The 110,922-nt window shown below is 42.6% G+C and overlaps 2 protein-coding genes across 9 annotated transcripts; one reads left to right on the top strand and one right to left on the bottom strand.

Annotated features, from left to right (window-relative positions):
• The first annotated feature begins 9,751 nt into the window (after window positions 1-9,751).
• On the top strand, window positions 9,752-53,987 carry ADNP (activity dependent neuroprotector homeobox). Of its 8 annotated transcripts, none has more exons than XM_082225848.1 (6): window positions 9,752-9,932; window positions 12,142-12,252; window positions 41,864-41,979; window positions 44,612-44,704; window positions 45,576-45,857; window positions 49,775-53,987. In XM_082225848.1, exons 3-6 carry the CDS (start codon window positions 41,872-41,874, stop codon window positions 52,907-52,909), a joined length of 3,618 nt encoding a protein of 1,205 aa, XP_082081974.1. In that variant the 5' UTR covers window positions 9,752-9,932; window positions 12,142-12,252; window positions 41,864-41,871; the 3' UTR covers window positions 52,910-53,987. The 8 variants fall into 8 exon arrangements, with proteins under 8 accessions (XP_082081974.1, XP_082081975.1, XP_082081973.1 ...); XM_082225849.1 differs by having other exon boundaries at window positions 9,753-9,932; window positions 41,867-41,979; XM_082225847.1 differs by lacking the exon at window positions 12,142-12,252 and having other exon boundaries at window positions 9,753-9,932; window positions 41,867-41,979.
• A 2,370-nt stretch (window positions 53,988-56,357) lies between these two features.
• Window positions 56,358-109,796, bottom strand: BCAS4 (breast carcinoma amplified sequence 4). The gene is made up of 8 exons (XM_082226593.1): window positions 109,386-109,796; window positions 101,088-101,159; window positions 93,895-93,996; window positions 88,072-88,206; window positions 82,658-82,759; window positions 64,387-66,004; window positions 63,292-64,023; window positions 56,358-57,044 (listed from the first exon to the last, which is right to left on the bottom strand). The coding sequence occupies exons 1-6, from the start codon at window positions 109,575-109,577 to the stop codon at window positions 65,813-65,815; spliced, it is 795 nt and encodes a 264-aa protein (XP_082082719.1). The 5' UTR covers window positions 109,578-109,796; the 3' UTR covers window positions 56,358-57,044; window positions 63,292-64,023; window positions 64,387-65,812.
• Window positions 109,797-110,922: the final 1,126 nt, after the last annotated feature.

Raw genomic sequence — 110,922 nt, 5'->3', positions numbered from 1 at the left:
ATAATCTCAGGACTGTATGGAGCCACTGGGCTTGCAAACGAGGCAGCTAAATGATACAAATGGAAGCAGTTGCCTCTAGAAGGCAGTGGTTCACACACCTGGTACCACAATGTGAGCGTGGTCCATCTGCAGCCAAATACTCGCAAGGTAATACTCCTGCAGGGGCCAACCGTTCAAATGTCATCTCAGCCACATAACTCAAAAGGTGGCCTTAGACATGGACGGGGCCGGGGCCGGGTGCAGGAGCAGCTGCCCCCGCCTGAATCAAGTACAGTGGTACCTCAGGTTACATACGCTTCAGGTTACAGACTCCGCTAACCCAGAAATAGTGCTTCAGATCAAGAAATTTGCTTCAGGATAAGAACAGAAATCGTGCTCCGGCGGTGCGGCAGCAGCGGGAGGCCCCATTAGCTAAAGTGGTGCTTCAGGTTAAGAACAGTTTCAGGTTAAGAATGGACGTCCGGAACCAATTAAGTACATAACCCGAGGTACCACTATAAACAAATAACAATACTTAACTCAAAATAGAAATAACCAGAATATTTGAAATTGAAACATTCACTGAGGTCACTTGTGAGACATTTGAAGGCAGCCCTGTTTAGGAAAAAAATTAATGTTCGAACTTTTATTGTTTTAATGTTCTGTTGGGAGCCTCCCAGAGTGGCTGGGGAAACCCTGCCAGATGGGCGGGGTATAAATATTATTATTAATATTATTATTACTTGGATGATGTTGCGGTGCATTCTAGCAATGCAACTGACAACCCGACTGAGCGATAGGTGTGGCTTCGTGTCAGAGGTAGCTTGGTACTGGAACAGGTCAGGTGGTTGTCCTGCCCACACCCACCCACACCGCTAAATCCTGGCTACGCCCATGGCCTTAGACAAACCATTATATATACTTAGCATGCCTCCTAGGTAGGGACAATAATGGTCCTGGCATAACAGTTGGGGCTGTTGAAGTAATGATTGGTACAATTATCTGTGAAGCACCTTGAACCCTTGAAATGCTTGTCTAAACAAAGCTATTATTCATAACATATATTTGGAGTACTACTGATGGATTGTGACTGGCAGGACGTGTGTGGACTGGTGGGAAGGCCCACAGGCTGTTCAAATCCTTGGCCATGTATTCAACATGTACTCTGAGCACAGATATGCTTTGCACATACTGGATGTTGTCCCTATGGATGGAGGCCAGACCACCCAATCTCAGAGTGAGCAGGTTCTTACCTCACTGAAACACTCTCCCTAGGTACAGCACTATAAATCTCCCCCGTAGGAGTAATTCCAATTAATCTTCCACCATTTCCCTTTCTTTTCTCCGTAACGGTGCTTTATTCTTTATTTTTCGTCCCTGCCCACAGGGTTGTGATCTGTTTTTTTCAGCCTTCCCCATTCTGGCGCCATCCAGATTCTCTGGACCACAACTCCCACTAATCCCTGTCCATTTGGGCTGATCCGGCTAGTGCTCATGGGAGTTCTAGTCCAAAAATCTGGAGGATCACGGAATGGCAACCAAAATGACCAAGGTGGAGCAATTCATCTATGACAAAATGTTGCAGCATTTGGGACTTTTTCATTTGAAGGAAAGGCAAGGAAGAGGCAACAAGATAGAAGTTTACAAAACTATACATGGAATGGAGAAAGTGGAAGGAGAAAAAGCTTTTCTCTCTCTATCATAATTCTAGGACCCATGCACATCTGGTGAAGCTGAATTTTGGAAGATTCCGGGGAGATTTTTAAAATTATTCGTTCTATGGCAGAGTTAAACTATGGAACCCACTCCTGCAGGAGGCAGTGTTGGCCAACAACTTGGATGGCTTTAAAAGAGGATTGGACAGATTTATGGAGGATGAGGCTGTCTGTGGCTTCTAGTCATGACGGTTATGTTCTGTCCTCACTGTCAGAGGCATGACTGAATACCAGTTGCTGGAAGCTGCAGGTGGGCAGTGCGCTCTTGTGTTCATGTCCATCTTGCAGGCTTCCCATAGGCAACTGATTGACCATTGTGAGAGAAGGACGCTGGACTAGATGGGCTATTGGCCTGATCCAGTAGGCTTGTCTTATGTTCTTAGGATGAAAGAAAGGCTTTGGTGTTTTAGTTTTTGTACAATGCTTGGGAATTTTAAGAAAAGGGATAAATAAAAGTAAGGGTACAGTTAAGGTGGCTCCACGTTTAAGCAGGTGTTTGTCAACCTTATCTGCCAATGTCAGTGGGTCCTCCCAGCATCAGGCTCATGACTGCCATTTTAAATTTGCCACAACATCCTGGAGAGTGCAGTTTAGTCTCTCTCCAGGGCACAGTCAGAAATCAAGATGGTTGGTCCTGCTGTTCTATCTATCATCTATCTATCTATCTATCTATCTATCTATCTATCTATCTATCATCTATCTATATACACATATAGATTTTTTAACATATCACTTCCAACAGTCATACAACATATCTTCTCATCTTATACAATGGTTTAGACTTCTGTCAACACCTCTGATGATTTTCCGTTCTTTATCACTTATTCTGCATTTCTTAATTTCTATATTGCATTTAATTGTCCTTAACTAATAATTATTTTCATAGTCTTTCTTGTAATACAGTGGTACCGCAGGTTACATACGCTTCAGGTTACATACGCTTCAGCTTACAGACTCCGCTAACCCAGAAATAGTGCTTCAGGTTAAGAACTTTGCTTCAGGATGAGAACAGAAATCGGGCTCTGGCGGCGCAGCAGCAGCGGGAGGCCCCATTAGCTAAAGTGGTGCTTCAGGTTAAGAACAGTTTCAGGTTAAGTACGGACCTCCGGAACGAATTAAGTACTTAACCCGAGGTACCACTGTATTTCAGATAATCCACTTTACAAAACTTCTTGCAGTCCTACTAGCGTAACCTGTTCATCACAATTACTTTTCAAATAGTTCATATGTTTACTCCAGTCCTCTAAGAATCTCTGATCCCGCAGGTTTCGAATCCTTCCTGTTAGTTTATCTAATTCTGCATAGTCCTGATGGGTTCTACGGTTCAAAGTGCTGGGCGCTGATACCAGGCCTGCTTAGGAACATTATTGGGGAGGAAGGAAAAGCTGCCCTCCATCCCCTAGTGTTTCCTCTGCCCAAGCAACTTTCCCCGCTACCCCAACACTTGGTTCCACATTGCAACCCATTTATAGTAATATCAGCACGGTCCCCTCTGCTAGACTGAGATAGAAATGCTGGGATAATGAAATGATATACTAATAACTTTCCTTCATATAGGTAACCATATTATAGTTAATCACATATATTAAGGATAATAATTATGCTTACCAGTACAGTGATGCTAATGGCATGCTCTATAAAAACACGTGCTATACAGCCACAGCAGCAGCATCAGTGGTATGATGGAACTCTCTTACTATTTTATTTATTAATTAAATGGGTATACTGCCCTTCATCCAAAAATCTCAGGGTAGTTCATAACATAAAAATACAAAATAAAACCAGAAAGTGCACAATGGAAACAAGAACAAATCAAACCAATACTGTTCCCCCTTCACAAACACATTTAAAAGATATCAGGATTCACAAGACAGAGAAACCAGGAGGTCTTCAGTCTCCCAAGACATTCTATACAAGATCTCAAAGTAGTTGTCTTATTACAAAAGAATTTCAGAAATAGACTGGAAAGAGAAGTTGCTGAGTTGCAACTTATTACCAAACTTAAAACCATGGAGAGACCTGGTCTGAATAGACACATTGGATTCTTATCTCATTGTACATGATAAAGCTATTTTTAGCCTTCTCACACATTGTTTTCTCCTGTAAGACCAATTGCAGTCGTTAACAGTTGTCAACAGGTTTACCATACCTATCAGCCAATCACCCATTCCCACTACCCTTCTGAGTAATACCCCTCCCCACCCTCTCACTATATATAAGGATCTGGTGAATTCTGTTTCAGTGTATCTGAAGAAGTGTGCATGCACATGAAAGCTCATACCAATACAGTGGTACCTCGGGTTAAGAACTTAATTCATTCTGGAGGTCCATTCTTAATCTGAAACTATTCTTAACCTGAGGTACCACTTTAGTTAATGGGGCCTCCCGCTGCTGCTGCTGCGCAATTTCTGTTTTCATCCTGAAGCAAAGTTCTTAACCCGTGGTACTATTTCTGGGTTAGTAGAGCCTATAACCTGAAGCATCTGTAACCCGAAGTACCACTGTAACTAACTTAGTTGGTCTCTAAGGTGCTACTGGAAGGAATCTTTTTTTTTGTTTTGTTTTGTTTTGTTTCAACATTTAAAAGGACATAGACTACAGTGGTACCTCGGGTTACATACGATTCAGGTTACATAGACTCCGCTAACCCAGAAATAGTGCTTCAGGTTAAGAACTTTGCTTCAGGATGAGAAGAGAAATCGTGCTCTGACGGCACAGCGGCAGCAGGAGGCCCCATTAGCTAAAATGGTGCTTCAGGTTAAGAACAGTTTCAGGTTAAGAATGGACCTCTGGAATGATTTAAGTACTTAACCCGAGGTACCACTGTATTACATCAGGCAAAGGCCTAGTTGAAGAGGAAAGTTTTCACCTGGCACCTAGAGATGTGTAATAAAGGTGCCATATGAACCTCCCCCAGAAGAGCATTCCACAAATGAATGGTGAATCCGAGGAAGGCGGCTGGACCTGATGGTATCACTGGAAAGGTGTTGAAGGGCTGTGCGGATCAGCTGGCGAGGGTCTTCACTAAGATCTTCAATAAGTCCTTACACCAGTCTATTGTCCCACCCTGCCTGAAGTCGTCAACTATTGTCCCTCTGCCTAAAAAATCCACAATCAGTAGTTTGAATGACTACAGACCAGTTGCACTGACTCCAATCATCATGAAGTGTTTTGAGAAACTGGTGCGCCGTCATATTACTTCCTGTCTTCCATCAACTTTTGACAACTACCAGTTTGCATACAGGGCAAATAGATCCACAGAAGACGCTATCACCACCACTCTCCATGCTGCTCTGTCCCATCTGGAGCGGCCGGGGAATTATGTGAGGCTGCTGTTTGTGGATTTTAGCTCTGCTTTTAACACTATCCTCCCCCATAGACTGGTGTCCAAGCTAGAGACGATTGGACTCCCCAACTCCACCTGTCTCTGGGTTTTGGATTTTTTGTCAGAACGTTCTCAGAGGGTGAGAGTAGGGTCACATGTGTCCACAGCCCTTAGCCTTAACACCGGCTCACCACAGGGTTGCGTGTTGAGTCCCCTGCTCTATGCTCTCTATACGTATGACTGTACAGCCATCTACTCCAGCAACAAAATCATCAAGTTTGCTGATGATACTACGGTGGTGGGGCTTATTTCAGGAGGGGATGAGTCCGCCTATCGGGACGAGGTGGAGCAGCTCTGTGTTTGGTGTGGAGAGAACAATCTGGCTCTTAATACGGCTAAGACCAAGGAATTGGTGGTGGATTACAGGAAGAAAAAGGCGGACATTCAGCCCTTGTATATCAACGGGGAACGGGTGGAGAGGGTGGCGGAATTCAGGTTTTTGGGAGTGACTATGGATCAGGGCATGACTTGGAGCGCAAATACCACTGCTCTGGTGAAGAAGGCCCAGCAGAGAATTTATTTCCTCAGACTTTTAAAAAAGAACAATCTGAGTGAGAGACTGCTGGTGTCCTTCTACCGAGGCTCCATAGAGAGCATACTTACATACTGTATTTGTGCTTGGTTCTCCAGTTGTACAGCTAGGGAGAGGAAGGTGCTCCAGAAGGTCATAACCACAGCCCAAAGGATTATTGGTCACCCTCTCCCACCTTTGGAAGAACTGTACGGTTCCCGTTGCCTTAGGAAAGCAAACAACATCCTGCAGGATCCATCTCACCCGGGATACAGTCTGTTTGCACTACTGCCTTCTGGCAGGAGGTATAGAAACATCAAGTCAAGGACAAATAGACTAAAAAACAGTTTCTATCCAAGAGCTGTGGCCTTTTTGAATGCTGTAACTCGATAGTGAGACCTGGGAGTTTGTGGTGGGTGTGGGTGTGGGTGTGGTTGGAAGGTGGTTTGTTTGGTTGTTGCTGTTGTTTTGCTTTTGTTGTTTTTAAGGGATGGCATCCAATTTCGTTGCACTTGTGCAATGTTGCACTAGTGTAATGACAATAAAGAATCTATCTAAATGTAGAGCAATTGCACAAAAGGTCTGTTCTCGTGTTGCCACCCTCTGGTTCTCTCGTGGAGGAGACATACAAAGAAAGGCCTCATATGATGGATAGGTTCATATGGGGAGAGACGGTCCTTGAGGTATTGTGGTCCTGAGCGGTTTAAACCTTTATAGCTCAAAACCAGCACTTTGAATTGGGCCCGGAAACTAATTGGCAGCCAGTGAAGTTGCGCCAAGACTGCTTTAACAGTCTTGCCCTAGTGAGCAACCTCACCGTCAAATTCTGCACCAGCTGAAATTCCCGAACTGTCTCCAAAGGCAGCCCTACATGTAATACTTTGCAGTAATCTAACCTAGAGATTACCAGAACCTAGATCACAGAATTTAGGCTAACCCTGCCCAGATGTGGGCACAGCTAGACCACCAGCTGAAGGTGATGGAAGGCACTCTGTGCCACGGAGGCTACCTGAGCCTCAAGCGACAGCAAAGGATTCAGAAATACCCTCAAGCTACGTACCTGCTCCTTCAGAGGAAGTGCAAATCTATCAAGAGCAGGCAATCTCCCATCCATCCAGTCTAGGGAACCACCCACTAACAGTGCCTCAGCCTGTGCCAAAGCAGTCTATGTGCCAAACTGGGCCTAAAACCCAATTGTTCTGCTCATATTATTGCTACTGCTGTGTGTGATTAGTATTTTCACCTCTTGAGCCACGCTGTTGTGCATGCTTGACATAATTGCATGCCCAGTGCAATTACGTCACAGTTGCACTGTCCTATATAGTTAGTAATCAGACTGTTACTGCTATTATATGGTTACTGTTAGGCTAGTGGTATGCAATGTATGGTTGCAGCTGTTGCTATGCAGCTGCATTACCCCTGGCACATCTGCCAGCATAGTGAGGAGCTACTAAAGCAGTAGTCAATAATAATAATATTAATAATAATAATAATAATAATAATAATAATAATAATACATTTATTGTCAATGTACCTTTGTACAATGAAATTAACTTGCACTATCTGCGCTGTTGCAGCTTTTAAAAAATTGTGACAGTTGAAATGTCCTTAGAATGGCTTCTCCTGTGATGTTTGGTCTCTAATTTGGTGATATTGAGCGTTACTGTCAAGGAGTCACCAAAGATTAACCCAAAACATTTTGCTGCACTCAACGTAATTGTATTACCTGATGCTATGGGTGTGCCACAAGATGTCTCGCAATGTTCAAGAAAATGCTGAGGTGCACCTCTGAGATTATACACTGCTGCCACAGCTTAGGTTGCTTGTGTAGTCATAGAATTATAAAATTGGAAGGATATTGTGGAGGTTATTTAGCACAACCCCCTCCTTGATGCAGGATGTAACCATAACATCACTGATAGATGGTTGTCCTGCCTTTGCTTAAATACCTCCAGACAAACAAACCATCATCTCTGGAGAAAGTCTTTCCACTGTCAAATATTTCATACTGACTTGAAGTTTCATAGAATCATAGAATCATAAAGTTGGAAGAGACCACAAGGGCCATCGAGTCCAACCCCCTGCCAAGCAGGAAACACCATCAGAGCACTCCTGACATATGGTTGTCAAGCCTCTGCTTAAAGACCTCCAAAGTAGGAGACTCCACCACACTCCTTGGCAGCAAATTCCACTGTCGAACAGCTCTCACTGTCAGGAAGTTCTTCCTAATGTTTAGGTGGAATCTTCTTTCTTGTAGTTTGGATCCATTGCTCCGTGTCCGCTTCTCCGGAGCAGCAGAAAACAACCTTTCTCCCTCCTCCATGTGACATCCTTTTATATATTTGAACATGGCTATCATATCACCCCTTAACCTCTTAACCTCCTCTTCTCCAGGCTAAACATGCCCAGCTCCCTTAGCCGTTCCTCATAAGGCATCGTTTCCAGGCCTTTGACCATTTTGGTTGCCCTCCTCTGGACACGTTCCAGTTTGTCAGTGTCCTTCTTGAATTGTGGTGCCCAGAACTGGACACAGTACTCCAGGTGTGGTCTGCCCAGAGTTTCTCCTAAGGTTTAGCTGAAATACGGTTCTCTGCAATTTTCACCCATTGGTTCTAGTCCTGCCTTGTGGAGCAACCGAGAACAAGTCTTCCCCAACCTACACAGCCCTTTAGATACCTATCCTGTCTTTACTTAAAATTATCTTCTCTAGCTTAAACATACTCAGATTTTTTCAGTGGCTCCTCATAGGACCTGACCTATTAATTGTCTTCGTTGGCCTCATCTGGACATACTCCAGTTTGCGAACCTCCTTCTTACAACGCCGTACCTTTGACAGGGCCTGACCACAGCATAATGGAGTGTAATTATTACTTCTCATGCTATGCATCTGTTAATGCAGCCTTAAGAGTGTGTTAGCTTTTTTAGCAGATGTACCACATGGGTGGCTCTTGTTCACTTTGCTATCAGCTGCAACATCTTGATCCTCTTTTGCACATGCATCCTATACTGCATTCTGTATTTTTATTTATTTTAGGTAATGTAAATGCTTAGTAGCCCATGCTAATGAAATAAAGGCCTGTCCAATAAAAAACACCACTGGTATGCTATCTGTTAATGCCACCATGATGTGATGTGCAGCAGTTCACCCGTTCTCTCTTGATGGCGCGTCGATGGTGCCATGCCGCATGCTGGTGGGTGATCACCACTGTGCAGACACAAATCTGGCTGGGTGTTACTGGGATGTGTGAGGCACACTACTGGTAGCTCACAACACAAAGGGCTTCTGCTGCGTTATTCCAACAGCAGCCGCCAGACTGTGGTACAAGGATGCCTCTGCCACCCTCTGCTCCTCACACTCGCTCTTGCACTAGTGCAAAGGCGTGTGACCAGCAGCTTAGCGGCACGAGGTGTCAGGATGCTCGCTCAGGTGAAGCTGGGGTCACGTGGCGGGCTCACTCCCGAGTCACGTGGCCGCGGGCTCACTCCGGGCTCTTCCCCCTCCCGCGCGGCACCTCTTCCCCGGCGTGGTGACCCCCTTCCCCTCCTCCCCTCAGGGAAGGATGTAGTGCCGGCTGGGGGCGGCGGAGGGATAAGCGGGCGGCTCCGCGTTCCTCTCTCTCCGGCCCCAGCCGCAGGGCGCGGCGCCTCCTAGCGGAGCCGGGGCAGATCCCGCCGCCGGCTGCCTTTCTCGCGAGAATCCCCCCACTCTGACGGGGTTATGTAACCTGCTCCCCTCACCCACCCACCTACTTTTTTAAAGGGCCCGCTTCTCCTCACGCCGGGAGGGGGGGCGCAACTGAGGGGAAAAAAAACACAAGTCCCATTGCCGGGGTCCGGCCTCCTCCCGGCTCAATGCCCCTCACAGGAAGGGGGGGGCGTGTGCGCCTGTGCCCGCGAGTCCCCCTCCTCTCCGGCCGGACAATGAGTCCCATATGCTAATGAGCGCCCCGCGTCACTTCCGCTCTTTCTCGGCCGCCATCTTGGCCAGGGCAGGTTCTGGGCAGGAGGGACCCGGCTGTATTGTCTGCAGGGCGCCTAGGGAGCCCCCCCTCCCCTTCCCCGCGGCCCGGATCCCGACGCCCCTCGCCCCGGTGACGGAGCCGCTGCTGCCGCCGCCGCCGCCCCCTCATCCCCGCTGAGGGCCCAGCCCCCGCCCTGCCCCCCGCGCAGCCGGCCCCCCCGGCGCAGCCCGCCATACAGCCCCCTTTGTCTCCCCCGTACCGCCGGCTCCGCTGCCCGCCCGCCCGCCCTGCCGGGAGCCGCTAGCAGGAGCAGCAGCGCCGCCGCCGCCGGGGGAAAGAGCGCCCGCCGCTGCTGAGGAGGGAGCGCGAGACCCAGTCAGGTAGGTGTCTGAGCGCGCGCGGGAGCCCCGCGCAACCCTCCCTCCCTTCCCTCGCCCTCCCTTCGCCGCCGCCGCCGCCTGCTTTCTTTCTCCTCCTCCGGTGCAGCCGGGCCCGGCGGCCTCCGATGCTCGCATCTTTGCACATGCCGCTAAGAAGCACTCGCTCCCGGTCCCTCCCCTCCTTTCTTCCTCCTCCTCCTCCTCTTCATCTCCATCCGTCCGAGGCCGGGTTGTAAGGCGCGGGAGGACGCCTCCGTAGCCGGCTTCTCTCTCCCTTGCTCGCCTTAACTCCGGGCGCCTCTCCGTTTGCATCGCGCTCTCCCCCCTACCCCACCTCACCTCCCGTTCCTTGCAGGGAGGCGGCACATGGATGTTGCGCCCGCCCGCGATTGCATGGGCTGCATCGTGGACCGATTAAGGAAGGAAGGAACCAACGAGCCGGGCGGGCGGGCGGGCGTGGGGGGGGGGTGGGCAAGAGGATGGCGAATGCAGCCCGTCCGCTCCGGCATGCATGCTCGGAGAGTCGCCTTTTCCTCCAGCATGTGCGCTGGAAAGAGAGGAGGTGCGCGGGGGGAAGGAGAGGAAAGCCCCCTTACGACTGCAGAGTTGGCGCTGGAAATTTAGAGCAGGCTGCGGTGCAATGAATGGAGAACGGCCGCCTCCTCTGCGACCCCCCCTCCCTTTCCTACTTAGAGGTGTCGGGTGTACTGGAAAAGGCGGGATTCGTAGCTGTAGCAGAGTAGCAGCTCCAAGCGAGTAACAGGCACCCATCCACCCCCGTAACTCTTGTTTACTGCATCCATCCCGCGCAGTAGTTCTTCTAACCTATATTTCAGACAAAGAGGAGGGAAAAGGAGGTTGCCTTCTGCTTCTGTCGCAGACAAACACCACCACCAGGCACTTTTCCCCTCTAACGTGCCTTTCTACTCCGGTGTTGTGACTATTTATGTATTTGTCCGTCTCCCCCATCCCCAGTCCAGTTTTACTTAGGCGTGTGCGTAATCAGCGCGTGGCTTCGTGTTAAAACTACCGTTGCTTGGGGTTTGTGGCCATCGAAGGAAAAAAATACCAGCCCCCACCCAAACTGCACCGCAGCCAAGTCGGTGGAATGGAGAAATGAGCATGCAAGTCAGTAGGGGGCGCATTCTTTTCACTGGGTAAGGCTGCTGCAGAGAGGGGGGGGGGAGGGCCCCAGATGCACGGAATGGAGTTGCCACACAGCGCCTTCTATAGGCCTGGGAAAATGGGCCTATCACTGCAGGCTCAGTTGCTCTGACAGCAGCACAGGCAAAGATTTAAGAGAGCAGAGAGCATTGATTTAAAGAATCTGGCCACTTCCATCTGCTTTCCTGGAAAACGATGACCAAAAGTGTCATCCTGATGTGGTACCTAAAATCTCTGCCGTTCTTGATGCACCTTACCTCCCTGAAGCTTTTGCTAAAAGTCATGGAGGTTGATTGTGTCTGTGCCACTGAAGCAGCCTGATGGTAGTTAAGAAGTTGCTTCCCAAAATCAGGGTGGTGATTTAAAGGAAGGGACGTAACTACAATGCAGTGAGGATGCTTTAAGCCTTTTCTAGGTTTAACATTAAACTTTGTTCCAGGTTTGAACATAAAACTTCATGATGAGTAAAGGAACTACACTTCAACTCATTTGTGATTGGGGATGCCATGTATATTATTTACTTGCATGGCTGTTTCTTGTGTGGTGCAGTTCATGATAATAGAGATTGTTAGGAATTTCCAAATATGCATTGCCTTTCCTCAGGCACTGTTTTTTGTTGAAGAAGTATTGCAGATATCTGTGACAATTAGGAGATAAAAACTGGAGTTCTTGGGGAAAACAAACAACTCCTACACATTCATCCTGTGGCACCTGCCAATTTTATTCTCAGAATTTCATTGTTTAGTGGAGGCAATGTGTCAGATAAAGAAAAATGCCACATGTGCAGTATGGTGTGACCTACATTTACATTATTAACTCCCTCCCTGATGTCATGCTTTGTGTTATAAGAGTACTAAATTCAGGTTTTTGTCCCAGGATCTCAAACACCACTTCCTTCATCTGGACAAAAGTGGTTTTATGTGCTCTGGTGATAGATGCTAAAATGAACTGAGAACTAGGCAGAAGCTTTAAAAGCTTATTTAAAAGATAGCTGCTTAAAAAGCAAGACCAAAATAAGTCTACTAACATTTTGTGTTTGTTCTAGAGTGTTTTGATGGGAACTGGAAGCAGTTGGATAGCAACCGATCAACACATTTATTGCAATGTGCAATGAAGCCAGAGCATCCTAGAAAAATGAAAGAACCATAGCTTCCAAGTATGTCTGGTTGAGGTTGCTTCCTTGAACTATGGTTGTTTAAAGAGTTGACAGTGTTTTCAGTGTCAGGAGTATAAATACCTGTCAGGAAAGATGTGCATTTTATCATAGTTAATGTACTCTACAGTTAAAAGAAATACTGTATTGAACTTAATTCATACAATATCCACCACACTTGTATGATTCTGTAGGAATTCATCCTGCTTAATATTTTCTTACATGTGCTTTCCCCCCTTAATGTTGAGAAACATTTTCATTCCGTTTCTGCTTGATTTTTTTAAGATTTAGAAAGTTTCAGCTGTGATAAATATGCCAACTGTAAATTTGACATATTTGCTTGCTGGAATATTTTGGACAACAGTTCTACTCCAGTGGTTTAGTAACCGATAAGGAATCATTCTGATAGGTCATGAAACCCACTTTGAGTTGATATGATTCCCCCCCTCAAACACTTTCATACATGTTTAAAATTACAAATGTTGGAAATCCCAGGAGAGATAATACTACATAGCCTAGTTCTGTATTGCATGATGCTACTGCGATGTCTAATAAACGAAATGCTAAAACCATTTTACTTGAGTTTCAGCATGTGGTGTCTTGAAGCCTATTCTACATGCAGAAAACTACTCAGCTACAGCTTATTTTAAAGTCAAGTGTTGTCGGTTAGTAATGGCAGAAAGTAGAAAATGTGTCATGAAGCACACATTTTTTGCAGGTTTCTGTAATTTTAAACAAATTAGAGTGGTGTCATCAAGAAAAAAATAAATGCACAGGAATTCAGAAAGAGTTATTGACCGTTGCTGCAGAAAGCCCCATCTCCAGGTAAAACCCAAATATTTTGAACTTCCCAAAGTGTAGGAGATGAAAAAAACAAAGATGAATTTTCTTGTAGTGCTCTCATTTGATGCAGAAAGTTCTGTAATCGTTGGAAAAGGATTGGGCATAGTGTGTGTGTATGTGAAACACTTTCATAAACAAGGACTTCGTGGCTCCTTGCAACATCAGTCACCTGGAATGGGATGGGGAGCACACATTTCTGTTCTCAACTCTTAATTGTAATTTGAGATGGGCAGGCAGAGCCCTACTTTGCCTACAGTTAGTGCAAAGCAATACTTGAACATTTCAGATAGTTGTGAATGAAATACGCACATCTCAGTGCTCTGGGCAGTGACTTTGAGATATTTAAGATACAGTACTTTTAACTGGAATAGTTAAAAAGATTTGGATTGAAACTTGCAGTGTTTGTATGTCAGTTTGGTAAAAATCCTGGGTACAGCCTTGTTTTATGATGCAGGCTGCTGGTGGCAAAGTTTAGAGCAGTGTACATCTTTTTCTTGCACAAGGCTGTGGATGCAATTCCTTGTTTCTCCAGTTGAAGAATCTTCTGCATCGGAGCAGGGAAATACCTCTGCCTGAGACATTAAGAGTTATTACCCATTGTAGTGGAATGCATAGTCAAGCAGATCTGACTTGTAAAATGCAGCATTGTTTTATTCTTATTCTTATTCGATGGATTGTAAATGGACATTAAGACCAAAACAGAAAAAAATCAGTATCAGGTTTGAAGATCTGCTGTCAGGCTGCAGTTACACTTACCTGGGGGACTCAGTAAGACTTGCATCTAAGTAAACATGAATAGGATTGTGCTGCAATTCACTTGAAAGGCCAAAATTAGAAGTACATTAAACATTTTACTTGAACTGTATACATGACAGAGCACCTGATTTTTTGCCAGTACACTCCAGCAAGTGAAGACATCTATCCCATTCAAAAGTTTATCATGAGGGTTGAAGGACCCTCTGGTACAAAATAGGACATGATGTAGAGGGCTGCAATTAGTATGGGGTTTGGTGAAAATTGTGTGTTTTGCCTTAAAGTTATTCTGATAGTAGGCCACCACTGAATGCAACCTCATGCTTCCCTGAAGTAAGCCACTGTCAGTAAATAACTTTATATGGTCAGATCGGTGTAGTTATCAAATGATATTTGGTGTTTATATACTTTGCTTTTAGCTTCCATATCTGAATATAACCTATCCATATTTATTAAACAGGAAAAGCTGCAAAATGGAATTGTATTGTAATTTCAAAATAATTAAACAAGTATTAAGCAGTATGAAAGTGTGATCATGTACTGTACACAGTTACTTGTTAGTCTTCTTGAATTTCCTGGGATTTGCTCAGTCATGTGTCCAAGCCAGTGTGCTTGAAGCCCTGAAGATTTGCACTGTATTTTAAAAGGGAGAAAGGCAGAGAGTATTGAAACTAATCAGCTATGTGTGAGTGAATGTCTTGCGCTTTAGCTTGTTCTGTTTTCTTTGTCTTTTTCAATAACCTTTTTACTGTCCATGTGCCTGTCTTCATCTGTTCCTCTCCTGTTTGATTCTTGATCTATATTTTTCTTTGTTGTTGTCACCACGGGACATAAAAACACAAAACAACATTGGTTGGATCCAACTGTCCATTCCATTATCCTGTTTGCAATAATACTTGCTTATGGGCGCTTATAAGAAACAGCCACAACTTGGTCCAAGAGGGGAATATACTGTATTATTGCTTTCTTGTTCAGGGGTGCATGTGCAATGTTCCTGTCTGACCTAATCAAGCTTTGTTTTGCTGGAGAGTTTGAATGCTTGCTCTCTACGGTACTCCTCTCCTCACATACCCAGTTGCCGGAGTTCCTTGTTTGTTAAATAAGTTACCCCATGCAACTGGCTGAAGCTCTCCCTAAGAGAAAATTTGCAACTCATGATCAGTTCAGACATCATGGGAAAATTGGTTTAACAAACCAGGAAGTGTCTTCTATAGCCAAGGGGTGGGGAGAGAAAGGAAGTGCTTGAGGTCATCAGTTATTCCTGCTTTAGTAAACCATAGTTTGGACTGGGAATTTTGCATCAGACCTAGCCAAAGGACTTGATAGCATAAAGGCCAGGGATACACAGAGGAATGCGTACCATAACTCTTTCATTGTGATTTTCCCCTGGTTAGATTTCTGAAGTCAGACATCTTGTAGCTCCCAAGTTACATTGGTCATTACTATGCTGTGAAAAGTATGCCTACTTTCCTTAAGTTCACTGCAGTATTAGACACCCTTATTAGGTACCTCATAGTTTCTAGGTTTTGCATTTGTCCTTAGTACCCACAACTTAGCAGTAGGGAAATAACATACAGTAGTACCTCGGGTTAAGTACTTAATTCGTTCTGGAGGTCTGTTCTTAACCGAAACTGTTCTTAATCTGAAGCACCACTTTAGCTAATGGGGCCTCCTGCTGCTGCTGCTGCGCCGCTGGAGCACGATTTCTGTTTTCATCCTGAAGCAAAGTTCTTAACCCGAGGTACTATTTCTGGGTTAGCGGACTTTGTAACCTGAAGCGTATGTAACCCGAGGTACCACTGTGCAATTGATGGTCTAACATTTAGGGGTTTCCCTCCGGCATTTCTACTCTAATTTTTCATATGAAATAGTGGCTCCATAATGCTTTGTTTTATTTTTCTTCTACTTGTTCTTACACCCTCTCTTCTGCTGTCATAAATCATTACAGTACTATACTAGGTACCGTATGCCCTATTGATATACATAGAAACATTGATGTGTTCTGAATTGTTTCCGGTTCCTTTCTTGTTAGAAATACTGTGTTAGGATAAAGTGGCTTTAAGCGGTGATTACAGCCAAAATAAGTACTTTGTATAAGACAGGTGTCTCAGTAGTTATTAGCCATTTATAGCTAAATGATAGCAAATGTCAGGGGCAAATAGAGGATGGACATTGTTTTCATGCCCTGCTTGTGTGTTTACAGGGATGTATGTCTGACCACTATCAGGAATAGAATACTGGAGATAGATAGATCTTTAGTCTGTCAGTAAGATACTAAAACATTTCCTTCATGGAAATGAATGAAAACAACCTTTAATTTCCAACACTGGGCAAAAATTTGTTAGGAAAGTGTATTGAGTAGCATAGTAAAATGTTTACAACAATGGGTAGAATTCAGTGTTGCACTCTTCCAGTTGCTCTAGGTGCCCAAGCATTTCAGCTTGTCAATTGGAATACTCTCCCCTCTTTCCCTGCCTGCTATTCTGAGGGTCCTCCCTTGAGCCAATTTTGGTGGGCATATGAGCAGGAAGCCCTGTTGCGCAAGCTGATGTTCTTGCACATGACTTCTGCTGGGGGGGCTGCTTAGGTGATTCCCGGCCATTTAAAAAAATGTCAAGCTACTTTTTGCAGTTTGTCTTTATTACTATTTAGTAAAGCACCCAGAGAGCTAATTATGAAAGTCTGAGCGTTCAACGTAAAATTTTGTAGGGCACAAACCAGCCAAAGGTAAGCAGTTTGAATTTGTACATGTTTGGATTGGGAGTTCAGCATTTCATAGAATCATAGAATTGTAGAGTTAGAAGGCTCATCTAGTCCAACCCTCTGCAGTGCAGGGATCTTTTGCCGATTCCATCCTATATACAGTTACCTGGAAGCTAAGCCCCACTAAGTGTATAGAATTGCAGCCTTAAGCTCATGCCTAACTGTCCTGTCCAAAGTACTTATCTATGGCTAAATTGTTCTCTTGAGTATTTTACTTCTTTTACAGGGATTTCCACCCTGCTCTCTAACCCTAAATGGACTTTCAGAGCAGGCAACAATTAAAAACCAGTAATTTAAAGCAAGCATTTATTTAGCATGTCATGAGTGCCCAAAGCTATGTATGTTAAATAATTACAGTCACAGCAACCCTGAATTAACAGACTAGTACAGTGGTACTTCTGGTTGTACATGGGATCCGTTCCGGAGCTTCGGTCGGATCCCGAGGAATTCGCAACCAGAGGTGCCTGTTCTGCGCATGCACGTGGTGCGGTAAAGCACTTCTGCACATGTGCACGGCGCATAGAGCACTTCTGCGCATGCACGGAGGTTTGCCGCATGCGTAACCCAAAGGATACGCAACCAGCAGTGTGTGTATCCAGAGGTACCACTATATTAGACTGAAGTTGTAAGTAGCATGCCTTCAGCTGCAAAATCTCACAGAAGCCTAAGACCCTCCAGTTGTTAGTGGACTTCAGCTCCCATCAGTCCCAGCCAGCAGTCAGGGATGGTGGGAGTTGTAGTCCAAAATATCTGGACCAACACTTGTTACCCATCCCTGCTGTAGGCAGGTAGCAGAAAGTCTGTGTGGACATCACGTCCCCCTCCCCGTCCCTGTCCCCCGCCGCTTATGTCACAACTGTTTGAGATACCTATTTACCTTAGTATTTAATTTGCATCAATAGTTATCTTCATATCTGTTGTGTGTCCTTCATTACAACCCCTGTGACACAAACAGTCACAGGTAGAGTTGATAGAAAGTGCTCATGGTGATGTTTTCCCTTGGCTTGCACCCATGTATTTGTCTAAGCAAGTACATAACTGGTGAAGGTAAAGGACTGTTCAAAGGGATGAAAAATGTGTCTTGTGACCTGATAACAAAGCTGCCTACATTTTGAAGAGACTTTGCATGTTTTCCTCTTTACATGATGGGAAATACAAGGCTTTAATTTCCACAGCAATCAGTGTGATAGCTTCGTGAAAAGTAATACGTAATACAGATTGCTCTGCAGCTTAGTGCTTCATAAGGAAACAGTTAATTCCTTTTCTGTTAAGAAGTTAGGATGCATGCCCGCTAGATGGCGTGTCAGCTGCCAGTGGAAAATTCCAGAACTCGCCATGAGTGAGAAATGTATGTGAGTCAAAAGGATTCTGTTTGCTAGGCTGCAGAACAGATGGGAAGACTAGACCAAAAAAGGAAGGTGGTCTTTGTAGGTTATGTCGGCCTTGAAGCCCTCATCAAAGTCCATCCTTTTAACATGGCAATCAGGTGATGTATCAGCAATTGTCTAACCTGTGGCTCACAAGTAAAATAATCTTGGTGCTGAACATACTTTAGTGCCTAAGCCAATAGGGTTTTCTGCGTTCCAAGAATCCTGAGCCCAGCCCATGCTTGAGTGTAAGCTTTCATCCTTCCATCCTCCTCTGTATTTAACTGGAAGGTTTTGTGAGAGTTGGGTAGTCACAGAAATTCCAAGGGAAGTGTTTAAATAAACTTGCAGCTGGAATCTTCGGAGTTAGTGTAATTCCTCTTTAAAAGTGTATGCCAAATAACAGTTCACGTGTTTCTGTTTAAAAGGCTTCCTAGCAGAGCAGTAACCCTGGGACATGAAGTAACCAGAAGTGTCAAAGGCACAAAAAGATTAAACCCTCCAACATTAAGCGACAATTTGAAAATTGCAGTCTTTTGGCCTAAATGGCGCTTCCTTTAAAAGCCTCATCTTTCAATAATTTCTTTGAAAACTTTCTAACTAGTGGTTGAGTCCTCTATAAATAGAAGTGAAGCTTATTTTGCTTTGTCTTTCAAAATAAAAGCAAAGTTAAGTTTTATAGCTGAAACTAACTTCACTTTTACACAGTTATAAGTAATTCTAACTAATTTCACTGTGAATGGTTAATATTCATATTTTTCAGAAAATACATGTGCTGACAGAGGGAGAGGATTCCCCCCCCCATACACACAGTAGGACTGTAGCAAGTGCATCCTCTGTTTTGAAGTGATGTTTTTATGGTAATCAAATGCCTTTTCATGAAGCATGCAGTGTTGCTGAGTGAAATTGATGAGTTTGAAAAGTAATTTAAACTTGTGGCAGGATGGTGGTGGCTTTTATCCAGACAGCTTCAAAGTAAAGTACTGGCTATTAGAATGAATTTCTGATCCAGATGGTCCTTTAAAGGGTCACCAGTGTCTCCTAAAATGTTACTGTTCCATAGTACAATGAGTGTCACACTCCTACATCAATATATTTCTTGTATGTAGAACCAGTGTAAGCAACTCAGATAAATAACCTATCACCAAATTGCACCTTAAACCCATGTTACAGTTGCCACAAACAAATGTCTAGGCACCATTCTTTTTAAAAGTAATATTTTTATTACTACTATTCTACTATTTTCATTTCTATGCTGCTATATATACTAAAGAAAAGATCTCACACATTAAAGCATCAACTAAAACAATCCAGAATAAAAGAGATTGAAGCTTCAAGGAAAATATTTCAGATCCTTCTCTAAGTGGCATTTTGCTTTCTGCATATTTATTTACCTACTTAATTTATGTAGCTACCCCATAGCAAAAGTGCTTTAGGAAGCCAGTGTGATGTAGTGATTAGAGTGTTGGACTAGAACTTGGGAGATCAGTGTTCAAATTCCCACTGAGTCATGAAGCTCACTGGGTGACCTTGGGCTAGTCACAGCCTCTTAAGCTACCTCACAAGGTCGTTTTAGGGATTAATTGAGGAGCGGGGTGACTCGTGTACTACTGAGAGGGAAAAGGCGGTATATAAGTGCAATGAATAATCTCTTCTGCTTACCTGCAGATGGATATGTCAGTTGCCAACCTGGCATCCAGAGATCTCCACGTGGTTGCAATTAGGCTTCTGCCAGTTGCAAAATGCTCCTGGCACCTGGCTAATTTCCAACACTAGAACAGCATACTGTGATTTGGGTTGGAGTAGCTGAAGGTGAAGGTTATATGGGGTTATGCTTACCTATTCAGAGTGGCTTTAAAAATGCACATTAAAATTATTGTTTCATAGACTGAATTTCTTTTGGTCTGTGACCAATATCCAAAGAACCATGAATTGTTCCAGAAACCCAAAGTGGTTTTGGATGTTTATATCCAGCAGTAGCCCCTGTCCCCTGCAGTGTAACAAACCGCTTTTGCAACTGAGTGGATTTTCAGAAGTGGGTTATGATGAGACAAAGGAGTAATCCTTTCAAAGAAAAAAAATGAGTTGTTGGGGCACTAGTACAATTGTAGCTGGTACAATTTGGATGCCTGGGCTTAAGATTTTTTTTCTGGATCCTGGCTCATGTGTTTAAATTTCACCTATGGTTTTAAAGCTACCATGCCATAATCATATATGCTATAGTGCTTTGTAAACAAAACAGATTGGCTTGAGTGGAGGAGTCTTGTAAGCAGATGACCTAAATTTAATCTCATGAACAGTCTTGGTTTGTTCGGTGCTTACATCAACAGCAGTGTTAAAAACTCGGGTAAATAAGCAAGTCACCAAATGAATCCTTAAACTAGGATTACAGTCACCAAAATGGAATGCCTAGTTGCCACTTTGGGGCCGGACGGTTTGAAAGTCATATTTTTCAATACAACATTTTGGTTCCTGAAATTCGTTCTGATTATGCAGATAAAATACCACAGATAGAATTCTACAGGATGTGTGTGTGGTTAGTGTCTGAAAATAGGCAACATCCAAGGATCTCCAGGCATGCACATCCAGATGTTGCCTGGGTATCTTCACTTGGTCACACGTGGCCAATAGCCAGGTGCAAAATGTGCCTGGCAAATTTCGAATGCTGATCAACAGGCTTGATATACTCTAGAAACTTTGTTATTTCAGAAGGAAAGTTAATGATCCCAGTTCAGTGTGTCACATAAACCTCTATTACCTTGAATGCTTCATGGAGCCAGTCCAGGCAATATGTCTTTGCTTTTCGAGTGTGCCACCATTATCTGAAGCTATTCTTCTTCCTGAAACTTCTGTTGCCTGTTTATGCCTGGAAACCTTTCCCAGAATGCCTTGTTTCCCTTACTTAATTCAAATCCCTGCTTCAAACTCAAATTTTCATGATGGTATTGGAACACTATCAGTGATCCCATGCCCTACTGTAACTAAGCCTAAGTCCCCAGAACTGATATTAGAATAAGTAACTGATGCAAGTTGCAGTAGAAGCAGATGCATAGCAGCGATCATTTCTGCATTCTTTGGTAGGAAAAAAAGTCATGAGGAGTGCTTGTTGAATTAAGCATGTCGCAAGTCAGTAGAGTTGTTTAGCCATTAGCAAGTTCTGTAGACATTATCTACTCATAAGGTGTACAGATTTTGTGGTACAGATTTTGGATTGTGGTTTTCTTTAAGTTGATAATGTTCCTGCTACATAAATGCGCTACTGCATGTAGATATGCTAACAGTTCCAACTTCAGTCCTAAGCCCTTTTAATTGGAAATGTCCTCTTGTCCCCAAAAGAAATCACTTGGTTGTCACCTCAGCACAAGAACTTACTTTAGGATGACCGCACTCCAACAGTTGCAAGATTTCTGTCCTTTTAAAATCTCTATGGAAATCAGACATTCTTCAACTTCCATTGAAAGGACAAGAAAAACTGCACTAGTTTACCACAGCCTGCTTACTACTTACAGACAAAAGGCTGCTTATTTTAAAATATGACTGTACTTAGATGATTGTTTCTATGAAATGTGTCCTTGTTGTGCTCCAGATACATCTTTATTTTGATTTTAATGACCAAGTATGTCATTAAGCACAAAGTTAACTAACTTTTAGAAATAGTGCAGGTCTATCCCTTCATTGCCTGGGACTGTCAACCGCATCACATAGAGAGTTATGGAAGACTTACTGGGACTTACTGGGATCCGTCCTTTGCATGTTCAGCATGAAGACCTGAAGTGACAGTCTCTCAAGTAAAGGCTTTCTAATTCCAGGGAGGATTCTAAGCATGCTTGCCCAAATGCACTTAGAATCCCCTTCAGACTTCCGTGCTGAATATAGAAAGCTCTGAAGTGGAACCAGTGTGTGCAAGGATATTGGGGACAGGTTTTGCGTTCCTCTCCCCACTTTAAGCCCACAGCCATTATTCCCAAATGCCTGAATAGGATTATAGCCATCAACAAATTCTTCCTGTTGGTGCTTTCTCTGAAAGCATTGGGAATTAGTTAGCTATTAACTTAAGCATGCATAGGTTTAAGTGCTGTGAGCAGCAATGGAGAAAAGTAGAACTAAAGGCATGCTAATGTATAGAAAAAGTATATGAGTCAGTGTTTTGATGAAATCTCCCCCCCCAAAAAAAAAAAAAATTATAGGTTGAGATGCTACCCTTCTATAAGTACTACTTTGGATTTTGCTTAAAATGTAGGCTAGTAATGAACGGACTGTGGCATAAGACTGATAACATTCCAATTTATTGCATACTTAAGTGTTCAGCATGCTTATAGATGAACTCCTTGGCTTAATTTTCAACGAAGTATTTTGCTGCATTGGCAGATGTGGATTGGCTAGTGTGCTATGTTTTTGATCCAAGCAGTTACTTTTTTTAATAGTGCCACTTTCTACTGTAGTATGCTTTTAGAACTAATTGTCACAACCATAACTCTAAGGCTTACCTCACTTTAATTTTATTTAACACTTGGTTTTGTTTAGGAGGATATGAACTTTTGCCTATGCCTGTGCTGTGACCTCACATAATAGGCGTAATACTCGCTGAAGTGGGAGGTTCGGTAAGGACAATGATTTTTTGGAAGCTTTTGCACAAAATGTCCTCGATAAGTCTGAAACCAAAGCACCATTAATTTTGTACATAAAATGTCCGTATTATGTGCCCTGAATAATGAAAAGAGACTTTTAAATGTTCAAGAATTGGTACTGCACCCAAGTGGTGTGTAGATGAATGGTTACTTTGGGACAGGGGTAGGCAACCTAAGTGGCCCACGGGGATCGTTTAACCAGCCCACGAGCTGCCCCCGAACCGAGTCGCCCACTTGGCAAATCCCCACTCGCTGCGCTAAACCAGTGCGGCACTGGGACTCGCTTCCGTGGCGCTGGAAATCGTGTCTGCACAAACGCAGACGCTGGAAATTGTGGGCTCACATGCGCATGCAATCCGGCCCGCAAAGGGATCTCCGCTGGAGTGAACCGGCCCAGGTGAGGTAAACCTTGCTGACCCCTTCTTTGGGACATGGACTTTCATTGGCTATACGAAAAGCTGGCTGAGATAACTTGCTGGGAGCTAAGTAACGTGGTGCAAAGAAGAGAATTTCTGTTTCCCAAAGGTGCTTGCACAAAACCAGCTGTAAAGGAGGGGTGCCACTGGTGTTATATGAGCTCAGGCACTGTATAAAAGATTATAACTACAAGGTATGTCCCTCTAGTTACCACCTTTGGGTTTTTTTATTAAATAAAAAACCTTTATTTTTCCAAATACAGTGCAACCTAGAGAGTTGTAAGTAAGTGAAAAATGCAACCATCTGACCCCAGTGTACAAAACCTTGGAACCAAAAGAAAAAGACCCACCCCAATCCTGGCAATACAATTAGGCAACAAATAGATACGGATAATACTGCTTGAAGCTGCTGAAGGTTAATCAGGGAAGCAATGAGATTAACAACCAAATTGTGAAGGAAATAATATGCAATATTAATAGGCCATGTTGCATTATAACTCCTGTCATAGTGACATAGTCCCATTCAGTATTGTTTAACAATCCTTAAGGTTCCTTAGTTTTCAAGAAACCTTGGTTTGAAATCTAGGCTGGTTCCACATATGTTGTTACTACCCTGAAATTGACAATGTACAGTATGTAGAAAGTGATATGACTGGCTGAAGCAGATTTGAAAACCCATTTAGCAGCATAGTAAAATTTGAGTCACCTTTATAAATAAGCAGTGTTTGAAGCCCAGATGGTTGAGTGTCTCTGAATGAAGTTGCTCTTAAAGAAGTTGCCAAGTTAATGCATTTTAAACAGAGATGTAATTGCACCTGTTCGAAAGCTTAATTGAAATGTTTCCTAGTTTGAGTTCCATATTTATGAACGAATATAAATACCTTTGCTTTCTTTTAAACTAAAGAATTCATTTTTGCATCTTCATTCACACAGATATTATATTCCGTGTAATTAATCATTTCTCCAGAATACTATTGGCACCAATTCATTGGGGACGTTTTCAAGATGGAATTTGCAACAAACTTTACAACAAACAACGAAGTTAGAAGGAAGCAATGTAACAAAAGTATTCTTTTAGGCAATAGGCAAATAAATGACCTTTTTCTCAAATGACTCCTACTGCTGCATATTCTAGAGCAGGGCATAGAATATTTATCTGTAATGACTTCTGGCGAGATACTGTTTTGCTTTTGTAGACTTTGGAAACTACAGTGGTACCTCGGGTTAAGAACTTAATTCATTCTGGAGGTCCGTTCTTAACCTGAAACTTCTTAACCTGAGGTACCACTTTAGCTAATGGGGCCTCCCGCTGCCGCCGCACGATTTCTGTTCTCATCCTGAAGCAAAGTTCTTAACCCGAGGTACTATTTCTGGGTTAGCGGAGTCTGTAACCTGAAGCCTCTGTAACCAGAGGTACCGCTGTGTTTTGTAGTACCCAAGCCACACAGTAATTAAATAGGGATGAAGTGTGTGGTAACTCAAGAAGAGGCTTGCAGAAGGGGTCTCTTAACCTCCCTTTTTGTCAGCTGTTGCCCACTGATCTGCAGCAGCACTGGTATCTTATGGTTTTGGTCCTATTGAGTCCCAATATTTCTTCATAATTGGGGCTTGTAAACAAACATTTACCTGTGAGAGTTTATTTCCTGAAATGTAATCCCATGCTGTTACAGGAATGTGTACATGAACAGCTAATGTAGTTCCTTGCCATGAGTTTGTTGTCCTGGGCAACAGTAACATGTGAATGAACTATAACATTAGCTCTTATCTTTGCATTTGTTCTTGTACATGTTCCTGGAACTGTGGGAAAGCAACTGCAGTAAGTAAGTGTGAATTGAATCCTGGTGGACTGCTTAAAATAGTATGACTAAAGGAAATAAAATGCAAGTAGGACTTGAGGCTGCTTCCTCTTCCTGCACCCCCAAGATTATTGTTAGTGTCATGAGTCCCGTGGTGGCGCTGGGCTCAGGAGTGGAGGACGGCATTGGAATGGGTGCTGAAACCAGGGAACAGAGGTTGGAGAAGGCCAGTGCATCTGGTACTAGATCACTAAACATCTACTAAAGTGTCAAATTATGCAGTATGAAGAATAATTCTCTCTTGTCTATCCTGAAACTGATAGAAGATTCATGGTAGGCAACAGATCATTCTTGTTCCTACTGCATAATTTGACAATGGCCACATCCCAGGAAATGGTTTCAGCTGGCTGGCTAAGTCAGTTGAGGGTAGGTGATGGGTCTCAAACCCTCAGTGAGTCAGGGACGTGCCCTGCATGCAAAGACAGGTTCTGACGAATTGAGAAGACAAGACCAATAGTGGGCCAAATGGTGAAGAAGGTGGTTTCAGCATGTGTTATAGAAGGAAGTGAGGGGCAGATGGGGCTTGTCAGCCTGGTAAGGTAGCCCATCTAGGAGAAGAAAAACCTCCACTGCCCTGTTGGCTATACTCATTTGTGAGAAAGGCATCAGGAGTAAACCCCGAGAAACAATCCTGGCAGGCTGTGTGATTCTTCATTGGTTTGACTTCACCTCAGAAGCACACTCCTTGTGTCTTGAGACAGACAGATGCCAACAACAGGTACCAGTTTCCCCAGTTGAGATTATAGTAGTTCAGGTAAGACAAGCTGAATAAGTGAATAAGGATGGGAAACACACTGTCATATATAATAAGAAAGTTGGGTAGGGTACTGAAGGATAAACAAAGGTCAGGCTGAACATATGCCACCAAACTCTTGCTAATTAATAGTCAGAAAACTGAAGCAGCTGCTTTTGACATTTTGCTACCCATCCCTGTGAGCACTCAGATTAGAAAGGGTTGGGTGAAATTCTAGCCTTTGATTGGAAGCTGGAGTAGCCATTGAGTAAACTGTAGGTCACCTCCCTGGCAATTTCCTTATGTGGTAGTGTTTGCCTTTTTTGCAAGCCTTTGAGACCAGGCTGTTTGGCTTTCTCAGAGAGCATTTTGAGCTCCAGATTGGTTCAGAATAACTCACTTCAGACCAGGTCTGAATCACTGCGAATTGGCTCAATTAGGTTCAGAATTTGAGATTCATCCAAAGTGGTCTCGCAGTCCTAGTTACAATGTCCCATTTGAGAAAATGTGGCTATTCTTGAAGAGTGAACCTCATTTTCTGTCCTGGTGTTTGTCTTTTAGTTTGTAGCTGTAATCTTGATTGAAACACATATTTATTAAATTGGAATAAACTGGAAAAGTTTATATTATAAAATGCAAGCTATGTGTCTGGTTTACTGTTTAATAAGTTGATTTCCAGAGGGGTACCTCCGATAGATGAGGTTTGTCTGCTTCTTTTAAGATGTGGTGAAGTGCAGCACAGTGACAGGCTCTGCTTTACTAAAACAATTTTAGGTATCTGTAATGCTATGATATGGCTATATTTAGGATTTAGAGCATTCTGGCCTTATTTATGCAGTTATGCTGTTCAGATGTTTCTGGATCCGCCTTTTGATGATACCAACTATTATGTATAAACTGATTTTAAACCTAGTTAAGAACTGAACTGCTTTTTATGTTGCTTTTCCATGGGAGGTTATTACAACATTTGTTTCCAGATAAACACAGGAAGTAGTGGAAGGAAAGCACTTGCTGTGATAAACTGTTCTTAACCAGCCAGCAGAGTCTGCAATTCAGTGTTTCATGTTCTGACACCCACAGTCTAGTAGTTGTCTGTCGGCAGGAGCCGCAGACGGTTTCCCCCTAAGAAATTCAGTCCAATTAATAGTATTAGATTAAAGCTGCATACTTTCTAGTGCTTGTTTTGTTGTGTCAGTTCATTATTGCTTTTCTCTTTAACAACTGTTTGTGGTTTCCTGTATCATAATGAACGTGGGAGGACAACGCCACTACCTTATCTACATTAGCTTGGTCTAAATGTTGGGATGAAAAATTCCTGCCAATTTTATGGTGCAGAGAAAATCAAAGGGGAAGTGGGATCAAGAAAGTAGAGACAAAGTCCCCCTGTTTTGTAATACTGAAACGTGGGGTTGCTCATTGAAACGGATAGAAGGTTTAGGATACACAAGAGATAATTCTTCACACTGCATAATTTGACAGTTTAGTTGATTTGTAGCCATCTGATAGCAGATAGTTTCCCAGTTGTCTCAGTCATGACTATAATAGTTGAAAAGTCCCTAGTCAGGCTGTTCTGACCTTATAGTCTCTGCTGTAGTTTTGAAGGTGAAATTATCCTGAGGAAGTCTTGCACTGAAGAAGTGAAATTCTCTAACCTCAGGGTGCATTTGTTTTGAATGCAAATTGGTCCTTTTAAAACAGCTATGTGCACATTGCAGCTTGGGTATGTTGCTTGAGTCACCTATGTACTTCAGTCTCTGAGGTCCAGTAATGAAATGTATTTATTTAGGGTTTTTTATACTGCTTTTGAAGCTTGTTTACATAATAAATGGCAGCTTAAAACTATGTTCCAGTAAAGTTTTTCAGAGTCTCCTCAAGGGATGGGCTTTCACATGCAGATCTTTCAGACTCACCAGATTGTCTACACAGATTCTGGCTGTTTTGGATATCAATCCTCTCAAGAAATACCCAATCCTACCCCCAAGTCAAATTTGGAGACAGATCAGACAATTTGCAAGGGATTTCTCCTGCCACGCAGCTCTTTCTTCAGGTGAAAGAAACCTGTCACATTCTCCACACCCCAAAAAGATTGAAAAATGGGAAAAATGATTATGAAATAATTTCTTTTAAAATGGACAAAAAAATTAAGACTAAGTTTTCAAATACTTACTGCACCAAAATGTTTTCTAAAACTGTAGCAGGAAGTCTTGTGTAAGATGATGTACAGTATCAGATTATTGCAATTTCTATTTATACAGTGAGGACAAATTGGTCCTGAAAAGCAAAGATGCATTTCTGCCTCTTGGAAGGCACTGCTATTGTCAGAAGAGAAGGAAGAAAGATTTAGTTTCTTCTTTGCTTGCGAACTTTCTCTTGTTGACATAGTTGGTGGATTTGCTTCTGTCCTCTTCTCTGTGCATTGAAGGATTGAGAATGAGAGAAAGTACAGAACTACATAATTTTGTTTCCGTATACGTCACGCTGCTGCAAATATGTTGGACCCAGGATTCAAAGGCAGAAATGTAAGTGACGATAACATTGCTTCTGCATTTGACTGGACTACAAAAGCCACAGCACACTTAGGGCTTGATTTTGGGACGGTACTTTCAGATGTTGCAGAGTACAGAACATCTCCAGGTATTTGGCCAAGAAATGTAGTTTGGGATTCTGCCAAGCATATCACTCTTGCAGCATGGTGGCAAAGCCTTTTGTACAACACAGCCCCTGGTACCTCTTGCTTCTGCAGCAGGTGAAAGATGCGGGTGTGGAAATACACCAAATTAAGAAATAAACTGATGCAAACAGTAGAGGTTTGGTTCAATCTAGGGATTTTTAGAAGTCCATTGTAAATATGGTGATGAATATGAAGAAACAGAAACAGATAGTGATAGCTTTGAAAAGAGCCTGATTACATTTCATGTAATGTTCATTGAGTTTTCTTCCACATTCCTTCCTTTTCTCACCTCTTTTTATGTCTGCTTGACACTCTGGAGGAATGGAGAAGACACAATAGTTTTCAGAATAAGTAATAATTTGTTTTACTATATGCAAGTGATGGGATTGAGAATTAGGAGAAATCTATTTTGCTTATGGGATGTGGGTGGCGCTGTGGGTTAAACTACAGAGCCTAGGACTTGCCAATCAGAAGGTCGGCGGTTTGAATCCCTGCGATGGGGTGAGATCCCGTTGCTCAGTCCCTGCTCCTGCCAACCTAGCAGTTTGAAAGCACATCAAAGTGCAAGTAGATAAATAGGTACCACTCTGGCGGGAAGGTAAATGGCATTTCTGTGTGCTGCTCTGGCTTGCCAGAAGCGGCTTAGTCATGCTGACCACATGACCCGGAAGCTCCCTCGGCCAAGAAAGCGAGATAAGCGCCGCAACCCCAGAGTCGGCCACAACTGGACCTAATGCGGAGCATCAGGAGTGCTCTGATGGTGTTTCCTGCTTGGCAGGGGGTTGGACTCGATGGCCCTTGTGGTCTCTTCCAACTCTATGATTCTAATGGTCAGGGGTCCCTTTACCTTTACCTTTATTTTGCTTATGCAAAGGAGTTTTTTGTTATAAATATGTGCTCCTGAAATGAAGTTGAATGAATTTGGTTTCCCGTTCTTTTATATTCGGCTTGCTGTGGCAATTTCTGAAATACCTTAATCGAGCACTTAAAGATTGCTCCTTTAACAGTTTGTAATGTTTCAGGTATAATATGAAACACTTATAAAAAGAAAAAGTAATCCATATAGGGCCTTAACAACTTTGCTAAGCACTGCCATGCAACTTGTATATTTCGGCTGGTTCGTAAGTGATATAATGAAACTACACTTTGATTTAAGATTTACAAGCTCACCCAGTCCAACTGACCATTGAACAGTTTTGGCTGTGGCTGGCTTTAGTCCAGCTCCTACCTAAGTAGGCAATAGTTGTTAGTGTCTACATAAGGTCAGAAATCATTACTGTGTAAACAGTTTAGCTTATGATTATTTTATCAAAGCGTCACTATGAAAATATTAACAACTTTGTATTTGTTGAAATTGGTTCTTTTTTTGCAGGCAATACCATTTATCTAATTGCACTACTATTGTGAGTATTACTAATGTAAGCAGAATGCCTACTAACAGGCAAAAATAAATGACTTCTAATTACATATGTGCAGTGCAATCCTATGCATGTTGGCTCTTAGTGAGAGCTGGTTGTTGTGTGATAAGAGTGTCAGACTTAGGACCTGGGAGAGTTTCAAATCCCCACTTAGCCATGAAGCTCATTATGTGATCTTGGGCGAGTTACTGCTTCTCACCCCGGCCTACTTTACAGAGTTGTTGTGTGGATTAAATGAGGAGGGGGAGAACCATGCAATGCCATATTGAACTCCTTGGAGAAAAAAGTGGGATATAAAGACAAGAAACAAGCAAGACTTACTCCCAAGTGTATTTAGGATTTCATCCTCAAAGTTATGTACAGAATCAAATTACAAACAATATAAAACATTCAGAGACAAAAACAGTGGAAAAAAGCAAAAACAGCATTAATTCCCACATGTCCATAGTGTCATCTGGTTTGGTAAGAACGCATGAAAACTGGGAGTTTGTTGATTCTTTATTTATGTATTATCATTGTAAAACTTCTATACCAGTGTATGCACTTTAAGTAGTGATCAGGTCCACACACCCCATATGGAATTGATTGATTGATTGATTGATTGATTGAAACCTGAATTACAAAATTGAGAAACAGAATTGGTGACAGAGACCATGCATTTGGCACCAGTAAACCTCTTGTGAGAGGCTGTTCATAACTTTAGTGCCACCCCCAGAGAAGGCCCTAGTTGCCAGCCACCGCACTTCATTTGGGAGAGGCCCTCAGAGCAGCATGTCTGACTAAGATCTTAAGGATTGGGTACGTATATTTGGGAAAAGGATGATATTTCAAGCAGCCTGGCTGTTAGGCATTACAGCCTTTGGCTCCCCAGATGTTAGATTACCACTGGCATCATTCCGGCTCTTGAATACATTGGCTAGAGTTGATGGGAGCTGGAGTTCCATAACATCTAGAAGACCACAGATTCCTCACCCCTGCGTTAAGGGCTTTGAAGGTTAAAACCAGTTCTTTAAAACGGTGCCCACAAACTGACTACAAGACACTGCAGCTGGCAAAGCAAAGGGAAAATCTACTGTCTTGTGACTTTGAGCAAGTTCCTCAGTTTTGATTTCCCCTTTTGTAAATGAAAGAGCTCTATACAGGAATAAATATAAGTGGAGATCTGCAAACTCTTGTATATTTGTGTGTTTACAGGCTTGTTCCCGGCTATACGGACCTAGATTTGAAACAATAAAACTGCTAGCACATTTGCAAAGCTAAGCAGAGACTGGTATGGTTTCAAATTAGATGGAGGTCTGTTTGTTAGAGATTACTGCATTGCCCAGGGGCGGTTGGACTAGATGACCCTTGGAGGTACCTCCCAACTCTACAATTCTGTGATTCTAGGAAGGTACTAATTTCCACTTGTTGCTTCAACGTTTTCAAAATAAGTGTCTCCCTGACCTCTCTTAAAGACAGTATGTGGAATCCAGTTGGTGCCCTTATACGCATGGAAGGGCTTTTGGTTCAGTGGAGGCATCTATTAATGGAATATGTCAGGGCGCCTTCTGCCAAGTTTCCCTTGCCTGTGACTCCTCAGTGCCCACCGCCCTGCAAATCAGCACCACAGAGTTGGGGGGAGCCATCCAGAACATGTTGGGAGGTGGTATGGAGAGCAGCAGGGGAATGGGGGAAATCAGCAGAAATCTCCTGTGCTCTCCTGTTAGCTGGATCACCTCTGCTGGATCAAAAGCCTTTCTGTGAATGCAAGATTACAGATTGGATTCCTCCCAGTGGGAACTAATTGGACCTGGATGGTGCCAGAACAACATTTTAAATAGGAATTGAATTGAAACTTAGGTGGTTTTTGAGAAATCATTTAGTATATGGCCTTGTAGCTGTTATAACTACCTGTCTTAAAAACAGCTCCATTTTCCCTTGGCATTGTGTGATGATTGTGTTTTAAAGCTTTTCTGACCAGGAATGTTCCATGACAGACAAGTAGCTGAACCAAGCCATTACCCAAGATGCTTCATTTCAATCCGATGAAGCTAGAATTCTCAGAACTATTTCAGACAACGCAGCCTACCTACCCGAGGCTACTATTTTGTTGAATTGATCTGGTTTTTTTAAAGTGCAATTTTTTTAAAAAAAAAACTTTTACCTTCTGTTGTTTTTTTAAAAAATATTAATTATAATAAGGTCCCGGGATGGGTTACAACAATTAAAAATACAGTTTAAAGTGGTTTAAAAACATGCAATTAAACAATTGCAAAAAAGTAGGGTTAGTTCTGAAAATAAACATCTCAGGTGTCAAAAGCCAGAGTTAAAGAGGAGCATCTTCAGCATTGCCAGACACTCCTCTGGGGGAAGGAGTCCTCCAGTTTTGAGGCTGCCACAGAGAATGCTCTCTTTACCACCATCTTGAGGGTGCCAGAACCACCACTGCCATTTTTAGTACCTGAGATGGTCTGTAAAGAAGGAGGCTACTTTTAATGAACCATCTCATTTAGATCTATGGAGACATCCTTGCTACAACCCATTATCTGAAGTTGTCTTGAAAATATACATAAGATCATGTCTAACTGCAAAAATAATGTTGAAACGTATAAATTAATGGTGGTTGATGTGGTGAACATTGCCAGTTCAAGAAACATTCGAATCTGCCTTGTACTTTTAAGACCATTGATCCATCTAGCCCAGTATTTCTTTGCTCTGATTGACTGTAGTTCTCTTTGGTTTTCCCCAGTCACTGCTACCTGAAATTCTTTAAGAGGAGATGCTAGAGTTATCTGCCCAGCACTAGCCATAACCTAGAATAGTTGGCTTGAAGAAAGACTGGCACTTCTTTTCAGTACAGAGATAATGATCTGCTGATAGATCTAGCGCAGAATTTTCTGCTTTGACTGGTAGCATCTCTCCAAGATCCTAACCAAAGACCAAAGTCAGTAGAGCATGAGACTTAATCTCTGGGTTGTGGGTTAAGCCCCACATTGGGCAAAAGATTCCTGCATTGCAGGGGGTTGGACTAGATTACTGTTGCGGGCCCTTCCAACTGCAATTCTTTGATTATGCTCATGGTGGTATCAGGACTCAGCTATGCAACTCAGGGTTGTGGCCCCTTCCAGCTGCACAATCCTATGATTCTTAGCTTTGCTAACCTGAGATCCTGTGTGCCGAATGTGCTATTAGAGAGTTTTCACACAAATTTGACTAAAGTTAAATACTGTAAATTTGTGTAGCTCTTTCAGTAGTATTAGCTAGAAAATAGGAAATTGAATGGGTTTTTATGGAGCAATGGTGACTACAATTATATTATTTCTACCACTTGAGTTTATCACTCTGGGAATTTTGATGGCCTCCCATTCCCAAACCTTAATATTTCTCAGCATTAGCAGATACTGACCCTCAATATTTTTTTCTCATTGGGTATTTTTAAGAGACTATTCAGTCCTCAGATGAGGTAGGTAGGCTGCTTAGTCTTTTGCATACACCTCTTCAGATGAATCAGTTTCTCCTTGGGTAAGGTGTGTATTGTTTCAAACATTCTCTTTGAATTAATGAGAAAAGAAATTGCATTAGAAAATCATCACAGAGGAGAGAAGATTTCATTGAAATTCTTTGGGCAGTGGGTGTAGGGATTTTGTTAAACTTGCCTGTTATCTGAGTTGGCCAAAGGGTGTTAGTGCCATTCTACAAATCTTTCTAGTACACTAGTACCTCGGGTTAAGTACTTAATTCGTTCCGGACGTCCATTCTTAACCTGAAACTGTTCTTGACCTGAAGCACCACTTTAGCTAATGGGGCCTTCTGCTGCTGCGCCGCTGGAGCACGATTTCTGTTCTCACCCTGAAGCAAAGTTCTTAACCTGAAGCATATGTAACCTGAGGTACCACTGTAGTCTGCACTCTGCAGCCCTCCTTAATTAAAGGTTAGGGGAAGACTGTCTCCTGCCATGAATTTTTTTCAGATCAGGAAGCATGGACAGCCAGCAAGGCTGTGGAGTTTGGGAGAAATTTATACAGTGGGGAAGTGGGACCACTTGCCACTCTTGCCACCTTGTAACGATAAGGTAAGCTCAAAATCCTACATGGTCCTCTTTCACAAAGGAAGAACACTTTTGGGAAATTGGAGGTGAGATTTCAGCGCAGCACTTGTTTCTGGGCCTTCTTCACTAGCTGATGGTAACATCCTCATTTTGCCCGGGTGTCCTCTGAGAATGTCACACACAGCCATGTTTGTTGGCAGACCAATGTTTCATTCTGATTCACTATCGGCAGCATTAATGGTTCTTCTACCAGAAGTCATAAGGTACAGGAACTGTAGTAGAAGAGGAACTTGCAGGAATAGGAAGGCTCTGGGAATTCATTGCCTTCAACAGCTACAAAGAAGTATGTGACTAGTTGTTTATGGGTCTAAAGGTTGGTTCTTTTTCAAATGGGTCCTGGAGAAGATGCAGAAATCAGCAGTCTAGGGTGATAGATACTGATATTTGATCTCTTAGAGAGAATTATTGGAAAAATAGTAGTCTCTGATCCCTGACCAAAAGCCTAACATACTTTGCACATGAGCTGCTTTAGTCAAATGGACTTCCTCTTGTTTTAGTTCCATGTGAAGCTACTTATGATGCTTAAATGTTGCCTTGCTGGATTAGATTGAAGGTCCACTTAGGCTAGCTCACTGACTCCAACCTTTTAAGTATCTGAGTTCTAATATTTTGAGGTGCTAGAAGTCATTTCTATACTACAGGGTTCCCAAACTTAAATATCTAGCTGCTCCCATCATCCCTTGCTAGCAGGACCAGTGGTCCAGGATGGTGGGAATTATAGTCCAAAAACAGCTGGAGACCCAGGTTTGGGAGGGCCTGCTATACTCCACATAGTTCTGTCAGTCTTAATATGCAACCCATAATCATTCCCTCTTTTCCACTTCTAGCACTAGCCTTAAAATATTACTGACCCAAGAAATAGAGGATAGTTTCACTGTCCCATTTTCTGTCCCTCATTTTAAGGAGCAAAAGCATTCTCCACTGGAATTAGGAAATGCACAGGCATCAAAAGGAAAACCTTATAGTCTCTTTATTGTAAACTTCCCCTCTTCATGATTCTTTTAGTCTCCCCCCCCCCCCCACTTTGTCCCTTCTCCACTCTGGTACTTGAGATACAGCAACATGATACTACAAATGTGGGCATGATGGGCACATAACACCATTATGATGGTAGTTTTCTTTTAAATTATTTCCCTTACCCCCCCCCCAATTTTTACTAGCAAAGCTCATTAACGAGATACCTAATGAGCTTTGTATTATAACCTCCATATTTTTTCCGATGTGGCTGTAGCCTCTTTTAAATCCTCTTCAGAATATTTGTATTTAGGATATTTGTCTCTCTCAACATCACTTAGACCAGGGATTTCCAGCTCAGCAAGCTCCGGGGTGCAGGCCTTTGTGTGTTTTTGCTGGGGGTGGGGCTTGAAATATAACAACAACAACAACAGGCACAACAACAACAACAACATGCACTTCCTATTATGATGGGAGAGATGCATGCTTGGTTGTGTAAATGTGAACATAAAAAAGAGCCTGTGGGATCAGGTCAATGATCTATCTAGTCATGGTGGGAAATCCTCAAGCAGGATTTGAGCCCAAGAGCACTCTCCCCTCCTGTGGTGAAGTGTATGTGTGAGAGAGATACTTGTGTGTCTGTGGTGTGTATGTATACGGTTAGCGTGTGTGAGGAGGAGTGGGTTAGCCACCTTGTGCTTTTTTTCCCTCCTGGGGAATGCTCCCTGATATTAGACAGCAATGGACAGCATCAGGGTGTGGCTCTGGGTGTAATCAATATTGTGTGATTGCCACAGTCAGGATGAGCAGGACACTGATGACTTCTCACAGGAAGCATGAGGTGGGGCAGCAGCAGCAATGACTGCACTCTCTCTAGTTTTCTGTTACGTTACCCCCATCCCTAGCAGTCACAGCGCTGCCTTCCAATTCAAACTGTACCTGCTGATCCCAAAAGATTGGCGACCTGGTAAGCCTGTCCGATTGTTGCTCAGGTCTCCCTTCCCTGCTAATCCCTTTCTTCATCATGCTTACATTACCTGAAGTTCAGTTCCAGGCTTGGTAACAAACAATTATTGAGGGCATTTCTTCTTCACCAGCCAGTTTGTTTTACCTTGAAGGCTGCATCAAAGTGTATTAAATAAATATTTGAGAAGAATTGGGAGTCTAATAATTCTGCTGTTGGTTCAATTCTTCAAGAGCATTCGCAAAGCAAGATTAGAATTCTAAGCAGAGAATGCGTTGTATTATTTTCAGAGAAGAGTTGATTCCAGGCAGTCACAGTAGCATAAGATTCTCCAGTCATATGGAAAAAGATTTTGGGTTCTAGATTGGAATTGTAACATAACCTGTAGTGAAGAAATCTGCATAGGACGAACAGTTACTTTATTTTATTTTAGTTGCTTCAAGGCTAAGCTGGGTCCATTATGGTTTCAAGTTGGATTGGGGACCGCATGTTGAGATTCCTGCATTGCAGGGTGTTTACTAGATGACTGTAGGGGTCTCTTCTGTGATTCTATTATTGCTTTTGTAACTCATCTTTTCCAGTTGCACTTTGTGAATATAGGTCATTTTTAACCAATCAAATTCAGTGAAACCAGCCACCTTCTTCACAAGCGAACTTGTATCATTATTAGCAAAATGCTCCGTGAAGGTAAAGATGCTTCTCTCTCCAGTTGTGCAGGGATGAAAATCACAGTACAGTCGTACCTCGAGTTACAGACTCCGCTAACCCAGAAATAGTACCTTAGGTTAAGAACTTTGCTTCAGGATGAGAACAGAAATCATGCTCTGGCGGTGCGGTGGCAGCGGGAGGCCCCATTAGCTAAAGTGGTGCTTCAGGTTAAGAACAGTTTCAGGTTAAGAACAGACCTCCGGAACGAATTAAGTACTTAAGCTGAGGTACCACTGTACTCACAACCAGAATGAGACATAAACTAAAATCTTAAATCCTCTGAATGCTATGAAGTGACCTTATGCCCTCATAACTTTTTGTGAGCACAAAAATAAAGCAGCTCCTTTTTTCACTGACTCCAGCATCTTAAGGTGGTGGTTGGTTTTTTTTTAAAGCATTTGGCCTTTGTTAATCAGATCACTATGAATGTGGTTGCTCACTTCTTATCCAGATGGTCAGTCAAGAACATTAATACGGTCTCACACAAATGAAATGTTCATATGCAAGTGTATAATCTTTTAATTGCGGTAGAATTATAATAAAGTAGAGCTGATACTTATGCTGTGAATGGGAAACACTTTTGTATTCCATGGGAACCTGCTTCATTAGGCAATCGGTTGCACAATATTTTTTCCAGAATGGCCACTTGTAAACATGTGATGACAGCTTTTTTTGGGGGGTGGGGGTTTAGAACTTCAGTTTTGCAGGATAGAATCCCAAACAAAAATTTAAAAATCCGAAAACGAGGGTTGGGGGAGGAAAAGTTACTACAATTTTGCTGATAAGTACAAAATCTACCAGACAACTAAACATTTACTGGAGTGTTCAGAAGCTCAGATAGTCAGAATTCTTCCGTCAAGTGTGGATTTTGTGCTTCACAAAATCCTAAGCTACCTTATTTAGTGTGGTCTCGTTCTGTATGTCTGTTTCTGCCCTGGCCAAAGATGCTCTTGGAAGTGACCTGTTTTGTATGAAGATGCCCTAAATACTGGTCATTCATTAGTGTTGTTGCGTTAGGTGAAAACACTTGAGGGAGGTGGAGCGAGGAGTGTGACTCGCTGAGAGCTTCAAAGGGCAGATGAAGAGGACTGCAGTTGATCCCGGGGCTTGAGATCTCCCCACCCCTGCTCTACAAAGACCAGTAGCTACAAGTGGTTTAAAAACAAAGTTCACCAGAACTTGCTAGTGTTTAAACAATGCACTTTGCTGAGTTGTCTGTAAGTGACTGTGGAGGCCAATTCTGGACCCACACGTCCTTCCACAGTGGGAGCATTGGTTTCCGGGTGGGAGTTGATCACGGTGTGGATTTGCCAAGCGTGCCTTCCTCTTAGCACGTTTCTCCCTTGCGTCCTGAGTTCAAGTGTCTTCAAAGCTCATGACACCTTTGGTAAAGGCTGTTCTCCAATTGGAGTGCTCACAGGCCAGTGTTTCCCAGTTGTCAAGTGTTTATACTACATTTTTTTAGATTTGCCTTGAGAGAGTCTTTAAACCTCTTTTGTTGACCACCAGCATTACGCTTTCCATTTTTAAGTTCGGAATACAGTGGTGCCCCGCAAGACGAATGCCTCGCAAGACGAAAAACCTGCTAGACGAAAGGGTTTTCCGTTTTTCGATGTGCTTCGCAAGACGAATTTCCCTAAGGGCTTGCTTCGCAAGACAAAGACGTCTTGCGAGTCTTGCGATTTTTTTCGCTTCCCCCCCTTTTTCTAAGCCGCCAATAGCCTTTTAGCCGCTAAGCCTTTAATAGCCGCTAATCCGCTAATAGGGTTGCTTTGCAAGACGAAAAAACCGCTAGACGAAGAGACTCGCGGAACGGATTATTTTCGTCTTGTGAGGCACCACTGTAGAGTAGTTGCTTTGGAAGACGATCATCTGGAAAGCATCTTAACAGGAGTGGGCATATATCTGCCTAGCAGGTGGTTCTAGCTTGAGGCAAGCTGCTTTTCAAAATAAGCACTTCTTCATAATTTGAATGAACCAGATTCTGCAGGTGCATTGTGGGAGGTCTTAATGTTTGCAACCTAGTATAAAATATCTCCTACATGCCCCAGGCAAAACCTTCAATCCTGCCAGCTATAAGAATGAAATTACAAGGGCAGCACAGAGGTGGCTTGTTCGCAAACACACGCAAGCACATACATAATGGACAGCCCTTTGGCTTTTAAAAATCAAAATCGATCCTCATCAATTGTACTAAAATAGGGGTGGGCAATTTCCTTGTCCCCAAAGACTTCATGCCGTGGTGGGCTATGGGCCACATGGCTGTAGTAGGCATGGCCTGGGCGCCCCCCACCCACATACTCCTCAGCTTAGTCTCTCGTACTTATCCTTCCCCCACTGTCTTAGTGTGGAGGGAGAGAGAGGTTTAAGCCTTCTCTCCTGGAGCACTGAGATCCAATAGCATCTTCCTCCCTGCCGCAAGCTGCTGGGAATATTTCATCTGGGCAGTGAGAAAAGGAGGGCACATATGTTGGGAATTCAGGGAGCAAGCCATTGTGTGCATCTTGCACATCCTGGATTATTTGCACTCTTTGAATATAGTGGGTGGAATTCAATGTCACGCTCCTCTAACCATTCTCTCTGCACTGAGCTGGGAGATCTTGCCCCCCTGAGCAAATTTTGGAGGGTGTGTTGGGGGAAGAGGGGAGGGGGCAGCCCAGTTGTACAAGTGGAAGTCCTTGAGCAGTGCTTCCATTGATAGGGCTGGTTGGGTGAATTCCACCCAGAATGTTTGTTGGGAGACTAGTTCATGGGTGACACAGGCATATGAACAATAGTGATGAACCGTATAATATATTTCAAGTCAGGTACACTAAGAGGGTTGGCTGGTTTGTTGCATGGTAGAAACAAAATATATTTGTTTCTCCACTTAATATGAACCAAATGAAAGACTTGGGTTCTGCTCTTTCAACTTTTGAATGTTTGTTGGCCTTGTGTATTAATTCTGAAGCTTCTGTTAGTAATTGGGAGGGCAAACAGTCCCAATTTTGATAATAGAATATACATTTTTATTCTTCTGAGGATGCGAATTTTCTAGAATTGGATTTTGCTTCATTTGTAATTGTATGCACAACCCTAAGTGCAAACAGCAGATTGTAAATCGCCATCCTCCAGCTCCTGTCATAATTATGGTAAGTGGTGAACTCTTAATACAGAAAGTCTATAGTGTGTGCTTATTCATACCTGATATTGATCAAATACCTTCTCAATTTCCTTATAATCGCATTAAGACATAAGGTCCACTAAGGAGCAGTTTAATGTTATTACAGTGGTACCTCAGGTTACAAACTTAATTTGTTCCGGATGTCCGTTCTTAATCTGAAACCGTTCTTAACCTGAGGTGCACTTCCGCTAATGGGGCCTTTCACTGCCGCTGGCGCGCAATTTCCGTTCTCATCCTGGGGCAAAGTTTGTAACCCGAGGTACTACTTCCGGGTTAGCGGAGTTTGTAACCCGAGGTGATTGTAACCCGAGGTACCACTGTACATTCTTCAAATGCATCATTCTATGGGCTCATAGAAGGATATTTTAACAACTTTAGCAGTTGTCATATGCTAGGGACAGCTGATGCATTTATTTATTTTCTATCCTGCCCCTCCTTAGAAAGGAGCCCAGGGTAACAAATAAAACAGCAAAAAAAGCAACAACCACAAAACATTTTAATAAAAATCACATCTCCTCACCGCTAGATAACTTCAAGAGTTCCAGGCACAATATATTTCAGCAGCCAAATGCTAGGGTACAATTGCAAGAATGTTTAAAACTCTGCCCATAGTGGGAATTAAGATTAAGCCACTGCTTTAATTTGTAAGTATTGCCAGGATACTGATGCAAGCAGTTGAAATTCAGATTTAAGGTTCTGATGGAGTTTGAAAAAGCCAAGTTGTTGATTAGTTATGAGAATGCTCATATGGGAGTGGAGTGGGATGTGTAAATAGGGGTGAATACTGCTGCAGGTTTTTTTGGGGTGTGTGTTGCACTATTAAGAAATAAGTTTCAATAAACTTTGTAATTTGAAATCCCTGCAATTTGTCATACTGGTTTCTAAACAAGACTTTTCAGAAGAATGAGCTGAATTCACAATCATTTGGATTTTGAGGTTCAAATGCTTTGTTGTTTGGTTGTTGCTTTGATCTTCTAGGTAGTATTCTCTTGGGCTCATTGTTGAGCTGAGCATATTTATCAATCAAACTCCTAGCCTTTCTGCCATTCTTCGTTGCGTGCCCATAGCCCCGCTTCCTTCATGCACTAGACTGAAAAAACGAACACTGCAATTTCACTGAGCTAACGTAGCCTGTTGACGAAGAGGGTAATGGTGTGAGCAATGGCTGATTTATGTGTTCTTCATGAAAATAGAAAACTATATCATGACATAGAAAATATTTAACGTCTGGCACCAGCCATTCTATTTGCCACGGTGAGTGTGGGACTCCAGCGAGGCGCATGCGACAAGTGGCCGCAACTTCCTTGCAACTTCAGACCTGCAGAAGTAGGCTGAGATCATCCTGGCCATTGCTTAGCTGTCCTTTCCACCATCCCAGCTCCAAAGTTGGAAGGATGGCCAAGGCTTGTACATCAGCTGTCTGGAGTCATGCAAGCAACAAAACAAGCAATATCCTAAAATCAGCTAGCCTTGTATTTTACAGAGCAGACAAGGGAAGGGTTCAGGAGAAAGGGTGGGATATAAGTTGAACTATTATTAATTCTGAAGGTGCCTTTGATTCTTTCTCCGCATTGACCCTTTCTCTTGGGAAAGGTGAGTTGTGTGTTGGGAACCTTTTCCCCTTCCCTCCAGAAAGGCCACCCTCCTCAAGCCAGCAAACTCCCATTTCTAAGGGAGAAGAGCTGGTGATTACAATTTTTGGCTTTTATACTTTTCCAATAAGACATTGGGCTGGGGTCATCTACTAAGTCCGGCTCTGAGGGGAGGGTGCACTGCAATGCTTGCACTGACGTTCCCCTTAGCACAACATTGAATTCCATCCTTTGTAGTTGTCTTTAATTTCTGTGTATTATATGTGCATGTAAAAACATGTAAACAATTGACTTGGCCAGCAAAGCCAGCCAAAAACTGTAGACCTTTTGTTAGAGTAGCATCTTTTGTTGGGATGAATTTGACTTTTCCACATGAGAGTGGGTATGCAACTATTGGTCATAAAGTTGGATGTGTGTGTTTTAGCCCAAATCTGGATACTATATTCTCTGTTCCTGTAAGGTGTTGGTTTTTTAAAAAACTTTTTCTAAAGTTTACTTACCTGGCTCAACTTTGAAAACAAGATGGCTGAACAACTCAGTTTATTTTGAACTGCCTAGAATCTGAGGGATATGAAGTGCATAAATATAAACAGAAAATTGAGTGATAACAGACTTTTTGATCTGAATTCAAGCGCTTTGGGACAAAACGTTTTCAGTAAATTATTTTCTCCCCCTCCCTCTTCTCTCCCCCCTCCCAGTAGAAACTATGTTCCAACTTCCTGTCAACAACCTTGGCAGTTTAAGAAAAGCCCGGAAAACTGTGAAAAAAATACTAAGTGACATTGGTTTGGAATACTGTAAAGAGCATATAGAAGTAAGTACAATCTTCCGTTGAACTCTTGGGTTGCAGTTTAAATTGAAGGGCTGTATCTTCCATTGGGAATATTATAAACTGAAGTGAAGTTTCAGGAGAACAGTGATTGACTGGTATTACAAAAGTGGCATGAGTTTTTCGCTTCTTGGCTGTACTCACTTATCAAGCCAAAAACTGTGATTATCTGCTTGGCTGCCACCCCACCAAGGGAGCCATCTCCTGAGAGACAGAGAGACATGGAGCTTTCCCACCTAACCACTTCTTGGTATCTTTGTGGGAAAGGTTGGCGTTGGCTGGTTTCAGTCTGTGCCACCAAGATACACTGGTTGGCCTCTGGATGGAGAACTTCCGTCACATGCTGCACTTGTTATAGGGAGATGATGATGATGATGATGATAATGATAATAATAATTTTTTATTTGTACCTCGCCCATCTGGCTGGGTTTCCCCAGCCACTCTGGGCGGCTTCCAACAAAGACAAAAAAATACACTAAAATGTCACACATTAAAAACTTCTCTGAACAGGGCTGCCTTCAGATGTCTTCTAAATGTCAGGTAGATGTTTATCTCTTTGACATCTTATGGGAGGGCATTCCACAGGGCGGGTGCCACTACCGAGAATGCCCTCTGCCTGGTTCTCTGTAGCTTTGCTTCTTGCAATGAGGGAACCACCAGAAGGCCCTCGGCGCTGGACCTCAGTGTCCGGGCAGAACGATGGGGGTGGAGATGCTCCTTCAGAGATGCCTCGTAGGTAAGAGGTCCAAGGAGTGTTGCTGAAGAAACTCTCAAGGAGTAGTTTCAAGGCAAAAGGATGATCTCTCTGTGTTAAATATCATAGCATTAACTGTGGTAGTCTACTAATGTAGTACCCGTGCCTCAAACTGTTTCTCCCTCTGCAGTGGAGAACCTCTTCTGCCTACTGAAGGGTGGAAAACCAACTGTGAAACTGAGGTGGTACGGCTAGCAGGCAGGAAAGGAGAGGGAGAAAACAGGAGATGCTACAGAATACTGCTTATTGCAAGCCCAACACGTTTTGGAAAACCTTGCTGGAGGGCATGTTTTTATCAACAGTTCTGACACACCAGGGGTTACTGCAGTATCCTTTGTATGTTAGAATTGTTGCTAGAATTGTTGCTAAAATCTGCCCTTGAGAAATGATTTTTTTTCCAAAATGCATTGGGCTAAAAATGAACACTGTCTTGTAGCCCTTCGAGTCTTCCCCCCCATCTGCTGAATTGTGAATCTGACTTACGCATTTCAAAACCATGCAGCTGTAATACTAGATTCTCTTGCTTAGCTACTACCAAAGTTTTAGATTACTTCAATTAAATGGGTGCGTGTGGTTTTTGCATATAACCAACAAAATGGGTTGATGTTAATGCCCAATTTATCAGTAATAGAATAAACAACAATGCACACATGTCTGTTTAGTGTTCACAACTGCAGCACTTAGAAGCAGCTATGATTGATTTCATTGGGACCAATTTAAGCATGAAATACTGGACAAGTTATTCCACAATAAATTTGTCAGTCTTCAATGTGCCACATGACTCTTGCTTTTGGACAAACACTAAATGCATATTTTGAAAAATGTGGGCTGAAATTTCATGTTATCTGTGATTTTTCACACAATCGTTTCTATTTTTTGTAGTCTGGTATATAGATTCTGCTCCTGCACAGGACAGATCTAGGAGGATTCTAGCCCTCTGGCCAGGGAACTAGTCCTCATGCCTTCTCCTTTTGAGAAGGATTGGCAGTGAGAGCAGCTTCATGCTTTGTGATCTTCTGGAGAGCATTCTCAGTAATGTTCCCACTGAGCCTAGCTTTTTAGAGACTACTCTTTCTGTTTGTACGCCTTTTACTTAAAAGTACAAATAACCTGTCGACACACAAACTACCGTACTTTTCCATCTATTAGACGCCCCCCATATATAAAACTCGCCCCTATTTTGGGAGACTCAGTTTTGCCACTATCCATGTATTAGACCAGTGTTCCCCAATCTTGGGCCTCCAGCTGTTTTTGGACTACAACTCCCATCATCCCTCGCTAGCAAGACCAGTGGTCAAGGATGATGGGAATTGTAGTCTAAAAACAGCTGGAGGCCCAAGGTTGGGGAACACTGTATTAGATGACCCCAGTTTTTTGACATGATTTTTCTGTCAAAAAAACCTCGTCCAATACACGGAAAAATACAGTAATCTATGCTCCTGCAAATACTTACTTGCTTATACGGTCTGGCAAGCTCATTCCCTCAAATAATTTTTCATATGTGATTATCTGTATGACTTATAGATTGCACAAAAAAATTTAAACTGCCTTCGTAGGGGGAAACGAACAGGGGCCAGACAAATTTAAGCAATGTAAAGTCATCTTCATTTCAAAGGACTGTTAAGTACCTGCCTTCTATTGAAGTGGTTGTATCATGCCCTTAATTAGTACAAAAATAATAAGTGCATTAATTAGTAAAAATTATACTCCCTGGGAAGTTTTCTGTTAATGAGCCCTTTTATTTGTAATTTTTGGTACCTTAATAATTCTTCTTGAATTTTCAAGATCTAAAGAAATGAATAGGCAATCATTCTGCGGTTTGTTATTTCTATTTATGCTTTTGTAAATCTTCCACTGTTGCAGGATTTTAAGCAGTTTGAACCCAATGACTTCTATCTGAAAAACACTACATGGGAAGATGTTGGATTGTGGGATCCTTCACTTACAAAAAATCAGGTTCGTAATAATGTGGTAAAATGACCTTAAATCTGAAACCAATTCCAAACCAATTAAGTTTGGAATCGTGTTTTTATGACAAACGTTAAGTGCTTTACAACCTAAATTATATCTGTTTACGAAAGTAATAATTCCCACTGATTTCAGTGAGATTTATTGCAAGATGTGTGTGCACAGGATTACAGCCCAGATGTCAGCAGAGGTGGGACAGAAGAAAAAGAGTGTTATAGTATTATGGGGACTGGTCACTATGGTCTCTGTGGAAACAACAGTTGCTGAATGGTGTCTCAGGACTGATTAGTTCTTTTGAAATCTTTTGGACTTGAGTTTGGCAGTGAGTGTACTCCTGAATATGACTTAGTTGAATATTACCACTAGTAGTTCAACATATTGAAGAAATTTAAACTTAACTAGCAAATTTGGTGCCCCTTTTAAGATAAGCAGAATTGAGAAAGAACTGACAGCAGGTAGCTCAACTCTGATATCCTACCAAAACATTGTTAAAGAAACTTAACAATGGTCTGGTGGGTCTGAATTGACAAAGCATAGTGTATACAGTGAGGGGGGGGAAGTATTTGATCCCCTGCTAAATTTGCCCGTTTGCCCTCTGACAAAGAAATGACCAGTCCATAATTTTAATGGTAGGTTTATTGTAGCTGTGAGAGACAGAATAACAGCAGGGAAAACCCCAGAAACCCAGAAGACAAAAGTCAGAGATTGATGTGCATTTTAATGAGTGAAATAAGTATTTGATCCCCTATCAACCAGCCAGATGTCAGGCTACCTGGTATCTTCACTGTATGTAACGAGCTGAGAGTAGAAGCACCTGCTGTAAGGGAGAGGTCTTACCTGTAATCCCACCTCGTTACAGTACCTGTACAAAAGAGACCTGTCGACAGAAGCAATCAATCCAGCAGATTCCCAAGTAGCCACCAAGACCAAAGAGCTGTCCAAGGATGTCAGGGACAAGATTGTAGACCTGCACAAGGCTGGACTGGGCTACAAGACTATTGCCAAGCAGCTTGGTGAGAAGGTGACAACAGTTGGTGCAATCATTCGCAAATGGAAGAAACACAAAATAACCGTCAACCTCCCTCGGTCTGGGGCTCCATGCAAGATCTCATCTCGTGGAGTTGAATTGATCACGAGCAAGGTGATGAAGCAGCCCAGAACTACACGGGGGGTGGGGGGGTGGACTTGCCAATGATCTCAGGGCAGCTAAGTCTAAGTTTATCAGATTTTTTCCAATAAATCTGGGGATGCAAATAAATTAATAATATAATATATTTTTTTAAAAAAAGAAAAAAATTAAGAAAAAAAGTCAACACCACAGATCAAAGTTTGCTTTAAAACTGAGCTGGTGAGGAGGTCCTCTCTGTGAGTGGGCAGATGGCCCCCAGTGGGGGCCCCGAGATGCAGCCGAGCCTCCTGCTCTAGCTGCGGAGCTACCCCAGCGCTGCCTGCCGCCGCCAGATCGAGCCCAAAGCTTTGGCACGAACACCCCCACCGCTTCTTTCTCTTTCTCTCCCCAGCCCACCTCTCCCCTCCCATCCCTCCTCCTGTCCTCCCCAAAGCCGTGCAGCCGCAAGCAGCTCAAATGGAGTGGGAAATAGCCAGTGGTGGCAGATCGAGCCTTTAGATTATTTCCTTCACGTTTGGTACTTAATTGTCTCTAATCTGCTTTTATTTGCCAGAAGCCTCCCTCCCCTCCCACCAGCTTGGCTGGGTGGGTGGCGGCGGTGAGGAGGCAGAAGTAGCGCGGTGGTGGCGAAGAGAAGAACAGTGGTGCCTCGCAAGACGAAAAGAATCCTTTCTGTGATTCTCTTCGTCTAGCGGTTTTTTTGTCTTGCAAAGCAAGCCCATTGAAGGATTAGCGGATTAGCGCTTTTAGCGGCTTATCTGCTGATCGGATCAGCTGATAAGCGGTTTAGCGGCTTAGAAAAAGGGAGGGAGGAAAAAAACCCAGCAGGAACTCGCAAGACATTGTTGTCTTGCGAAGCAAGCCCATAGGAAATTCGTTTTGCGAAGCACCTCCAAAACGGAAAACTCTTTCGTCTAGCGAGTTTTCCGTCTTGCGAGGCATTTGTCTTGCGGGGCACCACTGAATATATATATGTGTGTGTCCGCCTTTATTTTTTGGCTCCCGCCGCTTCTCTACATGATAATATGTTTATATGATTAGCTGAGCCCAGGGGTGGGTAGAAGAGAGAGAAAGAGAGGGGGTGGAGTTTGGCGGAAGAGGTGGAGGCTGGAGGTGGCTCCAGTTCAGAGCTAGTGGAGAGTCCGTGTCAGGACTTCGCAATCCCCAGTCACACACAGAGAGAGAAGTGCATGGGCGAAACGGAGATGGCAATACAATTCACTGGGATTTTTCAGCGTCAAGGACAGGGGAGAAGCAAGGAGGTTGGGGGGAAGCGAAGCTTGAAGAAGGGTTGGAACTGGATCCTGCCAGAGGCCAGGATGCCATCCAGGGAGATATAAATGAGGCCAATGGAGAGAAAGGGGGCTTTTCTTTCCGATTTTTCCTCTCTCGCGCGCGTGTGCCTGTGCTTTGCAATCACAGCGCCTTCTCCCCACTTCGCCTCCCTGCCAAACAATTGAGTTGATTCCAGCTGCTCCTGTTGGCGTCGTTGTTTCCTGGGGACATTTAATGAAATCTGGGGATATTCCGTGGGTGGAATTGCTCTGGGGAAACATTTGTAAATCTGGGGACTGTACCCAGGAACTGGGGACGTCAGGTAACCCTACCATAGTCACCATGAAAACAGTTGGTAACACACTACGCCGTGAAGGACAGAGATCTTGCAGAGCCCACCGGGTCCCCTTGCTCAAGACAGCACATGTACAGGCCCGTTTGCAGTTTGCCAATGCACATCTGAACGACCCTGAGGAGAAGTGGGTGAAAGTGTTGTGGTCAGATGAGACCAAAATCGAGCTCTTTGGCATCAACTCAACTCGGCGTGTTTGGAGGAGGAGGAATGCTGCCTATGACCCCAAGAAAACCACCCCTACTGTCAAACATGAAGGGGGACATATGCCTTGGGGGTGTTTTTCTGCTAAGGGGACAGGACACCTTCACCACATCGAAGGGACGGTGGATGGGACCATGTATCATCAAATCTTGGGGGAGCACCTCCTTCACTCAGCCAGGGCATTGGAAATGGGTCGAGGATGGGTATTCCAGCATGACAATGACCCAAAACACACGGCCAAGGCAACAAAGGAGTGGCTCAGGAAGAAGCACATTAAGGTCCTGGAGTGGCCTAGCTAGTCTCCAGACCTTAATCCCATTGAAAATCTGTGGAGGGAGCTGAAGGTTCGAGTAGCTACACATCAGCCTTGAAATCTTACTGACTTGGAGAGGATCTGCAAAGAGGAGTGGGGCAAAATACCTCCTGAGATGTGTGGAAACCTGGTGGCCACCTATAAGAAACGTCTGACCTCTGTAATTGCCAACAAGGGTTTTGCCACGAAGTACTAAGTCATCTTTTGCAAAGGGATCAAATACTTATTTCACTCATTATAATGCACATCAATCTCTGACTTTTGTCTTCTGGGGGTTTTCCTGTTGTTATTCTGTCTCTCACAGCTACAATAAACCTACCATTAAAATTATGGACTGGTCATTTATTTCTTTGTCGGAGGGCAAATGGGCAAATTTAGCAGGGGATCAAATACTTCCCCCCCCCCTCACTGTAATAGGCCAACAAACTAGAGCTGGTAAACCATAACTTAGTTTGCAAAGCATAAACTATGGTTTAGCACGTTTAATGAATTGACAGACCGTAGTTATGGTCTTTTGTTTTCCTTGCAGAAGCTGCTGCACAATAGAGAGGAGTGAAGCTGTGATTTATGAAACTAAGAGGGCAGAAAATGAAAGCAGTCTAGCAGCCTTGAATTATAGTTTGGCTGTTGTGTGTTTGGAATCTCAAAACAGTGATTTAAGTTACACACTAAGTTTAGCACAAACCATGGTTTGATGTCTGAAGTGTCAGGATATATTTACCGGAGAAATCTGAGTTTATCTAGTTACAGAGTGTATCAGATTGAAAGTTTAGAAACTTTGATAAAGCCATAATTAGATGTTGCACCAATATAGAGATTCTAAAAAGAATTTGTGCATGCCCAAGTATTTTATCACTGCTTGAGAATCTGGTATACGCTGCTGAATCACTGAACTGGTTCAGATATAGTGGGAAACTGCGCTTTCGTGTTATGAGAACATGCGGTGGCACAGCTTAGGTTTCTGTGCTCTCCCATTACTTCTCTGGACATGAGAAGAGGAAATGGAAAGCTGCTTTTGTTGTTGAGCTCAATAGAAGCCATGTCCTGGTGTTTTTACTGCTGTGCATGCTAACACTTATGTGAGAGAGAATAAGAGCACCCTTACAAGCCCTACTTCCTCCGAAGCATAATTTTTTTTCAAGTCTTCCACAAGTTGGGAGGATCAGGTTCTGAAACCGGGAGCGTCCTTTACTTCTGGAGGCTCCTTACACAATTTAAAACCCTTAGTTTGAAAGTGATGTGGCTCTATGAAGCTTTCAGTCTCCTCAGGCACAAAGTTGCAGGAGAAGGGTGGAGGGAAGCATGCAGCCCAAAGGTCACTGCAGCTCATTCTCTTAATGGGAAGCCATGGGTTGTATCTTATGCTCTTATGCTGGTGCTACTCAGAGTAGACCCATTGAAGTTAATGGGCATGGCTAACTTAGGTTCATTATTTTCAGTGGGTCTACTCTGAGTAGCACCAGCATAAGAGCATAAGATACAACCCATGGCTTCCCATTACGTCTTAAGCAGGCAGCTGTTTGTAATGCTTGATTTGCAGGGGCTGAATGATCAAAAATAAGGAAGATGTATTTCTCTGTGGTCTAGGACTAGTCTTCTTTCTTAAAGACTTTCTATGAATTGCCTGATTTTTGCCAGCTTAAAAAAAGAACGTTAAATGGAGGATAGTTTCATAAGTTTGCCTTGAGGCTGTGATCCATTGAGTCAGAAGGATTAGGAAAGGGAATGCAAATCAAATGCAGTTTTTCTGATACTTGTTTCTTTTCTTTTTGTTTTGTTTTTAAGGACTATCGGACAAAACCCTTTTGCTGCAGTGCATGTCCATTTTCCTCAAAGTTCTTTTCTGCCTACAAAAGTCACTTCCGGAATGTTCATAGTGAAGACTTTGAAAACAGGATCCTTCTCAATTGTCCCTACTGTACTTTCAATGCAGACAAAAAGACTTTGGAAACGCATATTAAAATATTTCATGCTCCAAATGCCAATACACCAAGTGGAGGCATCAGCACTTTTAAAGATAAAAACAAGCATGATAGCCTTAAACCTAAGCAGGCTGACAGTGTAGAACAAGCTGTTTATTACTGTAAGAAGTGCACTTACCGAGATCCTCTCTACGAAATAGTTAGAAAGCACATTTACAGGGAACATTTTCAGCATGTTGCTGCACCTTATATAGCAAAGGGAAGTGAGAAGTCACTCAATGGGATTGTACCCTTAAGTTCCCGAGAAGAGGGCATGATTCACTGCAAACGCTGCCTTTTTATGCCGAAGTCGTATGAAGCTTTAGTACAGCATGTTATTGAAGACCACGAGCGTATAGGATACCAAGTGACAGCAATGATAGGGCATACAAATGTGGTAGTTCCAAGATCCAAACCTTTAATGCTAATTGCTCCAAAACCACAGGATAAAAAGCCTATGGGACTTCCTCAGAGGATGGGTGCCCTGTCCCCTGGAAATGTCCGCTCTCTTCCATCACAGCAAATGATGAACCGACTGAATATACCAAAGCCTACGTTGAATTCTGGAGGAGTAAATATGTCCAACGTTCATTTGCAACCGAACAACTATGGTGTGAAATCGGTACCGCCAAGTTACGTTGGTCACACGGGAGGAAGGCTAAGTTTAACAGGTAGTTCTCCAGTTTCCCTATCCCAGCAGTCTCAATCAATGAAGCAGTATTCCCCAAGTGGAAATGGGCGACCTTACCCTCTTGGAGGGGAACCAAGATCGCAGGCTACAGCAAGGTACTCTCTTTCGTCTGCCAACTCATCTTCACTTTCATCGGGCTCACTGAAATCAACATCATTAGGTCAGTCTCAGGCAGCATCCAGAATATTATCCCAGTCCACACCCAAGCCTCTTGCCGTTGGCCCTATATGTACCACTTCCACCAATACTTCATCAACTCAGAAATGGAAGATTTGTACAATCTGCAATGAGCTCTTCCCTGAAAACGTGTACAGTGTTCATTTTGAGAAAGAGCACAAGGCCGAAAAGGTGCCCGCAGTTGCTAACTACATCATGAAAATACATAATTTTACTAGCAAATGTTTATACTGTAATCGCTACTTGCCTACTGACACGCTGCTCAACCACATGTTAATCCATGGTCTATCCTGTCCCTACTGCCGCTCAACGTTCAACGATGTTGAGAAGATGGCTGCTCACATGCGAATGGTTCATGTCGATGAAGAAATGGGGCCCAAAACTGATTCCACGTTAACGTTTGATTTGACGTTGCAGCAGGGTAGCCACACCAATATACACTTGCTTGTAACTACCTACAACTTGAGAGATGCCCCTGCCGAATCCGTCGCTTACCATGCTCAAAATACTGCTCCAGTTCCTCCAAAACCACAGCCAAAAATTCAGGAGAAGACAGATGTACCTGTAAAAAGTTCTCCTCAAGCAGCAGTCCCCTACAAAAAAGATGTGGGGAAAACCCTTTGCCCTTTGTGCTTTTCAATCCTGAAAGGACCCATTTCTGATGCACTGGCACATCACTTAAGGGAGAGACATCAAGTTATTCAAACAGTTCATCCGGTAGAGAAAAAGCTTACATATAAATGTATCCATTGCCTTGGAGTGTACACGAGTAACATGACTGCCTCAACCATAACCCTGCACCTTGTCCACTGCAGGGGTGTGGGGAAGACTCAGAACGGTCAAGAAAAAGGTAATGTTCCCTCCCGACTAAACCAGTCTCCAGGTGCAGGACCTGTGAAACGTACTTATGAACACATGGAATTCTCTCTGTTGAAGAAAAGAAAAATGGATGACGACGATTCCCCTTCCGTCTTTGAGGAGAAGCCTGAAGAACCTGTAGTGCTGGCTTTAGATCCCAAGGGTCATGAAGATGATTCGTATGAAGCTAGAAAAACATTTCTCACCAAGTATTTCAATAAGCAACCGTATCCCAGTCGGAGGGAGATTGAAAAGTTAGCTGCCAGTCTCTGGCTTTGGAAATCCGACATTGCTTCACACTTCAGCAACAAAAGAAAGAAATGCGTTAGAGATTGTGAAAGGTATAAACTGGGTGTCTTGCTAGGTTTCAACATGAAAGAACTGAACAAGGTTAAACACGAAATGGATTTTGATGCTGAGTGGTTGTTTGAGAACCACGACGAAGAGAATTCCAGAGTCAATCCTAGCAAAACTGTTGATAAAAAGATAAACCTAGAGAAAGATAATGAAAGTTCCTCAGACAGTTTTGAGAATATAGAACAGGAGTTCAACGAAAGCAATAGTCCATTTGCAGAATCTGTGTCTAACTCTGGTCGCAAAACATCTATTAATAGTATAAATGAGATACCAGATGAAAGCATATCTAAGGAGACAACTGAAGAAGCCACTTTGGAGTCTCCGGAAAAAATAGACCAAAAGGAGGATGGAGACCCAAAATACAAGGAGAGTAGCTCTGCAGAAGAACCAACAAAGCTGGTAGCTGAAGGTTCAGACAGTGAAGGTGATCAAGAAGATCAGGATGATCCCATTGAATGGAAAGCAGAAGCATCGCCGTCTGAAAGCGTCCCTGGTTCTCAGCAAGTGTCTGACTTTGAAGATAATACATCTGAAGTGAAACCAGAAACGTGGACAGATGAATCATCCCAAAGTGAAGATGCTACTAATAGTAAACCAGTTGCAGAAACTAAAGGTGCCGCCTCTGAGAGTGACGAAGAACAGTCAAAGTGGAAGAATAGTTCCTATGGAAAAGTGGGCGAGTTTTGGTCCAAGGACCAGTCACAGTGGAAAAATGCAACAGAAATCGAAGAGAGCTTGTCAAATCAGCAGATGGAGTGGCAGAACAGCACAATTGACAGCGAGGACGGAGAACAGTTTGACAGTGTGACTGATGGGGTTACGGAATCGATGCACAGCACCCTAACTGGGGTAGAGCTGAGTAGTCAGCAAGCATAAGCTGTTAAAACTCGAGACTCCATATCTTCCACTTGACAACCGTCTAAACATTTTCATTTCAGAACGACTGCTAAGTTCATTGTAAACTGGTACTGCCTTTTGAATGCAAGGTCACCTGGTTAGCGGCTGCAAGGCTGCCACACCGATTCCAGTTCTTATTTCAAAGTATGCTGTTGGCAAATCTCACTTGAGAGTATCTGCTGTGATGAGCACAGTAACTTAATGTGAAAATGGATATGTTGGTGGCTCCCAGTTGCTCACTGAAGAAAAGCAAAGGTTTTATTTTATTGGCATTTTCAACATATTTCACTCTGTATATGTTCAGCTGTATGTCTTTTTAAACATTACCCTTTTTCACATGGTAGTTTTAGGGCCAACATATGAGCTACCAATTCAATGTGTATAGTAGGACTCTGGGGAAATTGTTTTTTTTCATGTATCATTCTGAATAGTTGAAATGTATATTTGTACAGTCTTTTAGACCTATTCAAGTGATGCTTATGCTATTGTTCTTGTGTACCCATCATAGATTTGGTTCTTTTTTCCTTTTTTTTAGTGTTGCCCTGCTGTGTAATAAATGCTGTATCTAGTTTACCTAGCAAAAAGCTTGAAACTGCTATAGTAAGAATTTTGACAGACTTAGTTTTTGCACATAACCTTGTACAATCTCAAAACAGAGGCCAGCAACATAAAAGTATATCTGGACTCTATTGTATTATAGAATTTTCTTGTTCTTGAATATCCTTGACATTACAACTGATGACTATGTATTTCAGAGCCATTTTCTGAAATCTTTTAAGCTAAAAAAAATCACATGCAAGAAACAAGTTTGCAGCTACTAATTTTGACACCTTTTAGATCTGTATAAAAGTGTACTGTGTTAAAGCAGCATACGGAAATGAGTGCTGCATTTTTGGATATTTAGTTTTATCTTTAGTTAACACCAACATGGTGTTGTATTCATTTATACCATCTAATATATGACACATTGTTGTAGTATGGATAATTTGTGATCTTTATTTCCCCTTTGTATTCATTTAAGCATCTAAATAAATTGCTGTATTGTGCTTAATGTAAACATTTGCTTTATTACAAGGTCTGCATCCCTCATTCTAAAAACTCTGCTTCATTATGTTGGCTTTTGTTGAAAGGAAGCAGTCTTGGATGATGATGCCTTGAGAAAATGAAAGATTTCTGCTGGAGCAGTCTCATACAAATCACAATAGAAATATGAAATATTCACAATAGAATATGAAAACGAATCCTATGGAGCCTCAATCAAGTAATAGACAAATACAAATGTAAAAGACTATATAGGTTAACTGATGTGCAAATATGCAGCACAGCCAATTTAAAGTTGAGCATTTTAAAGTCCCATTGCTTTCTGTGGGGAAGTTAAATGTATACTTAAAGATGGGGCAGATGAGCAACATGAAGATAAATTAAGGTAGTAGTGAACATTGTAACTTTGGAAAGTGTTCATATATCACATATTTTTAATATAACTCATGCATTTATCAGCAAATGTTAAAAGTAATATACCAGGGGCATCTTATTCCATACTAGGAGTGAATACGTAATGATATGTATTTTCCCCTAATGATAGGCATAGGAAAAAAATACTCCCAACATCCCAGTTTGTACAGAGACCATTCTGTTCAAGTGACACAGCTTACTCATTTTCTCAGTTATTGAAAAATGTAAATGTTTTCCCCTTTTTCTAAGACCTCACTTGTGCGGAAAGAACCTTTTTAAACATCTTAGTTTTGCTTCATTGTGTTGCGATGTGCTGGAGTCAAGGATGCATCTTGTTCTACCAGGAAGCGGCAAGAATACAACCTGGGCAACTGATAGTGGTGAACTCAAAAGGCAAAAGCTCACAAGAAACCTTACAAACGTTCTGGTGATATATATTGACGACTACTTTTGCAGAGGAGGGTAAGTTAGTCTGTATATTTGCAAGTTTTTTTCCTACCAGTTCATGGATATAAGCAGGTATCAGACAAGCTGGTAGTTCCTGGCAGTCAGTTAATCAGGTATTTGGAGTCGACCACAAAGCAATTAGGTCCCACTTGCATATTCCAGGCCACAGCCTGCCATGGACATAAAAGTCTAATACTTGCACTGGTGCCCTTGAAGCAGGTACTGTTCGTATTCACTCCTCCTTAACCTTTTTACAAAAAAACCAAATCCTTTTTGCTAGAGTTCTCCCTAATGTGTCAGCATTCCATATGCTAATAGAATGTATTCCAGGTGCTTGCCACATGTACTTGCATAACATTTCATAGGTTCTAAACTACTTAAACAGGACCTACTCCTTTTCTGTGTTTCATTTTTGGTTTATGCTATAACTGCTTCATAACTGCAGCATAATTTGTGAGTGTGTAATGCAGCACCAATGTCAAAAAAAGATTTTAAATTTTCACACTAGGTTTTTTATTTTGTGCACATGATAGTATAATAAGAAGCCAGGTGTTCTGTCAGATATAGGCAACATGGTTCTAAAGACATTTTTGTGAGCCCTCTTGGGTAACCTTGGATGAGCAAGATTGCTTTCATTTTATATTGCATTCATGAAAATCAATAGATTGCAGCAGTCTGATCATATATTTTTAATATAGCCTTCAGTATTGATCAATTTACTCGAAAGGATACAGTCGTTTATTTCTGCAGTCTAAAATCTACATCTCCAGAAACTAATAATAGTTGTGTCAATGTGCATTGTTAGTTGTGCATGTCTTAAATGTTCTAAACAGTCCATTGCTGTTGTGAGCAAAACCAATGGAAAGAGCTGGAAGATCTTAAAAGTATGAGCTCCTGTAATTGCAACATCTGCAGCAACAGTTGTGTACATACACTGTATAAATACAAAGACACAGAGCTTGTTCTTAGCTGCATGACAGAATTTAGGCATCCCAGAAGTACCATTCATTTCAGTAGAGGCAGAACCATACACACAAAGTCCATGTGCTGATCAACTGCCTTTGTTAAAATGAGTGTTAATTCATTTCATCCCTTTTAGGGAAGTACTTTGTATAGAGGGGTCAGAAAATGCTTTAAAATCGCATTTAATGGAGAGCTGGCCCAAGACATCTTGGCAGCTGAGGCAAACCACAAAATGGTGCCCCCCTGTCTGCCAGGAGGAAGGGTGAAGTAAAGATCTGTATCAGGAATGTTTCCTGCTTGGCAGGGGGTTGGACTCGATGGCCCTTGTGGTCTATTCCAACTCTATGATTCTATGAATAGAGATCTACACTGGGATCTGCTGTCGTGTGGATTCTGCCTGAGGCAGCCTCACCTTGCCCTGTGTATGAGCAGTACCCTGTTCCATATGGGGGAGTCTGCCTCGTATGGCTTATAAGTACTGCTTCTGATCGCTTATACCTTTGTGGTTGAGCTTGTAACCAAAGCTTCATGCCTCAAAAACAAGACACTGGATGCAATGGTCTCTTTAGTGCGCATTACGTATTTTAATTTGCTTGTTTTGAACATGCTCTGGTTCAAGAACAAGCATTTTCCAGAACTAAACCATTCAAGTTACATTTCAGAAGAATTTTGAATATATGTGCTATTTGGAAGGGGGGAGGTAAGCAAGATTGTGCCACTTTTATTAGGCAACTTTCAAAATAGGATTTCTACACTGCAACAGCCTTGGTATAAATGAAAGATTGTAGCAGTTAGGCACAGAGTAGGAAAATAGCTTCTTGCTGCAATCCATGGTACTTAAGGTAAGTAAGTTTCATCCAATTTTGACATCTTAAATGTGCTATTCCTGCTTTGTTTACGTAAACCTGTCTCAAATGCCAAATGGAAGCAAAGTAACAAGATTGTATAAAGTTTTTGTCATAGCGCAAGGACCATCAATACTTCAAAACCAGCAAATCTGGGGATTAATTCCTCCCTCATGGGAAAGATAAAAAGGCAGAAATATTACCACTCTTCCTTTCTTTGGTCTAGCATCTATTTTACTCTATCCCTGTAGCTGTTCAGATCAAGTTCTCTCAAATGCTAGAGATGATTAAATGCAGCCTTAGTGGTTCTGGTACTTGCTGCCTATATATTTGATAGGAAAATAATCTTCAGTTCTGTAGAGTTCTGGCAGGCTGTAAGTGTGCTGCGAAGCTGTGGCATGTTTCTGAAAAAGAAGAAAGACATTAGTTCTCCCTCAGCTGGTCGCCAAAGAATTAGATTTTAATTAAATAGCTCCTAACTAACAGATTAAATCAAATTTAAATGTATATTGTACAGAATACCTAAGTGGAAGTGGTCTTCTGAGCATCAAAAATATATTTGGGAATTCTGAATATTTCCAATTGCTGCAACAAACTAAAGGTAAAAATTGTTTTAAACACACACACCCCATTCTCTACTCCTGGTAGCAGCATGAGATCCAAACGAAAGTTGATATAAGTCTAAGCTTGAGTTGCCTGCAGATTTTACTGGTCATGGGAAGAACCACTTTTGTGATGAATTACCTCTTGAACTTTTGTTAAATTACTGAAAATCAAGTAAACTTATGTTTGATTTGGTGCAGAAGAAGATGGCACCTATCCTGGTGGCAAGTCCTTCAAGCAACTCAAATCTTGCTGCCTTTGCTTTGTATCAGCCCTACCTCTTAAGCTGTGGGTGTATCAAGTTATGTTGTACCTTTCGAAGCTTTTGTTTTGTAAATGTATCACACTCAATACATTTAAGCTCTCGGGTCTTTGTTCCAATTCTGTGCTAGCATTTAAACAGTAAGCTTTTAGGCAAGTAACTTGGGGAAAGTGATTGCTAGAGAACTGAGTTTGTATTAGCTTGGCAAACATGGGTTTTTCGGATTCTAATGCCCCCACCGGCAGACTTGGAAGCAGAATGAAATACTCCTCTTAACCCCCCCTCCCCCAATACCCAAACTGGAAGATGCAGGTCAATGCATCCTTATTTCAGTCTGACCAGTCTGGAATTAATGACTTTCTGAACTTGGCCTGTGAGGCATCTGCATCCTTGTCACAGTACCAAGCTTCATCAGACCAGGCTAATATAACCTAATGTTTTCCCACAAAAATGTGGCCAGTCAGATACTAAGCTCACAAGCAGGGCGTGAAGGCAATAGCCTTCCCCAGTTGTCTGTCCCCAGCACTATCTGCCTCTGAAGTAAAAAAAAGGCTTCTGTTCTGTTGTATGATAACTCAAAACTCTTCTGCTTTCATTTACATCTAAAACTGAAAGGATGGGTAAGTGTTTAGAAGGGGGCTGGTTCTGGATTGACAGGATGGGGGGATTCCTAATTCTTGTGCGCTGCTCAAATGGCAAATGTGAGTCTGGAAGCACATTTTTAGGCATGTTTACCTGGAAATAAGTCAAACTGTGTTTTGCTGGACTTCCTAGTAATTAGATTCAGGATTGCAGCTTTCAGACTTTATGAAACTTCAGTCCAAGAAAGAAGCTTAACAAGATACTTGCGGACAAGAGAACTGAGGCACCAGGTAGTGAAATCTGCTATACTACCAGCTGTCGGTGAAAGCCTATTAGGAGGGTCTTCTGTTCTTAATCTCCTCCTCCAGAAACTGGGCAGGGGGAAAGGAATGAATAGTCAACAAGGCTTTTGTATCTTTACTGTCTTCTCTTCAACTTTTAGTTACTGATGGCTTCCTCTAAAAGAACCCTTAGCATTTCCCCCCATACACATATTTTTAAAATGCAATTCATTCTGAACTTCACTTCGCCATTCCCATCACCCTAGGTCGGTGGAGACTACCACAAATCCTAGACCTGTATAATAAAAAAATCCATATTTTATTATCATGAAGAAAAACATAAATTCGATTTAGCCATGCAGAAGCACTCTCCTAACAGCCAGAGGTCCATAATGGTTACACATCTCAGTGGAATTTAAGGCATTTGATTCAGCTATAAAGTTGGAACAGGTTGATATCAAACTTGACCCTCCCACTGTAGCAAGGAAATCGTAGCTGTGGCAAGGTGGGCAACTGCTTGAATAACATTCCCTAACCTTACAAGGGAATCCATTAATGGCCGTTTCTCCAGTGGTTTCAGAGTGGGACAGTTTTAACTTCTGGAGAAGTACCTCCATTGTAGCAAAGTGACACCAAGGACCTCACCTAAGTGCCCAGCCCAGCAGGTAGCTTTCTTTCATTTGTGCATCAGAGAGAGAGACCCCTTCTGACAGAGACACTGGCTATGTGTTTGGTTGCACCTCCAAAGCCTGAGCGCGTTCCTGAATTCAGATGGCCGCCTTCTGGTATAGTTAGTCTCTCGTGCTTGGCAAGAAACCTTCAACGCAGAGCAGGAATGCAAGCGGCTGGCGCCAGAGCCAAAAAGGCTGGTGAGCACTGCAGTTCCTTTGCAGCTCTTTGCTGATCTCTTTGCATCCGTGGTGAGGCAAAGGTGCTCCATCACGGCAACCTGCCTTTCGCATTGCATGGCTGCACTTCCCATCATTGCACACAGCCTCCCTGAAAAGCTGCAGAGGAGGTTTAACTGATAATGGCACATCTCCGTCACACAGTTTGAGAGCCAACACCCCCACCCCTGGCTCATCAGCCGCAAAATGGCATCGCGCCACAGCTCAGTGGAGGCTGTGGCACATCAGCCCTGAAACCAGCATCTAGTGGCTTCCTCCTGACGTTTTCTCTTGGTGACTCAGAGTCAGCAAGTGCACGGGAGGATTGCTGGTCTCGGCTTTTTCCATGCAGCCCTCCTTCCCACCGAGGTGCCGGATCAAAAACGTGGAAAGAGCACCTCTGCAGTACTGAGGCTTAATTAAATGTGATAAAGAACGCCAGCGCACTTCCCCTTCCCCTCCGGAGGCCCAAGTTTGGAGTGTGACCAGTGTCTGCACCCAAAGGGCAGCAGCTCAGATCAGAACAACATGGAAAGGACAGGTAGCCCTATGTAGCTTCTGAAGGGAAGAAAATGGAGATGAGTAGCAGCTTCCAGGCTCCCTCCTCTTCAAAGCGAGCTGGCCATTCTCTCTGAAAAGCAGCAGTACTACTGAGGAGCTGAGCCATAGGTTGGAATAAGTTTCTTTCTTTATAATGCTATTTTTGTGTTCAAACAACTAACAAGATTGGGCACTATCCCCCATATTGCCTAAAGTTCACATCATTCCTTTCATTAAAGCATTAAGGTTACCAGTTAACCATAGTTTCATTCTTCTGGTCCAGCTTCCCTATTCTTCTAGCAAGTTGAAGGGAATGGATGCATTTTGTTACCTATCCATCATAAAGCAGCACTGGCCTACAGGTGACTCCTCCCTCTGTTGCTGGCATTTCATCAGCCAGCGCAGCCAATGGTCAGGGATGGATGATGGGAATTGTAGTCCAACATCTAGAGGGCCGCTTGTTCCCACCCTCATGTAAGGTAAGCTAACTGGTAGAATGAGTGCCAAAAGGCTTTTCTGGGCCCAGGACACTACATGGATTGCATTTTCTGCATTCACAAATGACACAGATTTGCATATTATTTGCCATATGCAAATTTGCACCCTCTTCTGCGGGTGGAGCTGGGCCACACAGAAGGAACTGCTTTGGTAGACACAATGTTGACAGCTGAATCCCCATAATTTGATTTCCATACCAGAAAAGGTTCCCTTTGCCTAATTTGTGCTTGCCGCACTGCTGCTAAAGGCACAGGAGCCCTGCTTTCCTTCACCCTAAAACATGCCAAGAAGAAGTAAAGAGAAAAAGGAACAAACCATTTGGGCTGGTAATACTTTTTTTTTTAATAACTGTGTATATGTGTAATATAGTATCCACAGGCAAAAAAGGTGATGAGACACCAGAAATAAAAACAAAGCCAGGTAGATTAGCACCCCCCTCCTGATTGCTACATTCCACTTGTGATACTGTACAGCAAAGCACAACTGAAAACCAGCTTGTCAACCTTGAGAAACAACAGTGAGCAAACGCAGTTTCACATTCTAAACTCACTTTCTGCCATGAACCAGCCACCAACTCTCCTAACAGGAGGAAGCATACAATGGCTGCAATTCTAGCCCCGCTTAACTGGGAGGAAGCTCCACTAGCTTCAACAGGATTTACTTCTGAGTAGAACTGGTTAGGTCTACACTCTGTATCACAGGCATCTAATTTTAGTCCTTTTAACCAGACAGATGCTTCTTTGTACTAGGGAGTGTTTTTTTACCCTCCACCCATGAAGCTCCAAGACTTCAAGCAAACTTAATCTGACCTGGTTATTGTGTGTTTACTAAGATGCACAAGTCCCACTTGTATTCAGCTGAGCTTATTCCCTGGTTGGTGTGCACAGGAGACTGATTCCTAAGAGGAGTCACCTTAGGCCAGTCACTGGTGGTGGGAGACCAGGGAAAGCAAAACACTCTACTTTTTAGCTTTTACTATTCGCCCGTTACTGGTAAAATAGAGAAAGGAAAGGCACATCTGATCAACATCTTTCCTAATAGCTTGCTAAAAAATAAAAGCTACTCCCACTTTTCCAGTGTTCTGCCCCAGTGGCAAAGCCATGGGATTTTAAAAATGTTAGATTATTATTTTTTGTTAGAATTATTACTATTATATGCCTTTACAGCATAACTTTAGAACTATATTTAAGTTCTGCTTTGTAGTAATACTGAACCCTTTTGCCCCTTACAAGAAAGCCAAGACCGCAATCCTGTATCCACTTATCTGGGAGTAAGTCCTGCTAAAGGGCAAAGGAAGATGAGGGGAAATAGTAGATCTTTAAACTGCAGAAATTTCAAAGGAAAGAAAATGAACCAGAACCGGGAAATTAAAAAATGTACTTGATAGGGAAACAGCAGCTCTTTAATATCCCAGGCATTCCAATCACCTGGTGTCCAAGCATCCATTAGCTAAAAACAATGAAAGGTGGGAGCAGCCAGCCTAACTCATCTCACACACATCACTCAGAAGTTTGCCTGCACATTTTCCTTTGAATCCTCCCCTAAGCCTAGTGACTTCACCTTTTTAAAAATAACATGAAAGCTTGCAGTCCAGGCCCCCTGCTAATCCAGCACATCCGTTGCCCTCTTACCTGCCTCTCAGCAGCCATGAGGGGCAGAATTCACACTTTTACCACCAGCATTTTCAAGGGAGAGGGAGAGAGGTACTTCTGCCTGAGATGCCAATGTTGCTGATAGTCATCAGAGTCAATATTACACTATATGGGCCATTGTAAAAGCCATTCCTTGTATCTTTTTTATTAGTATTATTTCATAGAATTGTAGAGTTGGAAGGGAACCAAGGGTCATCTAGTCCAACCCCCTGCAATGCAGGGATCTCAGCTAAAGTTTCCATGACAGATTTATTTATAGAATAAATGAGACCCCTGGGTATAGGGCAGCATATAAATTGAATAAATAATAATATCACCATCTCATGAATTACTATCCAGTTTTGTATAATCGAGGGTTACTTCTGCAATGCACTCTGTTGATACTGTTCAAAGCAGTGGTGGGTCAGTATATATTATCCACACATTCTGGAACTGTCAACTAGGAATCCATGTCTTCCAAGCTTGTCTATGACCCATAAACACCAAACTCTTGAAATCCTTCATACCTTCTGCTATGAGACAATTTGCTTGGGACGTATCAATGAAATGGTTATCTATGGGCTAAGAAGTTGAGTCAGGAAGGGCATGAGTGATATTCTTGAAGACCACTCCAAAGAGAGTCGCTGAGTCTAAACTAGCACTTTTTCTAAAGATACTCAGATAGGAAAGTAGCTTGTTAAACAGTAAGGTAAAGGTAAAGGTACCCCTGCCCATACGGGCCAGTCTTGACAGACCCTAGGGTTGTGCGCCCATCTCGCTTAAGAGGCCGGGGGCCAGCGCTGTCCGGAGACACTTCCGGGTCACGTGGCCAGTGTGACAAGCTGCATCTGGCAAGCCAGCACCAGCACAGCGCACGGAAACGCCGTTTACCTTCCCACTATAAAGCGGTACCTATTTATCTACTTGCACTTAGGGGTGCTTTCGAACTGCTAGGTGGGCAGGAGCTGGGACCGAACGGCGGGAGCTCACCCCGCCGCGGGAATTCGAACCACCGACCATACGATCGGCAAGTCCTAGGCACTGAGGTTTTACCCACAGCGCCACCCGCGTCCCCCCCTTTTTTTGTACCATGGGGCAATTCAGACAGATGGGATTTTTTTATTTTGGTGTGCCACCCATGGTGTTGCCCAACTGTCTTAGGACCCCTAGACTTCTGGCGCCAGGCTAAATCAAGGCAAATAAAAGAATTATTCACCCACAAATACTCATGTTCTTGAAGTGTGAAACATTTTCTAGGAGCCTATACACTGCTTAATAGCTTTCACTTTCCATTTTGTTCATCTCTACTCCCAAACACTGCTTCTTGAGAAGCTAAGAAAACGGAGAAACAAAAATAAAATACCTACGCTGTATTCAATCACAATGAACTGGTGCTCACTCGATAAGACTAACAAGGGAACTGTATTTTCAAAGTTACATCCATACTGAGGTCCAAGCAGCTGGAAAAATTAGTTCCTATTTCTCCTGGGGTTCACAGTCTAATAGCTGCTCAACAGAAGCAAAGAATAAAACATACATGGGGCACCTTGGCAGAGGCAGGTCTGTTAACAACACAAAGTGACAGCAAGCAGTGCTAGGCCAATTGTTAAAAAAAGGTGAGAGGCCACATCAAAGAAGATCTGCACAAAATCAGCAGGTTTTGCTGTCCACATAACCACCATTCTAGGATTAGACAAGATTATCTGCTTCACCATATAACTCCTCATACTTCTGTTTTAAGACCAAAACTCAATCAAGAAGAATTCCATACTTTCAATATCACAATCTGTGTTTGTGGGGCAAGTGGCTTTTAAAAACAAAAAATATCTTAATACAAAAGGAATGCATACCCAACATCTATTTCTATGTATAGAGGGCCAGACTCCTAGCACTTTTGAGTCGACAGTAGTTTGTAAGAAACACCAAAGAAGTGAGGAGAGGGGAATTCTTACAGCATCTGTCTCCGTGTCTTCATTAGTCACCGGCTTAAAAAATGGGAAATTTGTTTATTGAGTTAATTTTCCTTTATCAGCTGGTTTGGAAGCCTGTTGTCAGACAGAAAGGTGGGATATCAATATTTTAAATAAGTCCAAGGTAACCTTGGGATTAGAGACGTGGGTGGCGCTGTGGGTTAAACCACAGAGCCTAGGACTTGCCGATCAGAAGGTCGGCAGTTTGAATCCCCGTGAGGGGTGAGCTCCCGTTGTTGGGTCCCAGCTCCTGCCAACCTAGCAGTTCGAAAGCACGTCAAAGTGCAAGTAGATAAATAGGTACCACTCCGGCGGGAAGGTAAACTGCGTTTCCGTGTACTGCTCTGGTTCGCCAGAAGCGGCTTAGTCATGCTGGCCACATGACCCGGAAGCTGTACGCCGGCTCCCTCGACCAATAAAGTGAGATGAGCGCCGCAACCCTAGAGTCGGCCACGACTGGACCTAATGGTCAGGGGTCCCTTTACCTTTAACCTTGGGATTCCCAACCCTACGTGGCAGTACATTTATAGGAAAGCATCAGCAGATGGGAGATGCTTCATGTGACGTCTGCTCACGACTAATTCTCTACAAATGTGTCTTCTTCCCACAGCTGTTTTCACACACACACGCCCTTTCATTCCCTTCTCCCCTAAGCTAGACCCAAAGATCAAAAAGTGTTGCTGCTTGTGAACTCAGGGGAGAGGAACTTGCAGAGAAAACATGGGCAGGCAGGGAGAAGGGTTCAATACTCTGGCCTCACATGATCTCAGAAAATGATCAGGCATTTGCCAAAGTAACATGTAGCTCGGTCCTTGACTAGGCATTGTTAAAATTCTTTCCTACGTTTACAGATTCTGAAGGGCCTGTATAGCCATTGCCCATGAACTGCATTCTACAAAGAACCTCAGTGTAGGTGGAGTCAGAGACTAATGGCACAAACAGCTTGGGTGTTGGCAACCTGCCAAGAAGAGGCCTTCTGAGTACTTAGCAAAGTGAAATGCAGATTTACTTCAGCACATATAAAAAGTAGTGGCACAAATATAGGCAGAAAATGGGTGCCATGGAAGAGAATTTTGGTGCCATGCTAAAGCCCAATGCACTGGACACCAAAGTTGTAACCTGAGCCCTTTCTGCCATGCAAAATCAGGAGAAGCTTGTTCTTGGAGGAGAAAAATCAACAGGTTATGAGCATCTCCATCACTCAGTAAATTTGGATATATAACCAACCACCCGACACTTTAATAGTATATAGCATTAAGGATCACAGTAAGGGTAGGCTAAAAGAGTCATCCTGAATAAGCATAATGTCTTTATGAACAGTAAACAATGATATAGTCTTTAAATTATATCAATGACCCTTTGCTACTTGGAATATGAGTTTAGAAGATATACAATTTGGGATTTTAAATTCCTAAGGGTCACACTTAAGGGTCAGACTTCCTTATGAGGCTTGAACGGGGGGAGGAAATGGAAAAGAAAATGTTTTTTTTTCCAATAATCACAATAAATCCTCCTCCACCCATAGCAGAGAGAAAAGAAGTGGGGGGCTTCATATCTGTATTGGAGGTAGAGAATGTGAAATAGCGGCATAGAGATTGGCTGCATGGGCAGGAGACAGGTGCCATGGAAAACACCAGCCACCGCCTGACTACACAGAACTGAGCTCATCTCCATAGCAATTATGGAGCCTTCATTAAGACACGTCTCACATAGTTCTAGACTTTGGAGGGCTGGACATTTCCTCCGAAACCATAAAGGCACCAGTTGCTAGATTCTATACTTGAAATCACAAAACATATATATAATACACACAGCCCTAAACCTGAAATTGGGGGTCAATCTGGCGGTCCTTCCTACATTAGGGACCTCTGCTCGGCTCAGGATCCCTGGCTTCTCCTCCTTTCAGCCACAAACTTAGCTAAGCTTTCCTATATGACGTTGCCAGAAGCGACATGTCTATAAATGAGGGCCTCTGCTTGCTTTCTATCTGCTGTTTGTGATCAACTTGACAGTCTGTATCTGCTGGCACTCTGGGCTTCGTGCAAGGGCGTTTTGCTCTAGTTTCTAACACAGACTGTGCAACGCTGCCTCCGAACACGACACACTTGCGCTGAAAGGAAGAAGAAAAGAAAACGCTGAGGTCCAAACCAAAAGGCGCTTTAGCATGCTCCATCTGCTGCACGGTCCCCCAAGTGGAGGGCTATTCTTATACCCACTGCTGCGTCTGTGGTATCCACAATGGCAGACAGCTGCAGAGCTGCAGTTTCCCAGCTGATGCCAGAGGTAGTCAATTAATGAAAAGTCTCAATTAACAGCACCAGGAGGCAGGCCACTATTCTCCACATTTACACACAGAGGGGAAACGAAGTTCACGGAGGCTACTATCCCCGCTCCAGTTATAGATAAGACATTAATGCATGACCCAGAATCTGGAGTCAGATGCAGGAAAAATGCAAACTTCAAATGAAAAACAAACAAACCATGCACTACACCACTATGAAAAGGAGCCACGTGTGCAAACAAACTCTGCTACTTGAACCCAAAAGGGAGGGGGGTAATACAAAAAGGTCAGTGTGTTGGCCTCAAAACCATCCTGATTCCCAAGAAAGGTAGAAAACCCGGACCCTGAAATAATGGGAGAACTGTTTGTCAATTAAAGGGTTAAACAGCTGCAACCCACACCCCAGGGGTCCATATAACTTTTTTTTTGGGGGGGGGAGGTAATATTGGTGCACAGATCCTGGGGAGAAAAAAGCCCATTCAACATGGCAATAGCATAGCCAGCTAAGAGGGAATAAAAATAGTCTTGTGTATGACTATGTGAAAACTCTCTCTCTCTCTCTCTCTCTCTCACACCATAGAACTGGCACTGCAGCATGGATGGGGGATGGGCAGCCAGAAAGAGAAGCTGCAGTAATCATGGCGACTCCTGCAGGCTGTGCTCTGCTAGGTAAACTACAGTGAAGCACTGTGTAATAGCAACCGCTGGCCACAGCAACTGCAAAGAGAAAGAGCTAGAATTTTCCCGGCAGGCCAGGAAAGCTTCGCTCCTACTGGCCAGGAGAGAACACACACAAAATGCACACACCTTTCTTGTCGAATTAGAGGCCACAGGAGCCTCGGTGTTCTGCAGGTTAAGTGCAATTGCACGAGGGCAAAGAAGTAAAGGTGGTTTAACACTCAACCACTCAACCGGTGCAGAATGCGCAGCAAAGCTGCCGTTGCGGCAATGGGATCTTTGGATATTCAACTGCTTCTGTTAGCAGGAATGTTCATCTACCAAAAACCATTCTGAAACAGCCTATTAGCGCCGATTATTTGAAATGAGCTACTTAAGAGCAACTAGTGCAAAAGCTTAGATTGCAGTGCAGTAAAAAAATGGCCTGCAATCCATGCAGGAAAATGTAATGATACTCACGTGCTGATGTACTGACTCAAGTTTTTAGACTTTAATAGTTTGCTAAAAACAACTGTAGTTTGTTCTGACCAATCTATGTTGTTGTTGTTGTTTCCATTTATATTCTGTCCTTTATCAAAAGATCTCAGGGCGGTGTACAACATTAAAAACATACAAGTTGTGCCATTTGTTTGGTTCACAGGAAATACATGACAACAATCAGTTGGTAAAGAAAACATAAAGGCGTGTCCAAACCCAGAGTTTAAAAGGTGGTGGTGGGGAAGCTCTTCCCTTCCCCTTAAATCTGATCTTCCTTTAATCTTTGTTGTTGTTGTTGTTTAGTTGTTTAGTCGTGTCCGACTCTTCGTGACCCCACGAATTACTGAATACAGTTGTACCTTGGCTCCTGGACGCCTTGGTACTCAGACGTTTTGGCTCCCGAATGCCACAAACCCAGAAGTGAGTGTTCCGGTTTGCGAACGTTCTTTGGAACCCAAACATCTGACGGGGCTTCTAATTGGCTGCTTCCTGCAGCCAATCAGAAGCTGTGCTTTGTTTTCCAAACGTTTTGGAAGTCGAACAGACTTCCGGAAAGGATTCTGTTCTATTTCCAAGGTACAACTGTATACCAACACATAATTATATGAAAAGGTAAAGGGACCCCTGACCATTAGGTCCAGTCGTGGCTGACTCTGGGGGTTGCGGCGCTCATCTCGCTTTACTGGCCGAGGGAGCTGGCGTACAGCTTCCAGGTCATGAGGCCAGCATGACTAAGCCGCTTCTGGCGAATCAGAGCAGCATACGGAAACTCCGTTTACCTTCCTGCCGGAGCGGTACCTATTTATCTCCTTCCACTTTGACGTGCTTTCGGACTGCTAGGTTGGCAGGAGCAGGGACCGAGCAACGGGAGCTCACCCCGTTGCAGGGATTTGAACTGCCGACCTTCTGATCGGCAAGTCCTAGGCTCTGTGGTTTAACCCACAGCGCCACCCGCGTCCATAATTATATTACCTTTCTTCAAAAAGCAACAACATATGCCCACCTCCCTTGTCTGACTTGTCTTTCAGACTTTAAGTTTCTTGAGGTGCTGGTCTCTTTTTTGCAAAAGATGCTCTGTGTTGATGGAATGGTACATATAATAGGCTTTGGGGACAATCCTATGGCAAGATGAGCAGATTGGGATGCAGACGAGTAGATTGGGATGCAGATGATCTCCATCAGTATCAAGTCCTTGACCCTGGCTCAGCCAAAGATACATTGGCTTAATTTGCTGATCAGGACTTAGCCATCTAAGTTGAAGCTGACTGAGCCAAGGCTAGTGTTATGTCCCAAAAGGGGGGCATTCCAGGGGTGTGGCAGGTGTAGGACCAGAGAGTGGGGACTGAGGCTGTATCTCAAGCCTGCCCAGCTCAGCCATGTGACTTAGCAACCCAAAGTAGAAGACTATTTTGAAGGCTCACTTGCTTTCCTTCTGCTGGGCTTGTGCCCTGCTATGGAACAGAGTTTCGGTCTGCTGTACTTTACTTTACTTTGCCTTAACTTACCCCAGCTTGCCTTTCACTAGTTGCTTATGCACAGGATTGCTCACCTAACCATTATTTAATTCTCAAGGAAGAAAATATGACAATCCTAAAAAGTGGTTTACATGACACACATGCCATCACGTTTATGCTATGTTAAGTTGCACCACTGTGGTGTTATGCTGGTCACAACAAATGTGGTTTGCACATTTTCTCAATGGCAAGAAAATCAAAGAAGAGAATAAGGTTATCGACATAATATACATATAGATATTTCTTTTAATTTCTTGAGGTGGGGGGAGTATTTTGTGTGTGTGACTAATGTAACACTCAAGTAGAGTAAGTTTTACTCTCCCAAGTTCAGCTGATTGTGCTCCTAACATAAAAAAATCTTGTCATATTCACCACATGAGAAAGCAAACTGTCAATACAATAAAGGGTCATTAACCTATTCTCTATTTCATTGGAGAGATATTTAACTGAACTTTAGGGGTAGGGAACAGAGAAAAGCAGAGTTATCTTGCATGTCGTGCTTCTGGTTGTTTTGCTCATGTGTAAAACACCATTTTGAAAAAACTGCCAGATAATGAAACTTTGGAAAATTATCTTTAAAATGATATTGAACAGGTTAACTATATATGAAAATGAAAGATGAGTCTGTAGGTTAACATTTTCATAAAATTACCCATTCAACTATGAACAATTACTTTCTACAGAAGAAAGTATTTGTATGGTAGGCCACTGCCTGCCTGTTCTTCTAGATAATGAATAGCATGTGTTTCATTTATCAACCCTCTGTTTTGCCAAAGGTTTGCCTCAGTTTAAGTATGAATATAAGAGAAACGCACCCCTTTTAAACTAGGGGCTAGGCTTCTGAGCACTATTTCTACTTCTTCTTGAATAAAAACTAGCTAGAATAAAGGAGACAAACACCAAAGAAGTCCATGTTTCCAAATCCCTGATATCTGAAAAGTTTGTGATGGGACCATCCATAACATATTTCCAAAATATGATTGTCGTCAGCCCGGTCAATAACAATGTACACTATTCAGTGCCTTCATGTTTAGAACTTGTCAGTTGAACATATCAAAAATAAGAAAGCACATCTTCAGATACAGGGCCGTGTTATGATAATAGTATTTAATCTGCATTTGCTAAGAGCCCAATCACTGCAAGATTTATGACAGCTTAGGGTACAGGAAGCCATGCACAGCTGCTCTCTGTTTCTTATTGTGTTTTGGAATGCTGTGAATATTTGCAATTTCGGGGTGAACAACAAAACTGCACATCCACTTTCCCCAAATGGCAGCAGGTATTACAAATATTACCAGATCTGTAAAAAAAGAAATAAATAAATAAAAGAGGCAGCTTCATCGTGCAAGCTGCTGTGCATTTATGTCAACAGCACCTGCAGTGCTAACAATGATAAAGATCTGTATTAAATTACGGTGCTGTGTTTTTGAATGGGCAACATGACAAGCATATGTGATGCACATTAATGATTGAAATCTACTTTGTGAAAACGGCATAGCCACTTTTGTGGACAAGTGTCACAATCGCGTGATGCCATTGTGACACGAAAGCAGAAAAGGCTGTGTAAATAAAAGGAACAGGTTTTGCACACCCTTATTAATTTTCATCTCCTTATTAAAAGTGGGTAATTTACATTGTGGACAAATGAATGTGTTGAGAGGAGGGGGAGGAGCTGGTTTCAAAACTTCACACTCCTCTGTTATTCCTCAAGGACTCATTGATCGCCGAACCTCAGCACATATCAAATATTTCAAGTGGAACAAATTCATTAACTTGTAAACACTACTTAACTAGCTGCAAGTCCATGACAGAAGCCTACATCATTCTTAAAATCAGCGTCCAGGGGCAAGGATTACGTTTTGTGTGTTAATACTTGCCATCTGCTCATGTTGCATTTTCACCACAGGAAAAAAAAATTGGAATGGCAAGAGAGTGCTTCTAGCTTATGCGGAGCTACTGTTTGTATAGATGTACAAAGTTGAATGAAGCAAAGCAGGCAAACCCACAGCACAGGAAAAAAAAGAGAACCTGAGCAAAGTTGAGTGGCTTTTCAAGGTATTGCTTGCGCCTTACAACCACCACACTGGGAAATCCTTTGGAGGGAGGGAGAGAGAAAGGGGGGGGGGGAGTGCCTGTGCATATTTGATACTCCAGACAGCAAGAAATTTGCCTCAGGGAAAAGCTCTGTGGAGAGAGTTGGGGGAGGTGCGGTGCGCTGAGAGTGGAGCGAAAATGCCTTGTGTTGGGAGGCAGGCGAGAGATCGGCCAAACGTTATGACTCCTATAGGCCACAGTGAAGAACAGCACCTTTGCTGCAACCACCATTACATCACAGCCAGAGAGCTGCTAGCAGCCTACAGAAAATGGCCATAATCCTACCCAGCCAAAAGCAGATGCAGCAGCACACACCCCACCTCTCGCCATGCCGCTGGAGACTTACATAAGTGCTTCTGCTCACCGGAAATCATTATTTCCTTGAAAGCAGTTGCCCTTTGAAAACGTCCATCGGAGGCCTAGGTTTTATTCATTTTTAAGCAGAAGACCGGCCTGTTGCTATTGAAAGCGTGAGCCTTGGTTTAGCCAGGCCTTAATGAGTTACACTCTTCCTGCTCCCCTTGCAGAACGCTGGTTTTAAGACTGCGCAAGGTATTCCATGCGGCATGAGTCGGCTGATCATATTATATAAAGTCCTTCAACAGGGAAACATGAAACGGACCTTTGGAGAAGAACACAAAACTAACATGCAGCTTTATCAACAAACTGGTTTCCTTGGGGCTTTTTGCTACCAAACAGGTCCATAAGAATGTGTTGCTGTTTTTAGAGTTTGGGTAATAGCAGTTTTTGGTGCTGGAGGAGACTCATGAGAGTCCCCTGGACTGCAAGAAGATCAAACCTCTCCATTCTGAAGGAAATCAGCCCTGAGTGCTCACTGGAAGGACAGATCGTGAAGCTGAGGCTCCAATACTTTGGCCACCTCATGAGAAGAGAAGACTCCCTGGAAAAGACCCTGACGTTGGGAAAGATGGAGGGCACAAGGAGAAGGGGACGAGAGAGGACGAGATGGTTGAGCAGTGTTCTCGAAGCTACCAGCATGGGTTTGACCAAACTGTGGGAGGCAGTGGAATACAGGAGTGCCTGGTGTGCTCTGGTCCATGGGGTCACGAAGAGTCAGACACGACTAAACGACTAAACAACAACAATAGCAGTTTTTGTTTATGAATTGAGGAACATGCTGCCATTTTGTAGGTTTCAAAAGGACTGCAGAAATATTTACATTCTGGGGTGTTAAAACCAAAGCAAATACATCTCTGTTAGGTTTGTTGAGTTTGAGAATGTTCTCATGTCTCATCTAGGTTTTTTAATTCATCACTTGCATCTCTTCTGTACACTGCAATCTCATTTCTCCATTCAGCAAAGTATCCTTGTTTATCATTATGAAAGGCAAGGGTGCTAGACAGAAGTCTTGAAAGAAAGAAAAAACAGATTGAAAACGAACCCTTCTTTCCAGGAAGATGATAAGTTTCATAACCTCTGTTCATAAATTTCACAAGGTATTGACTATTAAAATACTTTAAACAACTGATAGAATAAAGGTGTGTGTTGCTTTTTTTAAAAAAGGAAACCTTCTGAATGGAAAACTTGGCCATGTAAACATGATTTTATTCAATACATAGCCATTTGTTCACCACTAGCCAGCCTAAAGTACGGTATAACATTTTCATAGAAAACCATGGGACACAGAAATACAAACTTTGCCCTCACCAAAAGTAGTGTTTTGATTCACAATATGTAAAATTTAATTAAAATCCCCGGCAAGATTAAATTCACAATTCTTCACCAGCAGCAGGCAACAAATGAGATATGTGATGTGAGATTTTAAAGAAATAACCTCCCAAAGTGAGTTTCTCATATCAATATGTTCCTCAAAGATAAAAGCCACGCCACCTTTTTTCTGATTTAAAATGGAAGCCATTGGCTTAAATCTTAAGATAAGCTAATTTAAGGAAGCCCAAAGAAAGAAAGTCTCCTGTCTCCTCTTCCCCTCTGCAACTACTCACAACCCCCAAAATACCTATCCATAGGGTTGGGGGTTGGTGAGATGGAGCATGGGAACCTTTCCTGTCAACTTCCTGAAGTTAAGTTATCCTGGGATCCAAACTAATAAGTAATTCTCACCTCAAAGGAGCCCCCCATCCTTTAAGGAAAGATAAGAGCTCAGTGCTAAAGCACAGAAAGTTCAAGGGCTGGGAAAGAACTCTCTCTAAAATTGTGGTGATGTGCTGTCAGCCAGTATAGATGATACAGTGGTACCTTGGAAGTCGAACGGAATCCATTCCGGAAGTCCGTTCGACTTGCAAAACGATCAGAAACCAAGGCGTGGCTTCCGATTGGCTGCAGGAAGCTCCTGCAGCCAATCGGAAGCCGCGTAAGCCGTTCAGGTTCCAAAGAACGTTCGCAAACCAGAACACTCACTTCCTGTTTTGTGGCATTCGGGAGCCAAAACGTTCAACTCGCAAGGCGTTTGGGATCCAAGGTACGACTGTACTGAGCTTTGGTCTCTCAATGTAAGGCAATTTTCACACTTGTATTTCTACATGGTCAAACACAGCCTCCTCTGAAAGCGGTAATCCTGCTGCATTTCTGTATTGGGTGTGATTGCATACTCTAATTTCAATGCTGCAACAGGGGAACCCCCCCCCACCCGGTATGGGTGTGTTAGAAATGTTCTGAGGCCAAAGCATAGGTGCAACCTGCACCCTACTCCAAGGTTGATATTTTGGGCTCACTAGAGCCTTTGTTTAATTTAGTCTCATGGTGCACTACGTAGCAGTTCTCTAATGGCAGCAAACCGTTTTGGAATGACAGCTATAAATTGCTAGTAGAACTTTATTCCATCCCAAGTCTCATCAACAACAGCATGACTTTCAGAATAGGGTTGCTATTCTCGGCTTGAGAGTGAGAGGGAGGGGAAAGAGGATTAGAGTAAAATAGTGATAGTAAGCAAAATGAATGAAGGGAAAGAAATCAGCCAAAGTGTAACTGTCCAAGAATGTTATTTCTGTGCTCTTACTACCACATTAAGCTTTTTAGAAGCAGAACAGGGCAATCTGAATCAGCATGCCCTCTTTCATATTTACCTTCCTGCTTCTTTGTCAAAATCCTGAAAATCCGAAGGGGGAAACAGAGAAGAGGAAACCGATTTAGTAGTTTTTCCATTACTTCAGTCACCCTTCGTAGTAACAGATTCCAGATGTTTATAATCCTAAACAGGGACAGCTGATACATCGGAGAAGTGGGGGTGCAGCAAGTCTCACCCAGACTGCCAACAAGCCGCACAACACGAAATACATAATAAAACAAAAACAAAGAAATAACCCCCCTTCCACAAACACATTTAATAGGCCAAAGAATATTAATCAACCAAGGGCCTGGTTAAAGAGAAATATTTTTGTCTGGCGTCTAAAGATGCATAGTGAAGGCACCAGGCAAGCCTCCCTGAAGAAAGCATTTCACAAATGGAGGGGCCAATGCAGAAAAGGCCCATTCTCGTGTTGCCACCCTCTGGACCTCTGATGGAGGAGGCACACAAAGAAGGACTCAGGTGATGATTGCAGGGTCTGGACTGGTTCACATGGGAAGAGGCGGTCATGGGGGTATTGCGGTTATGAGCTGGTAAATTAACTTGTAAAGGAAGAACACTACAATTAATTTAGTTAGAGCTAAAGAATTGTTATTAACCAGTGCTTTACATCCCTATATGTTAAATATATTGGTCTTAAACCCAGCTCTAATTTGATCCGATGTGTGTGAAACTAGTAGCAGCAGCAGCAGCAGCAGCAGCAAAGAGAGGCACATCCACCAAGTTCAATGATGCCCAAATGACTATTTCAAGGCAGACACACATTAGATGTGTGCAAATGGAAGCAACCACCAAGAAAATAAAGGAAACTTACATTTAGTCACCCTGATCCAATAAGGTTCAAATAGGCTGCAGTCTATGTGTGATATCCAAAGTCTTGACTAGTCCCATTAATGGCACTGGACTTGAATTCAACAGGCCTGTTCCCTAACAATCAAAATTCAAAAGGATCCTTGCATTTGGCGCTGAGAGCCACACTGCAAGTGTTTCATGAGAGCAGCATAAAATTGGCAAAGCTGAGCTTCCAAAGCTGAGCAGGATGTAAAACTTGCAAATAGGATGTGTCTCAGATACACTTTAACTTTTGCAAAGTTCCTACTCCACGTTACTTTCTCCCAATTATTTAAGTATTTCTTGCAGTGTCCCCAAAGGAGCTTGAAACTGAGCTGAGGGGATGGAACTGCAGTCCTGCAGTTCCTTTGTGCTTCTTTCTGCTGTATCATCTTTGCCCTTTGCTGCCCTTGGTATTTTGGAGTTCGGAAGGAGATGGGGGGGTGTTTCCCCCACATCTTTAAAAACAGACCCCTCAAAGCAGCCTTCTCATTCTATCACTCTTCCCGTTCTTCTTCTGAATGGCATCACTTGAAAATTATACATCTATTTACAGGATTTAGTAACACATTAGGCTGGGTTTGTCTTTGCCCAAGTGTAAATGTTAGGTTCCAAGTTAAATTTCATGTAAATCGCCATGACCCCCAGGGCATTACCTAACATTACAGGCAATCTTTCCTAAATAATATACTGATGGAATTCACATGCTGGAAAACAACCATCAATATTTAAATTACGTCAAAGGCTTTCCAGTCATTGGTGTCTCAAATTTTCTCTGTAATCTCTCTCTCTCTCTCTCAAAAACAAACAAGAACAAATATTTGAAAACATCATGAGCATCCATAGATAGAACGGCAAATTTACTATATGAGTTTGCCATTATCAATCTGTCTTGTGAACCAGAATTTGAGATGTGGGATGTCTCCCCCCCCCCATAGTTACACATGCTTTCAGAACTTGTTCTAAACTTTGAAAAATGAAGTGCCTAACATTTCAAAAAAGCAACAGAGTTCTATTTCTAGCAAGGCGGCGGCGACTGCATTGGAGAAGTGTTGCTAAAATACCTTTTAAAAAAGTGGTAGGTGTCCAAAAAAACATGACTAATCTGACCTAACCTAAAGTGGTAACACCACTCAGCCGCAGCACTGAGGAAATGGCATAGGAGGGGTCTAACCAGAGGCATGCATGAAGTTGAGTTGGGGGAGGGCGAGACAGGAAGGCAGCAATCAACTCCCCAGACCAGACTGCGAGAGGAAGGGCTAAAGTGAAATCCTAGCTAGAAGCAGAGCTGTACAATCCATGCAGATGTGCGCCAATACACTCTGGGAGGGAATTTTAGTATTTACTATACTGCACCACAAACTCAAAGCTGTGCCACTGCCCTTTCCAAATGAATCATTTAAATGATTTTCAGGAAACATATCACTTTAAGATGTGTCTGGGGTGGAGGTTTCTGGAGTTCCTCTTCGTACATATTAGCTTTCATTATGGGTGCAAGTTTCCAGCCAAAATTGGAAAATACAAAGTAATGGACACCTAAGGGGTGTCATTATGGCTCAAAACTATGGCTCATTTAGCCACAAATTGCGATTCCAACAACGTACCAGACCAGCCTATAAACCCCTAGCAGTAATTCTTTATTGTTATTAACACAACTCTTTGAGCACTCATGTGATTCACAGGTCTCTCGTACGCTTCACTTTCGCATTTTTGCTAGTTCTGCTGGGTGGGTCATGAAACTTGATCTATAATGCCACTGGCACGATCGTTAGCAGGCTCACTTTTTATTAAGTCTAACCATTTCCTGTTACAGCATTCACAGGTAAAACATCTTGTACCAATGAGTTCCACAGATTAACTGTCTTTTGCATTAAAAAGTAAATTCATTTTAAATAAAGGCTTAAGCAGTTACGTTTTAAGAAGTGGTTACACCCCACCCCACATAACACTATCCCACGATTGAGTGATTCTTAGTTAACTTTTCTTTAAAGAAAAAAAAACACATATTAAATTCACAAACTTCTCCCCTCTTTTGCCACAAGTCTATTCAGAAGATTTTTGAAAATTAGGAATCCCCTTGCTAGATCAGACCATATCTAACTAGAGCAGGCTTCCTCAAACTTGGCCCTCCAGATGTTTTGAGACTACAATTCCCATCATCCCTGACCACTGGTCCTGCTAGCTAGGGATCATCTGGAGGGTTGAGTTTGAGGAAGCTGGAACTAGAGTTTAGCATCTTGTCTCCCACAGAGACCTGCCAGAGGCCTTAGGACCACAGACAGGATAACAGCCTCTGCTACTGCTGTACCCTAGCACAGTACAGTGGTACCTCGGGTTACATATGCTTCAGGTTACACACTCCGCTAACCCAGAAATAGTGCTTCAGGTTAAGATCTTTGCTTCAGGATGAGAACAGAAATCGTGCTCCAGCAGCACGGCGGCAGCAGGAGGCCCCATTAGCTAAAGTGGTGCTTCAGGTAAAGAACAGTTTCAGGTTAAGTACGTACCTCCTGAACGAATTAAGTACTTAACCTGAGGTACCACTGTAACTCATAAGTATACTGCCTCTGAACCTGTAGGTAGCATATAAGCATTATGATGTGTCTTATCCCCTTTCAAAGCCATAAAAGTTAGTGGTCACCACTGTAACTTGCACAGTGAATGCCATGGTTTACTTACGTGCCATTTTAAAAACTACATTTTTTTTTCTTGTTTCACTGAATGGCCCCAAATTCTAAAAGAAATGATGGGAAGAAAAAGCCCACCTTTCCCCATACATAATTTGAAATTCCTCTTGAATTGACAGAAACCTCTCCCCCCCCCCCCCCCGCCTATAAAACAAACCAAAATAGCAGTGGTGGGACTGACTTGAGATCCACATATCATTTGGAACTGAGACAGAGAAACAGAATTAGAGATCTAGCCTCAGAGCATAAAATGTTGACAAGCAGACAAACGGGGTGAGGGAGGGGTGGGGAAGCTAAGTAGCAGGGAATATCTTTAATGATAATGTAAACATTGTTGGCGCTGCGCCGATTTATTTCATCGAGGGCAATCAGTCCCAGAACACGACAATCCTTGCTACTGTTGTTCTAGTTAAAGCACAGTAGTAGAACATTATCTTCTCCTGTATCAGCAACGAATCCATTCACGTGACAGGAACATGCAACCGAATGCCAGACATTTAACTACAGCTCTGCCCCCTATGTGCATTCCACTCGCACACAACCACATTTATGTGGGATGCTGTGAAATAAATATATAAATTGCCCTTCCCTTACTTGGGACTGCTGGTTGAGGGAGAGAAGGTGGCCTTCAACTGATCAGTGGTGCATCTTCTCCCTGCCTCTGCACCGATCCTGGCCAGCTGCTGCATGCACTGCCTGCCCTCAGGCAGGCGGGCAGGCTGTGCAGCAGCCCTGAGCAATTTCCAGGATGAGTCTCTCTCTCTCTCCACCCACCCCCCTTCCTGCATGGCCTCCCTATTAAGTGGGGTGCTCCCCAATTTATGTGATTTCACAACCAGGCCCTTCAAGAATGTAATGCCCTTCCTTTGTAATTTTGCCTGTGCATGGCTGGAACATATGCAGACACTTAGTCAATAGTGCTGCAGAAAACACTGTCATGCTGCAGTCCCAGCAGAAGGAGCAGCTACAAAGGGACACAGGAAAAGGCAGGAGACTCCCAACCACTTTCCTCTGGAACGAGTTATGCTTCCCTGTTGTAGCTCATAGATATCAATGCAGCACGGGGCAAGCCTGACAGTGCAATTCATAAGCCACTCCCCCAGGCGGAAACAGGAATGCAGGGTTGTGCTCTACCAAATCTGCTGGGAGGCATAATAAATGCTAAGTTAATCAACTGCGGAGCTGGAAATAAAGTTACAATATTTGCATAAAATACGCTGTTTTATTATACTGACCTGATATCAAATTCATATGATGGACTACTTTCAATAGCTGCAATGCTCTTGACACCATTTATTTTAAACAAATATTAACTTTGAACCGATTACTTAGGAAACAAATGTACATTCCTGTAAATATTATTATTATTATTATTATTATTATTATTATTATTATTATTATTAACCCTGGGCGGCTTCCAGCAGAATATTAAAATACAATGATTCATCCAATCTTAAAAGCTTCCCTAAACAGGGAAGCCTTCAGATGTCTTCTAGAAGTCTGATAGTTGTTTATTTCTTTGACATCTGCTGGGAGGGCGTTCCACAGGGCAGCCGCCACTACTGAGAACGCCCTCTGCCTGGTTCCCTATAACTTTGCTTCTCGCAGAGAGGGAACCGCCAGAAGCCCCTCCGCGCTGGATCTCACATGTCCGGACAGAACAATGGGGTTGGAAATGCTCCTTCAGGTATACTGGGCCAAGGCAGTTTAGGGCTTTAAAGGTCAGCACCCACACTTTGAATTGTACCCGGAAACGTACTGGGAGCCAATGTAGGTCTCTCAGGACCGGTGTTATGTGGTCTCGGCAGCCACTCCCAGTCACCAGTCTAGCTGCTGCATTCTGGACTAGTTGTAGTTTCCGAGTCACCTTCAAAGGTAGCCCCATGTAGAGTGCATTGCAGTAGTCCAAGCAAAAGATAACCAGTGCATGCACCACTCTGGCAAGACAGTCCGTGGACAGGTAGGGTCTCAGCCTGCGTACCAGATGGAGCTGGGAGACAGCTGCCCTGGACACAGAATTGACCTGCGCCTCCATGGACATCTGTGAGTCCAAAATAAAGAAAGCACATGCATTGTTTGATACCATATTGCAGAGATTCAGCACCAAATCAACTGGACTGTCTTGATGTACAGTGGATCCCCACATAACAGTCTCCATCCACAGAAAAATTATGAGGATTGGAACATTAAGTCACAAAGTCCACCTCAGTTCTTTCCTTTTCTTTCAGGGATCTGAAGATCTAAATTACCCTATACTGGGGAAGACAAGCCAATGTTGTACCGATGTAGCACAAAACTGACATGGAGAAGTTCTCAAATTTCACTTTGGTGAGTTATTCCAAAGAAAAATGTGATCCAATCCGAGACTGAGTTGAGTTTCTTCTGCTTTCCACAATAGGTCAAATAGGCCAATGGCAAAGAAAAGTAGCAATATACTTGGGGATTTATAGCATAGTGGCAGCTAGGGGTGGGTGAATCTATCATTTTTGGTTTCTCAATTTTTCAATCTTAAATTCAATTCTTTATATTTCCACATCACCCTACATTTTTAATAACAGTCCTCATAAAAATTCATCAACATTTTAGTGCAAATTTCTCCTGATATATACATTTGCTTGCAATTTTGCCTAATATATGCATTTTTGCAAAGCAATTTCCCCTAAAATAATTCATTTTTTGTGTTATTTTCAGTAATATGGAAATTCGTAGATGCATTTTTGTACTCATTACTTGGCAAGAGAAGGTTTGGAGAAGCTGCAAAATTAGGAGAAGTGCAAATTTCAAAGAATGGCTGTGTTTTGGTAGTAAATGCAAATTAGGTAAATTAATCTTAAATGCAAACTGAATCCAGTTTCTCCCCCATCCCTAGAGGCAGCTCGACTGTATTGCACCAAAATAGGATCTTTGAAATCTGATCGTAACATTCCTTTCTAGTGATTTCATTATGGTTCAGTCTTTGGCAGCTGAAAACATGCATTTTTATCATCTGGAGATGGGCAGCCAGTGGTCTCATAGGATCTTGGTTTCAGAACTGTCTAGAAGCTGTAGTTTTAATCAATTCTCTCTAGTTCTCCTGAGTAAAAATGATGTCCTGTCAGCCAACGTGATCTCAAAAGCAACAGAACAATCTGTGTTGTTGTTTTTTTAAGAGTTTAGTTATGCAGGATAATGCCTTTGCCAAAAAGACAAAGTCAAGTCCATGCATTGCACATCAGATGGCTAAACAGCATATCAGATGGCTGAATCTGTATTGAAGTTTTTGAGCATTTAAACAATGTGAACACTGGAGCAAGACATGCACACTTCTGCACCACCCCCTTCAGCCAATACAAGTGGATTCTCTCTCCAATGTTTAGTGAAGCCAGGGCAACTTCCGGTCCAGAGTTCCTGAAGAATGCTAAAAGTAGGGGGGCGGGGAGCAGAGACAACAGTATACAATGCTGATGTGCTGCTCTTCATAAATAGAGAAAGAATGCTAGAAAAGTACTGCAGTTGTGCATATTGCCTCAAGGCTCTTTAAGGCCAGAATACAGCATACATAGACAGTTTAGCTGCAACTAGCTCCTATTACGCAACACATGGAGGCAAACAACACAAAGGTAAAAAGCCTCACTCCAGAAAACTACAAAAAGGCTTCAAGAAGAAATGAAACTTATGTAAAGCACCGAACAGATGTCTGTTCTAACACATATGGAACAAACGTCTACATTCTATTTTCTGATTTAGATGATCCCAAAGCTGCAGACCTGCACCAATGGGTAACAACCACTCCATCAATTTCTGCCTTATTTAAGCTCTACTCTCATCCTCAGGGCACAATAATTTCCACAAGCATCCTCTCTGATTTGTCTAGATTTTATTTCAGTCTGTTCTACTTAATTCTTCTGACCAGCTTTAAAACACACGGGTGAAGGACAGAAAAAGCAGCTCCAGATATTATTAGATAAAAGCACTGGTGAAAGAACTAAACCTTGTGGAACACCATGCATGAAGTTCCATTGGGTTGAACCTGTGTCTCCAAATATCCAGTTTAATTGGACAATAAAACTACCAGAGACCAACCCCCAACACCCAGACCAGAAAGGACAACTCACCCTTTAGAATAGCATGGTCCTCTGTAGAAAAGCTCCTGAGAGGTCCAGTAAGATCAGCAGAAAAGTATTCCTCCTGTAGATATCCAGGAGCAGATAATTCACCAGGACAGCCTATGTATTCTCTGCCCCAAAATGAGGTCTGATACCAGACTAAATAGTGCATCTTTCCTCAATTATTTTCAAACACATCTGAAGTCGCTCTACTACCAACTGCTCAAAAACTTCTTTAAAGACTGGGCACAGGCCTATAACTGGCTAGATCATATTTTTTAAGGAACTGGTTTGCTTTTTTAAAGGAAGGCCAAGTCACTACTACTTTTACAAGATAAATAGTCTTACCCTTCTTCAAAGGGGCATCTAGAATACATGATGATAATTTGCCAGTCCTGGCTGCCCAACTACTCAGTAAGTTGGAGTGGAAACCTTGGGCCCTCAAGATATTGCTGGATTCCAACACCTATCAGCCTCAAGTCAGCAAGGTCAGTGGTCAGGGTGATGGATGTTATAGTTCAATAACATCGGGAGAGCCACAGATTCACTCTTCCTGCTGAGCAAGTAACTGTTGTCTTCCATTTTCTGATTATTTCCTTTCAGTGAACACCAGAGCCTATGAAACACCAAGTGAGTGAAAAATCTGAATATTTACAGGAGAGGAGGCTACCTCTCTGTAGTTCCCAGCCACGCACCTCCAGTTGCCACCTCTCCAGAGTAGTTTAACTGAGAAGAGGAAGAGAAGGAAACTTAGGTCTCCCATTTGCTATCCTAGGAAACTGCAACTTACTGCTGGATTCCTCCTTGGAATAGGAACAACTGCAACAGGGCAGAAGTTGGGGGGGGGATCATGGGAACTGAGATATGGGTCTGGAAGGTTGCTAGGAGCAGGGCCACACAAATATGAGGTATTCCAACCCTAAAATGTTACCTGAAGTAGCATGCCAGTTACAGCTTTCAGTGAGAGTCAGCCATGATCAAGATGACTCAGAAATATCTTTTATGTATTCAACAGTGGAAGTTGTTAAAAGCTCCTCTATAGATTGCACACAAGGACCCCTAACCCTTACTTCTCTTTCCTGGAGATTTCCAGCATTGTTCAAGATTGCCTCTGTTAGCCTCCTGTTTTTCATGCACACCAGAGGCAGCTTCTCTGACAGTTTTCCAGTGACCTGATAAGAGACATCAACAAGCTTCTGTTGGAAAGTAGCCAGATCTTTGAGAGTGTCATATGTGCAGTGACAGCAGCAGTGAGACAGCAAAAGGGGCATGGGCTCAGGTGATGCATACCTGCATTAACCAGCTCCAGGGCTGCCACTTTTTAATCTAGAAAATTATGGCCAGTCTAATTACATCAGCTAAGGCAAAACTGGGAGTACATGCAACCACGTGTAAGCAAGTGGTGGTTTTTTTTATTATTAGCCTAAGCACAACTTCAAATTAAGGTTGGGGTTTTTTTGGCATACAATGTTTGTGTAATTCAAAAACCTTCATGTGATGCCTTAAGAAGCCCTTCCTCCCAAAACACAAAGATATTTTTCAAACTGATGACACATGGGATTTTGTTCAGACAGACAGTTCTTCCTTCGCTGAAATATGGATAACAAGCATCTGTGTATTATGGACAGGGCTCCAAAATATGAACAACTTAACATGGCCATAGTGCTACCAAATATCTTCAGTATATTGTAGTATTAGAGTGTCCAACCATATAGGACAGGTTGGGAACCTGAAGGCCAGGGGCCAAATGAGGCCATCCAGGTCCTTCTATCTGGTTCTTGGGGCTTGTAGGGGGCTCTCCACTCATGAGGGAATGCAACCCTTGGGCTGGAAAAAGGACAGCTCTGGTTCTGATCCACTCTTAGCCATAAGTCTTCAGACCAGTCACTATTTTTCTGTCTTGCCTACCTCCCAGGGATGTTGTGTGGCTAAAATGGGAGGTGAGATAACATTCCATTTAACCTGGGAGAATTAAGAGGATGGGCTTTAAGGAGCTGAGGCTGCAAATTATTGTATGTGTGAAAACCCAAACTCAGCAGAATACAAACAAAAATTATTATTGAGTGCTTTGTCTACTTTATTAACATTTATATTCAGCTGTTGAATAAGCTTCCAAAATAGTGTAAAAGCCATATTAGAATTTTGATTACATACCTGCATGGTTGATCTCTCACTATTTTCTCTCTAATTTCCAACATAGGTAGAGCCAGTTGCAAAATACTATTGCATCTAGTGCTCTGGTGGACTGGGATAAATATTTTTCTTTTGTGAGCAATCAGAAAGATTAAACTGTTGTGCTGTCTTACACTGTTTTGCATGTACATGCGTGGATGCTCCAAAGTCAACCTTAAATCTAGTTCCTTAAATGTTCCAATGGCTTCAACAAAACATTTTACTCATTCAGTTGCAATTCAATGCAGCAGCTAGGTAAGTTTTAAAACTAACTTTCAAAGTCAACTGAACTAGGATTTCTGACCTAGCTGTTACAGCCCAGATGACCTTTTCTGTCTCTAATGTGGTTTAGCTAGTATGATATTGTGAACAAGAAACCTAATCTATCTCTGTTGACAGAAAAAGCAGAAAATATTGCACACTGCTTTGAATTCTTTAGCAGAAGGATAAAATAAAAATGCAACCTTTAAATGTTGGACTTGCTTCTAATCCGACAAGTGACGGTAAACCTAAGGCTAGGGTTTCACACAGACACCATAAGTCAACGTGGTGAGGTTCATGCAGTGGTAACTTTGCCCAAGTTCACACATGAAAGTTCATCATTCATTGATCAGGTGTTATCATCCAATCTGATGCTCCTGCCACCACACCTACATCGAGCTGATCTCCACTACTATCCCTCTCAGCAAGCCGCAGCAATGCTCAGCATTGGGAAGTCAGGCATGTCCCACCAACCACTGCTGAGACAATACAATAGTTTTCAACTGAGACAATTAAACAATAGTTTTCAACTGAGACAATTAAAACATTCTGTTGACTGCCTTCAAATATTCAGTAACTATGTGATGAGAAACCTGAAAATACTAAATTTTCTGCTAACCAGTTCAAAGGTTCTTTTCATGCGTGACAATAAACTCTGAGATTCTCTCCTACTATTGTGTGAATGTTGCTAACGTGGAGGGAAATGCAGAAGGATTTTTAACTTGAAAGTACATTTTAGCCAATATAGATTTTCCATTTCAATAGCAGCCCTATGTAAGCAGAACACTTAGCCTAGTATGTAAAATTGGCATTCTTTTTGCATTTCCAGAGTTGGGTGCTGTACCGAAAACATGTTATGCAGCTGTATGAATGTGCCCTGAGCTACATAACTTCAACTAGAAGCCCATTTTAAGTATCACTGCAGTAGCAATGATTTTGCATTAACTGACCTGTGTTGGCACTTCAGAAAATTATACAACAAAACAACACCACCACAAACTGGCTTATAAGTACTGTATAAACCAAATTTACTAGAATAATAGCTAGAATAGACTTATAACCATTCAAACAGCAAACATACCAAGGTGCCATGTGCAAGACAAAGCCTGGAGATACTGTAAACATGGAGTGGATAAATGTACAACTCTATCTTAACAAGTTACATGTACAGTAAACATTATACAGACTGAATAAATGAACCGTTCAACAAGCAGCGTAAGTCCAATCACGGAACGGCAATACCCCGTGCTGCCACAACGGCAAGGGTAGCACTGGAGAATATGAGAAGTTTTTTCAGAGCTGTTTTTCCAAAGATTGAACTGGATGAGATGTTCTTCAATGAGTCTTGAGTTGGAAACACAAAGTCGTGTACATGGATCAATCAGGGGAAGGCAAATTAAAGCCACCACCCTGGTGAGAATAACACAAGTAGGCAAAAGGAGACCTGTTCTCCGGATATATTACAGGTTTCGCTACATGCTTCATCAGTCCGAAAAGCTGCATGATACAAAATAACACTCCAATTACAATGCGTGGTAAACCATAAAAATTAGAAAATATCAGTCTCAAACTGTACCTTACCCAATCTTACAAAATGTTTTGCTCAGGATAAAGAAGGTATTCACAGGCACAGCTAGTGTTCAGACTCATAACAAGCAGTTAAATACAATACAGGTGCATAGAATCAATCATCACATGATTACATGGTTAAAGGTGCAGCATCACTTTTCTGTTACAACCAAACAACAGTATACATATTAACTCATACATAGCATCCTAGATCGAATTCAGTATTCAAACCCTTTGGATATAAAGTTCCTAACTGAAATATTAATTTATACTCCTTTTGTAACAAGGCTCTTCGTATATCTATGGTTCTAAAAGGTAGTTTTTTAAAGGTCCACAAGATAAAAAAAAACCCTCAGATCATTCTCTGTATGGGCTGCTTGCTGGAAATGCTGGACATGCTGGACTAATGGGAAGTCTAAACATAAGATACGTATTTTGGACCTATGTTCAGAAATTCTGGTCTTGTAACAGTTCACAAATTGTTCAACTAAAAACTGTGTATATTGTATCTGCTGCACTTGTGGGCTGTTATGTGTAGGCAGTACCATTCCTGCAATTAGGACCAGATTTGCCTTCCGGGGTTGATCCATGTACACGGCTTTGTGTTTACAACTTAAGACCCATTTGAAGAACATCTCATCCAGTTCAATCTTTGAAAATCAGCTCTGAATCCCCCCCCCCCATTCTCCAGTGTGCTACCCTTCCCATTGTGGCGGCCCGGGTTTGCCGTTCCGTGATTGGACTTACGCTACTTGTTGAACGGTTCATTTATTCAGTCTGTATAATATTTATTGTACATGTAACTTGTTAAGATAGAGTTGTACATTTATCCACTCCATGTTTACAGTATCTCCAGGCTTTGTCTTGAACATGGCATTTTAGTATGTTTGTTGTTTGAATGGTTATAATTCTATCTCTATTCTAGCTATTATTCTAGTAAATTTGGTTGATACTTACAAGTCAGTTTGTGGTGGTGTTGTTTTGTTGTATTATTATCGTCACCACATTTGATACTTTGTGTATATACTTCAGAAAATTAAACAGGATTTTAAAGCAGACATATTGCTTTAAAGTTCAAGGTGAAAATAACCCTCAAAAAGTTCACCTTTCTACAACTCTTTCAAAATGTATTTGCAGGAAATACATTATATTTTAAACTATAAGAGATCTGCCCACAATTCTTTTCTGTTTAAAGAAGACGGCAGAGCTTTTAAGAGCACGGCAAAATGAGTCATTAGCAAGGAACAGAACAAAACCACATTCACCTACAAACAACCTGAATATGAAGTCATCTCATTACAGAGATGACCTGGCAACAGCTTACTGTGCTCTAACAAAATCCAGGATAGACTGCTGCAATGAATTATACATGGGGCTATCTCTGAAAAGTGTTTGTACTTTCAACAAATTTGGCAGCCAACCTTTTAACCAGCACTGGCTGCTACGAAAACGTTACTCCACTGGTTAAAGATTTGTCAATGGCTTCTGTCTTGTTTCTGAACTCAAGTAAAAGAAATGGTTGCAATATTTATAGTGCTAAACAGCTTGAACCACAGTACGTAAAGACCATCTGCCACATGAACCTGATTTGACAAATTATGTCAGCTTCTGGGGACCCTTCTCTTCAGAAATTAGGGAGATGACGTTAGAGAGATGGCCTTTTATGAAACTCTACATGTTTACTTCTTGCCTTCATTGCTTTCTTTTGGGAGTCAGGGAGAAGTCTGTCCTATTCTCCCGTACTTTTAGGAGTCCTGGTTTTTACTGCTCTTCTGGTCTAATGAATTTATTGAAATTTATAATTTTTGTTTCATTTCTATTGGGTTTTATCTTCATAAGGGCTTTATTTAGATGAAAGGTAGGATAAAAATTGTAAATAAATAGTTAATAGTTTCTTGGGTTGCCTTTGCAAAGCCTGCACACAACTTGGCATAGAAAGAGACTAATCTGGTGATTAGGAAACGGAGGTGTGTAAGGTACATAACTCAAGATTACTTGGGTAAGTGATATGAGTCATCCTTTTGTGGTCGAAATAGAGGTTGTATCCCGATGTCTCAGGTTCACGAACTGCTGCGGACTTGAATTCTAGCAGTGGTATGATGGACCGAATAATCATTTTGTCGGCACTTAAGATGTAAGTGGGAGGTGCATTTGAGGCCACAAATTGCAATTCTAAACAGGGCTCCGTGTCTCTAAAAGCGATTCTCCACCCACTGCCAAAAAGCATCAATTCCAGGGAAGAAAGAAGCACATAGCAACATTCCACAACACCCTGTTAGCAGTTAATAATTTCATTGTTTTATTCCACTGTATGCAAACCACTCTGGGAGCCCTTTTTTGGCTGAAGATTGGGGTAAAATGCTCTAAATAAATAAATAAATAAAAACAAAGAGTAACACCAGATGAATGGGATAACTGTAAGGAGGTTATTTCAACAGGCATCCCCCGCTCCTCCAATGCATCACAGAACTTTGGCACTTACTTTTTTAAATGAAGGTGTAGCTACTGAGCCAAACAGCTTCTGCACAGTGTAGGGAAAGATGGCATGAGCCTTCTCTGCCTCGAGGACTTGTTCTTCTAGGAAAGAGACATGGTGTCCTGCCATTTTCACAAATGCCTAGAAATGCCAGAAGAGAATAATAATAATAATAATAATAATAATAATAATAATAATTTATTTATTTATATCCCACCCATCTGGTTGGGTTTCCCCAGCCACTCTGGGCGGCTTCCAACAAAATATTAAAATACAATGGTCTGTTAAACATTAAAAGGAGAGAAGAGTGACTAGTGGGGTGCCACAGGGTTCTGTCTTGGGCCTGGTCTTATTCAACATCTTTATCAACGACTTGGATGATGGACTCAAGGGCATCCTGATCAAATTTGCAGATGACACCAAACTGGGAGGGGTGGCTAACACCCCAGAGGACAGGATCACACTTCAAAACGACCTTGACAGATTAGAGAACTGGGCCAAAACAAACAAGATGAACTTTAACAGGGAGAAATGTAAAGTATTGCACTTGGGCAAAAAAAATGAGAGGCACAAATACAAGATGGGTGACACTTGGCTTGAGAGCAGTACATGTGAAAAGGATCTAGGAGTCTTGGTTGACCATAAACTTGACATGAGCCAACAGTGTGACGCGGCAGCTAAAAAAGCCAATGCAATTCTGGGCTGCATCAATAGGAGTATAGCATCTTGATCAAGGGAAGTAATAGTGCCACTGTATTCTGCTCTGGTCAGACCTCACCTGGAGTACTGTGTCCAGTTCTGGGCACCACAGTTCAAGAAGGACACTGACAAACTGGAACGTGTCCAGAGGAGAGCAACCAAAATGGTCAAAGGCCTGGAAACGATGCCTTATGAGGAACGGCTAAGGGAGCTGGGCATGTTTAGCCTGGAGAAGAGGAGGTTAAGGGGTGATATGATAGCCATGTTCAAATATATAAAAGGATGTCACATAGAGGAGGGAGAAAGGTTGTTTTCTGCTGCTCCAGAGAAGCGGACACGGAGCAATGGATCCAAACTACAAGAAACAAGATTCCACCTAAACATTAGGAAGAACTTCCTGACAGTAAGAGCTGTTCGACAGTGGAATTTGCTGCCAAGGAGTGTGGTGGAGTCTCCTTCTTTAGAGGTCTTTAAGCAGAGGCTTGACAACCATATGTCAGGAGTGCTCTGATGGTGTTTCCTGCTTGGCAGGGGGTTGGACTCGATGGCCCTTGTGGTCTCTTCCAACTCTATGATTCTATGATTCTATGAAAAGCTTCCCTAAACAGAAATAAAGCTAAACAGTCTCTTTTTTAACTTGGTTTTAGCGTTGCCCCAGTTTTATATCCCAGCTTTAAGAACATCTCTCCAGGGTCCCTGCTTCCTCCAATAACTCAGAGTAGTTTTTTGTGAGCAACGGTCATGCTAAATCAATGCACGGCATGTGAAAAGAAGAGGGCTGTACCAATACTCCTCCTAGTCCAAGCACAATTACTATGTATAAAACAGAAAATAATATTTAGAATTTATTGGACTCCACTACATCTGAAGCAGGGCAAAGGCTAATAGAGTTCTGCCAAGAGAACAAGCTGGTCATCACAAACACTCTTTTCCAACAACACAAGAGACGACTCTACACATGGACATCACCAGATGGGCAGCATCGAAATCAGATTATATTCTCTGCAGCCAAAGATGGAGAAGCTCTATACAGTCAGCAAAAACAAGACCTGGAGCTGACCGTGGCTCAGATCATCAGCTTCTTATAGCAAAATTCAAGCTTAAACTGAAGAAAGTAGGAAAAACCACTGGGCCGGTAGGATACAATCTAAGTCAAATCCCTTATGAATACACAGTGGAAGTGAGGAACAGGTTTAAGGATTTAGATTTGGTGGACAGAGTGCCTGAAGAACTATGGATGGAGGCTCGTAACATTATACAAGAGGCAGCAACTAAAACCATCCCAATGAACAGGAAATGCAAGAAAGCAAAGTGGCTGTCCAACGAGGCCTTACAAATAGCGGGGGAGAGAAGGCAAGCAAAATGCGAGGGAGATAGTGAAAGATACAGGAAATTGAATGCAGATTTCCAAAAAATAGCAAGGAGAGACAAGAAGGCCTTCTTAAACGAGCAATGCAAAGAAATAGAGGAAAACAATAGAATGGGGAAAACCAGAGATCTGTTCAAGAAAATTGGAGATATGAAAGGAACATTTTGTACAAAGATTTCCATAATAAAAGACAAAAGTGGAAAGGACCTAACAGAAGCAGAAGACATCAAGAAGAGGTGGCAAGAATACACAGAGGAACTATACCAGAAAGAAATGGATGTCTCGTATACCCCAGGTAGTGTGGTTGCTGACCTTGAGCCAGACATCATGGAGAGTGAAGTCAAATGGGCCTTAGAAAGGATTGCTAATAACAAGGCCAGTGGAAGTGATGATATTCCAGCTGAACTATTTAAAATTTTAAAAGAGATGCTGTCAAGGTGCTACACTCAATATGCCAGCAAATTTGGAAAGCTCAGCAGTGGCCAGAGGATTGGAGAAGATCAGTCTACATCCCAATCCTAAAGAAGGGCAGTGCCAAAGAATGCTCCAACTACCGCACAATTTCACTCATTTCACACGCTAGCAAGGTTATGCTTAAAATTCTACAAGGAAGGCTCAAGCAGTATGTGGACCGAGAACTCCCAGAAGTGCAAGCTGGATTTAGAAGAGGCAGAGGAACCAGAGACCAAATTGCAAACATGCGCTGGATTATGGAGAAAGCTAGAGAGTTCCAGAAAGACATCTACTTCTGCTTCATTGACTATGCAAAAGCCTTTGACTATGTCGACCACAGCAAACTATGGCAAGTTCTTAAAGAAATGGGAGTGCCTGATCACCTCATCTGTCTCCTGAGAAATCTCTATGTGGGACAAGAAGCTACAGTTAGAAGTGGATATGGAACAACTGATTGGTTCAAAATTGGGAAAGGAGTACGGCAAGGCTGTATATTGTCCCCCTGCTTACTTAACTTATATGCAGAATTCATCATGCGAAAGACTGGGCTGGATGAATCCCAAGCCGGAATTAAGATCGCCGGAAGAAATATCAACAACCTCAGATATGCAGATGACAGAACCTTGATGGCAGAAAGCGAGGAGGAATCAAAGAACCTTTTAATGAGGGTGAAAGAAGAGAGCGCAAAATATGGTCTGAAGCTCAACATCAAAAAAACGAAAATCATGGCCACTGGTCCCATCACCTCCTGGCAAATAGAAGGGGAAGAAATGGAGGCAGTGAGAGATTTTACTTTCTTGGGCTCCATTATCACTGCAGATGGTGACAGCAGCCACAAAATTAAAAGATCCCTGCTTCTTGGGAGAAAAGCAATGACAAACCTAGACAGCATCTTAAAAAGCAGAGACCTCACCTTGCCAACAAAGGTCTGTATAGTAAAAGCTATGGTTTTCCCAGTAGTGATGTATGGAAGTGAGAGCTGGACCATAAAGAAGGCTGATCGCCGAAGAATTGATGCTTTTGAATTATGGTGCTGGAGAAGACTCTTGAGAGTCCCATGAACTGCAAGAAGATCAAACCTCTCCATTCTTAAGGAAATCAGCCCTGAGTGCTCACTGGAAGGACAGATCGTGAAGCTGAGGCTCCAATACTTTGGCCACCTCATGAGAAGAGAAGACTCCCTGGAAAAGACCCTGATGCTGGGAAAAATGGAGGGCACAAGGAGAAGGGGGCGACAGAGGACGAGATGGTTGGACAGTGTTCTCGAAGCTACAAACATAAGTCTGACCAAACTGCGGGAGGCAGTGGAAGATAGGAGTGCCTAGCGTGCTCTGGTCCATGGGGTCACGAAGAGTCGGACACAACTAAACGACTAAACAACAACAACATCATCTGTACAGAAAAGGATTGTCAAAAACAGCATTTTCTTGGAGATGTAATAAGGATAATGCTTCCTTAAAATACATGTTTTTACAATGTCCTATACTTACTAGGTTTTGGGAGAAAGTAGTGAATTATGTAAACAGGATTGTATGAAAAAAGCTAAAATGTTCAGAGGATAATATTCTTTTGAACTACATACCTACTATATGGAATTTGACAACTAGACATCAATAAAAATAAAAATATCTTAAAAATATCTAAAAGCATAATAAAAACATCAAGAATTAAAAACCTCCTGATTCTCCTTGACATCTGATGGGAGGGCGTTTCACAGTGAGGGTGCCACTACTGAGAAGGCCCTCTGTCTGGCTCCAAGTAACTTCGCTTCTCACAGTGAGGGAACCAGAAGAAGACCCTTGGAGGAGGACCTCAGTGTCCGGGCTGAGCAATTAATGAATTCATCAATGAATTCCCTGTGCCCTTACTATGGCCAAAAGACTGATATTGCTGCACTAGAAAGATAAATGTGCAGATCAAAGGACTGAAGATCTGACTACACTTGCCACCTATGAGTGGATTGCTTACAGATGTAGACTTTTGCATGGGCACTTTCAAATGCTTTAATAAACTATAATAAGAAATGCAAATAGGTTCCTTCAACTATCATACACATAAATAATGCTAACTTTCCAAGCTCAATTGTGCTAGGAAGAATTTCCATCAGTGCACACAAGAGGTTGGGTTTGAAATTTAAGAATTTACAGTCCTGATAACACAAAGACTTCTGAGTCACTTAAAGTGATATTAAACAATGCCATATGTATATTGCCATGTTTTGCTGCAGAAGCAGACTTCCTCACAGCCATTACAAGAGTGTGGCTTGTTAAAAAGAGAACATAATTCTGTTAAGTCACACAACCTTCCCTCACATAAACATCCGGCATTCACAACACACATGCACTGTGGAAGAGAGAAGCAGGCAGATTTGCTACCTAATAGAGTAAAAGAAGACGTATGAATGTTTGTGTGTATTCATTTATATTCACACACGCAATCCTCATAATACATACATGCACACATTCCCATCTCTCAACAAAACCATTCACATGCAACTACAGTAGTAACTCGGGTTAAGTACTTAATTCGTTCCGGAGGTCCGTTCTTAACCTGAAACCGTTCTTAACCTGAAGCACAAGTTTAGCTAATGGGGCCTCCTGCTGCTGCCACGCCGCCGGAGCACGATTACTGTTCTCATCCTGAAGCAAAGTTCTTAACCCAAGGTACTATTTCTGTGTTAGCGGAGTCTGTAACCTGAAGCGTACGTAACCCGAGGTACCACTGTATCACATACATAGAACATTCACATTTTCAGTCTATCAGTTGACTTCAGGATTGGTTCAGCAGAGAAGGCATCAGGTAGCACAAATTAACTGTACACTCCTCAAAGTGCCCTTAGGCCCTGTATGTAAATTTTAACAGTTCTGAGTAGTTAGAATATTTATAAATGTCCCATGGATGAATCAATGGCCTAAGAGGTCTCATTTCAATCTACTGAACCCAGAGTTCTTGTAGCCAATAGCTATGAAGATTTCAAAGACTGCAGATTGTATTTACCTGAGTTTTTATTACCTGGTTTGTTTGGGGTTTTTTTGGGGGGGTGGCTGACAAAAGCATTATATTACTGCAACTCTGCATGTTCTAGGCTTTAGTTTGATGCTTCACTGACCTCTTCACAGCATTCAAAAAACATGCAACAAGAATTAAAAGCTTCATCGTATCAGTCCCGCAGAGAGCTGAATAATGTTTTCATGTTTCTAGGCATCAGCACCAGATTTCTAGGCTCACTTTTAAATCTTCAACACAAACGGAGAAAAGAACTTTCACATGCATATTCTTTGGGACAATTACTTGATGTGATAACAAACCTCTAGCTTATCCACTTTGGTATAGATGCTGTTCATTTCTATCACCTTGGCTTTAATTAGTGGAATTGCCTCGTCCAAGAGTTGGGATGTATTGCTTCTAATCTGTATAGAAAAAAAGGGAAAGAAATCTGAATCAGAAAGCACTAACAATAAATACCAGACATATTTCACTCACTATTTAGAAACTGAAGTACTATTACTGTGTTTTAGTTTTTATATCAGTACTGTGTGCTTCCTTAAGAAAGTTAGCTTATGCGTATAAATCTCCTGATAGCCTCCCATTCAGTCCACATCTACATATCCTCAATGATGCTACAGTATCAAGTGCTCCGTTATGAATTGAGAACCATGAAAATATTCTCCAGATGTTGCTGCACTACATCTCCTGTTACTTGATGAGAGTACAACAACGTTGAGAGGACCACTGGTTCCCTATCTTTGCTTTTGAATCTGGGCACATGCATTTGCAACAAAAAACCACATGTTTTCACACAACAATATAGCTATTTGGCTTTCTGTTCACCCTTGTAGGAGAATGAATGCCATGTGTATCAAGTGAACCTTGGGCATCCTCTAACTGACAATTAGTTGCCTTCAAAGCTATCCAGTGAAGACTCTGAATAATGTTAAGATAACATATTCTTTACTATAGCACTGCGGAACCTGAAGTGCTCCAGATGTTGTCAGACTCCAGCTTCCATCCGTTCCACCTAGCATGGCCAATGGTCAGGGACAGTGGGCGTTGTAGTTATGAAACATCTGGAAGGCCTCCCATTTCCCACCCTGCTTTACACCAACAAAAGATGAAGCAGACAAAGGTGGTATCATCACTATTTGACATCCCTTTGAACCAGGTCTTTGTTGTCCAAACATTTACAAAAGCAACAGAGCACTTCACGGTCTAAACAAAGTTATGATGGCATAAACCATGGATAGGCAAACTAAGGCCCAGGGGCCGGATCCGGCCCAATCACCTTCTAAATCCGGCCCACAGACAGTCCAGGAATCAGCGTGTTTTTACATGAGTAGACTGTGCCCTTTTATTTAAAATGCATCTCTGGGTTATTTGTGGGGCATAGGAATTAGTTTATTATTTTCCCCCTCAAAAATATAGTCCGGCCCCCCACAAGGTCTGAGGGACAGCAGACTGGCCCCCTGCTGAAAAAGTTTGCTGACCCCTGGCATAAACTCTAATCCATGAAATCTTATGCTATAATAAAAATGTTAGTATTTGAGGTGCTGCAGAACTCTGTTGTTTTTGCAGCAGCAAACAAGCATGGCTGACTCTCTGGAAATATTTAAAAATCATTGGTTCAAGGACAAGGAAACGGAACAGAGGTTAGAAACTGACCCTTAATTTACCAAAGATAAGCAAGCGAAGGTTGCTTGTTAGTGTTGAAAGACGCAACCTCAAAAGGCCTTTTGCAAAGCCAACGTAAGTACATTGAAAAGAAATGCAGTTTGAAATGTAGACAAAACAAGGAGATATTAATCTACAGAAGAACACTAAAGGTAAGCCCTATAAGGTCAAAACAGGCATCTTCCTCCAGATGCAGAAATATATAAGAATCAAAGAATGATAGAACTATACTGTTGGAAGGGACCACGAGGATCATCTACTTCAGCCCCCTGCAATGCAGAAATCTGTTCCTCAAGAAATAGAACACCTTTTTGCCAGAGATTAGCAGGTTGAATTAAGAACCATACCAACAAAGAAACCAGCATAGAAATATGCAGCAAACCCTTATTTACTCCTCAACCTTGCACCCCCTTTGCTAAAAAAGAAATTCCATTCTATCCTCTCCTCTTAGATAAAGGGAGGGTGTTGTGAACTCTGATGGGAACATAATCCCTTTTCCCCGGGAGTAGCCAAAACAAACATGCGATGGTCACCTCCAGGCTTGACTACTGTAATTCGCTCTACATGGGGCTGCCCTTGAAGCTGTCCCAGAAACTCCAGCGGGTGCAGAATGCTGCAGCGAGGCTCCTCACAGGGTCTCTGCCATGGGAGCATATTCACCCAGTGCGTTTCCAGCTGCATTGGCTCCTGGTGGAGTACAGGGTCAGATTTAAGGTGCTGGTTTTGACTTTTAAAGCTCTTCACGGCCTAGGACCCTCGTACCTACGGGACCGCCTCTCCTGGTATGCCCCACGGAGGACCTTAAGGTCCATATATAGCAACACCCTAGAGGTCCCGCGCCCTAAGGAAGTTAGATTAGCCTCAACCAGAGCCAGGGCCTTCTCAACACTGGCTCCGGCCTGGTGGAATGCTCTGTCTCTTGAGACCAAGGCCCTGCGGGATCTGATCTCTTTCAGCAGGGCCTGTAAGACAGAGTTGCTCCACCTGGCCTTTGGCTCAGAATCAGTTTGATTCCCTCCCCCTTTTTCTTTTTCCTCCTATGATGAGATTCCTCCCTAATTGTTTTAATGTTGTATCTTAATCTTTTAAATTGTATTTTGATCAACTTGTTTTTATTATCGGTTGTTAGCCGCCCTTAGCCCGGTCTTGGCTGGGGAGGGCGGGGTATAAATATATTATATTATTATTATTATTATTATTATTATTATTATTATTATTATTATTATTATTATACAGAGCAAGGTAGGTCCTCCTAACTATCCCAATTGGTATTGGGTGAGTGGGTGAGAAGAGAGAGCAGAGGGTTCTGTGTTTATCAGGGAAACAACCAGTATGAAGAAGTTGCCACTGCTACATGAGGGAGAATGTCTTTGATCTTTTTCATAAAGAGGAGGCGATCTTTGACTTCAAAATACTTTTAGAAAAAACATCCCTTGATATTTTTGTTTCTTCTTGCCCACATTATTTTTGTCCCACTGATCTGACACAGGATGAGAGAAGGCAGTAAAGTCTTTGTGTGTGTCTGCCTGTGTTGAGACAGAATGACGGTTCTATTTTCCCTTTCCTCTTTTGTGTCTACACATTTCCCGCAGTGAGCCTCAAGCTTGCACACACTGCCCTTCCCAGCCAGCATGGCTGCAACAATTACTCTGGACATTTTCACTTCTGTTTTAGACCAACCAGTTTGCTGTGATATTCACACTCAGGCAAACCGTAGTACAGCGGAACCTCGGGTTATGTACCGTCCTCCTTACGAATGCTTCAGGTAATGAGCTCCGCTAACCCAGAGGTAGATGTCCCCAGTTGCGAACTTTGCCCCAGGATGCAAGCAGAAGTCGTGCGCCAGAGATGCAGCAGCAGCACCTCATGTTAAGAACGGACCTCCTGAACGAATTAAGTTCATAACCAGAGGTACTACTGTAGTCTTAATTACGGTTGGTGGAAACAAGCCAACTTCAAAAACACAGGAACGGCTCACATGTAACACTAAAAGAGCCTTCACAGATCCAGCGGCCTCCTGACGTTTTGGTCTACAGATCCCAGTTGGTGAACCCCATGCCGAACCATCAGGAGGGAACCAAAAAAAATGAAAGCGAAGATGTGGAGATCCCAAAACATGACTGATGGATGCCAAGATGGACTTAGGTATAAAACAGCCCAGTGTGCCATTCTACCTCTAAACCCTTCCTGCTTTGTAGATTAAACGAAATAAGTCTCACCTGGTTTACAATGTTCAGCAAATCTAGCTTCCCTGGGTTAGAAATCATTACATCAGTAGGCTGTTTTTTAAAACCCTCAAAACATGAGACTTTGCTGATTAGTTCTGTTTCACACACCCTGCTGATCAAGGCTCTCACATCTACAAATATGTGAATTTGATAAAAATGTATGGCCGTGTAAAGAAAATCTGATGTCATACATGTCTAATGTGATGGATCTCATTTTATATATTTATATAACCAGCACTCTCAGTTCAGCCACATCTTTGCCCAAAGATTGTTTGAAGTTAGTGTCAAGTTGTGGGCAAACATATCAGACGACACAGTGATTCTTCAAACAGCTCTTCTTTATTCAGATGCCAGAACAGAACTAAGCTGGGGGCTCAGTCAGCCTGCTTATATAGAGCTCCAGAACAATGTAACTGTTGCTATTGTCTAAAACTATCCAATCACTGAACGTCACTTTTCGATCCTTCATTTGCATACAAAACTATCCAATCACTGAACGTCACTTTTTGATCCTTCATTTGCATAACTATCTACAGTATCCCCCTGCTGTCCCAGGGTGAGAACTTCAGTACATAACAGTTAGGATTCTCATAAATAATAGGAACCAACAAATTTATGCAAATATATAAAGAATCATTGAGCCCAATGACTGTAACAACTAAACATACCCAGAGAAGCAGGATACTGAAAGCAGTGAAACAAATTAATGTAGAATGTTTTATTGACTCACTAATTAAAATGATGCATCCATTTCTTCATGACAACAAACAGAAGACTATAAATTCCTTGGTTTGTTTTTATGTGCAAAAATTGGAATGAATCTGAAAGATGACATGAAATTTTATTGGATACTATTTCATACACTGCTAAAAGGAAGCTGCCACTACAGGTATTTAGCACTGCCAAGCACAAATTCAGCAGACTAAGCATAATGCTTTGATGCTGCCAGATCAGGTCAATAATTTGTATACAGCCTAATTATTCATACTTCAGATTCTCTAAAAATGTTTTCATGCGTAGAGCAAAGATGAAGCAAGCAAACACCCCCATTGAAGAAAGGGATTGGGGGGGGTATCGAGGGAGCACTCAGTTTATTGAACCAACTTAAGTGATTTTTGAAAGTTTTAAATAGCTGAAATGCCAATAAAATGAAGTGTACCTCAAAACTCAGTACAGGCAAAAGTTTCAATTAAACTTTCCCTATAGGGAAAATGAAAAAAGAAGTGGCTATTCCTTCAGTGGCCCTGAAACTTGCAAAAATATTACAGAGCCACAAACTTTAACCATTTTGTTTGAACACTTCCAAGCTTGAAACCTAAAGCACTATAATAAGATTGATCAGAATAAACCTTTGGCCACTTGCAGAGTTGAATCAATTTTCAGCATTCATTGCAATATTAAATCAGTAACGGGGGAGTAAGCAACATTGCCCCTGTTCCAGCTGTTATGAGCAACATAACTTTAAAGTCCCAAAAATAGTGGTTTGCGCAATTCCAAGCACTGGTACGTACCTTTAAAGGCAGCCCTACGTGGCTTGGGACCTGGATAATGCTTTCACCTAAATCAACCAGCCTGTACACTAAAATCTTCCCCAAAGGCCTTCCTCTGGGTGCTGCCGCCACCATTTGAAGCAAATGGGAGAGGGCCCTTTTAGTTGTGGAGAGTCGCTTGCAGAGCCCTCTCCCTATGGAGGTTTGCCTGGCAAGAATGCAGATGTTGTTTAGATTCCCAGGCTTTTAACCTCCACTGTAATTTTCTCCTGCTGCAATAGTCAGTGTTGCCTTCTACTGTTTTTGCTTGTTACTGTTAAGCAAAATTTTGAAATGATGGCAGTGTAAAAATGCTGTCTGCATGTGGTAGTGTTGAAAACAATGGCAAAACTGCACTGGAAACCAAAAATCAGATTTAAAAAGTAGGATTTTAACTTACTCACCTATGGAGAGTTGTTTTGATTCTTCAAATCACACAACTGTTTTCCAACTTATGTAAACATTTAGACTAGTATCACAAGCCTATCCATGATTACTCAAAAGTATCTTCCATTCAATTCAGTGAGGCTTACTTCCAGGTGAGTGGGAAATAAGGATTTTGTGAGCTGCAGCTGTCACAGGGAATTTAGAGGTGCCAGAAGCCAGATACAGTGGTACCTCGGGTTAAGTACTTAATTTGTTCCGGAGGTCCGTTCTTAACCTGAAACTGTTCCTAACCTGAAGCACCACTTTAGTTAATGGGGCCTCCCACGGCCACGCAATTTCTGTTCTCATCCTGAAGCAAACTTCTTAACCTGAAGCACTATTTCTGGGTTAGCGGAGTCTGTAACCTGAAGCGTATGTAACCTGAAGCGTGTGTAACCCGAGGTACCACTGTATCAATAGTTAAACAGAAAGCTAACTTACTGTTTCAGCATACAGTGGTACCTCTGGTTAGGTACTTAATTCATTCTGGAAGTCTGTTCTTAACCTGAGGTACCACTTTAGCTAATGAGGCCTCCCACTGCTGCCAGGTCGCCACGCGATTTCTGTTCTCATCCTGAGGTAAAGTTCTTAACCCAAGGTACTACTTCCAGGTTAGTGGAGTCTGTAACCCAAAGTGTTTGTAACCGGAGGTACCACTGTACTAATTATGTTACAAAAATATTTGATGTCTTTCTTGGGAAGATCTGCTGCAGCATTTCTGCTTTGGGTGGGTTTGAGACATTTCTTCATTTGCACTTTCCTAACTAATTCCTACTAAAAAAGGGGCCAAGTTGGGCTGCTGTGACAACATACAGCAATTCTACTTCTCCTAAGCATTTCCAACCGCACTGCATATACAGCAGTGGTGAGGAAAGATGCTGATAGCATTCTTATCAATTGCAGCTTATCACTATTTTGTTGTCTCAAATGAGTCTGCACCTTGGGGCAACCAGATGACTGCATTAGTATCAAAGCTATTATTCAGCCACCCCACCCCAAGTCTTAAACCATCAACTGGGGGGACGCCAATCATCGTGACAGGTCAGCATGGAACCTCCTGAGAAATGCGCTTTGCGACCCCACCAAATAATAAGGGCAGCAGTGCTAGCAAGCAACTTTTCCCCAAATGACCTTTGGGTACCTGTTGTACTGAATGCCACCAGACTTTAACCTCTCTGGAAATCTAGAAGAGGGAACATACAGAACGGGGTGTGTGTGTGTGTGTTTGTGATGAACCTGTCAGAGTGCTTAAACAACAAAAGCCAGAGAGGCATGGGGATGATCTAGGTTCCTCGATGTGCGTGTGTGTGTGTTGTAAGGAGCACATTCAATTTACAAGCGGAGAGCACTAGTCTAGGCCCTTAAATATTAGTGCGCCAGAGTGCCACCTTGTGGCTAAACCATCGCTGTAATAAAAAACCATTTCAGGGAAGGTTGTAATCAAGATGGCTGCCTCGGGAAGAGAGAGAGAGAGAGAGAGAGAGAGAGAGAGAGAGCGTGTTCCCTCCCTCCCGTCACCACAGCTGTCTGCTGCCTTGCCTGAGCTGCCTGCATGGCTTCTGAAACACTCACAAGATGGCCTCCACAGGAGCCAAACAGAGACAACAGTTACAGTGTTCAAGGTCTACAGAGGTGGAGCTAAGTACATACCAGATCAGTCATGCCACAGAACTCATCCAGTCTTATTAACATCTCTTCTATAGACTCCTCTATTTCTTTCACCTGGAAACAAACAAACAAAATCTTAAGGAAGTTGCATCTATGAAAGAGCGAGGCGATCGCCTTCCAAGAATAGACATTATCACGGTCTGCATTTCAATAAAGTTCAGCGATGCCATTCAGCTATTAAAAATAAACGCTGGTAATCAAATAAAACAATCATTTGCCATTTAGCAATTAAGTGTCACACACAGGCACGCAGGCACAAAATCAAGGTTTTTCAAGAAATAGGCTACATTTTCAAAACGGATCGCCTCTGAAGTTTCAAGACTGCCCATGGCAATTCTCAAGCATACGATACCTTCAAATTTTGAGTATTTCCTGCTTGGACAGTCTGCACACATTATAGTTGGTACATTGCTGAGACATAGGTCTACTGTCCGAGCAAAGATCAATTTTTAAAAATGGAAATCACATTTAAGTTGATGATGCTAACTGTTAAAGAACCCAAATTATTTCTCCATTTTACAGCGATCACTCTTGAGAGCCATTTTAGACAAATACAAATCTTAGTTGAGCTTTTAAACTTGGATGTTCACTTCTTTTTTAAGAGTGGGATTTCCAAGGAAGTATTTCTACTGTATAATTAGCAAAAGCAACAGAAACGCTTGGGATAGCATGTTGTGGAAAGGAAAAGAAGTGAGAGGTGCTTTGGCCACTCGCAACATCTACCTTCTCTCTTTTGTGCTGATGGAAGTTTAGAACTTCTGTGTATACTTATAGAATGGTGACATTTTCTCTAAATTTGCTGTTTGGAAGACAATTTCAGAGTTAACAGTCTCAGCAGCCAATCATTCACACTCGTAAAAGTTTGACCACTTTAAAAATTGAACAGGTTACTTAGGGTATTGAAGTGAATACAGTCATACCTCGGGGTTGAAGTTGCTTCAGGTTGAGCGTTTTCAGGTTGCGCTCCGCGGCGACCTGGAAGTAACAGAACGCGTTACTTCTGGGTTTCGCTGCTCGCGCATGCGCAGACGGTCAAAATGACATCACGCGCATGCGCAGAAGCAGTGAATCGCGACCCGCGCATGCGCAGACACAGGTTGCGTTTGCTTCAGGATGCGAACGGGGCTCCGGAACGGATCCCGTTCGTATCCAGAGGTACCACTGTATAAAGAGAGAATCCTGGTGAAAACTAGTTTTCTCTACCCACCTCTGGATCATCTTAGGACTGGTGTAGACAACCTGGGATACAACCTCAGATTTATAGCCCACTCCACTCAGGGTTGGTAAGTAAATCAAAACGTAATGAAAATAAAGGAAAACCATTAATTTAATTACTTTTTCATAGCATTTCTCAACTTAACCCATAAATAATATGGCCTGAGTCTTAACCCATAGTTGACCAAGGCTGGTAGCTTTGTCACAAACTGCCCTCATGCCAGCATAGATACCGTGTCTTAACCATGGCTCATGCTAATTGAGGTTACCGTTCCAAAATCATATTAAGATCCACACTGACTGCCTATTAGCTTCCGAGTCAAGTTCAAAGATTTGCTGCTGACATATCAGGCCCTAAACAAGCTGGGACCATTTTGGCAAACTTCCTGCCCCAGTATGGACTAAGGGTGGTATCCAACTAACCTGTTCCACCAGTGCAAGGATTTAATACAGAATAAGTGAATTAGGGTTGCCTACTGTTCAAGATCAAAACCCTCTTTATAATGTCATTTAGCGGTTTCGCCACAGAGATATTACCCCTTGGGATAAAAAAACAATAGTTATAGTATGGGGATGAAAAACTATAAGACTGAAGGGATTTGATGGGGAAAATTTCAGTTCCAAAAGGTTGCCACCAATGTGATACTGCAGGCTTGTCTTTAAATGTGTAGGCAACACCAATCAGAACACCTTAACCATCTAGTAAACCAATAGCTTTATCTTAAAACAGCGAAACAAAAGTATTCATAGGGAATTCTTTGAAGAAGGCACATCCTATAATGTCTCTTGTGCAAGTATTCAAATAAATATTTTGATTATTTCTATATAGAATTATTTATATCTCACCAAGCATTAAAAGAAACCAATATGGGCAGTGAACAATATAAAATGATTAATAAGATTACATCAAGAACTCAATAAATCAGAAGAATAACTCAATTTAACTGGATCACCTCTTAGGGAAAGCATAGGCAAAGAAATATGTTTTAAGTAGGCACCTAAATGCCCTGTGGGTTAAATCACAGAGCCTAGGACTTGCCGATCAGAAGGTTGGTGGTTCGAATCCCCGCAAATGGGGTGAGCTCCCGCTGCTCGGTCCCTGCTCCTGCCAACCTAGTAGTTCGAAAGCACGTCAAAGTAAAAGTAGATAAATAGGTACCACTTTGGTGGGAAGGTAAACGTCATTTCCGTGCGCTGCTCTGGTTCACCAGAAGCGGCTTAGTCATGCTGGCCACATGACCTGGAAGCTGTACGCCGGCTCCCTCGGCCAATAAAGCGAGATGAGCACTGCAACCCCAGAGTCGGTCACGACTGGACCTAATGGTCAGGGGTCCCTTTACCTAAATGCCAATACTGTAGGCACCTGACTACTATTCACTGGGAGCAAATTTCAAACAGCAGGCGACACAACACTAAAAGCCATTTTTGTGTGGACTTAAGAGCATGCAGCACTACTTAAGAGCATTTATTTCAAAGATCCATGTGACCAGACGGAGGTATATAAATCTTGGTGATCCCAATTTGCTTGGGGCTTTATTTGCTAAGAGGAAGACCTTAAGCTTGGCCCGCTAGCTTATTGACAAGTCAGTGCTGTTCTCTCAGCAGTGGTGTTACATGTTGTTGAAAGGACTCCTCCTTGAACAACTTCGCTGCTGCATTCTGCGCCAGCTGCAGCTTCCATCCAACTTAAAGGAAAGGTGCATATAGAGTGCATTGCTGTAATTTAATGGTTGCTGACCTTCTCAGGCATATGGGCACATTTCTGAGAATGTATTCTGGATACCAAACATAAAATGGCTACGATGCAGTGAGACGCAGCACAAAGTAGCTGCCGCATCCAAAGGCGCAGAAAAAGAGGCATGGCAACAGAATTGTGCAAATATGGAAAACTTTAATTTAAAAACTGCTTGAAACATGCAAACAGCCAAACACATTCTTAGAATCTCCTTTTCCAAGCATTATTCAGTCTTATCTGTTGCTGGTGAGGTGTTGAAGATTTAAAGCTAGAAGAATATAAATAAAACGTGTTTCAAAATTCTTCTTGATCTCGGTTATTGCATGAATATAAATACATGCACTATCTATCACAAATGAAAAGATTTATTTAATTCCGGCTGGCTAGTAATCATGCTATTTTTATTACTTAGTTTTTATTCCACTCCTCAGCCAGAAAAGGCTCCCAGAGTGGCCATACAGGTCGCTAAAAAGAAAAAGAATAAAACACAGAACCTGACCCCAGTCTTACAATCTGGAAAGCCATGGCACAAAAGGAAAATGAATTGGGAGGGAGGAGGAAATGATCAAATGCATGTAGAAGTTATTCGTTACAAAAGTATGAACACACAGAATAGAAGAGAGTAACTGATGAGAGACAACACACCAGAGTTGTGGCTGAAAAACACTGCCCCAGCCTTGCTGACTGCATAAACTATGCTGCCTTTTACTGGTGACAAGCTTTTGAAAAGCACCGAATTTTACTTCAAGGAAGAATAAAAATGGAAAATTGTAAACCAAGGAACAGACTTACTACTCTCACAAACTGGGACCACACCCATTTTAAATTATTCTGTCATTGATGCGAGGGGGGGGGAAATCTTGCAAGCACTCAAAATGTGCAAGTACTGTGGGTATGTGGCCTTAGGTTCTCACCTGTCTTTGGCATTGCTCATTTAGTCCCATAAACAAAAACGCATCTCAAACAGAAGAGAATCAGAAAACAACAGCAGCAGCAGGTTGCATTAATGTTTTAGCTTGTGCCAGCAGCTTGTTTGATATAATATAATATAATATAATATAATATAATATAATATAATATAATATAATATAATATAATATAATATAATAATACCAGCACTATCATACCATTGCTGAATCCTATACATTATTTCACCACTTCCTGACATTAAAATAGAGCAAGTATACTTTTGCAAGCATGAGGTTCAGCTACATGATATGTCAGTTACTTCTAGTGCTTATAGATTCTATGAAAAAGAACACCAGAATGTATGTATAGGAAACAAAACCATGATTAAACCACAGCAAAATGAATACTGAGGTCCATAGCTCAGTGGTAGAGCCCCCTGCATTGTAAACAGAAGGTCACTGCTTCAATCCCGGCATCTCAAGGTAAGTCAGGAAAAGACTCCAGTGTAAAATCCTAGAGAGCTGCTGCCAGCCAGTGTAGACAATATTAAGCTAGGCAAACAAACAGTCAGACTCAGTATGAGGCAGCTTCTTATGTTCCTAATGCAAGTTCATAGCGGTTTACCCATAGCAATGTCTAAGTCAAAAAGCAAGGAGTATGTGATGTTTGTTTCAGCTTCCATTTTAGCAAAAAGTTTACTGAAAAGCTGGAGCCTTGGTATTTTTAGATTAAAAACCAAGGAGTATAATCTACATCAAATCCATTGCAGGAAACCTAGAGCTTCACACCTGGAGAATCTTGAGAGCCAATCATATGAGACTGGTTCCTATGGAAACATGCCGAGTTACATGTTTCAATACTTTTACCATAGGGATTTTGTGTATCCTTCCTGTCTGAGAGTTGGATTAAAAAAAAGAACACTATTAAATCATTAAGGAAACTCTGCACACGTAATATTTTAGCAACCTTGGCATCGTTCTGTACGTTGCCTTGAGCAGTATTAGACATGTGACGTTCCAGAAGTCTGTTCAACTTCCAAAACATTTGGAAACCAAAGCGCTGCTTCTGATTGGCTGCAGGAAGCTCCTGTCGGACGTTCGGCTTCCAAAAATAGTTCACAAACCGGAACACTCACTTCCAGGTTTGCGGCATTCGGGAGCCTAAACTTTCGAGAACTAAGCTGTTCAAAAACCAAGGTACAACTGTATATTAAACAACATTTCAGGGGCAGGACGGAAATTGTACACAATTCAAAAATTAGTAACTATGCACAGTTCTATGCCAAGTGACACATTTCAGTCACGTAAGACCCAAAACTGTAGCACAAAGGGCTTTAGCGTCTCTATATGTGGCACCACATGAGATAGATCTGTACACTCTGTAGTTAGTAGTTGTGGTACTGGAATGATATGGATTCACTTGGTCACTTCAGAGTAAAAAAAAGCAGGGTCTAAAAGGCACAAGTAAACCAACACAGCTTCAGCTGTACAACTTACATTACTCTTAGCACTGCAGCCACCATGGAATGAACCCTTAAGATACAATGAGAAGGCGGGAGGGGGGCAGCATGGACCCCAACACAGCCTTCGTCCTATTCTCTCCCTGGGCCAGTCTGGGCACATTCAACAATACTGCTGCAAATCACAAAAACAGGAAAGGGACGCTGAGCCTGTAGCTCATTCACTCATCTTTCTCCTAGTGACTCTGAAGGTTTGTATTCGTCAAAGTACATTAAACACACAAAACATTTTCAGACATCTGTATGTAGTTATTTAACGTGAATCTGCTAAAATATGCATTAAAAATAACTATTAGGTGACAGACAAATTAACATATCTATTCTACAGCAATATGAAAGACAAATGAACACACAATAAACAAACAACGAACACCAAATCTTTTGCAACCTTCAAAGCTAATGGATTTCTCTTTCCCCTTCTAATTTTTTTTGCTGTATTCTTTTTATTCTTATTCCTTATGTATGGTTTAATAGATCTGGGGTGGCTAAGCTACAGCCCCCCAGACACTGCTGAACTGCAACTTCTGTCATCTCTGGGCCACTGGCCTATTGCAGTTTGAACCTCTTCAGATATACTGTGCAGATGTGCTGTAGCAGCAGCACCATCTGCAACAGCAATTTGCTGCAGTTGCTCCCCCCAAGGAGGGATTGCTACTGTTGATTCGCCTCTTCTTGCCCCATATCACAGATAAACCAAGGGTAGCACTGCCAACTCCTGGGCACTGCTCTTTGTGGAACCTGTCCCCACCTAGTTATCTAACTGTAGCAGATGGAACGCCAACACAGAAAGGAATCAGGGTGTATTACCTGTGACGGTACAACTTTGGTATTTTCTCAACTCCACTGACAGATACCTCCTGCTCTTGAACTGTTTCTATTCCAACTTGTCATTATAAGACCTGCTATTTAATTTACCTGAGTTTGCTTTTTTCATCTTTCCTCCCTGTCCCTTTTCCTTTTATGTCATGTCTTTAAAACTATTAAGAATAAGAACAGGGGTTGTCCTGTTTTAAATGACTGGATATAAGCCTCTCTGGGAGAGTTTGTAACTCTGGCAAGTTAGAAACACTCTATATAAATAAATAAATAAATAAAACCTTTTTTATAGTGCAACTATACACACACTAACACAGAAGCAAGTTGGGGTGCATACAGCACCATATTTTGCATGCAGAAGGTCCAAATTTCAATTCCTGGCATCTATATACATCTTATACTGTACTCTGCATAAGGCAGCTTCTTGTATTACTTCTAGATAAACGGGCACATCACTGTAAGCTTTGGATATAAAATTAATTTTTATAACATTAACTGACATCTGCAAGCAGATGTGTCTGTGCCTATGGAATTCTTGAGCTTTCCAAGAAACACTGAAGGGAACGTGGCTAACTGTTAGCTTTGATGGTGATCATAGCTTTTTTAAAAAAGAAAATGTGATTATGTTTTACTAAGTAGTTTGTTTGTTTGTTTTTACGGCATTGAGGTTTTCTTTGAATTTCAGCCACCCAGGCAGCCCAGCTTGGTAGAAGAGGTGGGACAGAAATCTTAAATAATAAAGTGGTTTGATTTCAAAAAGACAGAGGCTGCCTTCACCAATCACACATGTTCCCAGTTTATTTATCTGCTAAGAATAGGAGTGTCAAATAAGTTTGTGTATAGCAGAACTTCTTTGCTTGATAATGCTAACTAACCATTCCTCAATTATTTTCCAGGTTGCATCCATGTATTAAGACAGACCATCAGAAAGCCAACTAGCTCAAGTTAATTAGTTTGGCTCCACACAGAATTGCTTTAACAGAATTAAGACTGCCTTTCTGGACAGCTGCTATAAGAAGCTGCCTTTGGAACAGGGTTTGTGAGTGGGTTTAAGACAGTTATATAAAATGTTGTTGACTACATTCCTTTATATAAAGATTCTTATTAAAAAATCAGGAAAAGTTGTCCCATCAAGTGGGAGTTGAGTGTACTTATTTGTTTATTTATTTAATAACATCTTATATACTACTTGATTGTTGTAGAAGAAACCTCAAAGCAGCTTACAAAAAAGATAGCACAATAAAACAATCACCTAAAATATTGCAACCCCAATTAAAAACATACAGAAAGTTAATACCAGAATAGATTAAAATGAACTAAAACTCATACAAACTTTCTAAATATCTCCGTAGGCTTGTCTAAATAAGAATGTTTTCGGCAGGCACAAAAAAGAATACCGTTGCCGGACAAGGGAAATAATGCTACCTTGTATATTTTCTCTATTTGCAATGGTTGCCAGGAAAATAAGACCCAAATTTGTGCCTCAACTCTGAATGGATCCCCACCTCCACGCCCCCCCCTTCCCTTTGTTATGGCTTAGCTTAGAATTATAGAATGGCAGAAGGGTAGAGCTGAAAGGGACCCCAGGGTCATCTAGTCCAACCCCCTGCAATGCAGGAATCACAACCAAAACCTCCCTGACAGAGGCCTCTGCATAAAAGCCTCCAAGGATGGAGAGTCCACCGCCTCTCTTGGGAGTCCATCCCAAATGGCTCTTACTGTTAGTGTAGTATTCTATTGTGTGTGTTTGTATCTAAATATATGTGTGTGTATGTACACGTGTACACACACACACACAAAATGATAGGATACTAAACGAAGCCTGGCATCTATCTCTCTGTGTGTGAACGTATACACCCCCCAGAGACACGTGTCACCCCCTCGCAGCGTGGCTTTCAAAGACCCCCCACATCCGCCAGAGACAAACGAATCCAACCCCAACCCCCCCAAAAAAAATATTTTGGCGGGAACCCCACCCCCGCCGCCACGCCCACCTGCCCTTCCCACCACCGTAGCTAAGCAACGCTTCCCCCCCTCCCCCCGCCGCGGGTGACCCCTCAGCCGCGGCCGTTAACCGCCCACGCACCTCCTCGCGCCCCTCTCGCCCCGCCTCAGGGGCCAGGTAGAGGGCGAACTGCCGCGCCTCGCGCTCCTCTTCTTCCGCCGCCTCCGCCCTCAGCTGGGACTCCCCGTGGCCGCCTCCCGCCTCAGCTGAGGGGGACAAGGTCGTCGACGAGGCCGAGGCTTCCCCCCGCTCCGAGGCCGCCGCGGCGCTCATGGCGACCGCCGCTGCCCGCAGTCGACTGGGCCCGGAGGCCGCGGGTAACGGCTTCTCCGGCCCCGGCTCGGGAACCCCGCCGCAGCCAAGCGCCGTCGGCCGGATCCGAAGCGGCTCCCTTTTTTCCTGGGGCCGCGGGGCGAGCTCGGGGCGCCCCCTGGCGGCGGCGGCGCGGAAGTGCTGCTCCTCCCGCCCAAAGGGGGAGAGCGGCGGCGGCGGCGCCCCTCATCGCCCTCTTCCCCCTCGCAGGGTGGGGAGCCTGTGTCTCTCCAGTTGCCGTTGGAAGACGGCTCCCGTCGGGGCCAGGGTGAAGCAGCCACCTCGGGCGCGAATGAAGCACAGGTTCACAGACTCGGAAGGGACACCGAGGGTCATCTAGTCCAACCCCCTGCAATGCAAGAATCTTTTGGCCAACGTTGGACTCGAACCCACGACCCTGAGATTAAGAGTCTCACGCTCTACCCAACTGAGCTGACCCAAGGCAGCGCCTGGCAGGGAACTGTCCACACAGATATTGCACCACCAGCACACAAGCTAAGGGGTTAAGGGATGCTGGGGCAGGGCAGGGCAGCACTCCCTGTTTCGCATCAAGCAGTAATTACCTAACCCATGCAATAACCAATAGCTCATCATATGGAAAGATCATTTGACAAAATTAGACCATTGCAGTTGAGCAGAGTCAGAATGCACTGCCTGCCTTCTCTATAAAGGGACCCTTGACCATTACGTCCAGTCGTGGCCGACTCTGGGGTTGCGACGCTCATCTCGCTTTATTGGCCGAGGGAGCCGGCGTACAGCTTCTGGGTCTTGGCCAGTATGACTAAGCCGCTTCTGGTGAACCAGAGCAGCGCACGGAAACGCCGTTTACCTTCCCGCCAGAGCAGTACCTATTTATCTACTTGCACTTTGACGTGCTTTCGAACTGCTAGGTTGGCAGGAGCAGGGACCGAGCAACGGGAGCTCGCCCTGTCGCAGGGATTTGAACCACCGACCTTCTGATCAGCAAGTCCTAGGCTCTGTGGTTTAACCCACAACACCACCCTCGTCCCTCCTTCTTTATATCATTGCACAAATGTCTGGCTGTTGACCAATTGCAATGCAATCTTTAAATGCGTGGCTATTCAGGCATAAGCTATGCCAAGTTTGAAGGGACTTCCGGGGAAGTGTACTTAGGTTGTTTGGTGTTATGTTGTGGAGACTGCCTATTTTAGTGAGAACAAAAATGAACATTTTTTGAAATATTTCAGATATTTTCTGTGGGTAAAGTAACTGCACACCTGATTATCTGCTCCTTTGTTCATTTAACTGTTGCATTTGTATGCTACCTTTCTGCCAAGACACCTTG

This window comes from Podarcis vaucheri (assembly GCF_965113315.1).
Source record: "Podarcis vaucheri genome assembly, chromosome: 6".
NCBI lineage: Eukaryota > Metazoa > Chordata > Lepidosauria > Squamata > Lacertidae > Podarcis > Podarcis vaucheri.
The sequence above is the reverse complement of the archived record's forward strand: the minus strand, read 5'-3'. Positions and strand labels throughout refer to the sequence as shown.

Excerpts from the sequence above, each read along its gene's own strand:
- BCAS4 (XM_082226593.1), bottom strand. The coding sequence starts at position 109,577 with ATGAGCGCCGCGGCGGCCTCGGAGCGGGGGGAAGCCTCGGCCTCGTCG. Across the intron at positions 88,207-93,894 it reads CCAAAGTGGATAAGCTAGAG|GCATTTGTGAAAATGGCAGG; the intron begins GTTTGTTATCAC and ends TGGCATTTCTAG. Across the intron at positions 82,760-88,071 it reads CTACACCTTCATTTAAAAAA|GTCACTGGAAAACTGTCAGA; the intron begins GTAAGTGCCAAA and ends GTCTCTTATCAG.
- ADNP (XM_082225848.1), top strand. The coding sequence starts at position 41,872 with ATGTTCCAACTTCCTGTCAACAACCTTGGCAGTTTAAGAAAAGCCCGG. Across the intron at positions 41,980-44,611 it reads ACTGTAAAGAGCATATAGAA|GATTTTAAGCAGTTTGAACC; the intron begins GTAAGTACAATC and ends CCACTGTTGCAG. Across the intron at positions 45,858-49,774 it reads TTGAATTGATCACGAGCAAG|GACTATCGGACAAAACCCTT; the intron begins GTGATGAAGCAG and ends TTTGTTTTTAAG.